Genomic DNA, 144,179 nt, shown 5'->3' with positions numbered 1-144,179 from the left:
TATTGGCCAGATTACATATATTATAGCAGCATATGTGAAAGATAAGAGGGAAACACGTGCTTGATTGAGACCAAGTGATGTAGCAGGAATCAAGGGAGATATGGGAAGTGGTTTTGAAGTCTCTGACCCAAACTTAGGGCACAGTTGCGGGCTCTGCCTTTCTGTTGTATTATGCTGTCCTAGGTGGAAGAGTAGATACATAAAATGCTTATCTCTTCAAGTACTGTTCTGTAAGATGATGTGGAAAGGAGTTTTCCTATGGCAAATGCACTCTCTGGTCTCCCTTCCTTTTCCTTTCAATATAAGATCACTTTCTCTTTGCTCCTGAGACTGCCGGGAGTATTATGTTTTCTTTCAATTTATTCAGATTGCAATTCTGTTTACTTTCTATCTGGGAACAGTCTTTAGTCCCCCCGCCCCCCCGGCCCCGATACACATCCATGTAGACTCTTTGCATTCAGCCTGCCTGTCCAATCTCATAGAATGTGCACTGAGAAAACTAATTGCAGAGATAAATTGGTTCTTGATGTGCATGACTGATCAAGAGCAAAGTACCTTAATTTCAGATGCCTTCAGAGAGATTTTTTTTAAACCTTTGCTTTTAAGAGGAAGATTATAAAGTATTATCATTACTTCAGGTCAGAATTATATTGCTTTTGGTCAAAAGCTGTTGTAAGATTTACAAGATAATAGAAACAAAGTAAAGAAAAATTATAAAGATCAAAGCAATTCAAAATTAAAGTGAATTTGAGTGTAAGCATAGGTATGATTTTAGAGTAAAAAAGACCTCACACCATACATCATTTATGTCTTTTTTTAAAACTATAACTTCTAAAATAGCTTTAGTTTTCTTTAATTTTAGGGAAAACAAGAGACTTGAGTAGTCATTTGAGGGTGTTGTCCCCAGTTGGATACAAACTGTTTCAGTGATTTGTGATTTGTCCCAGATATAAAGTAGGGTGATTTGGAGGTAATAATGGAAAGTCCTGCAGCGTATACTAGGTACCGGCCTTGGCTGCTGATAATTTCCAAACCTGTATGTTATAACTCTGGCTCCCTTCCTTGTCTATAGACTCATATTTCTATCCAGTTGTGGAAGTTTTTACCTGGATATCTGATAGGTACCTCAGCTACTTCAGTGTGTCTCAAACTGAATTTTTAAAAAATATTTTATTTATTATTTGAGAGAGAGCAAGCAAGTGGAGGAACAGAGGGAGAAGGACAAGCAGACTCCATGTTGAGCATGAAGCTTGACTCAGGGCTTGATCTCAAGACCCTGAGATCATGACCTGAGCCGATGCTTAACTGACTGAGCCACTAAGGTGCCCCTCAAGCTGAATTTTTAAAATCTTATTTTTAAATTTCTTCTCCAATTTGTCCTTCCTTATTTCTGTATTTTGATGTATGGCTTCATTATCATCTTCTCACCATTAATCTTTACTTCTGCCCTTTCTAAACTGCCAACTCGTATTACAGCTTTTGAAATGTCTTTCAGATCTAGCCATCTACTCTATCCCCTCTGTCACTGACCAGTGTATACCCTCACTACCTGCTATTTTAAAAATTATCATTGTTATTTTGAGTGATGAATACTTCTTAAAAAAGAAATCAGACCCTTCAAAAGTTTATAAAATAAAAAATGCAATCATTTCTCTCCCGATTCTACTTCTCTCACATAACCACTGTTTCTGTTTGGTTTATATTATTGCCAGGCATTTTTTTTTTTAAGATTTTATTTATTTTTCATGAAAGACACACACACATACAGAGAGGCAGAGGGAGAAGCAGGCTCCATGCAGGGAGCCTGACATGGGACTTGATCCGGGGTCCCCAGGCTCAGGCCCTGGGCTGAAGGTGGCGCTAAACTGCTGAGCCTCCCGGGCTGCCCACCAGGCATTTTCTATGCATTTCTAAACATACAGATAAAACTATAGAAGTAATCTCATACTTTCCATCTTTTGCTTAGATGATTAAAACATACTTCTCAATGGTCTCCCTGCCATGATCCCATTTCCATACTGGCCATTGCCAGAGTTGTCTTCAAAACAGCAAAGCTACTCTGCGTAAAGATCTCTCTCCATGTTCCCTATCACCTATCAGATAAGGGCCAACCTCTTAGTATGGCATATACAGAAACCTTCATAGTCTAGGCCCTGCATCTGTCTCCAACCTTACTACTTGCCACTTTTGCTTTGCTCCTTATCTCATTATTCCCTAGATAGGTCATATCTCATCCTGTCTCCCTAGCTTTGTATATATGCTTAATCTCTTCTCTACTCATGGCAAGAATCCTGCTCATCTGTTGCCTCATTTGTAGAGGTATCTTTACCATTTTTCCCAAGCAGAAATAATGGCTCTCTCTTCTCTGTTCCTTTAGTGCCTTAATCATATCTTGGGTTTGGTTTGGTTCTGCTTGTTTTTTGGTCTGTTTATGTATCTCTTCCTTAGTTCTCCCAAAGCAGAACTCTTGTGTAACATAACATTTTATATCTGAAACTCTGCTTAGTATATAACAGGCATTCAATAAACATTTAGTAAATAGGCATGTCTGTACTTTAGACTTAATTTGCTATAAAGACCTAAGTTAAATAAAATTTTAGATCCCATCATGTTTTGGAATTTGAAGCCATTTTACTTAATATTTTGATGAGTTTTGCTTAATGTTATTTTTTTTTTTACCTTTTATGAATGGTAGTACAATTTCAGCATGAAGTTATTTCTTATAAAATAACTCAGCATTTAATGGAACACTATATAACAATTAAAACTAATGAGTTAAATCTATTTAGAGACAAGAAGAAATGTACAAGATATATTGTGAAGTAAAAAATGAGTTATGTAAAAGTTTGATCCTATGTTTAAGGATGTTGTGTGTAAAGAAATCCAGACAAATATAAATTAGATTATCCTTTTTATTTTTTTATTCTCTAATTTTTTAAAGAGTTTTTTTAGAATTAATCTTTAAAAAATTCATTCATTCATTCATTCATTCATTCATTCATTCATTCATGAAAGACACAGAAAGAGGCAGAGACATAGGCAGAGGGAAAAACAGGCTCCCGGTGAGGAGCCCAATGGGGGACTTGATCCTCAGACTCAATCCTGGCACCCTGGGATCACGCTCTGAGTGCTCAACTGCTGAGCCACACAGGCATCCCTATTTTAACTTATTTCAGAGAGTGACCGAGAGAAGAGCATGAGAGCCTGAGTGGGGGGAGGGGCAGAGGAGAGGGAGAGAGAATCTCAAGCAGGTGGGGCTGAGCATGGAACCTAACATGTGGCTCAATCTCACAACCCTGAGATCATAACCTGAGCTGAAACCAAGAGTCAGACACTCAACCAACTCAGCCCTCCAGGTGCCCCTATTCTCTAATCTTTTAATATAGTATTTCTACTCTGTAATTCTGTAATGTTTGAATTTTTTGTACAGTAAGCGTGTACTTTAAGAAGCAGAAAAAAAATCAGCCACTCTTCAGTTTTCAACCTTTTTTATTCTTTTTTTTTTAATTTTTTATTTATTTATGATAGTCACACAGAGAGAGAGAGAGAGAGAGGCAGAGACACAGGCAGAGGGAGAAGCAGGCTCCATGCACCGGGAGCCTGACATGGGATTCGATCCCGGGTCTCCAGGATTGCGCCCTGGGCCAAAGGCAGGCGCTAAACCGCTGCGCCACCCAGGGATCCCAACCTTTTTTATTCTTACTCACAGAAACATAAAGTCTAGGTAGCAGAAGTTTGTTTTGTTTTTAGTTGCCCAGAGAGTTAAAAAACTATCTTTAAGTAAAAACTGAAATATAAATATGAATTTGAGGGGATGCCTGGGTTGCCCAGCGGTTAAGCATCTGCCTTCGGCTCAAGGTGTGATCCCTAGGTCCAACATCGGGTTCCCTGCATGGAGCCTGCTTCTCCCTCTGCCTATGTCTCTGCCTCTCTGTGTCTCTCATGAATAAATAAATAAAATCTTTAAATAAATAAATAAGAATTTGAAGACATTTTAGCTATATATATCAGATCAGGTCAGTAAGTGTTTAAATGCCAGGTGCTATAGTAGAATGAGAAGGATGTAGTGTGCCAGGTGCTATAGTAGAACGTGAAGGATGTGGTTTCTATTGTGTAGTAACTTACAGCTCATGGTGGGTAGCAGAAATTACGAGTAGCAGTTTGTGAAGGAGATAAAATAAGTTATAAACCATCCTATAGGGATCCCTGGGTGGCGCAGTGGTTTAGCGCCTGCCTTTGGCCCAGAGCATGATCCTGGAGTCCCTGGATCGAGTCCCACATCAGGCTCCCTGTGTGGAGTCTGCTTCTCCCTCTGCCTGTGTCTCTGCCTCTCTCTCTCTCTGTGTCTCTCATGAATAAATAAATAAAATCTTAAAAAAAAAAAATTAACCATTCTATAATTAACCATTTTAAAGATACTTTCTTTAAACTGAAATTTTTCCCTTGTATTTTGAGGGTGAAACTTTATTTCAGTGTTTTATTAGAAACTGAAAAATAAGAATTGCTTTGTTTTAAGGTCAAATTGAAAAGGACATTTGCTTATAAGTAAGACATAATGAAAAATAACATAACATAAGGAAGATTTTTTTAATGATTAAATAGCAAAGATTTTAAAATATAAATGCCTGAAGTATCAATTTCTAGTAAGCATGCTATTTGTTTGATTAGTATATAAATTGTCACGTAGATCATTAAAAAGTGAAAATATATACTTGATGTTCAAAAGAGTATTTTCTTGACCTAGTAAGCTGATATTTTCTCTAAGTTTTGCTGAATAACTGTTAACTGAATATATTTTGCTGATTGTTTGCTAAGTGACTACCAAGATAGGTTTAGATTAAAGCTTCAGGGTTCTAAAACTCATTGAAGATAATTTGGGATACTTTGTCTCCTCTACCTGTAAAGTGAAACAGAATTTTAATAGAAAGAGCTTGGTTTATGGATTAAAACAATTTTCTTGTAAAAATGAGATAATTCATGATGGAGATTCCATTGTGATGGCTGCATTTTTAAAATTATTTTTTATTTTTATTTTTTATTTTTTGCTTCCTACTGAAGAAGCTCTTAGTGCACTTGCTAAGAACATAAGGAGTCATGTCAGAGGTCAGCTATTTGAGTCCATTTTCCCACAGCTGCCTGGTGCGAGTGATCTTTTACTGTGTTTTAAAAAAATGGGCAAGGATTAGAGAGGATTAGAAAGAATATTACCCTCCTGAATATAGGCCCAAGGCACTAAGGGGAGAGAACCCAACCAGGCAGCAAATGGGCTTTGCTTGACCAGGACACAACCTCTGCTGCATTCCTTTAAGAAACTGAATGGGAAATGTTAAGTCCCCAAACTGGATTAGTAAATAATCTCATAGCTTGTGACATCTGCTAAAATAAATTGATGAGCAAACTGCATTCTTACACTTTGAGGAGAGAGCCAGAGACATCAAGATTAAGAGTAACTATTCTTTTTTCTCCCCAGCTTTATTGAGGCATAGGAGTAAGAGCAATTAAAAATAGGCATTAAGCTCAGTGAGTGTTGGAAAGACACATTTCATAAAAAAAAGAAAATATTATTTTAGATATATTCATACAGTACACACATATATATTGATTAATAACCAGAGGCTCAATTTTGAAACCACTACACTTTTTTGTTTCTTCCTGCTTGTAGCAGTTTGACAAAGTGTTTCACAAATTTAAGCTCCAATGTATGTTATTTATTTCCTTAGTTTGTGTCACAACCTGAGGAACTCAGAATTTGGAAGTGTGAGAATATATCATTTACAACACTTCTCAGGAGTCTCTCTTTCTATATTTTATAGCTTAAGTTAATGTGGTTTGGACCTCAGGATACATACTTTGGTATCAAATTATGTAGAACCAAACAGGTTGTTTCAAACCAGTCAAGTAGGGGAAATGTACTCTGGTCTTAGTCTTTGGAGGAAATATTTAGCTAACTAAATATTTTCTGAAAAGTTTTAAGTTACCACTTTAATAGTAAAGATGATGTACAAGTGGTGAATTCTGCATCTTTCTTTATGTAATTAGTACATTTGACTGTACTGCTTTTGTTATGGATTATAATATTAAGGCAAGTATTCAAGAATTTAAGATATTATTTAATTTCGTATGTGAATAAGAATTGATAGGCTAGAACTTCTTTTTTTTAAAAATATTACATTTATTTATTCATAAGAGACACAGAAAGACAGGCAGAAACACAGGCAGAGGGAGAAGCAGGCTCCATGCAGGGAGCCCAATGTGAGACTCGATCCCTGGATCCAGGATCATGCCCTGAGCCAAAGGCAGACAAAGGCAGATGTTCAACCACTGAGCCACCCAGGTGTCCTAGGCTATAACTTCTTTAACAGGCACACTCACTAATTCCTTGAATGTGTATTGTGCAATGCTTTCTTAGCCTTGTTCAAGTTGGCGTACAACAGCCCTCTGTGTCCCCACCCAACTGTCCAATCTGTTCATCCACATTTTATGCATCTTTATGGATCAATTCAAATCCCAGATTCCATCAAGTGGTTTATTTTCAGCTCCTATATCATAAGTAATACCTCCTAAATGTATAGTTACCATATGACCCAGCACTTCTATTCCTGGATCTATACCCAAGAGAGATGAAAACATATGTTCACATTAAAAGTACATGAATCTTTATCGCAGCATTATTCACAATAGCCAAAAGTGAAAACAATCAATTGTTCATCCAATAATAAATGGATAAACAAATGTGGTATATCCATATAATGAAATATTATTCAGCCACAAAGAGGAATGAGGTACTCGTATATGATATAATATGGACATACCTTCACACACTATGCTGAGTGAAAGAAACCAGTTATAATAGACCATATATTATATGATTTTTTAAAAAATTTATGTGATTCTTTTTGCATGAAATAACCAGACCATATATTATATGATTTTTAAAAATTTATGTGATTCTTTTTGCATGAAATAACCAGAACAGGCAAATCTGTAGAAATGCAAAGTACATTAGTGGTTGCTTAGGGGGAATGGGAATTAGAGGGTAATGACTAACGAGGATGGAGATTCTTTTTGCAGTGATGAAAATGTTCTAAAATTGACTGTGGTGATGGTTGTATAAACCATTAAAAAAAATAAGAATAAAAAAATAAAAACCATTGAGTTATATACATTTATTTGGTTGTATACTTTAAATGGGTAAATTGTAAAGTATGAATTATATCTCAATAAAGCTGTTATAAAAAAGTTTAAAAATTTATATCTTTTATCCAAATTATTTTTTTTTTAAAGATTTTATTTTATTTACTCATGAGAGATACAGAGAGAGAGAGAGAAGCAGAGACACAGGCAGAAGAAGAAGCAGGTTCCATGCAGGGAACCCGACGCGGAACTCGATCCCAGGACTCCAGGATCATGCCCTGGGCTGCAGGCTGTGCTAAACTGCTGCGCCACCGGGGCTACCCTATCCAAATTCTTATATATACACTGTTTATACCTCTAATAAAGCACTCAACATAGTCTTGTTATAATTAGTAACTTAAGAAATCTGCCTTTCTCGGGGCACTTGGGCGGCTGTCAGGTAAGCATCTTCTTTCTGCTCAGATCATGATCTCAGGGTCCTGAGATCCTGCATCAGGCTCCCTGTTCAGCAGAGAACCTGCTTCTCCTGCTCCTACCCCCTGCTTGTGCATTCTCTCTCAAATAATAAAATAAAATCTTTAAAAAAAAAAAAAAGAAATCTTTCTCATTATGTTAGGAAGCTCCAGAGAATCTGGCATTTCCTAACAAGCATAGTGCTTTGCACTCAGTAAATATTAGTCTAATTGAACTTATTCACAATTGAGTTCCTCCACCTGTAAAATGGGAATAAGGAAAAAGAAAGTCACCACAAATGTTCCAAAATTGTATTTTAGATCTTTATACTTAATTCTCTTTTGGAAAAATAATATTTACTCTCACATTATTTCCTCAGCTGAGTTTCCATTTTGTATTTAGCAGAGTTATACATAAACTATTTAGCACCTTATTTTTGCCTTTAGGAATATTCTGATCTTTGGAATTTGCATATAAGCATTTTATACACATTATCAGTGTGACCCTTTTGTCATCTCAACTAGCTTAATGTTTGTTTTTTTAAATCAAACTGATTTTATAAAATTCGTATCTACATTTTTGTGAATGTTTGAGCTTAACATAATTTTTCATTTTCTTGTGGTGTGTCTTTGTGTGTGTTATCTTTCTAGTATTTACTAGAGATGAAAAGTCTAATTTTACCTCCAGAACACATTCTGAAACGAGGGGATAGTGAAGCAATCGCCTATGCTTTCTTCCATCTTCAGCACTGGAAGAGAATAGAAGGTGCTCTTAACCTGTTACAGTGTACATGGGAAGGCAGTAAGTATTCTTTTCCAAATGTACCACTAATGTCTTGGACTGTTATTGCATTCCCAGGCAGCCTTTCTAAATGAGATTGTCTGAGTGTCCCGAAGTATTGTTGTTCAGATTTTTTTCAAAGTGAACTCAGAGGTGTTTATTTGGTTTATTGGTAGGAGAAATACTTCATGTACTTATTGATGCTACATTTAGGAAAAGCAAAATGAGAAACTATTACAGTATTTTGCCATGTATTCATTTAAATGACATGTTTGTAAGGACAGGAAATGAAACTTACATCCCTTAATTTATAAGCTTTTTAATGTGGTTGAGTTATTCTAATATTTTTTAAATTGGACTTTTGGTTTTTTTTCAGATATATACATCATGAAACTATTTTCCTCACAACTAATATCAACTCTTGTTCTTTTTTTTTAAAATATATTTTTTATTGTGGTAATATACACATAACATAAAAGGTACTATTTTAACCATTTAATTTTTTTAACCATTTAATTTAAAAAATTTTTTTATTACTTTTAAAAGATTTTATTTTTAAGTAATTTCCACACCCACTGTGGGGCTCAAACTCAGAACCCGAGATCAAGTCTCACACTCTGCCAACTGAGTCAGCCAGGCCCTCCTGTTTAAAACTGTTTTAACAGTTTTAAAATTTACAGTTCAGTGGTAGTATGTACATTCACATTGTTGTGCCACCGTCACCATCATCTATCCCTAGAACTTTTTCATCATCCCAAACTGAAATTCTATATCCATTAGCCAATGACTCCCCATGCTTCCCCTCTCTCCAGCCCCTGGTAACCATTCTATCTTCTGTATGAGTTTGGCTAGTGTAGGTATCATATAGTATTTATCTCATTAAATCAGTCTTACTTCTCTTAATGTTGTAGCATGTGTCAGAAAATCATTCCTTTTTAGGGTTGAATAATATCCCATTGTATGTAATATACTTTGTTTATACATTCATCTGTCAATGAACATTTGGGCTATTTCCACCTTTTTGGCTATTATGAATAATCCTGCTATAAACATGGGTATTACAAGTATTTGTTCAAGTTCCTGCTTTCATTTCTTTTGGGTATATACTTAGAAGTGGAACCAGTAAATTATATAATTCTGCATTTAATTTTATGAGGAACTGTCAGTATTTTCTATGGCAGCTGTACCATTTTATATTCTACCAACAATGCACAAGGGTTTCACTTTCTCTATATCCTTGGCAACATTTGTTTCTCTCTTTTTTTTAAATAATAGCCATACTAATGGATATGAAGTGGTATCTCATTGTGGTTTTGATTTGCATTTTCCTGATAATCAGTGTTGTTGAACATTTTTTTATGCACTAATTGGTCATTTGTATATCTTCTTTGGAGAACTATATTGTTATTCAACAATAACAGATCTCTTATTTGTCACTTCTTAAAATCACTTAGAAAATGAAAAAGCTTAATCAAAATATTTTGTCAGTTGAATTTTTATGATTATCTTGGAAAGTACACTTCTGCTGTCAATAAAAATTCAAGAATAAATTCAATACACATTAACTAGAATTGGTTTAACCCCCTCAGTTCCTAATACTGAGGCACCTTGGGGCATTGTAGCAAATTCACAAGAGTGCCAAGGGATATTTAAAAATTTCAGTGGAAACACAGCAATACTCATGTCAGTCAGGCATCATTCAAACTGTTAGTTCTGGGATCCCTGGGTGGCGCAGCGGTTTGGCGCCTGCCTTTGGCCCAGGGCGCGATCCTGGAGACCCGGGATCGAATCCCACGTCGGGCTCCCGATGCATGGAGCCTGCTTCTCCCTCTGCCTGTGTCTCTGCCTCTCTCTCTTTCTCTCTCTGTGACTATCATAAATAAATAAAAAATAAAAAATAAAAATAAATTAAAAAAAAACTGTTAGTTCTGAATAGTTCAAGGTTTCACTATTAGGTGGCTCTCCATTTTCTATTTCTTTTGATGTCATAGCTTTACAAAGCTGGATTTTTCTTAGTTGCTATGATTATTTTTTTTTAAGATTTTATTTATTTATTCATGAGTGACAGAGAGAGAGAGAGGCGGAGACACAGGCAGAAGGAGAAGCAGGGAGCCCAACGTGGGACTCTATTCTGGGACTCAAGGATCATGCCTTGGACCAAAGGCAGGCACTAAACCGCTGAGCCACCCAGGGATCCCCTAGTTGCTATGATTAAAAGAAGTACCACCGAAAAACAAAAATCAGTGTGGAGCAGGAAATGAGGATGGTCGTGTCAAATTCCAAGGTTTGAGAAGTTATGTATAACCCAACAGGTACATACATCCCATTAGTAAGAAAAGGTGGTTGTTTAAAAATGAAATAATTAGCGGTACCTGGCTGGCTTGATCAGTAAAGTGTGCGACTCTTGATCTTGGGGTTGTGAGTTCAAGCCCTACATTGGATATAAGATTACTTGAGAAAATAAAATCTTTAAAAACATGAAATAATTATTTTTCCCTTTAATTTATATGTTTTGTTTTTGTTTTTTCAAATCAGTGCTAAGTTGTTAGGACATAAGCCTTTAAAGTTGTTTGGACCCACTACTTAAATAGAATTGTTAGGTATTTGGGAACCACCATCTTCCAGTAATTCGCCAAAATGACCAACACAAAGGGAAAGAGGAGAGGTACCCGCTATATGTTCTCTAGGCCTTTTAGAAAACATGGAGTTGTTCCTTTGGCCACATACATGCAAATCTATAAGAAAGATGATATTGTGGACATCAAGGGAATGGGCACTGTTCAAAAAGGAATGCCCCACAAATGTTACCATGGCAAAACTGGAAGAGTCTACAGTGTTACTCAGCATGCTGTTGGCATTGTTGTAAACAAACAAGTTAAGGGCAAGATCCTTGCCGAGAGAATTAATGTCCGCATTGAGCATATTAAACACTCAAAGAGCCGAGATAGCTTCCTGAAGCATGTGAAGGAAAATGATCAGAAAAAAAAGGAAGCCAAAGAGAAAGGTACTTGGGTCCAACTGAAGCGCCAGCCTGCCCCACTCAAAGAAGCACACTTTGTGAGAACCAATGGAAAGGAGCCTGAACTGCTGGAACCCATTCCCTATGAATTCATGGCATGATAACTGTAAAGAAAATAAAAGACCTCAGGATTGTAAAAAAAAAAAAAAAAAAAAAAAAAAAATCGTTAGGTATTTCTTTCAGCCTAGGGGCATCATAAAAAATTTGAGGCATGAAGCCTTGAAACAAGAGAATTTGGGAACCTCTGCATTAACCACGTGCTAGAGGTCAGACAGTGTGCTTGTCACTGACAATATGCAGGTTAATGAAATTGGGACTGCTAACACTAGGAGTAGAATGTCTTTGGGTAATTAAACTTCCTTTTGCTTTTTCTCTAGTAGTCTATAAGCTCCTCAAAGGCAAGTCCTCTATCTCATTGCCTTTATGTGTCTTCAGTGCCTACAGTTCTGCCTGGCACATAGGAGGTCTTCAACAAATATGTGACTTACTCTGTATTTTGTAAATAATCTTTTTATGAATGATTTCCTAGTGTTACCACTGATTTACTTTGGGCAAATCCCTACTTTTTACTGTGGCAGAAAAGTTCATATATTTTTTTAAGATTTTATTTATTTATCCGTGAGAGACACAGAAAGAGAGAGAGACAGAGACACAGGCAGAGGCAGAAGCAAGTTTTGTGCAGGAGCTCGACGCGAGACTCAATTCCGGGTCTCCAGGATCAGGCCCTGGGCCGAAGGCGGCGCTAATCCACTGGGCCACCTGGGCTGCCCCAAAGTTCATATTTTGACAAAAGTTTATAGAGCTAAGCATTAAAGGAAAAACAAAAAACTTATCACAATTTTGGTGAATACTTAGCTAGTTGAGTAGGTAATAAAGATTCCTTCTTTAAGAAGTCTGCAAGAGGGGTGCCTGGGTGGCTCAGTCAGTTAAGCTGCTGCCTTCAGCTCAGGTCATGATCCCAGAGTCCTGGGATCATGTCCCATATCAAGCTGTGTTGGGCTCCCTGCTCAGCAAGGAGTCTGCTTCTCCCTCTACCCCTACTCATACTTTCTCTCTCTCTCACTTGCTCACTCAAATTTAAAAAAAAAAAAAAATTTTGCAAGAGCTGATGATAATCTAGATAGGTAAACTTTTTCTGTAAAGAGCCAAATGGTATTTATTTATTTATTTATTTATTTATTTTATTTATTATTATTTTTTTAACAGTGTGGTTTCTTTTTTTTTTTTAATTTTCTTTTTTTTTTTTTTTTGTAATTATTTATGATAGTCACACACACACAGAGAGAGAGAGGCAGAGACACAGGCAGAGGGAGAAGCAGGCTCCATGCACCGGGAGCCCGATGTGGGATTCGATCCCGGGTCTCCAGGATCGCGCCCTAGGCCAAAGGCAGGCGCCAAACCGCTGCGCCACCCAGGGATCCCTGGTATTTAGCCTTTGCAGCCATAGTCTCTGTTATAGCTACCCGACTCTTATAGCATGAAAGTAGCCTTACATAATATAATGAAGAAATGGTTTTAATATCTGTATTCTAATAAAATTTTACTTATAAATATATGGGATGTCTGGGTGGCTCAATGGTTGAGTATCTGCCTTTGGCTCGGGGCATGATCCCAGGATCCTGGGATTGAGTTCCACATTGGGCTCCTTGCAAGGAGCCTGCTTCTCCCTCTGCCTGTGTCTCTGCCTCACTCTCTCTCTCTCTGTCTCTGTGTGTGTGTGTGTGTCTCTCATGAACAAATAAAATAAAATCTTTAAAAATACATATATAAATAGTGGTCTAGGTCTGGCCAAAGGGCAATGCTTTGGTGGGCAATGCTTTGGTGGCCTCTGATCTAAATTAAATTCTGCTCATAGAAAATTTGGTGATACCTAACAGGTAAAGTTAGGAGCCATTGGGAAATCTTGTAGGTTGTCAGGAATTATGGTCACAACAGTGATACATGTTGCAATTTTATAAAGATTCCTGGAAGAAAAGGAATACATACCCACAGAGTCAAGTTTGTTGTGTTTATAGTGAGGAGACGGAGGCAAGAAGGACCCAGCCAGCCTTATTACCCACTACTCCCTTTAGTTTTATTTCAGCCAGACCATTCACTATTTTCTAAATAAATCTTACTCTTCCCCTTATTCCTTCTTTTGCTTACTTTGTTTCTTTCCTCTGAAAGGTATCTCTAAGAAAATTAATAAATGCTATGTGAAAATTTTATAAAAATATGTCTCCAAAGTAGCTTTGATCTACAGTATGGGATAAAAGTCAGTCTGAATGGAATGTCAACGTATGTATTTTTTTCCCTCAGCTTTTCGAATGATTCCATATCCACTAGAAAAAGGCCATCTATTTTACCCTTATCCAAGCTGCACAGAGACTGCTGATAGAGAGCTATTACCTAGTAAGTAAATATTCTAGTTTTCCTAAACTTAAAAGTAAGATGGTGCTTCATAGTATTTTCTCATAGTAAAAGTGCCTTTGGTTGAAATTCAGGATACTGTTTAAAATACTATTTTAGTCATTTCTTGGATGTAGTTGTATAATTCCATTCATTTCCTGACATTTTTGGGATAAAATGCTGTGAGATACAATGAGAACACAAAAATTGAAGACATTAAAAAGAGCAGTCATCTTACAAACATTTGAAGAAGAAATAATACCAATCCTTCACAAATTCTTTTCAAAAAAGAAATGAACACTTCTCAGCTTATTCTGTGAGACCAGTATTATCCTGATACCGAAACCAAAGGCATTACAAGAAAACTATAGAATGATATCCCTCATGACTATAGACACAAACATGTTCATTTTTTTTAAATTTTTTTAAATTTATTTATGATAGTCACACACACCGAGAGAGAGAGAGAGAGAGAGAGAGGCAGAGACATAGGCAGAGGGAGAAGCAGGCTCCAATGCACCGGGAGCCCGACGTGGGATTCGATCCCAGGTCTCCAGGGTCGAGCCCTGGGCCAAAGGCAGGCGCCAAACCGCTGTGCCACCCAGGGATCCCTTTTTTATTTATTTTTTTTAATTTTTTTTAAATTTATTTATGATAGTCACACAGAGAGAGAGAGAGAGAGATACAAACATGTTCAACAAAATACTAGCCAACTGAATCCAAATACATATAAAAAGGATTATGCTCCATGAGCAAGTGGGACTTACCTCACAAATGCAAGTGGTTTAACTTTTGAAAAGGCATTGCATCGTGTTAAGAGAGTAAATGACAATGGATGCAGAAAAAGCAACTGCCAAAAATCCAACACCCATTCATGGTAAAAATTTTGAACAAAGTAGGAATAAAAGAGAATTTCCTTAACCTGATAAAGAGCATCTACTAAAACCCCATAGCTAACAGCATACTTAATAATGATTTTATGATTTAAACACTGAATACTTTCTCCCTAAGATAAAGAATAAGGCAAGGATATCTGCTCTCCCCACTTCTCTTCAGTGTTGTACTAGAGATCTTAGTGCAGTCAAGCCAGGATAAAAAAGGCATTCATGTTGGAAAGGAAGAAGAAAAACTGTCTTTATTCACAGATGACATCATAATATAGGAAATCTTAAGAAATTCAAAAAATACTATTAGATCTAATAAACAAGTTCAGCAAGGTTGCAGGATATGATATCAGCATATAAAACTCAGTTGCAAGTGTATATACTAGCAGTGAAGAATCAGTCCAAAAATGAAATTTAGAAAGCATTTCTAATCACAGTAGCATCGAAAAGAGCAACCAATTTAGGAATAATTTAACAAAAGAAATACGTGGCTTATATATTAAAAACTACTTAATTTGCTGGGAGAAATTAAAGAAAATCTAAGTAAATAAGGAGACATTCCATGTTTATTGATTGGAAGACCCAATATTATTTATATGGCAATTTTCTCCAAACTGATCAATACAGTCCCTTCAGATTCAATACAATCCCTATCGAAATCCCAGGAGGGATTTTGCAAAACTTGACAAGCCGATCCTAAAATTCATATGGAAAGGTAAAAGACTCAGAATAGCCAAAACAGTCTTTACAAAGAATGAAATTGGAGGGACTAAAGTTTCCAGTTCTAAAAGGAGCGTTGTGGACTTAGGGGGAGAACCAGAAGTATGTAGTGTTTTGATCTCTGAGAGTCCCATTGAGTCCTTGCTTTCAGAAGTCAAACTTCTCAAAAGAATGGTCTGTACTTTGTGTCAGCTGCCTTATCCATTTACTCTTCTCTGTGAACTGGTAAATTTCTGTGTAACTTTTCTTTTTATGATTTAACCGTTTAGAAAGCATGCTGAAGATTATAAACATTAGGACCATGTTTTCTTATGTGATATAAACCTGTGCCACAATTTTTACAGTTCTAGGGCCATTAGAACTCAAGTCTAAGAAGAAAAGTTGCAGTTTTACAACCACCAAGTGTAGTTAGCTGAAAAGTTCAAACAGATGAAATTTTAGGAGAGATTATAGAAGTTAAGTATGCTGTTATTTTTCTCCCAGGGTCTTTTATTTTCTTCCATCTTCTGAAAAAAAATTATCTGTTTTTCCTTTGAACTCTCAAAGCACTTTGTGTACTTCTTAACCTCCCTTCTAGATTGTAAACTTGAAGGCCAGCATTCTCTTTATCATCCCTCATGTATCTCTGTAATGTTCACCATGAAAATTGAATTCAATAAATATTTTAATTAGTCAAATGTATTAATGTATTCTTTTTTTTCAGTTTCAGAGGTAGAATTTAGTGATTCATTAGTTGCATATAATACCCACCACTTATTACATCAAGTGCCCTCCTTAGTGCCATAAACGTGCCAAATGCATTGTTAGTACCCAACAAAAATATTAAATATCATTCCCTTTTCTCCTTATCCTACTCCAAACTCCCAAACTGCTCACGAGTTAATAGAAAGACTGACAATCGAAAAAGGACAAACATTATATGATCTCATTCATTTGGGGAATATAAAAATTAGCGAAAGGGAATAAAGGGAAGGGAGAGAAAATGAGTGAAAATATCAGTGAGGGTGACAAAACATGAGAGACACCTAACTCTGGGAAATGAACAAGGGGTAGTGGAAGGGGAGGTGGGGGGTGTGTGTTGAGGTGACTGGGTGATGGGCACTTGGAGGGATAGGCACTGGGTATTATGCTAAATGTTGGCAAATTGAACTCCAATAATAAAAAAAAATAAAAATAAAATAGAAAGACTGATAATGTGTTAAGTGCTGCATGTCTACAATAGATTATAAGGAAGCTGGAATGGGGAGTGCCTATATCTCTAAGGTCAGGGATGATTCCAAATCTTACTTGATTAACTTGAGAAATGGTGAATCCATCATACAGCAGGAGGAGGAGGTTTGGGAACAGGAGTTGGGGAAGTAAATAAGTTCAGGCTTTGAGTATGTTGCATATGTAACACACTCACTTTGTGTGCATATGTGTGTGTAATAAAAAATACTTTATTACATAATCTATTTAGCACATATATATTTTAGCACATAGCACATTTCATACATCTCTAAATAATATATGGGCTTAAGATGCAGATTAAATGTATATATTATATAAATAGTGATTGTTGTAGGTATTCTTTGGGTACAAGGAATAGCTGTTTTAAATTGAAAGGGAGTTTGTTAGAAGACTAGGATTATCTCGAAGAATCCAAAGGCAGCAATTACAGTTGGACTTCAGAAGGGACTAGAACCAGAAATTAGAAGGCTATCAGGATTTCCAGGAGTCACTTATCTGTATATCTCTATCTCTGGCTGCCTTTTTCCATTCTCCTGTTCTCACTTTTTCTCCTTCCGCAATGTCATCTCCTCTCTGTATGAACTCTCATTTCTGCTTCTCTCAGTGTGTCTGCTTCACTTTTATATCTTTCTCTTTGTTGTTTGGCTTTTCCTTCTTACACAGTGATGTAGCCAAACTTGATGCCTCCTACATTGCTCTAGTTTACATGTTATCAGTTCAAGCAAATAGTATAGCATGAATAATATTTCAACGCTGCTGCTGAAACTTCTGGGAGGGTGCCTGAGTGGCTCAGATGGTTAAGTGTCTGCCTTCAGCTCAGGTCATGATCTCCAGGTCCTGGGATGGAGCGCTATGTCAGGCTCCAGCTCAGCAAGGAGTCTGCTTCTCCCTCTCCATCTGCCTCTCCCCCTGCTTGTGCTCTTTCTCTGTCTGTCTCTCTCAAATGAATAAATTAAAAATCTTTTTAAAAAAATAAAAAAATAAAACTTCTGGGAGAATCTGATTTACCCAGTTGTTCATTCCTGGTCCAGTTAGTCATGGCCTAGGGACAGGTTCAGGTTGTGTAAACAGAATTGCCAGGGGTTCCAACATCTCTTTCTCTCTACATCTCTTTATCACCAAACCAACTTGGGAGCCCTCATTTTTCTAGGTATGGATGAGATCACTAAAGAGAGATTGTGCAGAGTGAGAAATAAACTGAGAGTGGAATCACAGGAGAACAAAAATGTCGAAGGAATGGGTGGCTGATAAGGAGTTCGGAAGATTCAGTGAAGGAGTGGTCAGAGAGACAGGACAAGAACCAGAACTAGATAGGCTAGGAACTAAAAGGAGCAAAAAATTTCCAAGTGAGGAGGAGTATCTGATATCAAGGAAGGTGATTACTATGAAGAATCCATTGACTCTGGCATTTAAAAGGTCATTAGTGAAAGAAATTTAATTTTCTTTTCTAGGATGGTGCTGGTCATAGTTCTTGTTGTTTTTCCATTTTAACAGAAACAACGGTATTTAAGACAAAGTAATGAATAATTATGGAACATCAATATGCAAGGGTATATTATATTAGGTTAATACATTTAGCCTAAAATAATGCCTCCTCCCCCCCAAATTACTGCAAAAGTTGCCTGATATAAGGCCAATTTTACATAGTGGTATGAATAAAATCAGGGTTATTATCATGTATTGCCAGAGTCACAGGCTACAAGAACAGAGAGTTTGCTTTTTTGACAGGCCTTTATTATTTCCAGGGTACTTCCACATTTGCAAATTCCAGGAGGTGGGAGAGGAGGAATATGCTGGGATTTTGTTTGATTATATTGTTTGTTCTGAGAGCATTTGTCTGTATCTGACAATGTAGAATGAACAAATTTTTAATAATGTGGAGTTCTAAAACCCAGGAGTACTTAATGTTTTTGTTTTCAATTCTCCTTCAACCTTGATAGGACTTACAACATTCTGGAATTTGCTTATGAACCTCATAAGTTCAGACTTGAACTATTCCCTTAGTTCACATAGCTATTTAGTTGTCTTTTATGCCTCCTGATAAATTTTTCTCTACAAGCCAGTGATGAAATTTGAACTTTACTTCCAAGGGAGTGTTTCTGTACTAGTCATCCATTATACTGATGTATTAGCCAAACATTGACTGACAAATGAATCTACAGAAAGCAATCCAAGCCATAGCTTCTAATGTTTCTAAATTTCTTTAAAAAAAAAAAAATTAAGATTCAATGTGCTTTTACTTTAAATGTGACTCAACCCTCTGGAAATTTTCTAGATTTTTAATATAAGTTCCATTTTTGGCATATACTTTTTGAGTGTAGTATAAGGTATAAAAAATATGGCTACCAAAGGAAACTTAGGTGTAATCTTCTCTGTGAATCATTATGTTGAAAAGAGTAAAATTTATAGCTGACCTTGATTCAGCACTGAATTAGTCATCCTTTACTTATGCAGGATATTACATCAGGAATTCCTGGGTTTGTGTCAGCCCTGAGTAGTCAACTTCCTGGACTAATGAAGTCCCAGAGTAGCTCTCAGTTTAACAGACATTTATTGAGCACCTACTGTGGGCCAAGCATGATAATAGGCTCATCTCAGCATTGCTATTCAGGTGTTTTTAATCAAATTTCAAATAAGATATAAATACTTGAATACTATTAGTAATGAAATATCCAATCATTAGAAAAATAATACCTGAGTTAATGTGTGAATAGGATAAGACAAGGGACTTTACTTATGTTCCCAATCCTAGCGCTTTGGTGTTCTAGTTCAATTTTTACGGTGCTTTATGAAATGCCACACATAGAACGTTTATTAAAACTGGATGAAATTATGGTTCTGGGAAGTCTGCAACCATACATCTGTCTCTCGATCACTATACTTGTCTCTGAGCTCCCAAAGAACAAGAATTATAACAATTCACATTTAAGGACTTACAGTGTTCATCATAACAACTCCATAGCAACTATGAGAGGGTTTAGCAGCTTATTCAGGATCACACAGCTTATCAGTGACAAAGCTCTTTTTCAAAACCACCTCAGCATGACTTTACAATTAATGTTCTTTCCCACGATGCCATCCAATTCCCAGTCCCCAGCAGTTATCTGGCTCTGTTGATACACTGTTGATGCTGGAATAAATTTAATGGATGACTTTCTTCTACCTTGCTTAGCCAGAGATGCCTTGTTCTTTTTTAAAGCAACTATTTTCCTTTTTAGTTTTAAACTTTGTTTGAACACATTAAAACTGGCTTTTGCTATATTCTTAAATAAAATACATTTCTACCTTTTCTCCCTTGCAGCCTTTCATCATGTTTCTGTTTACCCAAAGAAGGAGCTTCCTTTCTTCATCCATTTCACAGCAGGACTGTGTTCTTCTACAGCAATGATAGCTCTTCTCACACACCAGTTTCCTGAAATCATGGGTGTTTTTGCTAAAGCTGTAAGTATGATCTCAAGGACTTGTATAGAGTATTTGTAAAACACACAAGAAACCATCTCTGATCTATTTGTGCTAAACCAGTTGATCAGTGGAAGATGTTTGTTATAGTGAATTACAGGAATTGATTTGTAAAGTTGCTGCCATAAATATGTCAAACATAAGTTTTTGGTGACTTGAGCTATATTTTTGTTGCTTAAAAGTTTAAAGAATACAACAGTATATATAACATGATAAAGTTGGTCTTTGTAGATCACTTTTGGTGGTAAAAATAGCAATTGTTACTAGCTAAGGAATAATCCAGTTCTTTTAAATGCTTTCTTTTTGGCATTTAAAAAAATTCCCTATTTTGGAGATAATTCCCTATTTTGATTTTTTCATTTAAGTGAAATCATTAATTGTAAGGTTTGCTGATGGAGAATAACTAGGTAAGATGGGACAGATGGAACATTTGCCCTGGGTACAGAATGTGCTGTTTCACTCAAAGCTTCTCCCTATTGTATCTGCATGTTCTTAATTGCCCTTCCCCAACCTTGGGTATAGAACCATGTGTAGACCTTTATTTTTATTTTTATCCTTTAATTTGAACTACTTCCCCATTTCCTGAGCTAGGTCCAAAAGGTACTTGAGGACTGATGTTAAAGAAAATATCCCATGATTATTTTCTTTTCTTTTTTTTAAATTTATTATTATTATTATTATTTTTATTTTCTCTTCTACATAAACTTAGTAATTACTGACACTGGCTCAAAGTAAAATGATCAAAGATAAGTCCTTTCAAGTCACCAAGCCTTTAACAAATGTGTCTTTCTTGTACATCTTTGCGTTTTTACCAGGTAATAATAATTCAGGCCCAAAAGGAAAATGCTAATTCATCTGTCTCAAATTAAAAAGCACTGAGAACCATAGAAACACTAGCCCTTTGTAATTTCTACAATTTTTCTATATGCCTCCATTCTAACTCCCTATTCCTCAAAATTTCTTTTTCTGCCTTAAGAACAGTTTATTTTGTGCCTTAAAGATTAGTTGGTTTTCTTCTGGCACTAGGAGTAAAAGCACTGGTTTCCCTTTTTCCCTGAAGGTCAACTGGATAATGTGTTAAGTTGCCACTGGCTGTAGGCCTAGGAGTCTGAGACTGCACTTGATTCTGGGTCAGTCTTCAAGAATGATTTTCCAGTGTTGCTCAGGGAGTATAGATATTTAGGTTGGAAACTGACTATTCTGTTTTAGTGTAAAAGGGAAGTATAGTGATCATACCCTGTTGTTCAGAGTGGTGCTGACCAGAGAGTGATTGCATCTCAAACTGAAATGACCTAACTGTATAATCTGACATGGAAAAAAATTGACTGGAAGGGGAATCCTGTCCATCTAACAACTGGAAAAATATATGCAGTTGTGTATTTGAGATTGCAGGCAAGCAGTGGGAGAGATGGTCCTTAGGATTCTCTCAGGGCATCGGGAAAGAGGAAAAATTGAGTGAGGAGAGAGATTTAGAATCTGGAATCGATATGTAGCGATTGTTAGTGGTATACTTTCATGAGGTTCTGACTAAAATTAATGCAGTGTTTTCACTGTCAACTCTATCCATTGATGTTAGTATATGGTGTCTGCCTTTACCTGAGACATGGCTGATGCACCAGAGAGCCTTTAAGATTACATAGCACAAGCACCTTAGCACTCCTCTAGCAGAGTCTGAGAGTGAACAATTATACATTTTAAGTGGAAGCTTTTTTTTAGACCAAAAGTTATTAATTTCCTGTGATTCTAGTTAATGAACAATAAATAGGCATTTATTTACCATCCTTTGATATTTGTATAAGTTGATGGTATAGAGTGAAAAATGTGTCTCACAGCAAACTTTTATAGCTACATTGTATCCAGTGGCCTTTACACATACATTTTTCATTCCTAAAAGCAAACTATTTACTCAAGGTACCTGAAGACCAATATTTAGCATGCAGCAGTACCAAGGGCAGGTTCCATTGAAGAAATTATGGAAAATGGTTACATCCAGGCCATCTCCAGTTTACAAACACAACATATAAATGGCTGCCAGCCAGCCAGCCAACTAGGGAACTGGGGGCTCAAATTCTCCTTTTTCCTCCACTTAATGGTCTATGCAGTAGAAACTTCACCAGTACCCAGGAGCTTGTTAGAAAGGCAGAACCTGAGGCACCACTCCAAACTTCCTGATTCTGCATTTGAACAAGACCTCCAGGTGATCCTATATTGTGGATTTAAAACTTGAGAAGCCCTGCTCTCCTCTATGCAATATGAGGAATTTAGACTGTCTAGATAGTGCCACCTTTTTAGGTTAGAGAAGGGGCAGCATTGCAGAATGGTAATGAGCATAGGCTCTGGAGCCACACTGCTTTGCTTTGAGTTCCAGCCCTGACACTTACTGGCTGCACAACTTCAGGTAAGTTACTTAACCATTTCTCCCCCTCACTGTAAAATGAGAATAGTACTACCTCATAGGCCTTTGTGAGGGCTAAATGAGTTTAAGGTATGACAAGTGTTAAGAACCATGTCTGCCCATAGTAGAAACTAGGGAAGTGTTACTGTTGTCGCCACCTGTCATTGTCATCATTATCACCAAAGTGCAGCTGTGTTGAGAAATCCTACCCCCTTCACTTTGGGAGGAGCTGTGTCCTGATAGTAAACTCAAAATGTATTTTCCCATAGAAATTACAATATAAATGGTGGTTGGGTATCATTTAAATAATATTGCTGGTAATATTATCACAAATAATATGTGTATTTGTACTAATAAGAGTGGAGAAATGTTTCAGATTCTGAGTGCTGGCAAACCGCTTTGTAGAACAGAAAGTATTGATAAATTGCAAACTGCCTATGTTAGGATTTTCAATTAGGTCAGATATTTGATAGCCAAATATAGTGGAAATCATTCTATTTTGTAAGCCAAAGCAATTCAATAAAATTTCCTAAATCCTTTCCATTGTTATCATGGTTTCTTCCTCATCTAATATTCTTTTGTATTGGCTCATATGCTAAAGTAAATTTAATTTGAATTTGTTAAAATATGTTACAAAATTGCTTTTTTTTTTTTTTTTAAGATTTTATTTATTTATTCATGAGAGACAGAGAGAGAGAGAGAGGCAGAGACACAGGCAGGGGGAGAAGCAGGCTCCATGCAGGGAGCCCGACGTGGGACTCGATCCCGGATCTCTGGGATCTGGCCCCCCGCCACAGGCGGCGCTAAATGGCTGAGCCACCCGGGCTGCCCAAAATTGCTTTTTTGTGAAGTCAGGTCTAGGGATTAATGATTTTTAATAATCCTGACTGTATATCAGATTGAGATAAATGGGAGGGTACAAACTAGAACGGCTAGTGGTTTTTTTAATGCTTCATCTTTTGTATGATATGAAGCTATGTGGAATAAGGCTTTAGTTTCAGCAAGTTAGGACTTTTTTCTTGATTTTTTTTCTGCTGGCTGAGATGAAAACCAAGTCTGACATTCAACATAGAGCAATAAAAAAAAAAAATGCATAAATCCCTGGAGATGTGGAATGTGCTGATATCAGAGCTGATACTCCAAGGCCAGAATTCCTGAAAAAGGAAAAATTGCTTTTAAGTGGTAGGTCATTTTCTCACCTGCTTTGAAGCCTGCTGGGTTAAATATGAGAGTTCAAAGTAAGGGTAGCCAGCAAACCAAATGAACTGGAATCTGATTCTGCTTATCTGAAAGGAGCTTCTTTATTTAAGAGCTGCACTGCCCTCTCCTTAGAGAACCAATCTTCATTTAGCCTGGCCCCTTTCATTTCTGTCCTGCAAGAAAAGCTTTCTTGTTAGTAAGCCTTGGGAGGGCGTTATCATAGCAGTGAAGACTACAGATGGTCTTTAGGGATTTTAGTAACTTACTGATGAATTCAGGCTTGTGGCATGTGACTTTAGTATTTTGAACTCAGAAGTGTGTTTGAATATAAAAAATCACTAGTTGGGTTTTAATTGAAATAGGATAGATAGCCTTAGCAACTCGGCAGAAAAAGGTGTTAATGGGTAAAGACAGGAATCAGAAAGATTCCCAAATAAATAGTTTGTTTCACTAAAGCAAAACTTTGTTGAAATCTTTTTCACTGAACACATATTGTAGTTGTGCTGAGGTGGGAATGGCCCTGTTTCCACATATTTTTACTAATCTTTATGTGGGAAAATGTGGTTGGACATGCCAGTGATGAATTTCTGAGCAACTCATAATTGGCTGGCTCCACTGTAACTAGGGCCTAACAATCTGCTTGATTAATTCTTTAAGGACTACATTAGCCAAGTTGTATGATTTCCAAAGATATAGAAGGTCAGATGTTATACTAACAAAAGACCTTTCTACGGAATGTCTCACTGGGATTTCTTCAGCCCCTTCCCAAAAATAATTAACATTTTTCTCCCCAAATTACATTTTAAAAAATAATAAGCAGAAATAAATGCCACATGTGTTTTACTGAATAGTGATAAAAACTTTTTGGTTTGTACACTATTCTCATTATTTTTTTCCAGGGCAAAGATCATCTTCATACCTAGGGGAGTTGATAATTATAACTCTATATTGATATATGCCAATAGAAAAAAATACATTATTTCTAAAGGTTCCTAATTTTCCACTGTCATAACCAGTGACATGAAATCTGTTCATAGGTGAAAGTAATTTTTTATATTCTCCATCTGATTTCATTCATACTAAAAACCTATGATAGTTGTATCCCTCTTTATTAAATATGTAGGCCACATTCAGAAATTCAACCAACAAGTAGAACAAGTTTCTTCACTTTGTTTGAAAATGGATTACTTTTCCAAGCTGTGAGGCTTCTTTAGTTCCTAAGAACTGACATAGTTTTAAAAACATTTTGAATTGTAACCAAGCTTATATTCCCATAAAATATTGTTCTGTAACCATGTTATTTCCACAGTAGTATATCCAAGGTATTTTCCAGAGATTATAATGATAATAAAAAGAGCCCATTGTGTGACAGGTCAAAAAACGAAATGTTTACATACATACCAATGTTCCTTTGTTAGTACCACTGAAATCTTTTTTTTTTTGAAATTGTCTATTTATTTTTTTAATAATAAATTTATTTTTTATTGGTGTTCAATTTGCCAACATACAGAATAACACCCAGTGCTCATCCCGTCAAGTACCACTGAAATCTTTCTGTGGGCAGTCTACCATATTCCAATTTTGATTTTCTTAATTGGGATATTTCTAGCAAGAGAAAAGATGTTCTCTCCTCCCACCAAGGGCATTTCTCTATGCCTCTTTCTCATTGTTCTCCTTCAAAAAAGAACCAGACTGAAAAGTTTGTGAAATTGCTGATGTTCTTCTTTATCCCTATTTTCCGATTACTAGACTCTTCAAAGAGGAGGGGAATAAAGAACAAAAGTTAAGACAATGTACTTTTTTTAGCATATGTTTATACCCCTTCCCCAGGGTCTGGTTCAGTTTTGAAGTTTGTGGAAAGCACCCTCTTTCCCTATTAACATGTACCTGTCAAATCTGAAGTTCACAAAAGCTCTCCTGAATTTATTTGGCAGTATATTTAATCATCCTTTCCCCCTCAAAGTAAACGTCTCAGTGCCAAAGTTTAGGACATCCTGTCACTGACTGCTACTGATATATTGATTGCTTAATCATTAGCACTTGAGGCAAATGGACTGCATAACAGTTTTCAGAAGAGCAGTGCTTAGATATTGATGTCAGTTGCTCACTCCAAACCCATTACACAAGTGATACTAGAATTCACATTAGGAAATCTACTGATTTGTCTTTTAGAAAACATCTTTGTTTTTTGCAGACCCAGCAAAGTTCTCTAAATGGAGAGAATAATGGGATACAGAATAAATTTATAATCTTGAGGAATAGTTTTTATTGGCTTCTCTCTTGAGTCGAACTTTGCTCCTTCTCCCACCAATTAAATTTCTAATGCTCCAGAGAACTAAATTTGTATGACTACTTAATATATTAACGATTCTAAACCATGGGTCATTTAGATTTGTTAGTTATTATCTTTGTTCTTAAGAGTGTATACTTAGACTCTCATTTATTCTTACCTGAGCCATTGGAAGACAGATTGTGGTTTTCCAGTGTTTTAGATAGAGAAGTTTAAAACATTCAAGTTAGTGATTTGCTCTAAATCACACAATAGATAGCCCATTAGACATGATACAGATTCTTGGTTTCAGTAATATGTCACGTGACAACTCAGGCCATAACAAGTACAAAAGAATACATTTCAAACTAAATATGGTAATGATGAAGGGATGTAGAAAGATGGAGTGGTGATAGTACAGTAGTTTTGCTAGGGAAGTCTTCCTTCAGGAGATGAATTTGGAGAAGAGTTTTAATTATTTATTTTTATTATTTAAATGTTTTAAAGAGATTATTTATTTGAGAGAGAGAATGAGCATGAGCAGTAGGGGGAGGGGTAGAGAAAGAGAGAGAAGCAGACTCCCTGCTGAGCAGGGAGCCCTATGTGCCACTCCATCCCAGGACCCCGGGATCGCGACCTGAGCCAAAGGCAAAGAGACGCTCAACCACTGAGCCACCCAGGTGCCCCTGGAGAAGAGTTTTAAATGAAAAGCCGATAGGGATTTTCAGAAGATAGGACACTTAGGTTGCAGAAATGCTTACTGAAAAATAAAAACATCAGTAGACAAACTGCCTGAAAAACTCTTCACTCTTCACAATACAAGCCTATTTGATGAACTCTGATATTTGATGAACTCTGATGCTTTAAGATAAAGAATGCCCATTTACTTTTCTATCTTTTAAATGGGTTCACTTTAATTTCATTCCTATTCTTGCAAGTAAGCCACTTAAGAACAAAGAACACTGTTTGATTTCTATCACCTACTCAGACAATGGTATAAAGCACTTCAGCCTTTCTAACTGTCTGAAATGTACAGTGATACCAAAGAAACAGTAGGTACTGGTTTTTAATGAATCAGAGGGAATTTGATTGACTCTCTGAAATGGTAAAAACAAAACAAACTTTTAGTATAAAGCAAAATGTGTACTCCATGTTTTAATATCACTCTTCTTTCAAAGTCAGAGGGTAAGTCTGAAGGATTATCGGGGGAAGTTTAACAGAACAAAATAAACTTTTGGTCTAAAATATAACTTGTGAGAATTTTCTGGCTAACATGGGAGTTTTAGGTAGCAGATGTACTTCTAGTAGTTGTGTCAGTAGGTAGGAAACTTAGGTGTGTTCTTTAATGCTGATGAGGCCTCAATACAAGATTAGCTATTAATATTCTTTCTGAATTTGAGGAAAAAATAAAATTATCTTAGTTCTATAATGACATTAAGATTGCCTTATGTCCATCTCTAACAGCCATCTTCAAGAAAAGAAATTATTTCGGCTTCAGATGCTGCTCAACAAAATTAAGAGAACTGATATTCAAGAGAATTCAGACCACATATTCACCCTCTCACCTCATCCTATAATTTCAAGCATTCTGAAAATGAAACGTATATGTATTCTTCAAAGTGTCGGAGAGGGCTCTATTTTTTAAAGATTTTTATTTATTCATGAGAGACACAGAGATTGAGAGAGAAAGAGAGGGGGGCGGGCAGAGACACAGGCAGAGGGACAAGCATACTCCATGCAGAAGCCTGTTGCAGGACACGATCCCAGGACCCCACGATTCACGCCCCGAGTCAAAGGCAGACGGTCAACTGCTGAGCCACGCAGGTGTCCCAGAGGGCTCTATTCTTATTGAGCACTTACAAATTACCAGTAGGATATACAGAGAGAAGTAGTTTGGGGAAGAATTCAGAAGGGAGCATATTCTCACACCCTCTGTTAGGAACGTGCCAGCTCTTGTTTTCATCTATTCAAGATGCCAGAGTCCCACTTTCTTTGTGAAGCCAGAGTTCAAGCTTTGACTCCCAGGTTAGCAGCAGCTTTACAATTAAATTTTAATCCCTTAGTGTTTGTTAGACTCCCATCTAGAGTATAGCTACAACTATTCTTGGCAGGCAAATACATTGCTGTGTTTCCTGCAGTCACAGTGAGATAGAAGAATGTTCTCTGGCTGGGTTGTAGATGAAGGCACTTTACTAATCTTACGCATAATTCATCCTTGGTTGCTGGGGTACTCGGAGTTGAAACTTTGCCCTCTGATAAAATTCAGCTGGATTTTTTATTTATTTGACTCTGATCCCTTTGGATTTGGCCCTTATTGGGAGCCTAGGGATTCTAATTCAACTAAGCCCTAGCTGTGTAGACTTTTCTTATTAATTTGCTCTTAGTGTATTTTAGTTATTGTTCAGACTGCCGTAAACAACAACACCAACAACAGCTGCACTAAGAACATGCAGTTCAGAGGCCTGGAGACCCTGAAGAGATTCTTCTTTCAGTATTGGCTTATTGACTGGAAGGACTCCAGTCGGGCTTATCTTAGTTTGTTTTCAAAGTGTAGTTTTTAAAGAGCCTCTGCATTTCAAACTATGTGAACTCTTGTTCTATAGCATGCCAAAGTATGATAATGATTATTCTGTAATATACTCCACATTTTTGACATTCAAATTCATTATATTAGTATGTTACTGTTGATGGACTTGTTCCTTCCTTCATTTATTCAATGGACAGATATGTGTTGGGCACGTTTACGAAGTATAAAATACAGTGTGTGTCCATAGGTACCTTGTAGTCTGGCAGCGGGGAGTTTGAGACAGGCAAGGGATGTATTAGTTATAAGACAGAAGCTACTACCACAGCAATAGATTAGCTCACCCTTGCATGTTTGTTCACTTGATTGGAAGCAACTGAGGAATTACTTTCACGTGCCTCACATGAGGTGTAGTGACCTAAAAAGTCATCTTCAACCCAGAGAAGACTTTCCTTTTTAGAAGACTCTGTTTAGTTAGGAACCCTTTCAGTCACACAAGGAAGATAGAAAGAGGAGCCCTATTATCTTTCAAACATGAGACGTGTAGGACTTTTATCTTAACACCTAACTGACAAAGTTCATGGGTTTTTTTTTTTTGTTTTTTTTTTTTTTTTTTGGAGATTATTTATGTATGTATGCATGTGAGAGGGTGGGAGCAAAAAGGAGAAGCAGACTCCCTGCTGAGCAGGGAGCCCAATTTGGGGCTCCATCCCAGGACCCTGAGATCATGACCTGAGCCAAAGGGAGACACCTAACCTACTGAGCCACCCAAAGGCCCCATTCATGTTTTTATAAACAGTGGTATTCATTATATTTATCTGAATAGTTTAAGACTATCAAAAAATGAAGCGTTCCACAATTTAGAATTTAAGTAAGAAATGTCTCGCCTCAGATTCACATAGTAGCTGTCACTTCTTCATTTTCATCATCTTTTGTATCCTCTCATTCCCTAATAAGGACAGATTGACAAGGGGTATGGGGCATTCTGGTTTAGAAAATGAAATAATGTGATGTCATTATGAAGCAGAATGGGATAGCAAGAGTTAGAACTGAAATTACTCGGGTCTGTGGTCATGAGGGAGAGACAAGAAAGAGCTATTCAGAATTTCCCAGAGCCTACTGTTAATGTCAAAGCTGTATCCTGTAGTCACTGATTCTGAAAATCAGTTAATTTTTAAAAAATAATAAAAGGAGGGCAGCCCGGGTGGCTCAGCGGTTTAGCACCGCCTTCAGCCCAGGGCATGATCCTGGAGACCCGGGATCGAGTCCCATGTTGGGCTCCCTGCGTGGAGCCTGCTTCTCCCTCTGCCTGTCTCTCTCTCTCTGTATCTCATGAGTAAATAAATAAAATATTTAAATAATAATAATAATAAAAGGATATTGGGGTAGGCACTGAGATAAGGTTCTTTTTCCTTCTCTTCCAAGCTGAATTTTGCTGATCAATTCTGCATCCTGGACGATTCTACCTTTTTATAGGGGAACCACCAAGATTTTCTAAGTAACTAAAAAATATTTCCATTCTTTATTGTCTCAAGCAAGTATATGTGCTAATTGGATCACTGGGTATATGACCTTGGAATACATATTTCAGAATAGGAATAGGACTTATCCTTGGGGAGGTTATACTAATTAGGCATGTAATCAATAAAATATAGTGAAATGATGGAAGTATATGGAGTAGAAGAGTAGGCCCGAGGTTGTAGTAGGGGGTCAAAGAGTATACTGATTTAACCCAGTGTAGTAGCAGAAGAAAGGAAGTGAGACAGTTTGAACAATGACTTGGAGGCAGAAGACTGCAGATCAGGCTTTGGAATTTACTGGTGACCATTGGTTCTCTAGCAATCCATCTGAGCTTGCTACATATGCTGGAATAAGTAGAAATTATTATTCTTTGGGTCAGTTAACAGAATACATATCTCCAAACAGTGAATTAGATGCATGATAGCATCTTCCAATTCAGAAGTCTAATTTATTACATGCTAGTAAGGAGGCACATTCTGGGTTGTAAGAAGCCCACTTTCATCCATTCACCTGTGTTCTCGTTTAGACTAGACCATGTCTGCCAATATTAGGTCTCTAGAGAAAGAGTTAAGTCAATTCCAGGCCCCCTGAGCTCCTGGCTACCACCTTCTCCCATAGGACTTGGACAAAGATAAGGAACACAGTTACTTAACTTTTTTTTTTTAACTTTTATCTTTCAAATGGCATTGAGAGTAACCATATCTGTTGTTTGACCTCAAGCGCCATACTGAATTTTTTTTAATTGCTTTTGAGCAATAAATTTTCTTTGGTCGCTTAACCAGTCATACAAGTTGAGACTTCTGTCTTGATGTCTATTTTATACTATCTGCTCTGGGAGAACAGTTGAAAACTAATAAGTCAGTTAGATATTTTATGAGTATCAAAATCTCTTCCATTCAAAAATGTAAATAAAATAACCAGTATGAGCAATCAGCTTATGTCAGATTCCATGGGCTTATGTACGTAGGGAAATTATAGTGCAACCTGAAACATGCTTCTTCATGAATTCAAAATGGTATCACAGTTACATTCACAGTTGAATGTAAACCCTTGAGCTTTCCTATTGTGAAGGGTTTCAGAAATCACCTTTTATAAACTGCCTAGGGAAGGAGGAAAAAACTAAGATGATACCAACAAATACTGTCACTGTGTGAGTGGCTGCCTCCCAGCACCAAATTGTGCCAGTTCAGTAAAGCAAACAATTAGGATACTGTTCACCTTTTGGCTTATTCAATGGTATATATGTATGTGTGTGTGCTGGGGAGGGGTGTGTATTCTAATATAGTTGACCCTTGAACAACACAGTTGAAAATCCACTTGTGATTTTTGACTTGCCAAAAATTTATTGTTGACTGGACACATATATTGTATGTCATATATATTACATATTATATACTTTATTATATACTGTTACATAATATATATTAATTATATATTATATACTTAATTATATACTTATAATTAAGGAAATGTTATTAAGCAAATTATCAGGAAGAATAAAATATATACTTACAGTCCTGCACTGTGTCTATAAAACAAATCTGCATAGAAGTAGACCTATGTATTTCCAACCTGTGTTGTTTGAGGGTCAACTTACTCTTTCTGAAAGAAGCACAAGGAAAGTACCGTGGAAGAACAAGTTGTTCTTGTGATTTTTGTCCTCAAAAATTAAGAAAGCTCAGTAAGGAAATATGACAGGAGCCTGGTAAATAGCTCGGTTTTTACCTTGACGAATGCAAGAAGCCAGAGACCTAACTGAAGTTAGGATATCGGCATTTATCTCTTGTTCCTGGCAGCCACTCTATCTAGCAGCTTGTAGTGCACAAGAACTGTCTTCTCCCTTATCAGTGAACTGGTTTGTCATCCCTAAAGCTTTTTCATTGCTCTCCTCCCATTCACTGTGGCCTCACACATGATGAACCTACTCACTGCAAAAGTCCCATATATCATACGGGACATCAAGGCCTGTCAGATTCTAAGGTGGGAAGTAAGGGAAAAAAACCACATATTTTTAATTTTAGATTTTTTTTTTTTTTACATTGTAATTTCTTAAGAGTTTGGTTTGATTTGTGCCATTTCTGGGCCTGTAAGCCTCCCTAATGCATCACAGTTCTGGATAGAAAATTTCATATCTTGGGCAGCCCCGATGGCGCAGCGGTTTAGCGCCGCCTGCAGCCCCGGGGTGTGATCCTGGAGACCCCGGACTGAGTCCCACGTTGGGCTCCCTGCATGGAGCCTGCTTCCCCCTCTGCCTGTGTCTCTGCCTCTCTTTCGCTCTCTCTGAATAAATAAATCTTTAAAAAAAAAAAAAAAAAAAGGAAAGAAAGAAAGAAAATTTCATATCTCTTATTTAGCCTAGAACCTTAAATGCTATTGAGTTGTAGTTAACACTTAGCAGTTGTTAGGGTTTGCAGTGAAGCTCTTTTCGTCCCTGTGCATATAACAAATGGACTCGTCCCTGTGCTTTCCCATCAGTGCCCCTGCATTGATGGACATAGATCAAGATGTTGTGCGGCCCTGCAGGGGCTCTGCACCATGTGACAGTCGAGGCTCATGCAGCTAGTTCACATTATTTCAGCCCTTATCTCAGCGTTCTCATTTCTCTGTCGTCCCCAGTGTATATAATATGTACTGGCTTGAAATTCCTTATATATTGCTTGCACATTCTTGCTCTTACGTTTCAGCGCATACCAGTTCCTTCGCTTTAGCACGCCTTCTCTAACTTGCCTCCACCAGTCCATACCTTGTCTTTTAAAACTCCATCTCAGAAGTCACCCCTGTGGAAAGGCTGATTAATCGCCTCCACCCGATTGCTGTATTCAGAAACTTCTGTTTCTCAGCCCATTCTTCAAACTGTTTTTCCTTTGTGATTGTTGCTTGTGTACCTTGTCACCCAACAAGCATAACGATCCTAGGAATGATGATTTTCCTGTTTCCCCTTGTCTATTACACACAAACATTTTGGAGGCCTACTGACAGCCTTCTTAGTTTCCCCAGAGTTCTAGTCCGCCTTCCACACCCTTTCCCTTTACATCGTAGCTAACTGCCTGGAGGAACAGGGCACGTGTTCAGGGCTCGGCCTCCACCTCAGCATGTATGTGGCAGCCCGCTGAATAGGTCCCAACAAATGGGAAGGATTTAACCCTTTGGCTTGGCAGCCTCTGCATTCTCCTCAGACACCTTCAAGAAGTAGATATGGGATCAGAAATAGGTCTGGAGACAGGAGCAGGGAAATTTTTAATGAAGGCTTTTTCCTTCCTTTTTACACAAGACCCATGCAGCTGCTGTCGTCAGCAGCTCACCCGACACTCTCCTGCTCTGCCTCTTTTCCAGGAGTCAGGGTTAGTTTAAGAAAAAGCCTTTTGCTAGAAGCCATGACCTCGTACTTTTATCCCCTCCATCTGGTGTGCGGCCTCATGGGGCTGTGCTGCTATGCAGGAGGTGAGCAGTGGAATTCTTTAGATGATGACTTCTGAGCCCACATGCGGAGGCAGTGGGGGTGGGGAGCAGGGAGAGCAGTGAGAGCCAAGATCGATGGACCAAAAAGTAAGGTTTGCTCTGGGACAGATCCTGACTATAGGTAGACTGTTTTCATGAGGTGTCCTTCCCCTAGCTCAAGTGGGGGCCCGGGTCTATGATGGATGAACACTGTGTTCCTGCAGTTTTCCCTTCTGCCTTCACAGTTGGGGTGCGCAAGTGGGATAAGTTGGATATGTGCAGGCTCAGGCTGTTTCTGAAGGAATGCATTCCAGGGTTGAACAGGGAAGGGTTCCCCTTGCACACGTCCTCTCTTGGAGCTGCTTTGTCTCACTGTCTTGGACCTAAACAGAAGTCCAGATTTTGAATGAGGGCGGGAGGAGGGGTTGAGAGCAGCAAAAGTTTTTGATCAAGTAAGAATCTGTTGTCTGCCTCATCTTGTAGAGGTTTCTCTGCAGGGTGAATTCTCCTTGCCATGGTGTAGATAAATTACTTGTCTCAGCTAGAGATCCCAGGACTTTTACCAGGCCTTGAGTAGGCATCTTGCCTGGGATAGGATGGGTTTTTAGCACTCTCATTCCCTGTTCTTACTTTCCTAGTCCAGGAGTTGACAGCATTTAAAAAAAAAAAGAGTGAAATCTCAAAGGAAATTCTAAGAAATACTTTAGAGGCCCAAAACCTTAACAGTTTCCTATCATGGCTTCTCAGGACTACTTGTACTCTGCACACTCAGCATCACTTTAAAAGAACTAGATAAAATTAAAACAAATGTTTAAGTGTTAATCTGAAGAAGAAGAAAAAAAAAGAGAGAAAGCACTAGGAGCCAGAGTTGATTAAATACAGACTGCTTAGTGTAGTGATCATTTTGTGGTGGTGGAAATAGTGGCGGAAATGACAGGGGATTCCTTGATGTGGCTAGAGAAGGCCTAGGCTGTTTCTTTTGTAAATTCTGCTCACATATACTCTCCTCAATATTTTGTATCAGTGTCTGTTCTGAAGGGGCTGGGACTCTGACCCTTCCAGCCAGAGGCATGTTCTCAGACTTTGAGAAGAACACACAAGATTTGAAGTGAGAAGCCCCGGATTTGAGTTCTGTCTGCGCCACTCAGTATCACATGACCTTGGACAAATCACTGAACCTTTCTAAACAGCACCTGTACAGCGAGAATGTCTCTTGCCTTACAGGGTGGCTGTGAAAATTATGTCCATGGTAAAGCATTTTGTACCTGAAAATGCTTCTTACAAACATCACAGTTTTTCTTGGGGAAACTCCACCTTGAAAGTTGTCAGTAGGACAATGTGGATTAAATGTTCTTCCCTGGGGCCCTTGGGTGAGTCAGTGGTTGAACGTATGCCTTAGGTTCAGGGCGTGACCCCCATGTCCCTCATCGGGTCCCCACAGGGAGCCTGCTTCTCCCTCTGCCTGTGTCTCTCTGTGTCTCTCATGAATGAATAAATAAAGTCTTTAAAAAATAAAAAAATAAATGGTCTTCCCTTTTTATTCACTCAGCCTTTCTGGTCAGGCTTGCTTTCAGGGGCTGGTGGTGGTGAAGTAAAGTCACTGGATTTCAGCTCCTTTGGGTCAAAGAAAGAGAACTTCTGTGTCTAGCTGCTCCACCCATAGACTCATAGGCCTAATGGAAGTGAACACACAGTAGTTCAGAGTTAGGGGGCCCAGGGGAGAAAGCTTCACTTGCTTTTTTAAACTCTAGGATGACTAAAATGTCTTAAGTGAGGAAGAGCCACAAAGCTGCTCAGGGATAATTTAAGCCATGAATGGGAAGTGAAAACATGTACTTAAAAACTGTCCCTCTCTGAGCAGCCTGGGTGGCTCAGCGGTTTAGTGCCGCCTTCGGCCTGGAGTATGATCCTGGGGACCTGGGATCGAGTCCCGCGTTGGGCTCCTTACATGGAGACTGCTTCTCCCTCTGCCTGTGTCCCTGCCTCTGTCTCTCCTGAATAAATAAATTTTTTAAAATCTTAAAAAAAAAAAAAAAAAAAAAAGAAACAAAAAAACCTGTCCCTCTCTTCTTTCCCTTTGACCTTTTGGGTCAGGGACAGGCATATTACTGACACACCACTGGCTATTGCCTGAAACCTGCCAGTCACCCAAAGGGAATAACAGCTTCTAGGAAAGTTCCATTCAGTGCAGCAACTGTGACATATTTACCTTAGTAAAGCCACTGCTTGCTCCTCTCCAGTACCTCTCTCCAGAGGAGATTATCTCAGGTACCCAAAGCTATCCTTGTTAAAAATAACAGGTCGTGGTCAGCAGGCTTGGTAATCCTACCTCGTGTAGTCCTAGGAGGCTGCCCCATCAGTCTTAGCACACAGGGCAGGAATTGCACCACCTCCAGCATGAACCAGCCATGAGAAGTCCCACGGTTTTAGCCATTCCGCTTGGGTGGCAATTGTCTCCTGTTGATTTCTCCTCTCTATGCCCTTTCTGCATCCTTTTCCTGCCACCTCCCAGGGGAATACCCGTCCCCAAACCACAGAGCTGCTTGCGTATTAATAATGGACCTTCTTAATATTCCTTTGTGATGGCTGAATCTCTGATGTTGGTATGATTTTTGAAGAATTTGACCAAAATCCAGTTGCTCATTTTATTGTTGGGGAGAGGGAGGAGGACTAGAACTCTGCTGCGGCCTGGGAGAAGATAGTGTATGTCCACAGAAGTGCACCTCATGTGTGTGCATATCCTCAGCGTTGTGTGCAGGCTCACAGAAGGAGCAAAGAGTGGAAAGGAAGCATCTTTCTTGTTTTCCAACATTGCTTCAAAGGTGCCCAACTCCCATAGTAGCAAGCATTTCCTAAGTGGAAAGTGGGGGCAGAGGCCTCTGCCAAGGCCATCAATAACCAGGTGTGAGCTACAGGTCTCCGTGTAATGTGAAGCTTTCCCGTATTTCATTTCTGCACCCAGGGGGCGGCTCTGCAGGATTGCTTACGGAGAGCTCTGTGTCTGGCACCTCTCTCCACAAGGCCCAGGAGCCCAGGGTCCCACGGACCTGCCCAGGAATGCATCACATTATTCTCTGGTGCTGTAATTTGGCTGCAGGAGCAAGGCTGACGGCCTCCCAGGGATGAGAAACATACTCTCCCTGGTGTCCTCCCTTGGGCTTCTGCCCTATGACCACTGAGGGTGTTTAAAAACCTCAGAAAAGACTGAGAGGGAGAAAACCTGATTATCTCTCTTCTGTTAAGCCATGTAGAAACCAATGTCCTGAGTGGATCTGAGAATTTGGCAAAAGACTTAGGGGTTGGTGTTCTTACTACGGGAGGTAAGAAGGAGAAGAAATTACTCTCTGCAGTAGGGAGGAAGAGAAATGAGGCCATGAGTGGTCATGAGTCAGACCTACAAGATTTTCTACAAACAGACGTTCAGGGCCAGGCAGTTTTTAATTTTTAAAAAATAATCCCAAGTCCCTGATTTCATTTTTCCAGCATCATTCTAAGAAAGCATATAGGTTTGTGCTATTATTCAAGGCTAGCAATAACAGACATTGGCTCTTATCTGCACGACTAGGTTAAGGCTGGCTTTCTTACTTGTACGTGATGGAAACTGGCCACAGGCTGTGCAGCCGAGGTACTTCAGCCATGTGCCTTCTCTAAAAGAGTCTAAGACTTTTAAAGGATGGAGATCATGTCTTTGAAGTTAACTTTGTATCCAAATAGCACTTTCTGCAATGCATTCTACTAAATATTAAAAGTGTGAAGAAATGAGGACTGACACGAAGGAGTGTCCCAGAGGAGAGGGGCTAGGGGACAGCTGCAAGAGGGACAGACCTCTATTGACCAGAGAAGGGGTAGGAGAGGGGGTTAGAGGCAGTGAGTGGGTGACAGCAGAACCAAATGGAGCCCTGATTGCACCAAATGCAGCTCTCCTTTTGCTGCTTGTTTCGAATAAATTAGTTTGTTTATTGCAGAATGGATGCCAGTTGTCTAAAGCCAATCAGAATGCAGAAGCAAGGGATCCCTGGGTGGCGCAGCGGTTTAGCGCCTGCCTTTGGCCCAGGGCATGATCCTGGAGACCCGGGATCGAATCCCACATCGGGCTCCCGGTGCATGGAGCCTGCTTCTCCCTCTGCCTGTGTCTCTGCCTCTCTCTCTCTCTGTGTGTGACTATCATAAATTAAAAAAAAAAAAAAAAAAATGCAGAGGCAAGCTAAGAAATAAGAGGAAAAATTACTTGTTTGGTCATCATTCCTTCTTGGGACCACATAGCCTCTGTAGTGGGACTCACATGGACCTCTTTTCTCTCACTGTCCACTCCTCTGTTCAAATATCTTACTCTCTGGACAGCTTGTTCTTCTCTTAATCGTTTATAGGAAATTGTAAAACTTGGACCTCTACAAACTAGAATTGGAGGCTAGGAGAAGCACAGAGCAATAATGAGATGTCAGCTCCTTCCACAGGGAAGGAACTGAAAAGGAATAGGTGACAGAACACAGGCAGATTGAACCTGGGTTGAAGTCCCAGAAATGCCTCCCTCTCAATGATGTGGTAAGCCGAGCATTCTTGTGAGAGCAGGGGCTGACCAAGACCTGAGGCTCTACCCACAGACAGTACCCTTATATAAATTCCATCAGCTCTATTCTTGATTCAGACTGACTATGACCCTCTCACCTTCCCACTACCCCAAGGCTTTCTTCCTCCTCATCCCAGCTCAAGATGTCAGAAGCTCTTCTCTTCCCCTCCTGTTTCCCCCTCCCTAATCCCACCATTGGCTCATCAGTTATCCAGTTGACTCTACTCTGCAAGGAAGACATTCCCCTGGCCTGACTCACTCAGTCCCATTTCTCCACAGGAATCCCCTCACCGCAGACCACAAGGGCCCTGACTAGCTCATGTTTTGTGTTAATAGATGTGAAACCGGAGCAAACCCCTCACCAAAAGAAAAACCACCCTAAACTCTCCCACACAGGTCTCAGCAGGTTACACAAATATTAGTCCTATCATCCAAATAAATCTGCCCCCATGGCCCAGAGCTTGACTCCCCCATCCTTCTGCTGCCTGTGCAGAGTGAAGCTGCTCCACAAACACGTGAGGACCCCAAGGGATGTTGGAGAGGAACTTGGAAAGGAGGAGTGCACCTATATTCAGAATTCCGTGTGTGGGCCCCTTAATCTGCAGCCTGCTGTCAATACTTTACAGTTCTCAATGGAAGGTTCCAAGAGAAGTCACGATGGGCTAGACCAGTTAGGGACTTTGGTAAGAGCATCTGTTGGCTGGAATTGGGTTCATAATTAAAACTGAATATGTGGAATAAGTTTATAACCTCGTTTTACAGATGAGACGATAAAGGCTCAGAGAATTTGGGTATCTTGCTCAAAATATCCAAAACAGTAAATCTCACATCTGTGATTTCAATCCAAGTCTGTCATAACTGCAAATTTCTATGCTACTTTGGTCTTTTAAAATATCACCAGGCAGAGACAGCCATTGTCCAAGTCACAGAAAGATAGGACATCATAGTTTTTGGGACTCTATATCCTCTCCCCTAGCTTACTAACTAAGCCTACCATCTCTGGAGACTCCACTACTGCAAGCTTAATTAGGCAGTGGGTAGTAGCATAGAAGGAATTCCCCTATTAAGCCAAAGATGGAGTGAACAATAATAATCACCAGGACTTGGAGAGTCAGTAAATAAAAATTTGTTGAATAAATGGGGAAAGGCTGCTTTCAAAGCTGTTTACCACTTTGGCCCCAAGCCCCAGCAATTCTTTCCTCTGTAGCCACTGGCTTCCATTCCTAGCTTCAAAGACCAGGATCCTCTCCTAAAAACTGGCCGAGCCAGAGTTCCCAACCTGCTTAGTATACACGGATGACTCATGTGGGGCCCTTGAGATCAGGCCGGTTACCCTCTCCCACCCCCCATGAATCCCATACCTTTTTACTGAGGGCTTCCCAAACCTGGCTGACCTCCAGAATAATGCATAGAAACTTAAAAAGAAATAAATCCCAAGGCCTAGGCAAGTTTGCTAAATTATTCTTTCTCAGGAGTGTTCTAGGGTATTCTAATGATATGTTAGGCTAAGAACCACTCCATGCCCCTGGGTTTGAACAGGCAGCAAGTGAGCAAAAGGGGAGTGAGCAACGTGCTGTCTGATATAGGTTGAAAAGAGGAGGGAGATTGGAAGAGAAATGTATGTGTGTATAGTTGTATAACTTTTTCCCCTACAAAATACAGCAGTTTATAAAACCTATGAGGGTGTGAATGGAACCTTGTACACTATGGCTAACTCTTATCTGGCAATCCCAGGCTCTTGATAATGGAAGAAGGTCATAGCCTAAGAGTTCCTTTTGGGGTACCAGGCAGTCTGCTCAAATTGACCCAGGGAAGAGATGTGGTTTCATCTCTGTCCCGTCTACTCTCAGTCAGGTAGGAACACAAAGAAGCTCTCTCCAGGTACCCTTCCTCTTGCACACACAAGAAGTGTCAGGAAGCTGGTACAAAAGAAAGGAAAAATGAGCCTTGACCATGTGCTTTAGTGCAACTTATATAACTCCGAAGACCCCTACCTCTTCCACTGTCCCTTCTAACCTCTGGAGGGGGCAGTCAGGGAGCCATTCAATTTCTTACATCCCCTATCAACTCCTTCCTAGGGCTAAGGAACCAGTCAGGACACTAGAGTCCTTCTGGATTATTCTCCAAGTCCTTAAATAGAAACTGTAGCAGCCCAGAGTTGAGGGTAGAGGAAGGTGTGCATGCAAAGATCTTGTGCTTTTGAGTCAGGAGGTTTGAAGTAGAGGGATGAGTGAGGTATTAATATGTTCAGGTCTGGTCCAGCCACTCTGCCTTCTTGGGGGCCTTGCAAGTATGGACGTCCACAGTGTTTCTGCACTCCTTGCACCGCACTGCACAGCACCAGTGGAATTTGCATTCACACTGGGTGACACGGGTGACTCGAGTTGTGTCATATCCTCGGCCACAGCACATGATTTCACAACCATCTGTCCCTTTAGATGTCTTGCTGCAGACTCGGCCCGCAGTGCCTAGGGAACCTGGGTTGGAGAAAAGAGAGAGTGAGAACCAAGTTACCTCTTATGCTCTGGGTTCCCTTACCCACATCCTCATGAGGAAGCCATAAAGAATCTCTTTTCCTGAAAATATGCCCAACTAGCCAAAATAACCATCTTCTTACTTCCTTCTGCACCAGCCTGGCTTCTTCCCACCATTAAGGCTCCCCAAAGACCATTGAGTTCACCTGCAACAGCCCCCCTGCCAATACACGGCTCCATATCTCTTTCAAGACCTGGCCTTAAAATGTTCCTGTTAAAGCTGGGTAAGGGCTTTGTTTGAAGTTGTCCACACTAAAAAGTTAAAAAAACAAAACAAAACAAAAAAAACAACAACTTAGCCTATAATTTATATTTTCCAAGAAGTCTTGCCACAACTCTGATCCAGCTACCATTTGTTAGTATTTCGGTCCGTAGTTGATCTTTTATTAAGTTGTACTATTCAGGGAAGTAGTACAGTATGACCATTAAAAGCATAGGCCTTATTGTCAGATTGTCCAAGTTTAAATTCCAGCTCTGCCACATCCTAGCTGTGTGATTTCCCAAGGTAGTTCATCTTTCTGGACTTTAGTCTTCTCCTATGAAAATAGGCATAATAGTAGCATCTGACTCAGTGGATTGTTATACCATGACTATAATCTCTGTTCAACTGAGGGAGGTGAACTGATTAGCTTTATTGCCCAGAAGCATATCCCTATGGGATTCCTACAGAATATCCCTTGCCTTGCCCCTTACAGTTAGGAAGCCTTGAAGGGAAAGGATGATGTTCTCTCCCTGAACGGAGAATGCTCAGGACTTCATTCTGACTGATTTTAGCAAAAGATATCCTGCCAACATATCATAAAATCATAGAAATTTGGAAGGGGTAGACCCTAGAAAGTACCTACTCTAACCCTTCCACAGAGATGGGTCAGGGACTGACCTGGGGATTGAGGAAGGGGAACAGAATGACTGATTTTCTCACAGTAGGCTGTGCATTCTACTGCGATATGCAAAGAAAAATGCTAGAACTTAGAACTTCTATATTTGTTTTTTATCTCATAAACTTAAAATCTCTACTTTGTATGTTTTGTAATGTACATATTAGTATCTATCTGTTATAAGTAAATATCCACATTTTGGAGGTACACGCTCCAAGAATTTTTTAACGACAGGAGTTTAAATCCAAAATGTTAGGAAGCCACTTCTCTGGTGTGTAGGCTAACTAGTTGTACTCTTTCTGTTAGTCTCCTAACTCCAAGGACTGGGCTTAAGTCCTTCTCTTGTGTAGCCAAAGCTCTTCTACTTTCTGGAGCTGAGCTGTCCAGTGTAATAGCCACTGACCACATGTGGTCATCCAGATTTAAATTAACTAAACTTAAATACAATTTAAAACTTAGTTTCTCAGTCACACTAGCTATATTTCAAATACTCAATAATACCATGTGGGTAAGTAAGTGACTACCGTATTGGAAAGCACAGACATAGAACATTTCTGTCATCACAGAAAGTTCAATTGGATAGGACTGCTTTGGAGGGAATTTCTGGCCCCCTACTCCCTTTTGGGATGACTTACACCCTTTGAATTCCAGGCTCCACTTTGGGTTTTATGAGACTTAATTTTATGTCTCTAAGAAAAACTAACACACATATGAACCCATCCTCCCTTGTAACTCCAAAGATCCTTCCCAAAGGTGCATTTTAAGGATGGCAGCATAGGCTTACACCTCGGATGTTACGGAATTATTTCAAGGCATTCAGAGAGTAGTCCTCTGAATCCTGTCACGTGGGGAGAAAACATACCTAGTGGCGGGAAGTCACTGGGAGAATTGGAAGGGCTCTTTTAACCCTTCTCCTAGCACCATCCAAAGGACACAAACTACTTGGGTGTTACTTGGGTGGAGCCCACCCTGTTTCTGTGCCCAGTTTTGCTCTGAGCCACTTGACTCTCAGGAAGAACAGTGATGGGTGAAAACAAACAGACCTGAAGACAACTGAGGTCTCTGGCTCTCTCTCACCCAAGGCCTGAATGCCAAGTCTACAGAGAAGAGCCTGAGAGCCTGTGACAGTAACAGGGGAAGAACAGTTCTTTTGTGCTGCAGGTTGTTCCTAGTCTAACCTGCCTGAACTAAAATAAGAGCCAAGATGGTAACTTCTCCTCTTTGGGGGTGATAGCATATCAACTGCCAGCATCCCCAAGAATTCCACTACAAATACCTGGAACAGAATAAAAAACAGGTTGCTGCTAGTGATTAGCCCTCCTGGGATCTCCTCTATCCGTGTTCCCCCTACTCCATTTTTGAATCTTCAATGGCAGCACACTGGATAGAGCCTGTCAAGGCCACTAATGGTCTAATCTGGAGCCCATCTTCTTATCTCCAGTCTCCCCTATCCCAAACCATCATTCAGATTAATCTGAGTTCTCAGTTCCCAGAACAGTTGTGTACTTTCCCACCTGCCACTCTGCTTATCTGCCTGGTCTCTGTAGGCTGTCCAGGTCATCCCTACACTTCAAGAAAGAGCTTCAATTCCACATTTTCAAATAAGCTTTTCTTGATTTCTCAAGTCATCTGTCTTTTGCAGTTGCCTTTGTCTCCCTGTTGCATCTCATTTTTTAGCTAGATCATAAAGAGCCAGAGACTTAGAGCTCCATCACATGCTTTTCCTGTTCAGTCCACTCATTGTTGGCTGTGGAAAATGGGTGACTCGTTTAAACATTCCCTGAATAGCACCTACTATACCCTCAGATGCTGGGGATTTAAAGGAGTGACAGATGACTTCTCCCCAGCATGGGCAGCCCTGGGACCGGAGGCCTGAGGCATTGATCATCAATCTCATTATAAGGTGTTCATGTAGGGAGGAGACTGACTCCTCCCACAATACTGCTCCCCTAACATCATGATTAACCAGGGGTGCCTGCACCAAGAGCAGGGCTCTCGTATGCATGTCCCTTTCCTTACTCACCTGCAGCCTTGTCCAAGACACAGTAATCTGGGGAGTTGTCAAAGTAGACAAGGTCAGTCCGGGTGGCACGGCGGTAGCCTTGGCGGGCTGCTGTGAAGTTGGCACCATCCTGGGTTGCCGTCACCTGCACAGCACCATCATAGCGCCGCCGCAGGTAGTCACCTGTGCGGCGGAAGTCTGAGAGCGCACGCCAGCAGGTGCGTAGAGTACAGGAGCCACTTACGCCATGGCACTTACACTCGAGCTTCAGAAACCGCCGCACAGCCTGGGTGGTGGGGAAGCAGGTAAGGGAGAGGCAGCCAGTCAGGGCACTTTTCAGTCCTCCCCAGGGCTGAAACCATGAGCGCTCTGACATCTGCCGGACCTGGCCTAGGCTGGACAGGGGGGCCATCGGTTGTTTCCTCTTCCCCTGTCAGATCCCACCCTTTCTTCCTGATCAAATTCAAGAACCTCTTCTTTCAGGGATCCTTCCTGGACCAACAGTGCTTTCCTTTCCATGGTAGCCTGTTTGAACTTCAGAGCCACAGGATTATGTTCGTAATTACAGCATGCTGTCACATCCTCCAGTTATCACATGTTTTTAGGGTTCAAGGTGCCATGCCTTCTACCTCTTTGGCATGTCATTACCCAGCACAGTACATACTAGGCACATAGGAGGTGCTCAGAAATCAGTGAACTGACTAGAACAAGATCTCATCCTCCTCAGTCTTTATGGAGGTGGTTCTTTTCCTTCTTAAAAAGTTATTTCCCCTCGGGATACCTGGGTGGCTCAGCGGTTGAGCGTCTACCTTCAGCTTAGGTCGTAACCCCGGATTCCCAGGATCGAGTCCTGCATCTGGCTTCAGAAGGGAGGCTGCTTCTCCCTCTGCCTGTGTCTCTGCCTGTCTTTCTAGGTCTCTCATGAATAAATAAAATAATAAAACCTTTAAAAAAAAAAACAGTTATTTCCCCTCTTTTCTCTACCTTTTCCTTCTTTCCACCTCTGTGAAGACACATTATGCACCTGGTTGAATCTAGACATTCCCAAGCTCCCTTGTATGTACTGTTCCTATCCCATAGGGGCTGAGACCTTTGGAGTGAAGAAGCCATTAGTGCTTCCACCTTCCCATTCAGTCCATGATCACACATACTGGTCACCCCCAGCAGACATGAATGTACATGCATAGACATAAGTACTGACCGTGCGACCACAGCGGTTGTTATGTAAGTTCATGAGGGCCCGGGCATCCTTAAGCCTCTTTTCCTTGGCGTCCACAAAGGCCTTGGCAAAGCGAACACCATAGTGGATGTTGTCACTGCAGCCACCCCAGTCAAAATCCCCACGTTGGTCATGGTGTCGGCCACGGGTGTAGGGGTCACAGCTGCACACACTCAGTTCACCCTGGCTACAGGCACGGGTGATAGCATGGACCACCCCCGCTGATGAGATGGCATATACAAATGCTGCTTCCCGGCTACCTGCAGAGAGAAAAGTAGAAGTAGGTTTCAGAAGGGAGGCCCATGTCTGTCACCTTCTTCAGCCCACACAACTCCCGGCTCTGCAGCCTCCTCTCTTCTTATCTTTCATAGAGCAACTTCTGCACCCCCTTTATTCAAGGCACCCTTCCTTTTCAAGAGCATTCCCCAGAGTATCTGACCTCTCCCCCTCGACCCTCACTACTCTCTGTCCACTTCTTTGTACATCTGACCTCTTGGGCTGACCTGTACTCTTGCTTTCTTCCAAACTCTCTGGGTCCATCCATTGAAAAGCTTGACAGTGAGTCATCCCCTCCCACTGAGTGCCAATCCAGGCTCAGCTAAGCCTGCCTCAGTCCACATTCCAGGCCTTTTCAGGCCTGCTCTGCTGGACAGTTCCCCTACAATGGAGACCCCAGCCCAGGGGTCAGCCTGTTTGGGGAGACCTGCTACTTCCCCCGGCCTACTTCCTTCCCATCCTGCTCTTGGGGATTGATGACTCATCACCCCTGGCCCCCAGACACTGCCAGATTCCCATCTTATTCCCTTTCTCCTAGTTTATTGTCTGGCTCCCCTTAGCGCTTTTGCCAAGCCGCCAACTCTCCAAATATTTACATATCACCTTTCTGTTTATCCCTTGCTGCCTTACTGGAGTGTTGGGATGAGGGTAGTGATGGTGGCAGTAAGAAGAGAGCAGCCATTCCTAGTCCTCAGCCTTACACTGGATGGAAACACCCAGGCTGGGCTTGGGGAGGGAAGGGAGAAGGAAGAAGAAAGATGGAAGTGCTAGGAAACCCTGTACCTTTGTGCTGTCCTAGAATACTGGAGTTTAGAGGGGCCCCTGCCTACATCTCTCAGGTACTGAGGGTCTGTTCCCAACTGTATCCTGGGCTCTGCCCTCAACCGTCTGATTATGAGGCAATGTGTAGGAAAGGGGAGGAGGATCATGCCTATCCTACTAACTCACCACCCCAGGCACAGAAAGAGAAGCAGTTGGGGCAGGGTGGAAGAGGCTCCTACTTCTGAGCATGACTCGGCCAAAGACAGTGTGGTCCCGGTCCAGCGTGGTGCAGTTCCAGCGGTGGTGGCGGAACTGGTGCTGACACTCTCGGATCCATTCTCGGGCACCCTCGCCCACTGAGCGCATGATATCTGGGTAACGCTGGCACAGCTGCCGCTGCCGACTCACCAGACCAGGGATGTTGTCACAGATCACTCGGGCCCCCAGTGCCCCGATGTACCTGCAAGGTAGAGAAGGCCCTGTCAAATGGCCCCGTGTTCTGGTCCTTTTCCTGCCTCATGAAAGGGGATAAGGAGGGGAGAGGTTTGGCATTCAGAACTCAGAGAGGTTCCTTCCCCTCCTCCAACCCACATTCCCCGAGGCCAATGGGTACAGCTTTCCCCACAAGCTCTGGAGAAATGGTTACGCAGCTGCAGAGCGGTCTCTCACCATCACCCGCTCCCCAGCCAAAGGCCAGAGTGACACACACTCTCAGAACACGGGCCAGGCATGTGTCACATACATAGAAGCCATGGGCATGTCACACAAACCCATTGCTTGTTTATTTAATAAACATTAAGAGCCTCAGAGAAAAATAAACTAACAAAACAAGAGTCTGAGACAACACTCTTACACCCACATGTAAGAGGCACGTCCTACGGGGCTGATCCATGAAGACATGGTTTGGGGAAAGGAGGATGGAGACAAGGAGGGGCCAGTGGAAAGAGACATACTGGGCAATTATGAGAATGTTTACAGCTCGAGTCAGACCCATGTAGCAAAAAATCCTCACCCCCCAGTCCTGAGGTCTGGGAAGAAAGACCCCACCCCCAGATCTCCTCCATATACCCTTTATTTCCAGGTCCCAGGGCCCTTCTTAATTAATGAATGTTCTTTTACAGTCATCCTCCCCAACTTAGAAGGCCTGATGTCCTGGATAAACCTGCATGGGCAGAGGGCTATTGGCTGTGGGAAGCCAAAGCAACATATTCCAATCCCTAGTCTGCCTGATTCAAGCAACTGTAAAATGGTTAATTGGGGTGGGTTACTAAAAATTAGGTGGATTGCTAGAATCATCTCAAATTTCTCAAGGCAATATTTTCTCCTCACTCAAATGCTCTTAGCCCTGGACTCTACCATAAGCCTCAAGAAGAACATTTCAGAGAAGATAGGACTGTATCATCATCACCTTTTCTCCCCACAAGGCCACCAAGTGAGATCTGACCCATTCATCTACTTCTCACTCCCTCACTGTCTCTCCCAACACCTAGTGCCTTCCTTGGCTTGCTGGGGATTCTCTGTTCTCCTCTCCTAGCACATCAAAGGGATACCTCTCTCCCCTTTGCTGAACAGGTGTGGGGGTCAAGGAGGACAGTTGCTGCTAAAGGCTGAAAAGATTTTGGTTTGGGCTGTGAATGAGCCTGTGGTTTGGGAAAAATTCCAAAAATGGGCCTAGAAGTGGATGAGGAGAACAGAAGGCAGCCAGTGGGGAGAGGGGAAAAGCTGCACTGCCCTGGGCTCCATGTCCCCACCGCCCCCGCCCACATTTGCGCACCCGGCCCTCACCCACAAACTAGGTCATCGCTGGTGACACCAACTCAAACAAACACTAGGAGGCTGATGCTTGCCTCTTCTGGAGCTCATGGCTGATGGGGCCCATCTGTCCCAGGGGAGGGGGAAAGGGCTGGCCCACCACTGACAAATCCCATGGAATCAGTGTCCCCAGCAGTACTGTCCATCAGGGCAATAGCTTCCAGGAACAAACAAAATAAACACCCCAGGCTGGGCCAGGCCGGAAAAGGCCGCCTGACGCACAGCCTGAGTTACACCCACTGCCGCGGTGCTTTGTTTGGAGAATCAAGACCGTTGGAATTGGAGCTGGTCCCTGTCTCACCACCGTTCTGCTTCCCTAGTTCAGCCCAAGTACTGGTCTAAGCAATGGGTGTTTGTTTTTTTTACTGGGGCTTGGAAAAAGGGGGGTTGGATGGGAATGGGAGACCAGTAATCCAGCCCTCATGAGACAGTCTGGAGTGGGGCAGGCCAAAATCTGGCAAAAAGTCCTTCCTGTGGTCTGACTTAAATCCATTCTGCTGCAGCCCACATTGGTCCTTCTTGTTACATCCTCACTGAGCGTGGGAACATCTGTTCAGTGTCTAAGACAGGAGAATAATGGTTTCTCTACTTCCACCCATACCCCTCTAAGTAGCTGCATTAAGTGCCCCACTAAGATTTGCAGAGCAGAGTGCTTGCTTACTGGCCAGTGGTCAGCCCCTTGCCATTGGTGCGAGGGCCTCCAATAAAACTGAGCCTGAGGCCCCTCTCAATTCAACACATGCCTGCAAAATGCCTACCATGTGCCAAGCACTGAGCTCAGCTGTTAGGGCACAAAGGTGTTTAAGGCACCCCCAGCTCATTGGCTGGTAAGAGGCAAGATGCCCTTGACTCCAGCTCTGTTTTCACTGCCTTCCCGGCTTCCTGCCCCGCTATGCTCTCTTCACCTGCTTCTGACCAATTCACATGCCTTCCTTTGACAGAGTGACTCATACCCTACTCTAGCCCCTTGCTTCTCAAAGTGTGGTCCCTAGAACAGCAGTGTCAGCATCATCTGGGGATCTTGGGCCCCACTCCAGGCCTATGGAATCAGAATCTGCATTTTTACCAACAACCCCAGGTGATTCAGACACCCTAATCCATGAAGGTAGGGATTTTTGTCTGTTCTGCTTACTTTGGTATCCCCAGAACCTAGAACAGTGTCTGGCACATGGCAGATACTTAGTAACTTTGTTAAATAAACACCTAACCACTCTGATTTACTGCCAACTCTCTTTTCCCCCTAGCCAGCCATAAACTTCATTTCAATTACAGCTTTACTCCTGTTGATTTGCCAGCCTATTTGCAGATGTTTTATATTTGTGTCTTTTTAATGAGGCCAGGGATCCTCTTTTCATTTCCCCTCTTACAGTCCCCTGGTGTACACAATTCAGCCCAGCCCACACAGGGCTTTGAATGCAGGGATAAAACTATTACCCTCCCTAAATTTCTCTACACCACAACATTTATATGGTACTTTACAGTTCTTGAAACGTTTTCCTTAACAAAAATCCTACGAGACAGAGATCTCCATTTTTCAGAAGAAACTGAGGTTCACACCCAGCTCTGTCCATCAGGGCTAGTCAGAGAACCAAGGACATCTGACTCCAGAGCCCAAGCTTGTGTTCATCCCACAAGCAAGAGAGCATACAGTGCTTAACCAGGAATAGAGGCAACCTAGCTCCAAAACTGGTGTGCACCTGGGCAAGTTCTTTACCACTCCCCTCCTAGCCCCCATTGTCTTTATGCGTGAAATGGGGATAATGATAGTATCTACCTCATTGCATTACTCTGGGGATGGAAGAAGATGATGCTCCTAAGGTATTTAACTGTAGGGTCCAGAGCTTAGTAAAGGCTCATTAAATGGCAATTGTTGTCCGTAACAGTAATGCTAATTTAATAATACTGCTCTGCTCCTCTCCCTTCATGAATCTGCAGACATTGTCCTGCTCTTGGGTTCCCTACATCCGGCTCCCTGCAGAATGCAAAATGAAACAGGGCAGCCCATGCGAGGACCCCCCTATTTCTTGTTCTGTTTTTCACAGAATAAGAAGAGACCATCTGTTTCCTCCTCCAGTGAGAGGTGGGGAGAGGGAAAGAGTGACCAGAGAGTAAGGGAAGGGCTGTGGGGAAGATCAGAGTGTTAGCTGGCGATAGTGGTGACCTTCTGCTCTAGAGTGGAACATGGACACACAGTCAACAGGCATCTCTTCCAGGGTTTGGACAGGGTATCAATCTTGCTGGGTTTTTGTTTTGTTTTTTTTCCTAAAGGAAAGAGAGATAATCACCTGACCCGTGTGACCTGCCTTTAGAAAGCAGCTTTCCACTTTTATCTCAGAAGTGATGACCACTGAGGCAGGCACCTGGAGCCTACAGCTGTGACAGGTGTGATGCAAGGATATTGAAATGATCTGTGCACTCATTCCCCATCCTGGCTCCATTGCTGCTTTCCTCCCTCTCACAGGGACTGCTGACTCCCTCTGTATCAGGGGCTTGCCCCGTCTCTAGCTCTTCTACCCAGAGCTTTTCCAAGATATTTAATATGAACCATGTGGGGTGAGAGTAGTAGAAGGGAGAAAGGAAAGGAGTGGGAGTAGCCAAGGGGGCAAAATGGGGGCCGGGAGGCACCCTAGTTGGGTCTTCAAGAAGCACTACCAAGATGCCGAAATCAGCAGAGTGACACTTGCTCACCTAAACACCAAGTGGTTCCCAAACTGGTAAGAAGCAATAAGAGTCCCCAAGAGCAAACTGCCATCTGGGATGGATAAAGATGCACAGTGGTCACTTCATCCTCTCTCCATCAGGCCACTGAACACACAAATCCCCAGCCAAAATGAGCCCCTGACAGTTTAGGGTGGCTTTGATCTCACTCTGAACTTTGAAAGGCTTTTCTCCTCATCCCCTCTTCTCTTTCCCTTAGGAAGAATGTTTCAAGCCAGATGTAAGATACAAGCCTCCCTTCTCCCCCATCCAGAACCCCCTCCCTTGCCTTCCCCAACACTGCAGAGATTAAAAAGATCCAAAAGAGAGATTTTTCTGAAACAGGAAAATGGGGGCTGGGGGGTGGGTGTTGTAGATGGAGAGCAACGCATCTTGAAATGATAGGAATCTGCAGCCCTAGCTCGCTTACCCCCTCAGCCAGCCACCCCTCAACCCTTCTAGCCCAGATTCCAAGTCTAGAGGAGAAAAGCCACAGGGTGCAAGGGGAGGAGAGACCACTCTGTGGTGGGGAGGGTGGGGGGGAGGGGCAGAATCAGGAAAGGAAGGGGCACTGCTGGGTAGGGAGGGGCAAGAGCCCAGTCAGGCCAGTTTGATTGGGGGGGGGGGGTCCATGAAGAGAAAAGATGAGAAGACTGCCTTTCTCTGTCCACCTCCCCCTTTGCCCCCATCAACAGAAGGTGGGGGAGGAGGGAGAGCGGCTCTTTCTCCTGAGAGAAAAAGATGAATGCCATCCAGGTCTGGAGGGGGGGTGGGGGGCAGGAGGATTGGGGAAAGACCAGACACCCAGTGGGTTTTTAATGCCTTTTGCCTCATCGGCCCTCTTGTGCAGTGTCTGGAGTCTAAGGCCTGCAAGAAATCTGAGGGGAGGGTCTCAATACTGTGGGACTTCAGAAGCCTCTAGTTCTTGGAGGGGAGAGAGCTGGAAGAGATAGGGTGGTCATCTGGGGAAGAAAAAGGAAGAAGAGAAGGATATCAGGGATCGAAATAACATCCTCCAGGCTGAGGCTGAAGACAAACGCCTAAATTATGCAAACCCAAGTGTTCTGTTTGTTTTAATTGTGGGAATTAATGGAATATTTGTGCCTTGATTCCACTTATAAACCTTGTGCTGGGTGCTGCAGCCTCACCGAAGCTGAACTGCAGTGCGGGGTGGAGTAGACTAACGAGAGGCTCCTCGCTCTGGGCCCGCTGCCCTTTTCTCCCCCCCACCCCCCCCCCACCCCCCGGGGCGACCTTCGCCTTCCCCGGGCCCTCTGGACCGCCACCCAAGGCCCCAGTTGGGCGATTCGTTCCCGGGGTCCACCCAGAGAGAAACTTGGAAGATAGCCTTTCCCTGGGAGGACTGAGCTGACACGGAGGGCGCACGGCCCGTGGGAGTCCGGGGAGCCTGGACCACCGGCGTCCTCGCCCCAAGCGCCCAGGCCCCCTCCCCGGCCCGCGCACACCTCTCCGCCCGCCCCCCCCACACTCCGCAGCTTAAGTGACAGCCCTGCTGGGGTCGCCCCGGCCCCGTCGGAGCCGAAGCCTGGCCTCCCGGGCCACCGGGGCCAGGAGCGGCGTATTCCCCCGGCTGCCCCCGGCCTCTGACCCGGCGCCTCGCCCTCCCCGCCCCACGGCCTCGCTCACCACCAGGACGTGTCTACACGGGCCGGCAGCGTCAGCAGCAGCAGCAGCAGCAGGCAGGCAAGACCGAGGCGGGAGGAAGCCCGGGCGCCGTCGGGGGCCACGGGGCCTGGCGCGGGCGAGGGCACAGGGGCGCGGGCGCGGGCGCGCCGGGGGGGCAGCTGCGCGGCGTCCTCCGCACCGCCCGGCCTCAGCATAGCTCCCCGAGGACTCCCGCCGCGCGGCCCGGGGGGGGGGGGGCGTGCACGGGGCACCGGCTCGGGGTACTCAGGCTGCGCCTTCCCCAGCGCCCCGGGGGGCCATCGGCCTCGCCGCCGGCCGGGGCCCCGGAGCACCTGGAGGCCGGGGGCCGGCGCGCAGGCTCGCCGAGAGGGGCGCGAGGCGCGGGGCGGGCGGGCTCACGGGGCGCGGTGTCAGGGGTCGGCGGCGCGGCGCGGGCTGCGGGCAGAGTGTGCGGACGGCCCCGGCGCGGGCTCTCATTGGACGGCGCGGGGCGGGGCCGGAGCCGGGGACACGCGGGCCTGTGGGCGGCTCCGCCCGCGCCGCTCCCGGGCGCCCCGCGGCACCCCCCGCGCTCCGCGCTGCCCCGCGCCGCGCCCCCACCTGCCCGGCGGGTGACACGGGGCGCGGGGGCGCCCTCGGGGGCCCGCAGCGCCCAGGCCCGGCCGACGCCGCGCCGCCGGGTCCTAGCGCCCTCACCCACACCCGCAACCCGCGTGGGTGCCGGCCGGGAGCCCGGGAGGGGGTGCACGCGCGGCCCCGGCCCCGGCCCCGGCCCTCCGGCCCCCAGTGACGCGGCCGAGCCGCGGGGATGCGCCCGTTTTCCTTGTGCCCTCTCGTTCCTTGCGCTTCTGCGAAATGGGTCGAACGTGTGCCTCGGGGAGCGGCGGGAGCCCCTGCGCTGCCTTTCCGCACTGCCCACGGGGTCGCGGGGCGGCGGCTCGGCGGGAGCTGCCCTCCGCTGCGGCTTGGGGCTTGCCGCTGCCGGGTCCGCCGACCCCCGCCACCGCAGCCGCCGCGGGATTCGGACGCGGCTCCCACCCGCCTGCCCGGGCCCGCGCGCGGAGACGGGGAGGCGCGAGCGGGGGGCGCGGGGGCGCGGGGGGCGGACCAGGCCTCCCCGCCCTGACGGCCGTCCCGAGCGGATCTCGGCCCCTCACCCGCGGCGGGCCAGGAGCACGGGAGAATCAGAAACAGCTGGGCGGCTCTCCCGGACCCGAGGCCAGGGTGGGGGTCCCGCTGCGAGGGTGGGGGCCCCGGAGCCGTGTCTCCCTGCGCCTTTCCGCCCTCCGTCCCCCCCCCCCCCCGCACACCGCCTGGGGCGACGTAAATCAGGAGGGGGTGGGGGGTGCTGGCTGCTGCCGGGGACACTCCTCTGCCCTGCCCGCACCCACCAGGCAGCTGCCTGGGGTCAGGCAGAACTTTTGGGGTCAGAGTGGCCCTCGCTGAGATGTACAAAAGAAAAAAAAATGTTTTGAAACCCTGGCCTTACAACTTGGAGAATTTGCCTGGGAAATGGCCCTGACCTCCTCCTGAGGCCCTCAGCCTCAGTTTCTCCTGTCCAGCCCCCCATTCCCAGGTGTCTTTTGTGCCTCTCCCCCTGATTTATCTAAACTATAAAGCCTTGGTGTAAACAATGCGCTGGAAACTGCCCACCCTCCTCAACACCAAAACCACTATCTTGCTTGGGGGCAGGAGGGGTGTTAGAGACGCCAGAGTGTGACTGGACAGGGCGCAGCTGGCTTCAGAGATGCTGCAGACATCCAGAGGCAGATGGGGGGAGGGGGGCTCCATAGGACCTTTATCTCCTCTCCCACCTTTCATTCCTTTACCTCACTTTTTTTTTAAGATTTTTATTTATTTATTCATAAATAAATTCATTTATTTATTCATTCTGTGTGCCTATGTCTCATACACAGAGACCTCGGCAGAGGGAGAAGCAGGCTCCCAGTGGGGAGCCGGGTGCAGGACTTGATCCCAGGACCCCAGGATCACGACCTGAGCTGAAGGCAGACTCTCAGCCACTGAGCCACCCAGGGCCCCCCCCCCCTTTACCTCACTTTCTGTGGCAGGGGACTGAGTGTATTCATTAATGAAACAAATATTTATTTACTCTCTACCACATTCCTGACTGTGCTGAGCACAACGGACACATCAGCGAACAAGCAAAACCACTTCTGCCCTCATGGAGTTTACCTTCTCTTGAGGGAAGATGGACAATACATGGTAAACATCTTAAGCAGAACATACACTGCGTTAGAAAGGGTAAGTACAGTGGGAAAAAGCATTCGTTGTAACTAGGATGATCAAGGTAGGCTCGTTAAGGCCACGTTCAGGCAAGAAACTTGAGTTGGCCAGGGAACAAGCCAGGTGGATTCTTAGTGAAGAGCATCCCCAGCTGAGGGAATAGCTAACACAGAGACCCTGTGGTGGGTGTGGGCTGGTGTGCAAAAATCTAGCCCCGGGGCCAGCCAGATGGAGCCCAGGAGCTGGGGGGGAGAGGAGTTCAGCCAGGTGCCAGGGTGATCCACTGTCCTACGGGGTAGGGGACAGGCATGGAGCGTACGGGGTGGCCTGGAGTTGCATAGGAGTCGGAGAGGATTGAGTTCAAAGACCAAGCAAGGCCAGCGTGCAGCCACATCCCTACCTGCCAACCTGCTGACCCTTCTCTCCCCTGCTCTCCTTTCAACTCAGTCTGGGAGGCTCCAGCTGGCCCTTGCCCTTGTATTTCCTCAAAAAGAAGCGGACTCTCTGCTGAGTGTCCCTGAGAGGGGCAGGTGAGGGAGGAGTGGGCCCAGGCTCTTTGCTGGCCCGGACCCTCTCCTTGAGCCACTCTCACCTCCTCCCAACTCAGCCCCACCCTGATGCTGAGCAGCAGTCTACAAGGTCTGCAAGCTCTGGCAGCCTCTCCCAGACTCCCCTGTGTGCTTAGGCCTGGGTGTGACGCTGGCCCTGTGTTTATTTCTACATATGGGCCCAAGGTTGTGGGGTGGGCTGGAGATGATCACATCAGCCCTAATCTGTGGGTGGACTCACCCACATGGGCCCCAGACTCACTTCTGAGGCCCCTTCTTTGGCTTCAGCTGTCTTCACAGTCAAGTGGGACCGTGTCTTGGCACAACATAGATGCTCACTACTAAAGCATGTTGCTGAGCTAAGGGGGCCCCCAGAAACATCAGCAGCTCCAAGAGCAAGGGCAGTGGGTGAGGGGACAAGACTTCTCCCCAGTGCTTACAGGCTACCTCTGCTCTAGAGTGGACAACCCAAGATGGGGCTCTGCTCCTTCCTCTTCCCCTCCCTACCCCTTCCCCTCTGAGCCCCCAGTTCCCCAGGAGGAACCCCAGGCTGCAGAAGCCAGCTGACTGCAAGAGCTCCACTCAACCACTTAACAAGAGAACAAATACAGAACCAGAGAAGAGGTTTTCTGGGATCTGCCACTTTGGACTTCAGATCTCAAAATAAACTTCCAGTCTCAAGGTCCTAGACACTACTGGAGAGCTCAGCTCCTCACGCGAGGGGAGGAGTTACTGACTGGGAAGTCAAGTACTGGTCTGGAGGGAGCTGCATGGAGTCAGGTTGGCACTTATTGAGCACCTGCTGTATGCCCAGCACTGGCCAGAGAATCCTAAATGACTCAGAAGGAAAGAAAGGGTCTTACTCCCCGGTGTTTTCAGGCAAACACAATAAAGCCACCTGAGGGGTGGCACACTAGACTCTGCTCTTCAGGGCTGCGTACTGCAGATTTAGCAGGCAGCGTCAGGGGAGAGCTGAGGATGAATTCCAGACCCCCTCCCCCTCGAGACCTCTAGAGTCCCTGGGGCCTCCCGAAGGACACCTTCCACCCAGCCAGCAGAGCCAAGTCTCCCTTCTTCCTCAAGGTGGCACCATAGCCTCCTGCCTATGCAAATGGACCTGCCCAAAGAGGGGTCCCCCCCCCACCCTTGATGTCTAACCTCATACTCTGCTTCCCCATGGGGACTACTTTCACTCTCAGCTCTGTGGGGCTGAATGATCTGGAGTTTTTACTGGCCCTTGGATGGGAGTGGAGATGAGCTAAGGGGAGCTGGGGTGGTGTGGGTAAACAGCTCTTACTCTACCCAGGTTGACACCCCCCCCAGGAGGCCCCCCTTCCCCGGGCCCCTTTGGTGATGACCTTCTCTTTTTCCTGGTGGGTGGGAGGTGGTGTGGATGGTAATAAGCAGAGAGAAAGGCCGAGAAGGGGCTGGGGGGAGGTTTGGATGGGAGTCAAGGAATTCCTGAGCCTGCTGCTTGCACAAGGGGCCCTGAGACGCCTTTCCTGAGGTTTCTTTGCAGACCGAGGCAAGTCTTATTTGAAATGGGGCCAGGTTCACACAGGCCCCTCATGCCCCCACCCCATCCCTCCCTCCCCAGCCACCCCATGCAGGTGTCTAGGGAAGACGAGAGAGCTTGGGAAGAACCCAGGGGCTTTTAAGGGGGGTGGAGCAGGGAATCTATACTTTGTACACAGCCTGACTGGCCTCTCCTTGGTATTTATGAGCTCCCAGGCGAGGCATGGAACGTGTGTCAAAGAGGCCAGGCCAAGAGGGCTTTGGAGGGAAGGAGGATCCTGCCCAAACCAGGGAACGGGGCTCGATGGGGCAGAGCCAAGACAGGGACCCTCTTCCTCCCAGCTAGTGGCCAAACAGGAGAGTAGATTCTTCCCCCAAGGGGACTGGGAGAAAGGTAAACAGGGCCCTGAGGGAGAAACGGGAACCAAGAGGGGAGGTTTGGGGAGGCTTGGGGAGGCCGAACCATGGGGGCGGGGCAAGGGGGTCTGGAGCCTTTTAGCACTTTGGCTGTAATCAGACTGGAGCCAGGCGGTAGGCGGGCTCACAGCCATCCTGGGCGGGTGGCCCAGGTTCTGTGTGAGGCCAGTGGGTGTGCTGCTGGGATTCTGGGTGGTCACTGACCAGCCTAACCCCAAAGGAGAGAGGTTCCCACTTTGCCCCCAGTCACCCTCTCCCAATCAGCCTGTATCAAATAGTCTAAACATTGAACTCTCTTTCTCCATGCCACCTGTCCTGGGTCCTAGAATGTTCTGGAAGTGAGATTTGCTTTCAGTGGACACAAATCTGCCAAGCCCATCCTATCTGCATCTCTCCCACTCTGTGTCCCTCAGTCCATTCTGCCTCTTGGGCTTCCCTGTCCTCTGTGTGTCTCTCTAGGCCTGCCTCTGGCTTGTATTTCTGTCATGCTGTGTCCATTCCTGTCTTTCTATGTTCATCTCTGTCTTCATTTGTCTCTGTGTCTGTCTGCCTGACCTTTTATCCTCCGTCTGAAGCTTTCTTCATCTCTCTCCCTTCATCTTTTCCTCTCTCCATGAATCTATATGACCGTCCCTCTCATCTTTCTTTCACTCTCCATGATTTCTGACTCTCTCTGGGTACACGTCTGTGTCCCCGCCCCCCATCTCTCCCCCTCAGTGTCTCTTTGTTTATGTTTGTCTCTGATCCTCTCTTTCTCCTGCTCTCTGTCCCATACATCCCACACTTGCCTTGGCCGGCCCTGTGACACAGTATAGAGTGAGTGTACTGGACTGAAGACATCAGAAAACCAGAGCTCCCCCTCCCCTCAGCCATGCAAAGCTTCCGTGGCTCTGAAGATCACTTCTGCACTCGTGGCCTCAGTTTCCTCACTGGCGAAACAAGGATGGATATCTAGTTCCCTCTGGCGGGGGCGAGGGGACCATTTCTGGCTTTATCTCTCTCGTTTCTCACAGCACAACCCATTTAATTCTTCGAGGCCTCTGCTTCTCTGCTGCCGAAGATGTCCCCCTGGAGTCAGGACAGCAGCATCCTTTGGACTCCAGTGGGAAGGAGTCTTTGATACTGCCAGTCAGCAGGCCCCCCAAGGACGACTCTTCACTCCTTCACCTCCTTAAACATCAGGGTAGACAAGATCCCTTTCTGGGGCCATGTCTGGCATACAAACCAGATTAGCTCATCTCTCTAATCCTCTTTGTGTTGGGGCCTCTGCCAGGCAGGGACACCCACAGCGCAGAGGGTGTGTGTGTGTGTGTGTGTGTGTGTGTGTGTGTGTGTGTGCCTGTGTGTGCGCCTTCTTAGAGAAGGCAAGACCAAGGTTCTCCTCCCTCCTGTACCCCTTCCTGCCTGAAGAGCCCAAATCAGCAGCCCTCGCTGTACCAGAAACCTCATCAGGCTTGAGCCAAATCAGGGTTCTCCGAGTCCCGGCGCCTCCGTCTCCCTTTCTGCGGCGTCCGCAGGGCTGGAGGAATCATTCCCAGAACCCACCCCTTCCCTATGCATAACCAAAGGCATACGTGCGAATATCATTCTGTAGTCTAGGAAAAAGGTGCTTCCGTCCCTCCTCGGAAAGCCTGGAAAGCCTGGAGCGTGAGGCGGGTGCAGGGGACAGGGACAGGGACGCAGGGGCGCGCAGGCTGTCCCCCGGCTTCACACTCCGAATTGGAGGCCTTCAGCCCCTCTGAAGTTTCATTTGGGGAGGTCTTGGCTGACAAGATCAAAGCATTCCCTCTGCCAAATCATTACCTTATTTTCGAGGCAATTACAGACCTTATTGTATCAGTGAGCCGGGTCTCCAGCTGCAGCCGGTTATCGCTGCGGGCCCGGCGGCTCTCGTAGGGGAGGGATGCGGCGGGGCGCTGCGGGCCTGCGGGGCGGGGCGGGGCGGGGAGGGGGGGTGCGGGAGGAGCAGGCGGGGTGCGGGAGGAGCGGGGGTGCGGGAGGAGGGGGGTGCGGGAGGAGCGGGGGGAGTGCGGGAGGAGCGGGGGGTGCGGGAGGAGCAGGCGGGGTGCGGGAGGAGCGGGGGTGCGGGAGGAGCAGGGGGGGTGCGGGAGGAGGGGGGTGCGGGGGGAGCGGGGGGAGTGCGGGAGGAGCGGGGGTGCGGGAGGAGGGGGGTGCGGGAGGAGCAGGGGGGTGCGGGAGGAGCGGGGGTGCGGGAGGAGGGGGGTGCGGGAGGAGCGGGGGGAGTGCGGGAGGAGCGGGGGGTGCGGGAGGAGCAGGCGGGGTGCGGGAGGAGCGGGGGGAGTGCGGGAGGAGCGGGGGGTGCGGGAGGAGCAGGCGGGGTGCGGGAGGAGCGGGGGTGCGGGAGGAGCAGGGGGGGTGCGGGAGGAGGGGGGTGCGGGAGGAGCGGGGGGAGTGCGGGAGGAGCGGGGGTGCGGGAGGAGGGGGGTGCGGGAGGAGCAGGCGGGGTGCGGGAGGAGCGGGGGTGCGGGAGGAGCAGGGGGGGTGCGGGAGGAGGGGGGTGCGGGAGGAGCGGGGGGTGCGGGAGGAGCAGGCGGGGTGCGGGAGGAGCGGGGGTGCGGGAGGAGCAGGGGGGGTGCGGGAGGAGGGGGGTGCGGGAGGAGCGGGGGGAGTGCGGGAGGAGCGGGGGTGCGGGAGGAGGGGGGTGCGGGAGGAGGGGGGTGCGGGAGGAGCAGGGGGGTGCGGGAGGAGCACGGGCGGGTGCGGGAGGAGGGGTGCGGGAGGAGCGGGGTGGGGGGCGCGGGAGCTGTCCCGCCGCAGTGGGCAGACGCCGCAGGTGGAGGCCCGCCCCTCCGACGACCCAGAGCCCGGCGGCCGCGGGAGCAGCCCTGTCCCCACCTGGGGAGGGGGGGGCGAGCCGGCTGAGCCTGGGGGACAGTGAGGCGGGCCTGGCCCGCGGAGGGAAGTGCCGGGGCGCCGGGATGCCGCCGTCCCGCCCCCCGCCGCCGGCTGGGTGACCGTGGGCCGCGCGCCCCGCAGTGGCCTCTCCCGAAAAGGCGCGGCGGCGCTAGCGTGGTCTGGTGGGGCGCGGGGCTCGCAGCCGGGACAGACCCCGAGGCCCGAGAGTGCGGGGCGCGGAGCAGCGGGTGTCCCCGTGGGGGCAGCGTGCGGCCCGCAGCCCCCTCCTGCAGACACACGCCCACAGGTGGTGTTGGGTCAAGTAAGGGGTCCCTTAGAGCCCCAGTTCTCGAACTTTTCCGTCTCAGACCCTCTTTACACAAGACTTGCCGGGGATCCCGAAGACCTCTTCTTTACGAGCGTGACAGCTGTCCCTATCGAGTTTACGAGGAACGCAGCCAGGAGCCCGCCGGGAGTGCTTCCAGTGGACAAAGCTGCACAGTTGGAGCAACAGAGTAGTTTTGGGTGATAACCCAAAGTATAAATAAATATGCATAGATCTGTACTGATATAAATACATGAGTAAATAAATACAAGAGGGGCGGCGGTAGAGACGGAAATCCACGCGGAATTCCAGGTAATTTACGTAGCTACGCCCTAAGTGTGAGCTCCAGGTTGGGATTTCCTGACTAGGGCCCAGAACAGAAAAAGGCAGGGGTGGAGGAGGGGTCGGGAGTAATTTTACGGTGCAGCAAGCTGACAAACCTCAGTCAGGTGATCAAAGTCAGCATCAGGGATCCCTAGGTGGCGCAGCGGTTTGGCGCCTGCCTTTGGCCCAGGGCGCGATCCTGGAGACCCGGGATCGAGTCCCACGTCGGGCTCCCGGTGCATGGAGCCTGCTTCTCCCTCTGCCTGTGTCTCTGCCTCTCTCTCTCTCTCTCTCTCTGTGTGACTATCATAAATTAAAAAAAAAAAAAAAAAGTCAGCATCAGCCGTGGCAGGTCATGTTGATGGTGTGCAGCCTGGATCTGATGTGATGAGGAAGACATTTACCTCTGGTCTTCCTCCCCACATCCTCCGTGTAATCATGAGATTGATTCATACCTGTTGAATCATCCTTGCAACCCAGGGATAAATCCCACTTGATCACGGTATGTGATCCTCTTTTTCCCAAAGGTTTTACTTATTTACTTGAGAAGGCGAGAGAACATACACAAGGGGGGTGGGGTGCAGAGGGAGAGGGACAAACTGACTCAGGCAGGGAGTCTGATGCCATTTGATGATGCTGATGCGGGGCTCAAACCCAGGACCCTGGGATCGTGACCTCAGCCAAAGGCAAAGAGAGGCTTAGCGGAATTAACCACGCAGGTGCCCGGGTGTATGATCCTTTTATTATGCTGTTGAATTCAGATTGCTGGTATTTTGTTGTTGGGGGTTTTTGCATCTATATTCATCAGGGATATTGGCCTGTAATTAACTTCTTTTCCTTCCTTCCTTCCTTCCTTCCTTCCTTCCTTCCTTCCTTCCTTCCTTCATCAGGGTATTAGTAACCTTGTAAAATGAGGAGTTTGGAAAGTGTTTTTTCCTCACCAGCTTTTGTGGAAGAGTTGAAGATTAGTATTAATTATTTATAAAGATTTTATTTGGACAGAGAGAGAGAGCCCAAGCAGGGGGAGGACCAGAAGGAGAGGGAGAAGCAGACTCCTTGCTGAGCAGGGAGCCTGATGTGGGGCTGGATTCCAGGATCCTGAGATTATGACCTGAGTGGAAGGCAGATGCTTAACCGACTGAGCCACCCAGGCACCCCAAAGATTGATTGGCATTAATTCTTTAAATGTTTTTTTTTTTTAGATTTTATTTACTTGTTCATGAGAGACCCAGAGAGACAGAGGCAGAGACACAGGCAGAGGGAGAAGCAGGTTCCATGCAGGGAGCCGGACAGGGGACTGGATCCCGGGTCTCCCAGATCACACCCTGGAATGAAGATGGCGCTAAACCGCTGAGCCACCCGGGCTGCCCAATTCTTTAAATGTTTAATTGAATTCACCAGTGAAGCTGTCTGGTCCTGGGCTTTTCTTTATTGAGAGATTTTTAATTACTTATTCAACCTTCTTATCAGTTATGGATCTATTCAGATTTTCTGTTTCTTCCTGATTCAGTCTTTGTAGGATGTATGTTTCTAAGCATTTATCCATTGTTTATACATTATCCAATTTCTTAGTGTATAATTGTTCATGGTTGTCTCTTCTGAACCCTTGCGTTTCTGTGGTATTCCCTGTAATGTGTCCTTTTTTATTTTTATTTTAGTCTTTTTCTTTTTCCATTACTCTAGCTAAAGATTGGTCAACTTTATCTTTTAAAAAATCAGCTCTAAATTTTGCTGATCTTTTCTGTTGTGTTTGTAATGACTATTCCATTTATTTCTGCTAACCTTGGGCTTAGTTTATTCTTTTTCTTCTAGGTCTTTCAGGTATAAAGTTAGGTTGTTTATTTGAAATCTTTCTTTTTTTCTTAATGTAGGCAATTATTATGATAAGCTTTGCTCTTCGAACTGCTTTTGCTGCATCCCATATTGGTATGTTGTGTTTCTTTCTTTCTTTTTTAAAAAAAATATTTTATTTATTTATTCATGAGAGACACAGAGAGACTGAGGGGCAGAGACACAGGCAGAGGGAGTAGCAGTCCCCATGCAGAAAGCCTGATGCAGGACTCCATCCTGGGTCTCCAGGATCAGGCCCTGGGCTGAAAGCAGCGCTAAACCGCTGAGCCACCCAGGGATCCCCAGGTATGTTGTGTTTCAGCTTTCTTTTGTCTCATGATATTTTTTGATTTCCCTTTTGATTTCTTCTCTGATCCATTGATTCATCAGGAGTATATTGTTTAATTTCCACATATCTGTGAATTTTCCAGTTAGATTGTAGAGAGTTGATATAATTTTGTCCTTAAATGTTTGGTACAATTCACCAGTGAACGCAACAGAGCCTGGTACTTTCTGTATTGGAGGGTTATAAATTATTGATTCAATTTCTTTAATAAACAAAGGCCATTTAGATCATCTATTTTTTGAGTGTGAGTTTTGGCAGATTGTGTCTTTCAAGGAATTGGTTCATTTCATCCAGGCTATCAAATTTGTGGGCATAGAGTTGTGGGGTTTTTTTGTTTGTTTTGGGTTTTCTTTTCTTTTCTTTTCTTTTTTTTATTTTTGCATCTACACTTATGTTTATTTTTAATTTTTTTACGTTTTTATTTAAATTCAAATTGGTTAACATACAGTGTAATATTAGTTTCGGATGTAGAATTTAGTGATTCATCACTTATATACAACACCCAGTGCTCATCACAAGTATCCTTCTTAATACCCATCACGCATTTAACCCATCCCCCACCCTCCCCTCTGGTAGCCATCAGTTTGTTCTTTATAGTTGAGAGTCTGTTTCTTGGTTTGCCTTTCCTTTCCCCTGCACCATGTTCATTTGTTTTGTTTCTTAAATTTTACATATGAGTGAAATCATATGGCATTTGTCTTTCTCTGACTGACTTAATTTGCTTGGCATTATACTCTAGCTCCATCCATGTTGTGGCAAATAGCAAGATTTCATTCTTTTTTATGGCTGAATAATAATCCGTTATATATATGTGTGTAGATATATGTGTGTGTGTATATAATGCTACTATAAAATAAGGGTGCATGTATCCCTTTGAGTTAGTGTTTTTGTATTTTGGGGGTAAATACTCTATAGTGTGATTGCTGGGTCCTAGGGCAGTCCTATTTTTAACTTTTTGAGGAACTTCCATACTGTTTTCCGTAGTGGCTGCCTGAGTTTGCATTCCCACCAACAATGCATGAGTGTTCCTATTCCTCAACATCCTTACCAACATCTGTTGTTTCTTGTGTTGTTGATCTTACCCATTCTGACAGGTGATATCTCTTGTGGTTTTGACTTCCATTGCCCTGATGGCAAATGATGATGAACATCTTTTGATGTATCTATTAGCCATCTGGAATTCTTTGGAGAAATGTCTTGTTCATGTCTTCTGCCAATTTTTTAATTGTATTATTTGTTTTTTGGGAGTTGAGTTTTATAAGTTCTTTATAAATTTTGGATACTAATCCTTTATTGGATATGTCATTTGCAAATATCTTCTCCTATTCAGTAGGTTGCCTTTTAGTTTTGTTGATTATTTCCCTCACTGTGCAAAGCTTTTTATTTTGATGTAGTTCCAATAGTTTTTTATTTTGTTTCCTCCACCTCAGGAAACATATCAAGCTCATTACATATGAGCTTGAGAAGAATGTATATTCTGCTGTTGTTTGATGAGGTGGTCAATAGATGTCAATCATAACCAGTTGATTGATAGTGCTGTTGAATTCAACTATGTCTTTACTGATTTTCTGCTTTCTGGATCTATTTCTGATAGTCTAGAGTTGAAATTTCCAACTGTGGTAGCAGATTCACCTATTTTTCCTTGCAGATCTATCAATTTTTCCCTCATGTAGTTTGATGCTGTGTTGTTAGGCACATACATATTAAGGATTTCTAAGTCATCTTGAAAAATTGACCCCTTGTTGTTATGTAATTATTCTATATGTTGGCAAATTGAACACCAATAAAAAATAAATTTATAAAAAAATAATGCCTCTTTTTCCTTATTTTGATGTCTGCTTTGAAATCAATGCAGCAACTTCTGCTTTTTAGAATTAGCATTGGCACGATACAGCTTTATCTATTTACTTTTAATCTATGTGTTTTTATATTTAAAATGGATTTCATGTAGACAACATACAGATGGGTCTTCTTTTTTAATCCATTCTGACAATCTTTTGTCTTTTATTTATTTTTTCTTTTATTTATTTATTTGAGAGAGAGAGAGAGAGAGAGAGTGCATGCATGTGTGAGTGGCAGGGGTAGGGTGCAAAAGGAGAGAGAGAAGGAGAAGTAGACTCCCTGCTGAGCAGGGAGCCCGATGCAGGGCTTGATCCCAGGACTGTGAGATCCTGAGCTGAAGGCAGACACTTAACCAACTAAACCACTCAGGTGCCCCACAATCTTTCTCTTTTAATTCATGTATTTAGACCATTGACATTTAAAGTGACTATTGCTATAATTGGATTGCTGTCTACCATGTTTGTTTCTGTGTTCTATTTGTTGCCTTTGTTCTTTGTTCCTATTTTTTTGTTTGCTACTATTTTTCTGCCTTTTGTGGCTTTACTTGAACATTTTATATGATTTCATTTTCTGTCCTTTCTTAACATATCAATTATACTTCATTTTTTAATGGTCACCCTAGGGTTTGCAATATACATTTATAACAAATCTAGGTGCACTTGCAAATAACACTATATGGTTTCACTGGTAGTATGAGTATCTTATAATAACAAAATAATCCTAATTCCTCCCTCCTGTCTTTTGTATCATTGTGTCATTCATTTCACTTATATTTAAACATACATAAGCATATGTATATACTTGAGCATACATACTCAAATACATTATTGCTATTATTATTTTGAACAAGCCTGTCTGTTCAATCAGTTAAGCATAAGAATAATAAATTTCTGTTTTACTTTCCATTTTTGTTTATCTGAGAAAGTCTTTATTTCTCCTTCATTTTTGAAGGATAATTTCACAGGGTATAGAATTCTGTGTTGGTAGGTTTTTTTTTTTCTCTCAGTGCTTTAAATATTTCACTCATTTTCTTCTTGCTTGAATTGTTTCTTTCCTTCCTTCTTTCTTTTTTTTTCTTTTTTGCTTGAATTGTTTCTGAAGAAAAGTCAAATGTAATTTTTATCTTTGCTCCTCTATCAGTGAGGTGGTTTTTCCCTCTGGCTTCTTACAAGATGGGATTCTGTATTATTGATTTTCTGCAATTGGAATATTATATACCTAGGTGCTTACATTCCCTACCTACTACTTTATCTGTTAGAGCCTTTAATCATATTAATATTATTAATATGATTAATTAATATTAATCATAATTGTTTTAAGTTCTCTGCCAACATCTCTACCATGCCTGAGTCTGTTTTTGATGAATCTTTGTCTCTTCAAACTGTGTTTTTTATCCTTTTATTTATATTTTAAAGATTTATTCATTTTTTATTTTTATTTATTTATTTGAGAAAATAAGAGTGAGTGGGGGGAGGGGCAGTGGGAGAGGGACAAGGAGACTCCATGCTGAATGTAGAGCCCAATGTGGGGCATGTTCCCACAACCCTGAGATCACAACCCAAGCCAAAATCATGAGTGAGACACTTAACTGACTGAGTTACCCAGGCACCCCTTATTTATCTATTAGAGAAAGAGAGAGAGAGTGCATGCACCCTTGAGTTGGGGGAGGGGCAGAGGAAGAGGAAGAGAATGTTCAAGCAGGCTTCCCGTTGAGCACAGAGCCCAATGCAGGGCTTGATCTCATGACCCATGAGATCATAATCTGAGCCAAAATCAAAAGTCAGATACTTAACTGACTGATCCACTCCTGTTTTTTAGCCCTTTTATTATGTTGTGATTTTTTTCCTTAATAGCTGGACTTGAGGTAATGGGAACTTCAGTAAATAAGCCCGTGATGGTCCTGTGACTAGTTTGTAGTCTTTTAATGAACATTTGCCTCTGGACTGTGAACTTTATGAGTGTTTCTCCTAGTTTCTCCCCTCTGCTTAGTTGGGAAATGATAGAGTGGGCTGAAATGGGAAATTTCCCTTCTTCCACATGAAAGAGTAGAGTGGGCTAGAATTATTTTCTTTTCACCAATTTGGTTAGGCTTTGAAAAACTACAGATAGTTTTGGCTCTGGTTAAATAGTTTCTCCCTAGGGAAGGCTTTGTTAAGATCCAAATGCTCTGGTGTATTTCCAAATGATTACTTGCCCATTCTCCCTGCTGTAAGCATGAGGGAGCCCTTCTCTAATATTCACTCTGAGAATCAGGTCATGTTCCTGAAGGTAAACTCACAAAAGGGGTGGGGGTCCCCCATCACTGGTTTCTCCTGGAGTTTTTAATTTTCAGACTTGTCATACTGACGGCTGCTGGCAACTTGCCATGCTGACACTGGCTGGCAACTTGCCAATTACAGTTTAAGCTTACCTACTTTGTTTTCCTGGCACTGTTTCCTGCAGAGGTTTCTGCTCCAGTAAGTTGTGATTCTCTATATTCACCTGTTTTCTCCAATTTCGGGGGCAGTGGTTTGCCCTGTGATCTCACTTCTCTGAGGGATTTAGGGAGATTTGTTGATTTTTCCATCTGTTCAACTTTTTATTTGTTAGGACCAAGTGACAACTTCCAGGCTTCTTATGCCAGACCAGAAATCAGAAGTCTTGAGTTTCTTTTCATATTGATTTATAAAAGTTTCTTTATGTGTTATGGAAAACAAGTCTTTGCCACATATGTGTTGTAAATTTTCCCCTATTCTTTTACTTTTTCCTCTTAAATTTATTTATGAAGACTTGTCATAAAAATATGTTTATGCTTCAAGGTGTTACTTAGGAAGGTGTCCTCCACTCCTATAATTATAAAACCAATCTTCCAATTTTTTTCTAAAATTATATGTTCTTTCATTTAAACCTTTAATACGTTGAAATTCATTTTTGGTATGCAGTATGAGGTAGGAGTCTAACTTAAATTTTCCCCCCAATTCTTCCTAACTCTTCACCCTTGCTTACAGACTTCCCTTATCCTGGAATGTTCTTCCTGTGTTTACATAATTAGCAGAATCTTATTCATCTTTCCAGGTCCTGCTCCATGTACCCTTCCTTTCTTGACCAGCTCAAAATGTTTTGGCCTCTTCTGAAATTCTATCACATTTGTTATTTGACTCATTGATTTATCACTTATAATTTGCAGTCTGACATTTTAACTTTCATTTATATTTACTTTTTTTGAAATATCCTTCATATGTAATGCACTCTACCTGCCAGATGATATGACTCCTAAAGATCCTTTAGTCTACTGGGAGAAAGAAACACTAGGCCTTTGGAGATGGATAGGATTTGGGGCATTGGGATGGCTCAACTGATGCTTCAAGTTCTTTGGGGCATTGGGATGGCTCAACTGATGCTTCAGTTGGCTGAGTGTCTGACTTCAGCTGATCATGATCTTGGAGTCTTGGGATTGAGCCCCACATTGGGTTCCCCATTCAGTGGGAAGTAAGTTTTTCCCTCTCCCTCTGCCCCTCCTCCTGCTCATGCTCTCTCCTTCTTTCTCAAATAAATAAATAAAATCTTTAAAAAAAAGAATATAAATTCTTTGAGGACAAAGGAACTTATTATTCTTATATCTCTCTCTTGAAGCCACTTGAGCCCCTCACTCACACATGGTAGAAAATCTTTGCTACAGATTACATTGGAAACTGAGTCCTTTACTAGGCCTTCTTTAGTGTCTCTTTCTCAGAATGAGCTGGTGATCCCAAGGCTGATTTTCTCTACTTGGATTCTAGATTCCCAACCTCCCTCCAACAGTTACTCCCAGCTCCAGAGCCTGTTACTATCTTTTGGACCTCACATATACAGAGTTGGGTTACTCCTCTTCCTCAGTTCTTAACACATGACCACCATCAAACTGTGTAAAGGCTCTCTCTTATCTGTTTCTTTCCCCCCTCTACTCCATTCCCCACTCCTATTCCCTTCCCCTGTTTTATAGGCATTGCTCTAATGTGGCTGAAATATGCCCTTGGATATATACATATCTTTATGTGTTGTTCAGGTATGTATTCCTTGTTTTTAATTTTTATGGGTTGTACTGTGATATAGACCTTATATGAGTCAGGTTTGCAGAAGTAACAAACAACTAAAATCTTGGTGGCTTATGACAGCATTTATTTCTTGCTCACATTACATGATAGTGATGGTGGGTTGGAGGTTGAAGTTCTCTACCTCCATATTCTCACTTTAGGATCCAGGTTAAAAGATTAAAAAAAAAAAAAAAAAGATCAGAGCTTTTTGATGGACATGCTATTCTCTTGAAAAGAAAATAGCAAAAGATTTGGAAGACATTGTGATGCTTCTTAAAACTTCAGTTTAGCCTTGGCATTTGCCCCCACCAGTCATATCTAATCCAACCATGGGATGAGGAAGTATACCTGTTGGGAACAATGGCATTGCAAGTTTCATCCAATAGGTGGGATGTATAGTCCTGTGAAGAACAATAATACAACAAATCTTAGACCTCTTTGGTTTTTATTTTTTCCCATACTATTATGTTAAAAATATCTATTCTTGTTGCTGTGTAGATATGTGTAGTTCAGTGCTTCTAAGCATTGCACTGTATTCCATAATGAATATTTGTCATATTTTACTTATCTGTTCTCTCAATGATAGACCTCAAAGTACCTTGAACCCATGCTATCAAAATGACTGCCTTCCCAAACATCTTCATACCTGACCTTTAAGTGTGCATATTTATCTAGGATTGCTGGGTTTCAGGATGCTTAATTTTCACTATAGCTATGTACTGTAACTTCCACAGCTTATGCTTTCGAAGCGGTGAATGAGAATTCCCATTTTCTCTTGTTCTTGACAATAGGTGATATTTTTCAATTTTTTGATATTATCTTATAAAGTTGCATTTCATTTTAGTGTTGTGGGTTTTTTGTTGTTGTTGTTGTTGTTGTTGTTGTTGTTTTTTAAAGTAGACTCCACATGCAGCATGGAGCCCAACACAGGGCTTGAACTCACGACCCTGAGATCAAGACCTAAGCTGAGACCAAGAGTCAGATGCTCAGATGCTCAACCTACAAAGCTACCCAGGTGCCCCTCATTGTAGTTTTAATGTGCGTATATTTTATCAGCAAATTTGTACATAATTAGTCTGTGAACTGCCCATTTTTCTATTAGGCTTTTTGTGTATTTTAATATCTCCATGACAATTTTATTTTTATTTATTTATTTATTTATTTATTTATTTATTTATTTATTTTAAAGATTTTATTTATTCATGAGAGAGAGAGAGAGAGAGAGAGGCAGAGACACAGGCAGAGGGAGAAGCAGGCTCCCTGCAGGGAGCCCGACATGGGACTCGATCCCAGGTCTCCATCCCGGGTCTCCAGGATCACACCCTGGGCTGGAGGCAGATGCCAAACCGCTGAGCCACCCGGGCTGCCCCTCCATGACATTTTTAGATGTTGCATTTATCTCCTCTGAGTGTAACTGTCTGTTAATTTTATCTATTGTATTCTTAATTGAACAGAAATCCTTAATTTTGATGTAGGTCATGGTTTTTGTTTTTTGGGTTTTTGTTTTTTGGGTTTTTTTGAGCTTTTATATTTGAGTTTATTCTTCATTTAACTTTTAAAACACTACTATAGTTGAATATTAAAACAAAAACAATAGCAAGTAGTGAGCTATGATTATAGTCATTCATTCATTCACTACTGCATATAAAATGCCAGCAGCAGTGTTATTCACTGGTCCCATTAAGAGATCTGACACTGAACACCACCCCTAGGATGATGTTCATCATTCTCATATCCTTCCCCATTGTAATGGCGCCATCTTTCCTGATTGGGATCAAAGTCCACCAGTTCTACCTGGTCCATTTCATCAGTCTCTTCTACTTCCTTCCTCTCAGGTAGGAGTTTTTCCAGCAAAGAAAGTTTATCAGGAGAGAGAAAGCCATTCTCGGGGAAGTTTACCTTAAATTCGATGATTAGGCGACCCTTCTCATGTGGTCTACGATAAACTGGCATGCCTTCATTTAGCACACACTTGATATCCCCATGCTTGACAATCTGACCTGGATGAGAGGTGATGACAATGGTTCAGTTGTCAAGAGTAGATACTGGCTTTTGAAAGCCACACAGGGCTTCAACCAGCTGTATATCCATATACATGAAAAGATCTTCTCCTTGTTGAGTAAAAACAGCATGGTCCTTCTGATCTAAAACGATGATGATATCTCCTGGTTCTAGTCCTGGTTCTGGGTCTCCCTCACCATTAAGTCTGAACTTAACCCATTTTTACCTCGTGGTTTTATACTTCTTAGGTTTTACTTGAGAAGTCTTCATTATCCAAGGATCACAAAAGTATTTTCTTACATTTTCTTCAGATAGCATTATAGTTTAATGTTATACTTCAGTTTTAATTCCATTTAGATTGGATTTTATACATGGTTCAAGGTCTTTTATTTTTGTCCATATCATGAATCATACTGTGTCTGTCCCTTAGCCAGGTACTCCTGGTCTGTAAGTAAACTCTATGTTTTTAAAAACTTTTTTTCAAAGCTAATCTCTTTGTCCTTCCTTAACCACTAAACTTCATGAAAACACAGTCTTCACTCTCCATTAAGGAGAATTCCATACTTAATTGTTGTAATTTCTGTTTATTTCTCAATGTGCCATAATCTGGTTTTGGTATCCAAAAGTATATTTGGAATTGTTCTCAGCATCATCACAAAACACCTCTCTAATTGCTGGGGTTTATGGCCTATTTTCACAATTTGCCTTGATTGACCTTTCCATAGTTTATTATACTGCTGAAGCCAGCCTCATGCTTCTTCAAAAGCTCCTCCTCCTTTGCCTTGAGAGCCTTTGAGACCTTGTTTCCACTTGGTTTCTCTCTCTTTTGCTCTCGCTCTCTCTCCATCTCCCCCCCTTTTACCTGTCTTCTTTTGTACAACATAATTATTTTTTATATCTTCCATGTTATTGCACTTATTGATACATCATTCTTTTTAATTGCTGAGAAGTATTTCATTTTATGGATATACTACAGTTTATGCATTTATTTATTGATAGATATTTGGATAAATTATAATTTTTGGTCACTACACAAAATTCCTATTGTTTTTTTTTTCTCTGTATAGGCATCTACTTTCATTTCTTTTGTGTTAATATGTTGGGAGTGGGATGACTGCATAGTATGATAGGCAGGTGTATGTTTAACTCCTAAGGAAACTACCAAACTATTTTCCAAAGTAGTTGTACTATTTATGGTCCCACCAGCAGTTCCAGTTGCCCTATAACCTTATCAACACTTACTATGCAGAGTCCCTTTAACTTTAGCCATTCTAATAGGTGTGTAGTGTTATCTCATTGTGGTTTTCATTTGCATCTTCCTAATGACTACTGATGTTGAGCATTTTTTCATTTACTTATTTGCCTCTTGTATATTTTCTTTTTTGAAGTTTCTAGTCAAATATTTTCCACACTTTTTGTTGGGTTGCTTGTTTTCTTACTTTTGGGTTTTGAGAATTCTTTGTATATTTTGGGTATAAGCCCTTTGTTAGACATGTGACTTGAAAATCCATTTTCTAGTCAATGACTTATATTTCCATACTCTCTCTCTCTCTCTTTTTTAAAGATTTATTTATGAGAGACACACAGAGAGAAAGAGGCAGAGATACAGGCAGAGGGAGAAGCAGGCTCCATGCAGGGAGCCCAACGGGGACTCAATCCTTGGTCTCCAGGATCACGCCCTGGGCTGAAGGCGGCGCTAAACCGCTGAGCCACCAGGGCTGCCCTATGTTCCTTTATTAAACTGTAAATCCTACTAGGCCTAAGTCCATGTCTTCTTGTTCAGCACTGTATTCCAAGCCACTTACATTAGTGCTCAATAAACAAATGAATAAATTTTTACAGAAGAAAAGTTCCTCCTTACAGGCTTTTGCTTCCAAAAGTCTTGAGAAAAAAGATAATATAACTTGTATCCATGGATTCTAAATACTGACTAGTAATAATGACAAGAGAAAATTAAAGAAATATCAGAATAGGATCACATTCACGATTAAATAATTGAAAAAAATTTTAACCATGCTATCAACTAAGTCAATTATCACTCACCATCATATTTTGCTAAACCACTGAGCCACCTGGGCTGTCCTCTTTCCATTCTCTTAAGAGTCTTTTAAAGAGCAGAAGCTTTTTCATTTTGATAAAGTTCAATTTATCAGTTTGTTCTGTACGGATAGTGCTTTTGGCATCATATAAGAAATCTTAGCCTAACCAAAGGTCACAAAGACATTGTCTTTTGTTTTCTTCTAGATGTTTTGTAGTTTTAGGTTTGACATTTAGGTGTTCAATATATATCTTGAGCTCATTTTTGTATATGGTGTGAAGTATGGGTCAAAGTTTGGTTTTTGCATACAGATATCCAATTTTCCAGCACCATTTGTTGAAAAGACTATCTTGGCTTCACTGAATTGCTTTTACACATTTGTAAAAAAAAAAAAAAATCACTTGATTGCATATTTGAGGATCTATTTTTTAGACTGTCTTCTGTTCCACTGATCTGTTTATTTTCATGCCAGTACCACACTGTCTTAATTACTGTGGCTTTATAAGAAGTCTCTAAATCAGGTAGTGACATTTTCCACTTTTGCTCTTATTATTCAAAGTTGTTTTGACTATGTAAACTCTTCACATTAAAAAAAAAAGTTAGAATGATCTACTTGTACAAAAAAGGCTATTGAGATTTTGATTGGGATTGCATTGTGAATCTGTCGAGCATTTTGGGGAGAATTAACACTTTAGCAATATTGTCTTCTGATTGATGAACACAGTATATCTCTCCATTTATTAGGTCTTCTTCAGATTCTCTCAGCAATGTTTTGTAGTTCTCAGAGTACAAATCTTGCACATGTTTTGTTGAATTTATCCTTAAATATTTTAACATTTTGATGCTATTTTAAGTGGTATTGCTTATTAATTTCTATTTCCATTGCTAGTATAAAGAATATCTTCTGTTCTGTAACCATGCTAAACTCACTTATTAGTTCTAGTATCATTTTCTTTTTAAAAAAAATATAATCCATTAGGGGTGCCTGGCTGGCTCAGTTGGTAGAACATGTGATTCCTGGTCTTGGGGATGTAAGTTTAGGCCCCATAATGGGTGTACAGATTACTTAAAATTGAAAAAAAAGAATGAATAGAATCTATTAGATTTTATACTTAGAACATTAGGTTTACAAATACAGGATGTTTTACAATTCCCTTTCCAATCTGGATATCTTTTGTTCCTTTTTCTTGTTTTATTGTACTGGCTAGTATCTCCAATTTAATGTTCATAGAACATGGGTATTACTACCTTATTCCTAATTTAGGGGAAAGCATTTACTCTTTCAGTTAAATTTTATGTAAGCTGTAGATTTCTCCCTGACGTCCACTATCAGGTTGAGGAAGTTCCTTCTATTCCTGGTTTATTTTTTTTTTAATTTTTAAAATTTATTTATGATAGTCACAGAGAGAGAGAGAGAGAGAGAGGCAGAGACACAGGCAGAGGGAGAAGCAGGCTCCATGCACCGGGAGCCCGACGTGGGATTCGATCCCGGGTCTCCAGGATCGTGCCCTGGGCCAAAGGCAGGCGCCAAACCACTGCGCCACCCAGGGATCCCGTATTCCTGGTTTAATGAGTGGTTTTTTTTGTTGTTGTTGTTGCTTGTTTGTTTGTTTTACCTGAAATGGATGTTGGATTTTGTCAAATGCTTTTCCTGAATCTTTTTTTTTTTTTCACTCAAAAATTCTGAATTTATTATTTTTTTCAAAACAAACACTGGGACATGATTATAAGAACCCAATGGCATTAGACATTGTATTCTATGGATAATTACAATAGCCACATTCCAAAATATTCTTTTCCTTGAGAGTGAACTTCATGAAAGTTACTCTTCCAGAAAACATAGTATGGTAATATAGGCCTCATGAGCCTTTGAAATTTTTAAGTAATCTTCAGTGATGTTGATGAGAAATTCTTTCATTGTGGAATTAATTCTCCAGTCTCCAGAATTTTATCACCTGGAAATATGGAAATGATCATATAGTTTTCCTTTTGAATTGTTAATATGGTACATTACATTGATGGGTTTTCTGTGTGTTTTTTTTTAAAGATTTTATTTATTTATTCATGAGAGACACACAGAGAGAGGCAGAGACATAGGCAGAGGGAGAAGCAGGCTCCCTGGGGGGAGCCTGATGGGGGACTCGATCCCAGGACTCTGAGATCACAACCTGAGCCAAAGGCAGACATTCAACCACTGAGCCACTCAGATGCCCCTACGTTGATTGGCTGTCAAATGTTAAAGCAATTTTGCATTCCTGAGATAACTCCAGTTGATCATTATGTATTTTTATATATTATTAGATTTGGTTTCTTATAATTTTTTAAAAGATTTTTGCATCTTTGTTCATGAGGGATATTGGTTTATAGCTTTCTTTTCTTGTCATGTTCCTTCTTGGTCTTATAGAATTAGTTGGGTAGTGTTTCAACCTCTTCAATAGTCTGGAAGGGTTTTTGTAGAATTCATTTTCTTTTTCTTTAAATGTTTGTAAAATTCACCAATAAAACCACGTAGGCTTAATAGTTTCCTTGGTGGGAAGTCAATTTCTTTGGTTTGCCATCTGAGTGTTTTCTCTTTTATTTCTGATCATTCTGGCTCTTATCAATTATATTGATCTTAAAGAGCCAGCTTTGGGTTTCTTTTTTTTTTTTTTTTTTTAAGATTTTATTTATTTATTCATGGGAGACACACAGAGAGAGGCAGAGACACAGGCAGAGGGAGAAGCAGGCTCCCTGTGGGGAACCTGATACAGGACTCAATCCCAGGACCCTAGGGTCATGACCTGAGCCAACAGCAGATGCTCAACCACTGAGCCATCCAGGTGCTCTACCAGCTTTGGGTTTCATTGATATTTCTCTGTTGTTTTTATTTTCCATTTCACTAATTTCTGCTGTGATTTTTATACTTTCCTTTCTTGTGCTTACTTTTTCTATTTTATTTTATTAAAAAAATTATTTATTTATTTTAGAGAGAGTGTGTGGGAGTGCACAAGTTGGTGGTGGTGGGCAGAGGGATATGGGGAGACAAATCCTCAAACAGACTCCTTGCTGAGCATGGAGCCTGCCAAAGGGCTCAATCCCAGGACCTTGATCATGACCTGAGCCAAAGGTAGACACAACCAAATGAGTCACCCAGGTGACCCCCACAATGAATTTTTAAAGACATTTAAAGAATAAGAAAAATAATCTTTTATATTTACCCACATAGGTACTATTTTTCGTGTTTTTCATTCCTTTGTATAGATACAGATTTTTTTTTTTTTTTTTGCCTTACGCACTCTTTATTATTTCTTATACTACAAGTCTGACAGTGTTGAACTCTTTTGGCTTGTGTGTATCCAAGAAGTCTTTATTTTGCCTTCACTTTTGAAAGGTATTGTCACTAGGGATAGAATTCTAGGTTGACAGTTTTTTCCTCAGTACTCTAAAGCTGTTGGTCCACTGTCTTTAGGCTTAGATTGTTACTATTGAGAAGTCTGCTGTTATTTTTATTCATGTTCATCTACATATAATATGGGTTTTCTTTTCTACAGTTATTTTGAAGTTTTTCTCTTTATCACTAGTTTTAAAAAGTTTGATCATGATGTTCCTTGGTGAGCTTTCCTTTATGTTTCTTGTGCTGAAGGCACATTGACATTTTTCTATCTGTGGGCTCATCATTTTCATCAATTTGGAAAAATTTGTCCATTATTTTTTCAAATATTTTCTTTGAGGCACTCTAATTAAACTCATATTAGGTCACTTGAATTTGTCTTAAAGTTCATTGGTATTTTATTATTGTTGAGAATCTTTTTATGTTCTATGTTTCACTGTGGATGGTTTTTATTGCTGTTTTTCAAGTTTAACAATCATTTATTTTATAATGTATAATCTATTGTTAATACCATGGTTTTCATCTCTAGAAGTTTTACTTGGACTTTTTCTATGTCTTTCTTATCTTTAACAAACTCATTCTTTCTTTTATTTCCTTCAGCATATGGAATGCAGTTGACATAGCTGTTTTAATATCATTGTCTAGGGATCCCTGGGTGGCGCAGCGGTTTGGCGCCTGCCTTTGGCCCAGGGCGTGATCCTGGAGACCCGGGATCGAATTCCACGTTGGGCTCCCGGTGCATGGAGCCTGCTTCTCCCTCTGCCTGTGTCTCTGCCTCTCTCTCTCTGTGTGACTATCATAAATAAATAAAAAATTAAAAAAATATATCATTGTCTAATAATGCTACCATTGTGTCATTTTTGGCTAATTTTCAGTGGATTGATTTGTCTCCTAATCACGTGCCATATTTTTCTGCTTCTTTGCACACCTAGCAATTTTTTACTGATGTTAGATATTCTGAATTTTAACTTTGAGGTGCACATATTTTTGTTTTCCTATACAAATCCTTAAGCTTTGTTCTGGGATATAGTTTTTTGGAAATAGTTTGATCCTTTTGAGTTTTGCTTTAGTATAGTGCTATTGAATCAAGCACTTAAGTCTTCTCTTTTAAATTTTTTTTTTTTTTTTTAGGTGGGAGAAGAGCAGCACTTACTCCAGGGTTAATTTTGGCTCACCATAGAAACAAAAACCTTTTGGGTACTCTATCCAGTGTTCTGTGAATTGTGAGATTTGTCATTCTGGCTGCTGAGAACAGAAAACTACTAGTCCCACAAGAGCTCTAAGTAATATTCCATCTAATCCTTTTGGGTGGTTTTCTCAAATGCATATGTTGATTAGTATTCAGTTGAGGATTCTGGGGAGGGGCACTCTGAAGATCTCTAGAGATTTCTCTTATTGCAGCTCTCTTGTCTCCAATACTCTTCCTTCCCAACTCACAGCTTTATCTCAATTTAGGGAGATTGCCAGGCCATGACTCCATTACCCCTAACTGCTGGGACAATCATAGGACCCACTTGGTTGATTTCCCATTTCAGTCCTTTTTTTTTTTGCCTAAAGTCCAATGTCTTGAAAATTATTAAATATATTTTGCTCAGTGTTTAGTTGTTTTAGGGGGGAGAATAAAACCACTCCCTGTTTTTTCCATCTTGGTCGGAAGTAGAACTCTTTATAATTAAAAAAAAAATCCAAACATGTCTTTTGACTCCCTACTTTTTGATTACATCTTCATATTCATGGCATATTTATAATTGTGTACATTGCATTATTGAATATTTTCCTGACAGAGACATTTTGTTTTGACTAGACATTGATGAGAAATTAATTGCCCGTTATGATTTTACATACCCAATAACTAGATAAATTTTTTAGAGACCAGCTTCTGACTCCATTCATTTCAAACCTTGTTGCCCTCCATTTCTCATTTGACTTCTAGTGCTAGGTGCTATAGGATATATCAATAGCAATAGAACTGTTGGCACTTCTCCTTCATGTCGTGCAAAGTGAGGCAGCATAATGATGAATGGGAGCATTCCTACACCAGGATGGCTGGCAAAGACTCAAGTATCCATGGAAATGACTGCAAATCACATAGGTATATTCTACTCAGAAGTAGTCCCCTTTAGCTGAATTCCAAAAATGATTGTGGCCACCATTCCAAGGTCACCCGACATGGGGGAAAGTATTATGTAGGAGAAGTCAGAATGAAGAGAGACAGCAGTCATAACTGATGGCAGTTAAGATGTCTTACTCTTGCAAATCTTATAAAAACATACGGCCACGTGAACACATTTCTTGGCCTCTTCAGGGTTGGGAAGGGGCCATGTCAGCCGTGGCTCTTGAAGCTTAAACTCCATCAGCTTCATGGTGTGACTGTTTCTGCTCATGATGCCTCAGTTCAGGATCCCAGTGGTTCGCCCAGTGAGAGTCCAGAGTCTTTCCCTGGGCAGACGATCCCCTTTCCTGTTCTTTCCTTCTCCGGATCCGCTTTTCACCACGCCCGCGGGCAACTCCGTGCGTTACAGAGGTCGTCATGGAATGTCCTTCATCCCCTTCTTCATCTGGGGGCATCTCTGCCTACTTGAAGGCGGGGACATGTGTGACCACTGCTGACTCCACCGGGAATGAGTTGTGTCGCACGGGCTCCTCCTGTTTATCACAGTCACGGCTCACTGTTCCCGGAGCTGCACCGGACGACCGGCGTGGCGGGCTCGCGCGTGCGCCCTCGAGTGTGAGGTCCTGCCTTTGCTCCCTGGGGCCCCCGCCCCCGTCCTGCGGGGAGGCTGCCCTTGTTCTCATCCCTTTCGCTGGTCCGGCTGCGCCTCCCCATTCCGGAGGCGGCTGAGCGCGGGACCGAGGGACGGAGGGACCGAGGGACGGAGGGACGGAGGGACGGAGGGACGCAGCCCTGCTCGCGCCCGCAGCCCGCACTCGGTCCCCGTCCCTCCCGGACCGCCGCGGCGACCCAAGCGCCAGGGGGCGCCAGCTCCTCGGCTTTCCGGCCCAGCCCCGCGCGGGGCCCCGCGTCCCTTCCCCACGTGCCGCCCGGGGGTCGCCGGCCTCACCCCGCCTGCGCCGGGTCCCCGCGGCCGGTCGGGCACCGCTCCGCGTGGTCGCGCCGGATGCGGATGCGCGCCAAGCCCTCCGAGGGAGGGTCCGGGGCTTCACCGTCGGGTGCGGACCCGGGGCCAGCGGAGGCCCCTCGACTCGCCGAGCAGCGCCCCCGGCCCCCGACGACCGCACGGCCCCTGTTCGGAGCCCCTCTGTCGCCCCCCGGGGTCCTGCAGCACAGGCCGGCTGCGCTGTCCTCCCCGCGGTTCCCTTACACCCGGTGCCCCCGGCCCGCAGATTCCCCCGCCTCGCCCGCCCGGGGGCACCTGCCGCGTCCGCCCCTGCGCGGCCCGGGAGGTCACACCTGCGCCCCTCGTCGTCCCGGCAGTGTCGGGTCCAGCCTGCGCGCGAGGCTCGGCCCGCTGCGGCCTCCCAGTAGGCTCGGGAGTAGGCGGCCGCGTGCCCGGCTCCGGGCCTGCGGGGCCCGCGGCAGCTGCAAACAGCAGCCCGAGAGGTGCGCTTGAGGGTTTCCCAGGCTGACTCGTCCCGCCTCGCGTTTGCAGCCCCCGGGAGGCGGGAGGGGGGGGCGCGTGCGGGGAGCGGAGCTGTGCGGGGGGAGCGAGGCCCGCACGAGGCGGCGGGGAGGGAGCCGGGGGCCGCGCAGCTCCGAGGGGGGCGGGCGGGCGTGAGCCCCGGAGGGCAGCTTCGCGTGCGGCCCGGGGCGCTCCCCGGGGCGGGGGAAGGAAACCCCTGGGGAAGAGGAGGGGCCTGTTCGCGGCGCCCCGCCCCGCCCCGCCCCCCGCAGGACACCCGTGGAAGGCTCCGCTTTGGGTCGGGCGGGAGCCCCGGGCCCGGGGGCAGCGGGAGCGGGCGGTGCAGCGGCGGGCGGCGGGCGGCGGGCGGCCCGGACCGGCAGCTCTGCCTTCTCCCGCCGCCTCCCCCGGCTGGGAAGCCGCGTCGCGGGCCGGAGGACGGGCTCCCGCGGCTGCGGCGGGGCGGGGGCGGAGGATCGGCTTGGACCACGGGCGGCGCGGGGACCCGGGTCGGAGCCCGGACCTCGGGGAGAGGAGGGGCGGGGGCGGGGGCGGCGGGGGCGGTGCAGGCCGCGGAGCGGGCGCCACCCCGCACCCCCACCCCCCACCCCCGCTGACCCGCGGGGGGCGGAGCTGCCGCCCGGGCCCTCCAGGCTCCCGCCAGCCGGGACTCGGCGGCTCGGCGCGTGCGGGCGACTCGCCCTTCCGCTCGCGCTTCCCCAGACCGTGGAGCCTGCGCGTGGGGATCGCGCCTCGCAGGGACGGACGAGCTAACACGCGGGCGCCCGCGGCCGTCGGCGTCGCTGCTCCCGGGGCCTGCGGCAGAGGCGGGAGCGGGCGGCGGCCCCCGGCGGTGCCCCCGAGTCTTGCGGCCGCGGCGCGCGCGTCTCCCGGGCCCAGGGGCGGCGTTAGAGGAGCCGCGGAAGGTCCCCTGGCGCCCCAAACGGGAGGGGGCCTGCGCTCCTCCTGCACCGGCCGGGACCAGAGGGGCAGGGGAGCCGGAGACGGAGCCCGGGAAGCGAGCGGCTTAGCGAGGGGTGCCTCGGCGGCACAGGAAGGGACGGCGGGAGGTGAAAGGCAGGGAAGGCCGAGCTGGCCTCAGCCCCACAGGGGTTTGGAAGCAGGTAATGACCCTTCAGAGTCCTCTTGATCTGGGACAGGCCAGGTCTTTTTCTAAGATTTCATTCATTCATTCATTCATTCATTCATTCATGAGAGAGAGAGGGAGGAATGCGGTGGGGGGAGGTGAGGGGCAAGAGAGGGAGAAGCAGACGCCCCACTGAGCAGGGAGCCCACTGTGGGGTTGTGTCCTGGGACCCTGAAGCAGACGTGCCCTGCAGGTGCCCCCCTGAGCAGGGGACCCGGCCCACCACACAGGGGCTCCATCCCAGGACCCTGATATCATGACCTGAGTCGAAGGCAGACGCTTACCTGACACATCCCTGCAGGCGCCCCTAAACCCTCCATCTCTGAAGGGACTTGGGTATCCCACGTCAGTCTGCTGTACTCTTGTCAAATTAAGTGGGTGCCTGGGTCCCCAGGGAGCAGGCCAACCTTGTTGCCACGCCTCCCAGTAATTTCTCCAAGGTCACCATTCACGGTGGCACCGGGAGAGAGCCCTGTGCTCGCCCGGCCTAATGGCAGCACCAACATTCACACGATCGGGACAAGAGCAGCTGTGTTCACAGGCCTCCGAGCAGGAAGTCACTCGCAGGTGTCCCAGGATGATTCATGTGACTCCCTTCGAAGCTCGATCTTCCTTTCTCTCTTGCTGGTGGAGATTGTGGGGGTAGGAGGGGACACTTAGGAGGAATGTAGCATTTTTGCCAGAAGGTCCTTTCTCTATTTGCCTTTCCCGAGGTCTTCCCTACAAGTTCCTGGGGAATACGTTGCGGAGGGCTGGGCCCTGCGAGCTCCTTCCACCAGCTCGGAGCCCTGCAGAAAGCGCAGCGCACCGTGTCTGGTCGGTCTCCCTGAAACTGCATGCCCTCCTGGGGACTCACGTGCCCTGCCCGCGTCCTAGGACTAAGGAAGCCAACGACACATAGTGCAAACACAAACACATAGTGCAAACACTTTCTACCAGGTCGAGACTGCTTTGGAAAGAGGAGGAGACTTTCGCCCCTTTTCTAGTTAACAGGCTCCTGCCCACAAAGAACTCTCTTGCTACCACAGTGCTCTTGCCAGGGTCACCTTCACTAACCGCACGTGGCATCTAAGCCCTAATTCCGTTGGTTACTTGCCTCTGTTGAGATTTTGTGGGTCAATGTTCTGCTCCTCCCAACTAGAATGTGGGCATCTTGAGGGCAGGGAACAGTTACACTGGTTTTCCATAATTGCTACCTTGGTTTCTGGCTCATCTTATTTTTTATTTTATTTTATTTTATTTTTTTTTATGATAGTCACAGAGAGAGAGAGAGAGAGAGGCAGAGACACAGGCAGAGGGAGAAGCAGGCTCCATGCACCGGGAGCCCGACGTGGGATTCGATCCCGGGTCTCCAGGATTGTGCCCTGGGCCAGGCAGGCGCTAAACCGCTGCGCCACCCAGGGATCCCTCTGGCTCATCTTAAACTTAGGAAACATCTGGCTGCTTGAGGGGAATCACAAGATGTTACTTTTTTGGTGGGGGGAAGGGACAGTGGGAGGGGTGAGAAACTCAAGCAGGCTCCACGCCCAGGGCGGGACCCTACATGGGGCTTGATCTAGAGATCCGGAGATCGTGACCCAAAGCCAAAATCAAGATTCGGACAATGGCTGAGCTGCCCCAGCATCCCTGTTTTTGTCCAACTTCTCTGATCCAATGAAGGTCTCCTGGCACTGGTTGGGTCTGAAAATTCACTCCTGGGGGTGGGTTTTTTTAGGATGAGTGGAAGGAGCAGTGTGTGTCCTGCAGGGTTCACACCTCATCTATCCTAAGAATCAGCCTGGGTATTTACTAAATCCCCACCTGGGGCTACGGAGTCCGAATCCCCGGGGTGGGGCCTGGGCACGGCTACCTGCTGCCTCAGGAGAAGCCAGGAAACACGGGTAGTGGAAAGCAGGAAGCACTGGGGGCTTCAGTCCAGGTGGCACTTACTAAGGGCCCTGTGTGAACCTCTGGGCCCCAAGGGCCTCAAGTACACAGGGTGCTTGGACCCAAGTAGGTGCTCTTGGCTCGGAGTATCATTGACAGTCTGGCCAACCAGATTCAAGAGTTTAAACTATCTCCTGAGGTCAGAGGCAAAGGACAAGTTCTTGTGAAAGAGCAGGGAAGGCTATGAGGCACCGTTTCTCAAAATGCGAGCCGCCGAGCACCTGAGCAGCCAGCCCCAAGGCCCAATCCTCAGGAGTCTTATTTTAGAAGCTTCCGGGTTACGGCGAAGTTTGAGAACCACTACCTTGGTCTCCTTTCCCCTCCTCTGCTTTTACCAATGAACTGGCCATTGACAGCTGGCAGATGGGTGATCTCGAGTTTTCTCAACCTGTTTTACAGCGATTAGGTGTAAGTAACTCCTTTGGAACACTGCTCACTGGCTACTTTGGCCTTCCGATTCTGAGAACAGATACTACTTTGAAGCCAGCGTTTCAAGACATTTGAGGTTCTGTTTAAAGGACCAAGCATCAGAAGAGCACTTTATAAATTAATGACAAGGTGGCCTTGCTACTTCTGGGGAAGACAGGCAGAGCGGGAGGACCCAGGCTCACCCGTCCAATGGATACGCCTCGGCAACACCCGCATCAGTAGAAATAACTCAGAAAATGAACCAAAGCCTGGAAGAATGTTCTCCACAGCTAGCTGTAGAGAAGAGGCCACATCCAAGAGAGTTGGAGGGCGGAGACGCTGTCTGTGGGAGGGAGGGAGGCTCTGGGCACAGAGGGCAGAGGGGAGGCCCCACGCCAGGCTCAAGGGACCCTGAGAAAACGAGGCACTGCGGAGCGGCTGGTACAGGAACGCAGACACGCCCAGTGTTAGTTGAAACACTCATTCATTGGCTTGAAGGATGGCAACTCACCACATGGGACTCTCCCCGCTGTCACAGGAGCTTCAGGGGCTTCTGCCACCTGCGGCCTGCCCTGGCTAACGGTGCAGCCCGGGAGCACTGGATGAGGAGACACGGGGCACACTGGTCATTTTGTCAAATGCCAGGGCAGGCCAAGAGCAGGCATCCTTACAGTCGGGAGCACGAATCAGGGATGGCTGCAGGGTTTCTGGATCCTCTGAAGCCCTCGACCACATTATGCCTCTTGGTATGCCCATTTTTCTGCGGACAGAGTCTAGCTTTTCTTAAATTCTCAGGTCTGGAACCCCCAAGGGTTTAAGGATTGCAGGTTGGATTACTGCCAAGGCTTCCTCTAGCTCTAAGGTTCTAAAGAAAACCAATATCCCAGCTCCTTGTGGAGCCTAACATGGATGCGTTACTGACCTCACTTGGTTTTTGGAAGCCACAGGCGACTGCTCCCTCTACACCACCTGCTCCTCCTCTGACAAAACAGACCCGGTTGTGCAACATCCTTCACTTTGTACAAACAAGACTAGATTTTGCCCAGACAGTATGATTTAACTTGTTTTAATGCAGTCTGCTATAAAAATGGATGAAGACTTCTGCATGGTACATTTGGCTTCACAATGAGAATGCCTGGTTAGTGCCTGTGGTCTGTGCTGCACATCCACTAGCATCTGCTGACTAGCAATCTAGCTTCCACAACATGGGTTAAGACCCAAGCTGTGGATTGTGGAACTTTTACTTAGCACACACACGATCTACAGCAAACTTAAAATACTAATCTATAATACCTAGCTGGATTATTGGATTCATTGCAATATTGTGCTTATTTATCTTAGAAGATAGGCAACTAGCAAAAATACACATTTCTTTTGCATTTCCCCACCCCCATATTACACTGTAAAAGAAATACATTATTCAGTGCACTTCCTAAGAAATAAACTTCCTTATAGAATCTCTCTCTATATAGATCTATGCCAAAACAAAGGAAGAGCACAATGCAACTTTTAAGATTACCATTTAAAGCAAGAGAGGTAATAACACTCTGAGACTGGAGCCCCCATCCTGTTTACAAAGTTTAGCTGTTTTATCACTTCACTTGGCTGTGCGAGGGAATGAGGTTTAATGCATGATTGCCTTGGGAAGTTTATAAGATGCCCCATTCATCACTTGGTAGACACCCTGGGGCATTAGTAGTACTTTAATTTTTGATGTATCGGCCTTAATCAAACTGTAAGCCCTGGAGACACCAATTGTGATTTATACATTGATTTCTATCACTGGCCTGTCTCCCATCGATTCATACTGGATTAAGAGGAAATAGATTTAAATTACCGCAGGAGGACAGGGCTGCTGAGTAATGTTGGCCAGGAAGAATGTATGTGAGGATACCAGGACCTTGCCATCCCTGAGGACAAAAAGTCCTAGAACCACCTCATCTCAGCTGGGTTGCAAGGTCTTACTTGGAAGATGGGGAGAGTCATTATATCCTGCGGCCTCTGTCAGCTGTACCAGCCTATATGTTGGAAAGGGTGGAGGTGTTTGTCCTCAGAAACTCACAATAATGGAAATGACAGAAGTTTCTAGAATGAAAGAGGTTGCAGTTTGGCAGCTGGTGAGCTAAACCCAGCTGCAGAAGCGTTTAAACAGCAGTTTAAAATTGTTTTTGGATCTATTTTGATACTTCAAAGTGAGGACGTTTCTATGAAAATTTGGATTTCACAAAAACTTGAGCTGGTAACCCTGGTTGGGCACTACTGCATGGCAACAAGCAGCTGGAGCCGAACAGGGGGGCTTGGGCACTTCAGTTAGCTATAGCTTCCCCCACCCCAGCTCTTACAGCCCCCGATTGACCGGTTTCACTCATTTACACAGCCAGTTGAGTTCTGTGACGCTGGGGTTGGTTTGACTCTGGCCCTTTATGACCCTGAAGATCTGACTTTGTTCGGAATTCCACGCCCTTCCTCTGACAGATGGGGTCCCAGCCACGTCTAGTTGCTCCGTTAGGTAATCCTAATGTGCATTTCTACTCACCTTTATGCTATATTGCAAACTCCAAAGGTATAATCACACTAATATTCATGTGTTTAGGTGTGTGTATGTGAAACACGTAAAGGGGTGTGCATCTATACAGATATATGTATACTTCCATTTAGGGAAAAGTTAATTTGGTTCCACAGATACAGACACCAAGTGCTGGCAGCTCAGACAAGAAGTGTGGCAATTTGGTAAAACCTGTATAATTCTGACTTATAATATTACAAAGATAGTGAATTTTAAGTTATTGCTTTGTGAGTACATAATAAAGATCTCATTCTGTTGCAAAATTTTTATACAGAATGAGTAACCATTTCCTATTCAAGTAACAGCAATCGGAATCAGAAGTTCCTTACACAACAGTAGATGCCTGAAGAGATTTTTTGAACGGAGATGTGATTTCCTTCTATTCAAGAATTGATGTGGGAAATGGGGAGTGACTTCATTTTTCAGAAGTACAAGAAAATCAGCACCCCTACTGCTTCCTGCTCAGGAGGGATTCTTGAGGGCTCTAAGAGCTCAGCTTTGTGGTGAGGTCACACCTACCTTTAGGATTCCCGTCCTACTGACGCAGCCTTGTTTCTGAACACAAAGCTTATATTAAAACAGTAAAAGAGGATTAAAAGCAGTGTTGGTTTTTAACATTCAGGATTCATGGAGGATCTCGCTTTCTGCAGTTACATGATCCATTTTGTATTGTTGCTGCAGGACCATATTTGTATTGCAGGCTTATTTCAGGCACTTTTGAAACATGTTCATCTGGAATAAAAATCTGCATGAACCACTTCTGCATAATTCAAAACGAGCGTTGAGTGATTTCTAGTCCCAAAATTAGACAGCAAATCACTGCCTGTCCTCAATTAGCTTTCTCCATCACGAGACAGTGACTGCTGAGCTTGAGACATCTTTGAGGTGCCCTTCTAGCTTTAGTACAAAGGTGTGAGGCATACAAATCCAAATGACTCACTTTCTACTTAAAAAAAATACAAAGAAAGGCGAAATACACTAAATGGACTATACAGATGGTTTCAGCTCCTATCAAAATAAATAACATGATCTGACTCAACGGTTGGACTCTGAGCTCTTGGACGAAATCTGGTGGAATGTCAGCCATGGAGACTCCCGCTAGGGACTAGCTGCTGGTGGGCAGGAGTATCTCCACGTCCTTGCCATTAGCTACGATGGCAGTAGAAGAGCAGCTGACGGCTAGGTCTTCTGTGGTGGCCACAGAAGAGGCGTGGGAATGAGTTTTGGTCAGTGGAGTGGTAGTGGATGGAGAAGGGGTGAGGCCAGGTTTTTTGGGTGGGATGGGTGGAGGGTTTCCTCTCTCAGCTCTGGGGATGGTGGGGGACTTGATCCCTGGGGACAAAGGGCTCAGCGGGCTGGACACTTTCCCTGGAGTAGGGGAATGGCTGGTGTCACCTCTTGGGGTGGCAGCGTTGGCCAGATTTCGATAGTCTGTGCCAAAGGGAGAGCTGTTGGGGGAGACGGGCTTGATGGACCCCTGCTGGCTAGTGAATCTGGAGAGCACCTGAGTGACTGTGTTGCGGGCCAGCTGCTTGGCAGCAGAGTTGTCTAGGAGGGTGGGAGACAGGTCCCTGGATGGGGGGCTCTGCAGACCACTGGCCTGTTGGTCCTGATCTGCCTGGGACTGAAATTTGTGCCGAGCTGCATGGAACCGCTGGTTGATCCCTACTTGGTAGGAGGACTGGTAGCTGGGGCTGCTGGCTGAGGACCCCAGCAAGCGCTTAGTCAGCACTGGGGAGGAACAAGGAGAGGATGTGAGGGAGGAGGAGGCGGTACTGCTGGGAGACAGTGAGCCCCCACTGGACGGGAGGTGACTGGTTGCTGGGACGGGAGTCTCAATTCCCGCAGGACACCCACCATTCTCCACAGCTTTCTCTTGGGCCAACCCCACAGATCTGTCTCGTGGAGGCACTTGGCTCTCCACACTGCTACCGATCATCGACTCCTTGGCAGTTTGTGTCTCTGGCTCAAAGTGGCCATTGGTTTTTGCATACGAGTAAGGAGGAGTGGTGGGACCAGGCAGCCCGGTGGCTGTCACCTTGGCTGTGTTGCTCCCATGGGTTCTTTCTGCCTGCGAACTTTCCGTTTGGCAAAACACAGACACCAGCACGGGAGGCTCAGTCAGGGTGCCTTTAGACACGGTTACCGGTTTCCTCACTTGCTCCGTGGGGCCACTATGCTGTTGAGAAGCCTCCAGGTCCTTCATTATCTTCTTCAGACTTTCCATCTCTTCCTTCAGGGTTTTGGTCCGGTTCTCTTCTCGGTTCAGTTTTGCTCTAAGTTGTTCTCTTTCGATGTCGAACTCAGACAGCTGCTTCTCCACCTGGGCCTCGGTCTGCAAGCCTCGTTTCCTCTCAGCTGCCAGCTCTTCCTCTAGTTGGCTCACCCGGCTCTTCTCCTTCTCCAGTTTCAGGCTCAGCTCACCCGCCTTCTGCCCCTCCTCGGCCGCCTTGCTGGTGGCTTTCTTGCACTCGAGCACCAGCATGGACGACAGCTGCTTGTGGCGGGTGCGCTCCTCTTCCAGCTGGCTGGACAGCTTCTTCTGCTCTTTTTCAAACTTTTTCACTTGGGACTTCTCAAATTCCAACTAGAAAAGAAGGCCACCATACAGCTTGATTAGGATAAGAAAGCAAAGAGATGTGGTGCAAAGCTCCTATCAGGTAGTGCATCCCGGCTAGCGCTTGTCAGGCACATGGATTGCCACCTACGCCACATGCTTAGTTCAAATATGCCTGAAGCATCAGAGCACCTGCCACAGAAATGTACACACTACGGTTCAATCTTTCTCTGATGGTTTAGGAGGCACGTCTAAGTGCTCATATTCTATCCACAGGAATACGGGCCATTGTCTGTGTTTTAGGTCAGAGGGTCGAAGCGACCAATATGGGTAACAGCAAGCCCTATGCACCAGGTTTCATGATAAATGCTGATGGAAACAGAGCTATTCACTTATTTAACTCCAGTAGAGTTAATGTGGTGTTCTGTTAGTTTCAGGTGTATGATATAGTACTCATCCTGGTAAGTGTACCCTGTAAGAAGACAACACTTCTGAAGCTTCAGTAATCCTTCTTTTTGGTCTTTAAAACAAATAGATGCATTTAAATTGTACTTTTTACATAAATGCAGTCTATTTTAATTATCCTCCCCACCCTACTTAAGGCACAGCAACCCTATGCAAGAGGGAAAGGGTTGACAGAACTCTATTAGTCAGTGTTTTTCAAACTCTGAGACCCATTAATGGATGAGGAAACCAATCTCATGAGCTACGATCAAAGTTTTAAAAAAATGAATAGCTATTGTAAGCAGTAAGGGTGATATATGATTTCACGAGATTTTTGTTTCAGGCATGTGTTTGTGTGTGTGTGTGTGTGTGTGTGCACAAATGTATATACTGGGTTGTGATGTAAACAGTATTTCTTACTGGGATTCCTAAGTCAAAATGCTCAAGAGTTTGAAGCTGGTGTTCCCACAGTATGTTCTATGGAATGACAGTCCTGCAGTGAATGCTCTATATCAAACAAAGACTGTAAAATTGTAGATTTGCTAAACTCAGAATACCTTGTCATGTTCTTGAGACTCAGGATGTGCTTATCTATACTAAAGGGCCTAATGAATTAGAAACCTATTTCACCAGGCACCCGGGTGGCTCAGGGGTTGAGCATCTGCCTTTGTTTGGCTCAGGGTGTGATCCCAGGGTGCTGGGATCGAGTACCCCATCAGGCTCCCCGCAAGGAGCCTGCTTCTCCCGCTGTCTCTGTCTCTGGCTCTCTGTCCCTATGTATCTCATGAATAAACAGAATCTTAGGAAAAAAAAAAAAAGAAAGAAACCTATTTCATTTTGTTTAATCCAGTCATTCCCAGATTTATTGGACTGCAAAGCCCTTTGTTTTTAGCAACACTAATTTACAGCCTGGAGAACAGTCTTTGAGAAATGCTATTATAGCCAAACAGTGCTTGAGCCCCTTCGCCTTAACTACCTGCTGGGTCAGCCGCTCTCGCTCCTTCTCCAGCATGTAGGTGACATCATCCCCTTCAGCTGTGTCCTGTGCATGTCTCTGCCTTTCCTCCTCAAGGTCCAGGATCACCTTTAAAGAATTAAAGGAAAAAAAATCCAAATATGAAGAAAACCCACATAGAACACGGCACAATTAAATACTAGGCGCCGATCTAAGCACCTAAGATAGTTCTGGAGATCAATGCATCCATCCTGGTTACGGCTACCAAGGATCATGTTGTCTAGCAGGCTGAAAGACAGGTGAGCTACATGCTAGGAAACCGTAAGACCTAGGCTTTATTTCAGGGTGCACAAAATGGCAAGTGAATAGAAGAGAGCAACTAATGAGCTCCAGAGGTTGAGAAGCTTCCCGAGAATTAATGAGTGTAGCCACCGCAGGCAGTTTACTCCGACAAGCGGGTGGGTGCCAGTGATGAAGCAAGACAGGACCGTGGAGAGCAGAAAGCTGAGCTCCTGCCTCAAGCTCAGATCACTGTGCCCTGCATAGTTGGTCATAGCATGTAGTATATAGTTAGCTAAGATGTGGGGAGACTCTCAGGCTCAGCCTGCACACAAAAAGCCTCAACACTTGGGATTTTATGTGGAGATTTTTCACAAGACCTTTTAATTAACCTGCCTCCCCTATTCCACTTATCCTGGCACCAAAGGATTAAGCCCAATTAAGGTGAATACTGTACACATTTAGAGGGATATTTCCCACATACTCCCACCTACAGCTGCTGAGAGGAAAGGGATTTCTCAGCCGCCTCTGCCCCTGCTTCCCACGTCCCTTGGGCCAGACCTCAAGCGCAGAGCACTGTCCTCCTGATGACTGTTTCTCAGCCCTTCTCTTCACTAACAACTTTCGCGAATGGAGGGAGAAAAGTCTCTGGGACATGAAACACGAAATGTTTTCATTTAATGGAAATGAAAATGTCTCGGTGTACTTCATTTCCAGTTTAAAAAAAAAAAAAACCTAACTTGGGGCCCCTGGCTGGCTCAATGAATAGACCATGCGACTCTTGATGTCAGGGTTGAGCTCGAGCCCCATGTTGGGTGTAGAGATTACTCAATGAAATCCTAAAAAAACCCATAAAAACCTCAGACCCTAACTTTTCAATTTAATAGAAAAAGTTTTGGCTAGTGGTGGTTGATCATCTCCTTTTCTTTTGGAGAACTCTCTAAAGTTACAGAAATGGAATGAAAAGCTAAAAACCTATAAAGACAGAGAGACCGTAGCAGACAAGAAATGTTAATAACATCCTGAAGAGGGAAAGAGGCAGGAGGTGTGGTAGCCACAGGGCCATGGGGGGGAGAAAGCCACAGGGCTCTGCAGGATCCCTAGGAGATATGGAACCTAAGGGCTCTGGCCCCAAATCTGTATTTTCCAGAAGGTATGTGTCCCCTCTACCCAATTCCTGAACATAAAATGTTCGGCATGCCCTGCCCAGGCATAAGGCGAAACAGAATGTGGCAGGCTCAGGATTTGGGGATGCCAGCTATGACATAGGAGAATGAGGGTGAGGGAAAGGCAGTGTGTCTGTGTTGGGAAGGTGGAAGGGTGGAAGGTAACCGGCATCTATAATAAAAGGAAGCAATGTAAGTGTCAAGAATTGTAAGTATCGAGTATCAAGTATAAATACAAGGATCAAGAATGATAAGGCAGGGAGGGGGAATAGTATACCATTTAGAAATATGGGGCTTAGCTACCAGAATAAATGGTCAAAGGAAAAAAGTGGTTGTTTCTGAATATGGAGGAGAAGGAAAGGGGAGAGATGGACTAGGGAACTATGTTTCATAGTAAGCAGGGTAACCATGTCATCTTCAGTGCTGACCACAACACTGCTGTGAGTCAAGGGGGCATTCCTAATGACGATCCAAGGCCAGCGACATCAACCGGGACGCTCTTAGGTAAACTGGGGCAGTAAGCACCCTAATTATAAGCCTCTAGGTACTATTTGATTTGTAACAAAGTCAATGTTTTACTTTAATAAAACACATACAAATAGATTGGCAGTTGGTTTAAAAATATTTAACACTCAAATAATCTGATTTTTTAAAAAGATTTTTTATTTATTTATGAGAGAGAGAGAGAGCAACAGGCAGAAGGAGAAGCAGGCTCCATGCAGGGAGCCTGATGTGGGACTCGATCCCGGGTCTCCAGGATCATGCCCTGGGCACAAGGCGGTGTTAAACCGCTAAGCCACTGGGGTTGCCCTCAAAAAATCTTATATGGAAATATAGTATTACAGAATTTTGATTTTTAATTTCTTCCTCTCCCTAATCACCAAGAGCCACAAATCATCCCAACACTACACCTTTCATGGCCATGACAGCCAGCCATCACTTGAGTGCAGCTCAGCTGCTTCATGTAGGAAGGGGAAAGGCCTGCCTATCAAACAAGCCTGCTGTGAATCCTTCCTTAGAAGGAATCCTTCCTTAGAGGATTACGTAAAAGGCCTCCAAATTTTGGCAACTCAGACCTATGGACACATTTTAAATTGGGCATAAATGTCTTTAGATTACTTCATTCTAGAATAGAAGTTAAACTCTTCAGGTCTTGGAAACTCTTGAGAATTCAATTAAAGACAGAGGAAAAAATTCACATTCTACAAAAATGTGTAAACTTTTGGCATTCTGTATATTTTCTGGGGGGGATCACGGAACATCTGAGGCGCATTGGTAGTTAAGAATCTCTACCCCGGCCTTTCATTTGGACACTGGGAAGAGTAAAAAAAAACATGGGCAAGACACATGCTGAAGCAATCTGTCAGGTGCATTTTAAGCAGATGGCTCTCTAATGCAGGTAATCATAAAAGTAATCAATTTGCAACTGCTGAGCCAATTTTGCAGAATAAAATGCTTCCTACAAAATGCATTGATGTCTCCCTTGCTGGTATGAATCTAAACCAATAGTTTAGAAAACGTAGCTTCTAGCCAAACATCTTTTACAGGCCAAATTTGAGTGGCAAATGACAGGTCAGGGAATAAAATTACAAGCACTAGAATTTCAATGAGGTGAGGTAGAGGAAAGCACAGGTTTGCCTTCCTAACTAGGGGCTGCGAGGCCTGGACCCAAAAACACACATGCATGCACATTTTCTAATAGGGTAGAACAGCTTTAAGGTAAATAATCCTAGAGACAGTTCATGGTTTTTTGAGAAGTAAAATGCAACAAATCTCAAAACTAGAGATATATAAAAATAATCCATTGGCTTGCATGTTTATAACCAGGTAAATTCTCTCTTTCTCTCTCTCTCTTGCAGCATTCCCCAAATACCTATTAATCTCATTATTTATCACTTAAGTAGGCAAATAGGGAACGCTCCGTTCAGCTAAGAGCTTGGTCAAACTCCAGTTTGTTGCCAAAGTCTGGATAATCAAGAGCTGAAAAAACAGAGCAAGTGTTTTGGAGTGTCACATCAAGAAGGAATGCCGTCTTAAGTGATGTGTCTGGCATCCTCCCTACAACGAACATTTTGAGTAACTTGTGTTTTCTTTCTGATCTCTTGGCTCCTAGGTAAGATGAGGGGCTTCTGGCACCCGGGAGACCTCCCGATTGCATCACTGTGGAAACTGGCAGCGGACAAGTCTTCATAGGAGTTTCTGTGGCACAGGTCAACTGGCCAAACCTACTTTTCGGTGCCTGCTCTCAGCCGCGGCCAGCTGGGACAGCATTCGCTCCTGCATGTTCTTGCACTGTTTCATTACCACCTTAAGAATGGAGAGTGGGTTTGTGCACACCGGCTGCTTTTCACCGTCATTCTTCTCCTTCAGTATTTCAAAGTCTCTCTGCAGAGCCATTAGAGGATCACTGATGTTGTATTTTCCATAGCGTTCTTCAATGAAAGTATCTCTGTGTTGGGCCTGGGAAAGAGGAAACAAGAAGCATTTGGCTTTTTAAACCTACTGCGGAGGGGGATTTGCTAGCAGTTACACATCAAGGATGGTGGTGGCAGTATGAGTGGAACCTGCTTGACTACAACTCTGATTGGTCTTTGGGCCAGCTCAGTATAGAAACAGCATCAGAGAGGGGGCACAGTATAATAATATTAACGAGGACAGATACTTATGCAGAGCTAACGATGTGTTAAACATTGTTATAAGCATTTATATTCACATTATCTTACTTAAATTTTATAAGCCGATTAAGGTAGTGCTATCGTCTTCAATTTGCAGATGAGAAAACTATTATAGAGTGGCCAAGTAAACCTGTTCCAGGTTAGTCATTTAACAAGTAGTCAGAATTAGGATTTAAGCCCAGGCAGCCTGGCTCCAGTCTTTGTCCTTAGCCACTATGCTTACCTGCCTCTGCTTACGAATGCATCTCTCTGTATTATGGCATTTGCATTTCTAAAATATGGTAAACATGATAATTTTATGAGTTTAAATATTTAGGGATGTAACAAGGTGGATATGGATAAGTAACGGATGCTAAACGTGTTATATTCTCCGACTGTGATTTGAAATACAGAAATGCATTTAGTTATTGGTGAGTCAAGAGGATGGAGGCACGTACAACCAGAAGTGCAGACCAGATCCCTTCTGCCTGCTGCCAAATCTCACCCCTTCTCCTCCTCTCTGTCTTCCTTTCTGTCCCAATCAGGGTCTGGTGGGCTTTAGGGATGGGAGAGAGGGTGAGCAGGGAATGCAGTTGGTGTTGGAGTCTGCTTTAGGGCTTTGGCCCTGGGTGCCAAGTTGGAGCCAAGGGTCAGAAAGGGAGTGGAAAGCTATTCTTTGGCTTCCCTACTCGGTCTGCTCTTCTTGGGGGGACCTGAAGTTGTAGCTCATGTGAGCATCAGATATTATATGCAGGTGAAGACACTGACGGTCACTTTACTGCACTGACATTAAAAAGGTTCCTGAGACATTTTACAAGGAAAACAAAAATGAAGTGTTAATACAGCATTGAAGAAACTTCCTCAAAAACCAAGTACTGTATAATTTAAAGCTTTCAAATGAAATCTAGTTATGAAAACTACTGTCGTTTATCAATTTTTTAAAAAGTATTTCATCTGAAGCTAGGTTTTCTTTTTCTTTTCTACTTTTTTTTGGGGGGGGGGGGCGGAGCTAGGTTTTCTTACCACCATCATCCACAGAGGAGCACATTTGATAAGAAAGGGAAATTCACAATTCAGTGAAAACAAAATGACCCCCCTCAAGACAATAAAGCAAGCATGGGGTTTAACACAGAAGTATCTTTCAGTGCTAAAAATGTGATGATGCTTCCTTCATTAGACTGTCCAAGTTCAAGACCAAGGAATCACTTTGCCTTATGCTATAAATTTGTCTTGGTATCAATTTGCAAGTTTTCAAAGCAGCATTAGAAGCCATGGGTTTTACTTTTGGCTTAACTACAATCATTAAAAAAAATTTTTTTAAGATTTTTTTTTTCAACTAATTTCTACACCCAACATGGGGCTTGAACTCATGACCTGGAGATCAAGAGTCAGTCGCTCCTCGGACTGACCCTTCCAGGGGCCCTTAATTACAACCATTTTGAATGATGACTTTTTTGGGGTATTTGGATAAAATCGATATACTGGAAATATGAAGACCCAACCTGTTTTGTTCCTTCAAGTTACCATCTTAAAATAACCATCTTCCATCTTCCTTACTCCAAGTGTGTGCACATGCACGTGTGTGTGTGTGTGTAAGCATGTGAATTAAAGGGGATGTGAATTTGAAAATCTAAGATAGACTTCTATTTTTTTTAGCTCCCAACTAAAAAGAAAATCCTCAGTAAAATTTCAAAATAGTCTATATATTCCATTTTAGGATGGAGAAAGATAGACTAATTCCTGAATTGGCTATTTTAATTCTTTTTTAAAATCATGGCAAGAGTAAAACAGAAAAAAACAGTTATTAGTTGCACTTTAAAAAGGAACAGTGTCAAATAACAGACTCATCAATATTTTCCTTTCGCCAAGAACATCTGTTTCTTTCAGTTGAGGTGTAAAACCTTGAGATGAACAATTCAGGATTCAATGAAAGTCCTTGTTTGTAGCTATTAATGTCCTAAAGGCAAATCCAGGTTCAGAAAAATGCTTAGTGGGCAGCCCAGGTGGCTCAAGGTTTAGCACCGCCTTTAGCCCAGGGCGTGATCCTGGAGACCTGGGATGGAGTCCCAAGTGAGGCTCCCTGCATGGAGCCTGATTCTCCCTCTGCCTGTGTCTCTGCCTCTCTCTCTGTCTCTGTGTCTCTCATGAATAAATAAATAAAATCTTTAAAAAAATTAAAATGCTTAGGCAAATGAGGCAAGAGGAAAAAAGACTCTCTGAAAAACATTTTGAAATGCCGCCTTTCTTATCACCTTGCTTTATTCATGATTCTCATTTCTGTCTGATGAGCGATGGTAAAGGAAGGATTATTGGTCCTGACTTTGGTTGAGTAGGGCAGAAAAGGAAACGGAAACCTGAGTATTTCTACAGCCTTCTCCCTTTCAGAGCAACACAGAGGAAGTGTATTGGGGGAGCAGGAGCTAGGAGTATAATTCATGACTGTGACAGATCTGCTGAGATGCTGTCTCTCAGGTTGGAGTATAGTTAACTAATCCTTAAAAACCTGCCTTTTAAAAACCCATGCTGTTATTATCCTGTATAACTGTATAATTATTAAGTATCACTGAGTTACCAGTAATAGATGAAGAGCTTCTTTGGTGAGGTCTCAGACTTCTCTGAGAACAGTTGTTAAGCTGTCTGTTTTCTCCTGAAGTAGTTCACAGTAATTCCATAATCACTTGCATAGTAATTACAAGTTATACAAAATTGGTGGTTTTGCACATAAATGAAAAGAATCTGTGGAATAATCTAAAAAGAGCTCCTTGTCACAAAACAATTCTTTTAAGTACATTCTAATAGGGGGCCCAGATATGGGAAAAGTGAATTCAAAGTCTGTATTTATTATAACCAAACACTGGATTGGAAAATGGGAGATGGAATATGGTATTTTTCAACCAATTTTTTTTTAAGATTTTATTTATTTATTCATGACACAGAGAGAGAGAGAGAGAGAGAGAGAGAGAGAGACAGAAACACAGGCAGAGGGAGAAGCAGGCTCCACGCAGGGAGCCCGACATGGGATTCAATCCCAGGTCCCCAGGATCACGCCCTGGGCTGAAGGCGGCACTAAACTGCTGAGCCACTCAGGCTGCCCCTTTTTCAACCAATTTAATGCCTTGGGTGGATTGTAGGGATGACAGGTTTAACAGAACAAATAATAACAACAACCAAAAATAGATGTTAAGAATTGAATGAAAAGAGCTTTAGGGGAGGTGTGTATTGGTTATCCATTCCTGCATAACAAATCACTCTCAGATTTAACAGTGCAAACAGTAAACCTTTTTTTTTTTTTTTTTTTTAAATCTCCCACAGTTTCTGATGGTCAGGAGTCTGGGAGGGGTTGAGCAGGGTGGTTCTGACTCTGTCTCCTGAGGTAGCAGTGGAGCCGTTGGCTAAAGCTGCAGTCATCTGAAGACACAGCGAAGGCTGATGCATCCAGTTCCTAGCTTACTGGGATGTTGGCACAGGCTTTGGTTCCTTGCATATGCTGGCTTCCCACAGAGCAAGTGACGGGAAGAGAGAGAAAGAGAGAAAAAGAGAGAGAGAGAGAGGGAGAGAGAGAAAGAAAGGGAGGGGAGGGCGAGAGAAGGGGGAGGGCAGAGAGAGAGACTGCCACTAAGATGGGCCTTCCAATGTCTTCTGTAACAATCTCAGAAGTGACATACCATCACTTGTGATGTATTCTCTTGGTCACAAGGGCGTGACTATCAGCTGCGGGGTGGGGGTGGGGTGTCAGTAGAGGCTGTCTTGGCAGCTGGCTACCACAAGGTGGATGACTAGATACGCCACCACTGTTTACATCTTAAGTAAAATTTAGAGACCAAGTCCCTACGGTCAAGGCTGAGTTTTAATACTTTAATGGTATTTCAGTTATTTTATAAAAATTTTTAAATGATATGGATTTGACTTTTTTGGGGAGGAATTCAGTACTACAGCTAAAATCAATTTCTTGCAATTTCATTATTTTCACTTTACCGACAACATATATTTTAATTGAACAGAAATTTCTACATTGTCAGAAAACATCATGTTCTTTAATTTCAGACAACGGGAATATAATTGGCTGGTTAGACAGATTCACTGATAAAGGGTATTGTTACAGCAGACAAACACAGTAGTCATCTATTACTCATTTTTCCTGTCACAGACTGAATGAAACACCACCACTACTGAAAGCTTAAAGTAAAATTATATAATATCCTCAGAGTCTGCTTTGCTCGCTCTCCAACATTTTCAGCTTTGCTATCACAAACTTCAAAAATATGAAACAAGTCACCTCCTCTCCCTTCCCCAATATTATTTATACTCTTACAAATATCACATATAATATATATAAATAGTATAACAATACATAAAGCAGTACAACATATATGGTATAGTAAAATAGTATACTATTACAGTAATGTGTATGTGTGTATCTATCTATCTGTGCTTTTTTTTTTTTCCAATCTTAAAAGAGGAAATCAACCCCTTTATTCTTTGGATGATAATCACCAATATGAAAAATGGTTCCAAATCTAAAAGTGTAGATTTTAAACCCACTTAACTGTGGGTTTGCATTCAAGTACACGTTTTATTTTCAAGACTCAGACTGGTACCACAAAGGGATTAGGATACATCTCTGCAATTTATTGCCAATTCTGAAGTGCTACTTTAAAAAGTAATCAGGGAAAGATGGCACAAAGATGGCAAGGAAGACAAAGAAGGAAGCCCCTGCCCCTCCCAAAGCCGAAGCCAAAGCAAAGGCTTTGAAAGCTAAGAAAGCGGTGCTGAAAGGCGTGCATAGTCACAAAAAAAAGATCCATACGTCGTCAGTCACCTACATTCCGACGACCCAAGACCCTGCGTCTCCGAAGGCAGCCCAAATATCCTCGAAAGAGCCTCCAGGAGAAACAAGCTTGATCACTATGCCATCATCAAGTTCCCCCTGACTACCGAGTAAGCCATGAAGAAAATAGAAGACACAACACACTTGTGTTCATTGTGGATGTCAAGGCCAATAAACACCAGATCAAACAGGCTGTGAAGAAGCTCTATGACATTGATGTTGCCAAGGTCAACACCTTGATCAGGCCTGATGGAGAGAAGAAAGCATATGTTCGACTGGCTCCTGACAATGATGTTTTGGATGTTGCCAACAAAATTAGGATCATGTTAACGGAGTCCAGCCACCTATAAATCTAAATATAAATTTTTTCATCATATTAAAAAAAAAAGTAATCAGCAATACAAATTTTGTACCTTAAAAATATCTAAATATCTCTCTATACCAGAGACCAGAAAGACCAGAGAACACAATTCCAGGATGGTTGTACTTAATGCAGCACCAAAAGCATGTTAAAAGCTGTCCTTTTCACACACAAGTTGAATCTACTAATCCTCAAATAATTTATACTCTGGAGTCCCTGATAAACTATAAGTAGCTACCTGAGTAACTAGAAATAAAGCAACCACCATTCTGGATAAAGATGACAACAACATTATAAGAAATGTGCCCTCTGTTCTGAAGTTCCTTTTACTTGCTCAAAGAAAACTGAATTTCAATGTTTGACAATATTAATCAGAGAGGATTTAGCCACATTTGAATTCAACTTTAATTTTTGAAAATAGTACAAACTTTGACATGAAAATTTTCATCATTTAAAAAATACTTCTCACATATTATTGAAAATCCAGTTTTCTTTCCACTTAACCATTAATGCTATTTCCTCAAATTCAGCCTTTTCTATACATTTATTTTCTTTAATAATTTTTGGCTTTGGAGCCTACCAGAACTGGGATTGTATCTGGGCTCTACGACTTTCTATCTATATACTCTCAGCAATTCCCTTAACTTCTCTGTACCTCAGATCTCTCATCTGTAAAATGAGGGTAACAATCTACCTATAGGTTTGTTGTAAAAATTAAATGAGTAATAAATATAACATGGTTCTTATAAGTACCTGGTACGTAGTAAGTACTATAAATAGGAATTAATTTTTCAACAACCGAGTTTAAAGTCTAGGTTTTCCTTCATTTTAGACCCAATGACTAAACCTGCTCCTGGAGATTTAAGATTCTCACCAATCCACAGACAACTCCAAAGTAATACATCACTAAAAACATATCGGGAACCTGTTTAACAGTATTTATTTAGTGATTAATCCTGAACTGCTCTGTGACATTTTCTGTAATATCATTAAGTGGTATTTATCTCCTGAATTATGATTAAACATTTCCCAGTTTTCTGTTTTTTCTCCTTGCCAGACTGTAATGATGCAAAGGAAAAAGCACTTCTCATACACTTTCTTCTTCCTATGTCCTGTATTTCTACTTATGCTCAAAGCATTGAACAGATGTTCAGTTTCTAGCTCTTTCCTGATGTCTCAGCCTCTCCTAACTCACCATTTTTAGTAAGGTCAATATTTTATTTCACTGTTAATAAAATCTATGATTCATTTAGTAAAATCATTTAAGGTAATATTAACCTATACATTTAGCAAACTGACTTTAAAGTAGAATGAGCTTCAAAGATTCCTTTTGGAGTCAGTTTACAGCCACGGATGTTTATAAAATCAATTATTTACATAAAGATAGATAACCATTTATTTTTATTTGACTAAAGTGCACTAAATTCTTTTGAAGACTAAAAATGGTAAGTTTAGGACAAATAGCTGTAAGTGTGATACTTGCAGCTGGTAGGCTGCTTGTTGATAGAATGAGAATATGGGTATAAAGGAAGCTAGATCCTATTTCCTGTAGAGCTGAAGCTCTGCAGCACTGCATGATCAGTAGCCTTAGAGCCGGGCAGGTATTTGTGCAGGTCTTCTGGGGGAGGGGCCTGTGGTGCTGGTGCCTGTGGACTTGTCCTGGTGGAGATGCTCCTGCAGGGCCCGGGAGGGTGGGGCTCAGTGTAAGCAGCTCTGGCCTCCATTACGGAGCACTGAGGGGTGGGGTGACAATGGCTCCTGTGGCCCCCAGCTGAAAGTTCACGGCCTCCACTACTCAGGAAGCCCTCACAGGAGAGCAATCAATCACCACTCCTGTGTCCCTGGCTCCTGTCCAGTCCCTGCCTTAAACCTGCCTGTGTTCAAGCTCTTTTATCTCAGGCACGTGACTGGATTTCAAAACTTCAAATTTTAGGGATTCCTGTGGCACTGACAGAAGAGATAAAGGTGTGGTGTGTACACACACACACACACACACACACACAGAGAAGAATATTACTCAGCCATCAAAAAGAATTAAATCTTGCCATCTGCAGTGACGTGGATGGAGCTAGAGAGTACTATGCTAAGGGAAATAAGTCAGAGAAAGACAAATACCATGTGATGTCACTCAGATGTGGAATTTAATACACAAAACAAATGAACATATGGGAAGGTGGAAAAAAGGAGAGAGGGAAACAAACCATAAGAGACTCTTAACTATAGAGAACAAACAGGGTTGATGGAGGGAAGTGGGAGGGCGTGGGCAAGATGGGAGATGAGCATGAAGGAGGGCACTTGTGATGAGCATTGGATATGGCATGTAAGTTGTGAATCACTGAATTTTACTCCTAAAACCAATAGTTCACTGTCTGTTAACGAAAATTTAAATAAAATAATAAAAAAAACACTATGGGTTAACAGCTTAATGTAGCTGCTTCAGCATTCAAATTCCAAAGTCTTGTGAAGACTTCCAATGAAATTAAAATAAACATATTCAGTTTTGCTGTCTTTGTTCTATTGGGAGGGGTCTACGTATATGGTTGAAACAAATTACACATACATTCTGGGCTAGGGTCTACCTAAATAATTTTTTGAGCTGGGGAAGAAAATGTGCAAAGAGATCCAATAAGTACCGAACAAGTTAATGCTCCTCTGAATATAAATTAAGAATTTTAAAGTATAATTTTAATGGTACATTAGATCCTAATCTCTTTCATTCAGGTGATTGTGTAATGAGAGTTGACATTTATCTCATTCCGTACACAAAAAACAAGGATGGATCACAGACCCAAAGATAAAATACCAGTGGCCAAAAAGCACATGAAAAAGTAATCAGGGATCCCTGGGTGGCGCAGCGGTTTAGCGCCTGCCTTTGGCCCAGGGCGCGATCCTGGAGACCCGGGATCGAATCCCACGTCAGGCTCCCGGTGCATGGAGCCTGCTTCTCCCTCTGCCTGTGTCTCTGCCTCTCTCTCTCTCTCTGTGACTATCATAAATAAATGAAAATTAAAAAAAAAAATTAAAAAAAAAAAAGAAAAAGTAATCAACTCATTAGTGATCAAAGAGATGTAGAGATGCACTCTCTTCCTTAATGACTTCTTGGCCTCATGTGGAGAAGACCTTCATTTGTCCCAGGAAAGAAAGAAAGAAAGAAAGAAAACAATAATAAGGCAAGACTAGAAAGCCACTCGAAAGGCTAAAATTAAAGACTGACAACGTCAAATGTTGGAAAGGATTGGAGCAACTAAAACCCTCACTATACTGCTGGTGGGAGTATAAACAGTATAAACTACTTTGGAAATAAATCTGGAAATCAATCATAAAGTTAGAAAAATGCCTTCTTTCAATTAAGTATTTATCCAAAAGAAAAGAAAACATAAATCCACAAAAAGACTTATACACAATTGTCTGAAGCAGCTTTATTCACAACAGCCCCAAACTAAAAATGATTACCTATAATTTATGGTAGAAAATTTATAACAGCAGTTGCCTCTGGATATAGGGGAATAGGTCACCAGGAAGGGCAACACACAAGATGACTTTTTGGTGTGATAGGCATGTTTACATCTTGATGAGGATGTACATCAAATGGATATGTGCACTTGTCAAAACTTATTGATCTGGGCATCAATATTTAAGGTCTGTACATTTCACTATACCTAAATTATACTTCTAAACTTTTTTTTTTAATTTTTATTTATTTATGATAGTCACAGAGAGAGAGAGAGGCAGAGACACAGGCAGAGGGAGAAGCAGGCTCCATGCACCAGGAGCCCGACGTGGGATTCGATCCCGGGTCTCCAGGATCGCGCCCTGGGCCAAAGGCAGGCGCTAAACCGCTGCGCCACCCAGGGGTCCCCTAAATTATACTTCTAGTTCAAAAATATAAAAATAGGGATCCCTGGGTGGCGCAGCGGTTTAGCGCCTGCCTTTGGCCCAGGGCGCGATCCTGGAGACCCGGGATCGAATCCCACGTCGGGCTCCTGGTGCATGGAGCCTGCTTCTCCCTCTGCCTGTGTCTCTGCCTCTCTCTCTCTCTGTGACTATCATAAATAAATAAAAATTAAAAAAAAATATATAAAAATACATAATCAGAATTAAGGGAAAATGAAGTTATATGATATACTTTATATATAGTGTTTCAGAAACACGGGAAGCTCAAACTAGAGTAATCAAAAAAATTTTTTAGAAGATTTTATTTATTTATTTGACACAGAGAGAGAGCACAAGCAGGGGGAGCGGCAGAGGGAGAGAGAGAGCACAAGCAGGGGGAGTGGCAGAGGGAGAGGGAGAAGCTCCTGATGCAGGAGCGATCCCAGGACCCCGGGATCATGACATGAGTGGAAGGTAAATGCTTAACTGACTGAGCCACCCGGATGCCCCTCAACAAAGTAATATTAATAACAATAAAACATTGAAGGAGCTGCTAATACTGTAGTGATTATGACCTGCCAGGCAGTGTGCTCAGTGTTTCACATTTCATCTAATCCTCACAGCATAGTTTAAAGGTAGACATCACTTGTGTCTTCATGTTATAGAAGAAATTGAACATTAACATGGGACTTTCCCAAGGTCACAAAGCCAGTTAAGTAGTGGAAGAACTGTAAATGATGTATAAGTACCGAATACGTTAGCTGAATGAGTACTACATATCAGGTATTGCCCAGAACTTTGTAGGCATTAATTTCAATTTAATAAGTCCCCATCAGTAGCTTAAAAATGAAATAGAGCAGAAAACATTGCAGAACACTAAATATTGTGAGTAATGTTTTGAGACCCTTTTCTTCTGACCTAAGAATATAGGGGTGTGTGTGTGTTGTGTGTCCCCTGAGTCACAATACAGTCTATTTTTCATTATGTGTCCCTGTCAAAAAAGTATGAAAAACACTAGAATAGAATGAAGAACACACTTAGTCTGACTCCTGAATCTATGATTTTAAACAGTTTAAGCTATTGTAAATACATAAATTCTAAAAGAAGTGATAAGTAATCAGTATTATTCTTTTATTTTAAAATAATGAATGTTATAAATGTCTACAAACCACAAGATGTTTGGCCTAACATCAAATATACAAAAATGTCAACACACAAAAAAAGAATCTCCATGTTATCAGGGTTAGAGAACCCAAAGCAGCCCTGGAGAAGTCTGGGAGAATTTCCTGGACGCACAGCTGATTCACAAGGGCACATGCTTTGAATGCTTTTATTGACCACTTACTGTTTGCTGGCTGGGACAACTGCTGAGTGATGTGGGCAATAAAACGGGGATACAGACTTGTCGAAGCAAGATGTAGTCTCCTGCTCTTAAGGAGCTTAAAATTTGCCAGACAAGTTCAAGGCCTAACGGCAGAAATAAACAAACTGCCTCAGTTTGTTTAAATGTTTTCTAAACAGTATCATTCATATTTAGAGGAACACCAAGTACAGTTTATTTGATCAGGACTTTCTAAGACTCAGACCTTACATGCAGAAGGAATAGGAAGGAAAAGGCGGGCCCTGGAAGTGGGCGGGTTCTGGCAGAGAAACGGGACTATCAATAATTTAATGAATCACAGGAAACGCCATGAGGTCGAGGGGGGACCTATCATCCAAAAAATGTCTCTGAAGTGTGGCCTAAGGGACCCAGACCACAGCCGGTAACCTGCATGTGATCCTTTATGTAAACTGTGACCTTGAAGAGCTTCTGTAAGAGAGGTGTGCTCAGCCTCCTTCAGTCACCCCATATCAGCTGGGCAGAAACAACTTCCCAGTGCAAACTGTTTAAAAGAGCTCAGTGACAAGTCTTTTCGCTGTAGTTAGGGGATTCTACAGAGGGAGGTGTATGATTATGGGATGAGTCTTGACTCTAGAACCTTTTTCAAGGTGAGTCTCTTAAATTACACACACAGTCTGATACTACAAGACAGTGTGGCAAGAACCCAGCTGCTCAGAGAGCTCAGGTCATGGGGAGGGTCCTTATTAGCACAGCTGAAGAGGGGGCAATGTTCACATGGAGAAATGTAGTGAGGAAACGAGACTAAGGAGTTTGTGGGGGCTGAGGAGGGTGGCGGGAGCATAGAGCCTGAGCAGGAGAAACAGGGGACAGGGGACTCATGGGGTTTGACAGCCACACCTTGGGGAAAGCAAGCTGTCAGGCCGGGCAGGCAGGAGCAGGGGCCTACCTCATAGAACAGAGTATCTGTGATGCCATGATAAGCGACAATAAGCCCTTGTCACAAGTCAGAGGCTGGGAAGGTGGCAACCTCTACTGTCACATGGACTCGTGTAGAGGGAATGTGGTTAGACCAGCGGCCAGACAGGAAGACTGGGGACCCAAAGTAGGGATGGATTGTTCTTCTTTATTTTTTATTTATTTATTTATTTTTTGGATTGTTCTTCTTTAGAGAACAGAAGAGGAAGTGGAGTAAAGCAGCCAAGACTGAGATGGGAAAAGTGGGCTCGAAGTGCATCAGGGGCGTTTCATGATAACTTCTTAAATGTTAACTGGCAATATTCATCACCACAGTCAAGTATTGGGTAAATATACAGTGAAACGCACACTCAAGTCAACCCCTGCTCCTACCAAGTCCAAGTAATCCTCACCAAGCCCGTCTTTATCCTCACCATAAAAGTATAGCAAATGGATTAGAATATGTATGGATGGGAAGAACAGAGATTAGCTTTTGTTTGGACATATGAGAGCACTTCCTTTTGTTGTTTTTTAACAGTATGAAAAATATATACATTTATTTTGTTGAAGAAACAAGGGAATTATGGGATCATCAATTTTCTGTCTATTCATCCCACTGGGATAATTCCGGTTTGTTGTACTCTTTTTTTCTTTTTTTACATTTAAAAAAAATTTAAATTCAATTAATTAGCCTATAATGTATTATTAAGTTTCAGAGGTAGAGATCAGTGATTCATCAGTCTTAGAGCACTTCCTTTTTACTCTAAAGGGTGGCAATACCTTTAGGAAACTTTAAATGTCACCAAGGCCAAGGATGGGATACCCGAGAGGTCTTGACCATTTTAATCTCCAAAGGAACAGCACCACTGGCTCCACACATCCTCTACATCTGTCTCAGCACTCTCTTCCTTAATGACTTCTAGGCCTCATGTGGAGAAGACCTTCATTTGTCCCAGGAAAGAAAGGAAGAAAGGTTTTAAAGGGAAAATAAAATATTTCAAAGGGAAAAGTGATCCGTTTGGAGAGCAACCAGAGAAAGGGGGGATGAGGAAGATGTGGTGGGAGCCCAAAGTAAAACCAAAAACCCACTGGAGAAATGAGAGATCTGAGAGATAAGAGAGAGGCTATGTATAATTTAGAGAGATGCCCATGGAGGCTCTTAGCTCAAGTGTCTGGGCAACAATATTTTTGTAGGTATCTAGATAGATAAAGAAATACAAGCAATACTGTACTGTTTAGAAAAGGATAATATACTATTTTCAACAAGGTTCACAAAGCTCCCACTACTGATCAGTTAGGGAACACAGATGACCACATCTCAGTCCGACAGGCAAGGGCACCGAGGTAAAATGTCATTTGAAAACTAAAGTATGGTCTTTCATTTTTTTTTTTAGATCAAGACACAGGCATAGTGAACAAGGGTACATATCCCAATTATTTGGTATCCTTTACTGCAAATATGGAAATAAACACAAGTCATGATATCCTGTCTGAAGAACAAATGGTTCCTTCTTAGTTCAGGGTGAAATGTAAATAATATCACCGAGTGGGAATTATATTAACAGTAAAAGTTATGAAACTATATTACTACAGTTAAGCCTCTCTTCTCAAAAATATGAATTAATAAGTGACCATCTATTTTGGGCCTTGAATACATTCAAGTTAGATTAAAAGGCCTGAACTTATTCTCTCATATGACAAATATTTCTGCAAGAACTTAGAAGTTCTAGATATCTGGATGCAGTGCTGAATAAGATTAAGTATCCATCCCTCACGGTGCTTACATTTAGTCAAAAGAGAAATATCAGACATAAAGAGAGAGATGAAAATTTCTATCATTCGTGATGCTCATCACATGAATTGATAAATTTCATATTATCACTAATCTAGTACAGACAAAGAAAAAGAAATTACATTAAGAATGATTCAATTCTAGAAAAATTTATTTGGTACAGTAATGTGAAAGGTTTTATGGATCAAGTTTTCAGTCAGTAAGAACAGAAACTTCTGATTTTAATAACACAGTCACATACTCTTTTCTACCAGTGAATTCAGTCTTTTGTCGAACAGACAGCTCACGAATTAGATTAAAATAATTTTTTGAAGTTATGCATATTTTAGCATTCACTAGGTGGGGTTGGCTTTCGGAAGCAGAAAATACTTTTTTGTTGTTAGGGATCAGTTAGGGAACGCAGGGAACAATGGAATATTATGAACTACAGATATGAAACTGAAGCCAGGAAAAATACTTTGAAGGGTTATAGGTCTCCTGCTATGATAATAGCATTTCTTGAACTTTTAGTCACACAGTTCCTCATACGTACACTGTCAGCTCTATTTAATTTGCGTCCATGACCTGTGAAAGTATCTGCTTTAAATTAAGAACCTTTAGTATTCCTTTACCTTTAAATATTGAACCTTTCTGTTCAAAAGCAGAATTTGAAGAAGATTGGGAAATTTACTCTTTGCTCTTTTTGGGAGAAAATTAAGGATGTGGTGGTAACAAGCTTATGCTTTCCCTAGGCATGCTAGGCTTGTCTCTACCCCCTTAACTATTTTAGAATTAATACAGATTTATGTGAGAGTATAAACTATTTAGAAATGAAGACAGTTAGGAAGTAAATGTTCTTAACTCCTTAATGTTCCAGTTCATAATATATTTCTTTTTTAAAAAAAGATTTTATTTGTTTGAGAGAGAGAGAGAGAGCGTGTGCAAGAGAAGAGGGGAAGGACAAATGCAGAGGGAGAAGCAGGCTCCCCACTGAGCACAGAGCCTAATGTGAGGCTCTATCACTGGACCCCAGGATCATGACCTGAGCTGAAGGCAAATGCTTAACTGACTGAGCCACCCACGTGCCCTTCATACTATATTTCTTAAAATATAATTTTTATCTTAATGTCATCATAAATGAATATTTCTAATAAAAGTTTTAATTTCATAGACAAAGCCAAAGTCCTTCTAAACACAACTCAATTTCTCTTTCCTCCTCAAGAGTTCTTAGTATAATGGGTATCCTCTAAGATTTTCTCCAAGCATATCCAGAAATGTGTGCATGTGTACTTTTTAATTTATCGTGTGTCAGAGATCTTTCTAATGAGTCAGTAATTGCTTGTTCTTTTTTTTCATTAAAAAAAGCAATTACATAATATGCCATAGTAAGGATATACCAGTTGATGTTGTTATATCTTATTAATGGACATTTAGGCTGTTTATAGTTTTCTAATCTGCATTAAACAATACTTCAATGAGCAATCTTGTGCATGGATGTAACTAGTTTGGTAGAATAGATACATTTATCTGCTTTTCTAAGGAAATAAATTTCTACATAATAAAATTCCCTGTTTCATTCGATATATGCTCCCTGGCCATAAAGATTTGCAGCAAACATACAAGAAGGTTTCCTCCTGTCTTTCCAATTATTACTATAACTGGCTAAACTGAAATTCTAAATGACAGACCACGGGCTTTAATTTTGCAAGCAACCTCTCTGCCTTCCTTTCTCTTCTCTTTAAGGGGAGCAAACAGAAATAAGAACTGATTAATCCCAAATCACAAGGCTCACACATGTAAGGAAGACACAATAAGAGGAAGTCAAAATAACAGGAATAAGCAGTTTCCCTTTTTTATTTGTTTTAGTTTCAGGCTGAATAAATGCAATGAAATCCCCCACTGCTATATAATCTTTTCAGAAGCCTCTCCCCAGCTGCTAGAGTATTGTGTGTTCTCTAAATAGGCAGTGTTCTACAAGCTGAATTCCCCCTTTCTTGCCTCAAAGGCATATGAAAAACAGACCACAGGAAGATGTCGATTAAGTGAGAAATTTGTTTTTTTTTTTTTTTTTTGAATCTTCACTCTTAAACCCCTAAAGGCCATAATTTCTAACATGAGCAATGATGTGATAAAACGCAGTATAGCAAGTAGTTGATATCAGATAATCACTCTTAAGAGTCAGCTGTTTTTTCTGGGGCTCAATGTTTTTCTGAATGCAACAAAGACCCTCAATCACTTAAGAATGTAGTCCTCATTTTTATAAATACCCAATTTAGAAATAGTCCATATATATGACCAGCTTTTCCTGCTTCTTTTGGCTCTTTTCTGCCAGAGTACCCACCAGTGAACTGGTACATCCCATTCAGCAATTTCATTCTCTTCTCAGGGCAAAACACTTTTTGGGAGCTCCTATCATTCTCAAAGGAACCAAGCCAAGAGGAAACAAAGAAGAGGTTTTGTGAGATGTATTTCTGGCTTCACCAGCTGCAACTTAATACTGTTTCTTCCTTTTTTTTCCCCTATGCCCACTGCTCCATACCTTATTTTTTCACTTACTATATCTCATAGAGTGTTATACATAAAGACCTATCTCTCATTCTCTTTAATAGCTGCATAGTATTCTATTGTGTAATCATACCATAATTTACTCAACCAGAACCCTAACAGACACATAAATTGTTTCCAGTATTTTGCTGCTATGACCAATATTGCAATAAATATCCTTACACATAAATTTTATCGCATAGGTCTAAGTAACATGTGTAGGATAAATTTCTAAAAATGGATCATGAAACTAGGTTAGTAGGATCATAATCGGCATTTAATGAAAAATAAAGTACAAAAGAAAAAAATAGTATAGTATGGTATAAATGTTATAGTAAAACATAAAATTAGTATATATTTTAGTGAAGTTTTTGTTTTACTTAATACACATATATGTGTAATATGTGTATTGGTGTATATGTGTGTCCTGGGTTGTGGCAGAATGATGGAATATATTTCAAAAATGTTTGAAAGATACCTCTTTAGACTCTGGTATGATAAAGAGGAAGTATCTTTATCATAGCCTTCTTTCTTCTTCCCCTAAGCTCTATGATCTTTTTATTGCGTAGCTTGTGAACTTACGTTGGTTTTCCAGGCAGAGACAGTTGAATTATTTAGGGTGGGTTGGAAAAGAAGAATATTAACAATATCAGGTACAATAAACAGGGAAGAATTTCACTGTAGGTCTAATTAGCTCTAATATCTTTTCCTACAGAGTAATATGTAACTAAATTATCTTCTTAGGGCATGACTGTTAACAAACAGAAATTTGAATAAGAAGCCATTGTATAAGATTATTATATTTAAAAGCAAGTGTTTCTGATTTTAAAGTTTTTACATATAATTCAGAAGTTTTGGAGAAAAAAATTAAAATGTGCTTATGATTCTGCTACCCAGTGACAAGCACTATTAATACAAAATTACAAATTTCAAGGGTGCCTGGATGGTTCAATCAGTCAATCATCTGACTCTTGAATTCAGCTCAGGTCATAATCTCAGGGTTGTAAAACCGAGCCTCCCCTTTGGCTCTGTGCTGGGCATGGAGCCTGCTTAAGATTTCTCTCTCTCTGCCATGCCCCCTCCTCACTTGTACACGTGTGTGCACTGTTTCTCTCTCAAAAAATTAATTAATTAAATAAAACTACAAATTTCAATCTATTTGTTTGAATCCTTTTCCTGTGTATATACACACGCATACATGTTATTTTTATAATCAAGATTAAAGGATATATTTAATGTTATGACCTGCTTTGCAAATTTAACATTACACTGTAGGTACATTACCATGCCATTAAAACTTCTTCATATGCATCATGTTTTATAAAATAGCTATATAAAATAGCAACATAATAGTCCACCATGTGTATGTATTACCTAATTCATATAGCCATTAGCCAAGGACTGCTTTTTATAAAGAATTAATTGGAACTAGAACAAAATAACTATGCTATCATGAGCTGTTTAGGGGGTAATTGGAAGTAACGTATAGAAAATTTTTATGTAAATACATTTTTACATAAAACTATTTAGACTATAGCAGCTCTCCTCAATAAATAGGAGTCCTGAGATTAGTATATTTAATAAAAGAAACCAACATTGAATTTTTAACTCAAAAGCATAATAGAGAAGTAATCCTATGTCTACTTATTCTGTAATAACTCTCTGGAACAGCATTCAAGTATAGGGATGTTGCCTATAAATAAATCCCCTTTAAAATAAAGTTTCTTAAAAATAAAATAAAATAAAGTTTCTTCCTGTGGTCCAAATTAACAATGAAAAAAAAAATGCTTTCTAGGAAATAATAAACAGTATATTTTGAAATCTATTTACTGCCCAGTGATATGACATAATAAATACAATTTAAATCACTTAACATGATAAGATAATCTTTAATCTTCAATTAGATAGATTAGTTCTGTTACTTCTAGGAAAGAGGTAATATTCTATCAGAAGGTGAAAAATATAATAGTTTGTTTTTTTCTCTTTAGAACAATTATTTATCCAAAATAATAAATAAAATTATTTATCAAAAACAAAAAAGAAGATAGAGGGGCACCTGAGTGGCTCACTCGGTTAAATGTCTCTGCATTCCGCTCAGGTTGTGATCTCAGAGTCCTGGGATCAAGCCCTGCATCCAGTTCCCTGCTCAGCAGGAGTCTGATTCTTTCTCTGCCCCTCCCTGCCACTCATTCTGTCTCTCTCTCTCTCCCAAATAAATAAATAAAATCTTTAAAAAAGTAAGAAGATGTAAACTATTAAAGCTAATAGAGACAAAGGATAAAAATTGCTTTAAAGAGAGTTCATTAAAGCAGCAGAAGTAGTTTCTTTTTTTGAGATGTCTCATTTTTACAATTAAGTTTTACCATTGGAAAAATAATTATTGAACTCTCTTTAGCAGAATTTAAAAAAGTAAATTATAGAATTTTAGTTTCTTAAAAGCAGTAGAGCAAAGCTGATAAAGCTACTCCATATCACTCTATTTGATCTAAGAGAAGGTCAATAAATGTTGCCAGAGGCAAGGGAAACAAAAGCAAAAATGAACTATTGGGACTTCACGAAGATAAAGTTTCTGTACAGTGAAGGAAACAATCAACAAAACTGAAAGGCAACCTATGGAATGGGAGAAGATATCTGCAAATGATATATCTGATAAAGGGTTAGTATCCAAAATCTACAAAGAACTTATTAAACTCAATACCTAAAAAACAAATAATCTAGTTTAGAAATGGGTAGGAGACAAGAACAGACATTTTTCCAAAGAAGATATCCAGATGGCTAACAGACATATGAAAAGATGCTCAACATCACTCATCATCAAGGAAATACAAACCAAAACCACAATGAAATACCACCTCACACCTGTCAGAATGGCTAAAATTAACAACAGAGGAAACCACAGATGTTGGTGAGGATACAAAGAAAGGGGAACCCTTTTACACTGTTGGGAATGCAATTTGATGCAGCCACTCTGGAAAAGAGTATGGATATTCCTCAAAAAATTAAAATTGAACTACTCTATGATCCAGCAGTTGTACTACTTGGTATTTACTCAAAGAATACAAAAATACAGATTTGAAGGGTATATGCACTCTGATATTTATAGCAGCATTATCAACAATACCGAAACTATGGAAAGAGTCCAAATGTCCATTGACTGATGGATGGATAGAGATGTGACAAACACACACACACACACAGGAATATTACTCAGCCATCAAAAAAGAATGAAATCGGGACATTTGCAATGACATGGATGGAGGTAGAGTATATTATGCTAAGTTAAAGAAGTCAGTCAGAGAAAGAGAAATAACATGATTTCACTCATATGTGGAATTTAGGAAACAAAACATGAGCGTATGGGAAGGGAAGAAAAAAAGAAGGTGGGGAGGCAAATCATAAGAGACTCTTAATGATAGAGAACAAACTGAGGATTGAGGGAGGGAGGTGAGTGGGAAATGGGTTAAATGGATGATGGGTATTTAGGAGGAGACTTGTTATGATGAGCATTGGGTGTTACATGTAATTGATGAATCACTAAACTCTATTCCAGAAACCAACATTTCATTATATATTAACTAACTAGAATTTAAATAAAAATTTGGAAGAAAGAAACAAACACTAATTCAAAAACATTAACAAAAAAAAAAAGAAAAAGAAAAAGACAAATGATACCAATAGACTTTCTTAATGCAGGGTTGCTAAAAAATTTCAATTTGTAAAACAACAACAACTCAGTATCTGTGAAGTGTAATAAAATAGGGTATGCTTGTACTTATATATGGATGATTGAAAGACAATTCTTCATATATTACAAAGAAGATAATTTATAAATTACTCTTTATATAATTTGCAGTCATCAATAAAGATAAGAAAAAAACAAATAAGAGAAGGTCAGTAAGAAAGGGAGGAAGCTCTTTTTCAAACAGTATTTCAGACAAAAAGCTAGGACATAAAAACTAATTATCTTGGGTAGCCCGGGTGGCTCAGCAGTTTAGCGTCGCCTTCAGCCCAGGGCGTGATCCTGGAGACCTGGGAATTGAGTTCCGCATTGGGCTTCCTGCATGGAGCCTGCCTCTCCCTCTGCCTGTGCCTCTGCATCTCTCTCTCTCTCTCTGTGTCTGTCATGAATAAATAAAATCTTAAAAAAGGATAATTAGTTGTTTTTTTGTTTTTTAAAAAAATATTTTATTTATTTATTCATGAGAGACACACACACACAGAGGCAGAGACACAGGCAGAGGGAGAAGCAGGCTCCATGCAGGGAACCCGATGTGGGACTCGATCCCAGATCTCCAGGATTACACCTCGGGCTGAAGGCAGCGCTAAACCGCTGGGCCACTGGGGCTGCCCACTAATTATCTTCTCAATTTATACAGCAAAACCACAGGACAAAATCCAATAGTCCCTCCTGATAAAAACTCTGAGCAAATTAGAAGTGGAAGGAAACTGCCTCAACTTGATAAAGAACATTTGTTAAAAAATTACAGTCAACATATTTAATGAAGAAAAACTCCGTGTTTCTCCCCTAAGATCAGGAACAAGACAAAGATACCGTCATTATTTTTGACAGTGTACTGGAGATTCTTGCAATAAGGCAAGAAAAATTTTAAAAAATTTAAATCAGAAAAAAATGAATAAACTGTCTTTATTTGCAGACATGATTACTTGTAGAAAATCCAATGGAATTTATAAAAAGGCTATTACAACTATTAAGTTAGTTTAGCAAGGTTGCAGAATAAAGAATCAATATATAAAATCAATTTTATTTTTGTAGAATAATAAACAGAAACTAACATTTAAAAAACAAGCCTGGGTTGCTTAGTGTTTGAGCGCCTGCCTTTGGCCCAGGGTGTGATCTTGGAGTCCCGGGACTGAGTCCCACATCGGGCTTCCTGCATGGAGCCTGCTTCTCCCTCTGCCTGTGTTTCTGCCTCTCTCTCTGTGTCTCTTGTGAATAAATAAATAAAATCTTTAAAAAAAATTTAAAAATGCCATTTATAATATAAAAAATAGTAAATACTTAGTGATACATCTGACAAAAGATAGGAAAGGCCTATATACACTGAAAACTATAAAGTGCTGCTGAGAGACCTAAATAAATGGAGAGAAATATATGTTCATGGATTAGAAAAGACAATATTTTTAGATTTCAATTCTCCCCAAATTGATCTATAGACTCAATGCAATCTCAATCAAAATCCCAATAGGATTTTTAGAGAAATTGATGAGGTGATTTTAAGAATCATATGGCTATGCCAAGGAGCACGAATAACCAAAGCAACTTTGGAAAAACCACAAGTTGGAAAATTAACACTACCTGATTTTAAGACTTAGTATAAGGTTACATTATAATCAAGAAAATGTGGGGCACCTGGGTGGCTCAGTGGTTGAGCATCTGCCTTTGGTTCAGGTAGTGATCCTGGGGTCCTGGGATCAAGTCCCGCATCAGGCTCCCTGCACAGAGCCTGCTTCTCTCTCTGCCTATGTCTCTGCCTTTCTCTCTGTGTCTCTCATGAATAGTCTTTAAAAAAAGAAAATGTGGTATTGGCACCAAGATAGATCGACGGAACAAAAAAAGAGTCTAGAAATAAACCCATAAATATATGAAAAACTGATGTGACAAAGGTGTCAAGGCCATTCTACAGAGAAAGGTCAGTCTTTTTGACCAATGGTGCTAGAACAATTGGACAGCCATATGAAAAAAAAAAAGACTTGGATCCACACGTTGTACTATATAACAAATCAATTAAGTGAAGTTGTATCATAGACCTAAGTGTAAAACTTAAACTATAAAATTATAGAAAAAAAACACAGGAGAAAACCTTTCTGACCTTGGTTTAGGCAAAGAAGCAAAATCCATTAAAGAAACATTGAGAAATTAGACTTCATCAAAATGAAAAACTTTTACTCTTCACAAGATACAGTTAAGGGGTACCTGGGTGGCTCAGTCAGTTAAGTGTCTGACGTTGATTCAGGTGATGATCTCATACTCCTAGGATTGAGCCCCTCATTGTGCTTCCTGCTCGCTAGGGAGTCTGCTTGTCCCTCTGTCGTCTCTCCCCCACCTCCCCTCCCCATGCTTTCTCTCTCAAATAAATGAATGAAATCTTAAAAAGATGCAGTGAAGAGAATGAAATGACAAGCCACCAATTGGGAGAAAATAATTGCAAGATCAAGATCTAATAAAGGACTTGCATGTAGATATATAAAAAAATCCTCAAAACCCCAAAATGAGAAAACAATTCAATTTTAAAAACAGTCAAAAAATTTGAATCAGAAAACAATACAGATGGTGAAGAAGCACATGAAAAGGTGCTTAACATCATTAGTCAATAAGGAAATGCAAATTAAAACTACAATGAGATATTACACATCTATTAGAAAGGCTAAGATTAAAAAGACTGGCCATACCAAGTGTTGGTAAGGATGTGGAACAACTAGAACACTTATATATAGCTGGTGGGAATGCAAAGTAGTATAACCACTTTGGAAAAGTTTGGCAGTTTCTTAAAGTAATAACAACAAACATACACCCACCAGGTAATAGAGCCATTCCATTCCTAGGTATTTATCCAAAAGAAATGAAAGCGTAGGTCTATGCAAAGCCTTGTATATGTAGTTTTATTTGCAGCAGTTCAAAACTGGAAACGAAACACTAGTCAGTAATAAAAGGAATGAACTATCAATACAATAACAACATGGATGAGTCTCCAGATAATCATACTTGAATGAAATACCAGACCAAGAAAAAAAATGTACCTTCTTTATGATTCCACTTATATAAAATTCTAGGAAATGCAAACTAATCTCTAGTGGATTAGTGGGTTGGGTGAGTGGGGAAGGTTATTAGGTAAAAGGATTACAGAGGGGCAAGAGGAAGATGGGGGAGGGGTGGATATGTTCCTTTTCTTAATTGTAGTAATATTGCATGAAGGTATACATCTAACAAAACATTAATTTATACACATTAAGTATATGCAGCTTATTGTGTGTCAATTATACCTCAATAAAGCTGTTTAAAAAAAAACAAAATATAACAGTATGCCAAATCAAACAATAGAGAAATACACAATGAAATCAATGTGAAAAAAATAAATTCTAAAAAGGCTTCCACTTTGTCCCTGTATTTCCTGTTTGCATTATGGGTGGGAAGGGGGATATAACATAACATCTGTTTCATGCCCCAGAGCACACCCTTAACCCCTGTCAGCTGTCTCAAAATACATGCTTTTGGTGGTGGGGGCAGGGATGGATCAACTCAAAATCATCAATTCCCTAAGAAAAACAAGCTAAAGTATAAGCCTTATTGACAACAAAGATTTAATCTAAAGATTCATCTTTCTTATGAAGATAGCATATTATCAGTATGTCTTGCTTTATGGAATATGCTTTTATTCAAAATGGATGGGCTGTAAAACTTATGTTTTAATAATAATAACTAAGAGTAAATGAGCACTGAGCACCTCAAATAGCATTTGCTATTTCATTTAATCCTCACAATAATTATATCATTTTACTGATAAAGCTTACAAGGTAAATAACTGGTTGAAGATCACACAATTAAATGGCACTGCTCTAATCTTGATTTGAAAGCTCCATGCTTTTAACAGCTGCACTTAATTGAATATTCTAATCGATAGTTTTGTAGAGTGCCTAGCAATTTTCGTTATGCCTCTTTTTTGGAAAGCTGGGATTTCACATATGGACTTCACTCAGAGAGAGCAGGAATAAAAAATATTAGCCTTTCCAACTATAAAAAAATTAAAATATGGCCAAAATGCCCACTGATTAATTCCTTTCTCAAACATGTTTTATAATAAAGGTTATGAATATAAATCTAAAAATCTTAATAAAATCTGATATGACATCAGATCTAAGACTTGCAAATATAATATACCCAATACGGATGACTCAAAAATAAACGATTTGATCTAACTTTTATAAACAATCAAATTTACTTTTTATTTTTTAAAATGGCCACTAAGGGTCCTCCACCTTTCTCTGGAGTAGTCAGACTTCACAGGGAAGCCATCTCCTAGATCTGCTTAGACTTAATGAGCTGAGGCTCTCTTTTGAACTGTGTGACTCCACCCCAGCCTCCCTGGGACAGTTAGTTCATGAGCAATGTAATTTGTTTTCACTGTGGAAGGGATTCCTATAGTGTTCTCATTCATGAAAATAAACTGGTCAAAGAGAAAGACTTTCACAAAGAATGTTTTACTCTGACGTAATCTCTTGTAAAACAGAAAATCACTTTATATAAAAGTTCAATTAGGACCAAATACAGTATAAATGGCCTCTGTAACAATCAGACTTTAAATATAGAAAAGCTGAATATTACACTATTTTATACTGGCTTTCCTGGTTCTATGCCAAACATGTCTTGGCTGCAATAGAAGAATGAGGAGGCTTTTATATTTTGGGGAGAAAAGTAATTATGGTGGGGGTTCTTCTAGAAGGGTGTAGTTGCAATCTGGCACTTTGCAGAAATTTTAGAAAATGAATGAAGTTCTTTTATAATTATAGCTCTATATGTAGGATCTGGGACCTTTATAATAAATATATCCCTATAAAAGCCCAACCCTTGCCAATGTGACCTGCAATTTATCTAGCAGCAAGAGTGAACCCATATGGTTTTATTCAAAGTTGCAAGGTTGAAGAATAGATTTTATGCCCAGGAAAAAAAAAAACCTATTTTGAAAGTGAGGGAAAAAAAGATAAGCTTTTTTCACTTTAACATAAGGAAAAAACAATCATAACTATTAAAACCTTTTTAACCCACTAAGCATGAATTAAGAAAGAATACTAAATGGAAGAAATTAGTAAGCTGCCATATTAGAGAAGTCCAACAGGTGTTTGTTGTTAAGCAAGAATTATAGACATACTAACAATAAAATCTTTATATATTACAGAAACCCAAAGACAAATAAAAAAACTACAAATAAAAAGAGATTTCCTTTTAAGAATCTGGTATGGCAGTTGCTTTTCTCAAAGGACTGAAACAGTTTTGACCCTAGCTGCTGCTTATTTTATCTAACAATAGACTGTTTAAAGACATCTCACTTCTGGCGAAGCTATTCATTTCAACCTAAACTGCATCTAGCTTAAGCCTCAGAAGATAGCTTTATCACCTCCAAGTTGTATGCAGACTAAACACAACACTTGTGCCCAATTCTAAATGATATCTTACATCCAAATGCTTCCTTAATTATAGTTCCTGCTTCTCAAGCTGCTCTTTCAACTTGTCAGAAGCTGCCTAAAATAAATAAAATCAGATTCATGCAGAAAAAAAATGTATTTTAGGAAAACACATGCAACAAGCACCTACGCATCTGTTAACATTAAAACCAGAAGGCAGTATGTTGCAGCCACAAAAGAACAAGCTGTAAAATTTAATAATTCACAACATTCACACTGAAATTTTATGGCAGTCTTTTAATGCAACGCATCACAATGGCACAATTGCTTCATCTGTTCCACAAAGATTTATTGCATGTCTATATGCTAGGCCTGATGCTGGGGGCTGAGGATATATAATGATTAGCAAAATAGACACATAAAGCTTTACAGGTTTGTTTGGTTTCTAAGGCTGAAAAGCAAAGAGAAAATGAGATCGGTCTGGTTTTTCCATTAGAGGTGGCCATCCTCCCATCTCCTACCTCAATTGTGAAGGGGTTGAGGCCCACACGTTTTTGTAAAAGTCAACGGTAATATTTATGGGGAACCGCTTCCCGGAGTCCCAGTGCTAACAGAGGTAGATCCTTAGCTGAGTCTATTTAACACATGTTGCCAAACCACTGTAGTTTTCTAAAATCTGATTGCTATTTATAATAATATTGCTCTTGGAAAATGCTTTCTGGGTTTTAAAAGGAGTCATCGCCATGAACAAAGTACTTGCCGAGGCAGCTGAGAACTCTTCGGGTTCTAAGCTGATGACGCCTATGGACAGGAGAGCCAGGCTCTCAGATGAAAACCAAGAGAAAGAAGTGAGAAAACAGGCAATAGGAGTGAGGATTAGGAACGAGCTCACACTTCCTCCAATACTTTTTTTCTTTTCTCTTCATTGAGCAGATAAATATAGGATAAGAAATGGGAGGGTGTCCTCCCATTTAATCAGGTTAAATCAGGTTAGGACTACTGGTAACAATGGAATGGGGTTATGAGAAATAGAATAGTTTCCGGGATGAACAGGGAGAGGAAGAAAATTCACCAATGCTGACAAACAGGGAAGGCCTGTGGAAGTGGCAGAAATGAGTCACCAGCCAGAGTGAATATTTATATATAATGTATGTCAGCAGGGGAGTCACTAAAAAACACCACTGAGGGCACATTAGAGTCATCCATTCACAGTATTAGCGACCACTGACTGTTCCTTGGATGTGGGGTACATGGTAAGCACCGAAAGAATATATACGTAAAGGGGAAAAAATGAATCCTACACTGTTGCAGCATCTGCAATGCTTGGCAAACTGTAGTGTGACACAAATACTAGTTATTAATCATTTATTCTTATTACAGAGAAGGAAGCTTTGCTCCAGACAGATTGAATGACATGACCAAAGTCATACAGTTCTAATTAGGTGATGTGGTAGGCAAAGACTCAGGCAATGAGCTTAAACGTATGTGACTAGGCAGGTGCCAAAGCCATAAACATGTGATCCCCAGGGAAGCCATGCCGACCAAGACTGAAGAAGCCAGGAAAGGAAGAAAATAAGACAGATGCTGTCCCCACCCCTCTCTCCAAATCAGAATGTAATTGCCTCATGCACCCTGGAGAATGAAACCACTGGAAATTACTTATCACACATGACAAAGCTACCAGGGAAAACAACAACATAACAATAGTTTTCAGTGATAAACTAATCAAGACATATTTATTAGACAGAAATGTCAGTCTTTTTCAATCATTCTTGAAAAACAAATCAGCATGTCACTACATACAGCATACAGAAATAATAGGTTTAGATTATATTCTTATCACAATTGTAGTTTTAGAGTAATCCAAGAAAAGACTATCCAGATATGACTAAATGAATACTCTATACTCTTACTCTGTATCAGGGCAGGAAGAGAAAAGGTTTTTTTCTTTTTTTAAAGATTGATTTTATCTATCTATCTATCTATCTATCTATCTATCTATCTATCTATCTATCTTTTTTTATAATAAATTTATTTTTTATTGGTGTTCAATTTGCCAACATACAGAATAACACCCAGTGCTCATCCCATCAAGTGCCCCCCTCAGTGCCCGTCACCCATTCACCCCCACCCCCCGCCCTCCTCCCCTTCCACCACCCCTAGTTCGTTTCCGAGAGTTAGGAGTCTTTATGTTCTGTCTCCCTTTCTGATATTTCCCACACATTTCTTCTTCCTTCCCTTATATTCCCTTTCACTATCTATCTATCTTTTTGAGATAGAGAGAAAACATGAGCAGGGAGAGGGGCAGAAGGAGAAACAGACACCCCATCCCCACCCCTGAGCTGCTCCACTGAGCAGGGAGCCCGATGTTGGGCTTGATCCCAGGACCCTGGATCATGACCTGAGCTGAAGGCAGACACCCTACCAACTGAGCCACCCACATGCTCCTTTTAGAGCAGTTTGGCTCAAAGAAAAACTAAGTGGAAAGTAGTTTCCATATATCACATACCTACCTCCCCACCCCTGTTGTCTTAACACATACCAAATATGAAAACAAAATAAGAATTCTTCCTCTGGGATCTAGGGAATCCAGAGGTGGTCTTCATGGGGTCCCTGATCTCCCTGATACTATCTCCTGAATTTTAGTATATGGATATACATACATTTTTTTTTTTTTTTTTTAGGAAGCAGGGCTCATTGGATTCTGAAGCAGTTGGCATTAAAAAATGGTTAAGGCCTCTAAGCTAAAGAATGAAGTTCAAGGTCCAGACATGAGGTAAGGGAACTAAAGGTACTATTTTGGGGTCAGAAAGACTTTATCAGTGTCCCTAACAGCATACCACATAGGTAGCTGCCAGAGCAAATATCACTGTTATACCCAGGCCTCTAAATTGAACAGGGCTATAGAAATACCCAAGTTAAAGAATTTACAACCAATGAAACAGACTTTCAAAACATATGATGATCTCTTTTTTTCTTTTAACATACCTTTAAAGCCTCTATCACAAGGTCCCTTGCTTCAAGCTCTCCTTCAAGAATACTAAACAGCATTAGGAGTTCAGGCTTGCTGAGTTTTTCCAGATTCATCCTGAAAGCCTAAAACACAGATAGCAATCAGACAATCTCCAGTAGACAGAGTGAGTTTGATATTACTAAAGAAAAAATAAAGTGAGTCAGACAAGAAAAGAGTAACAATTACAGTAAAAAATGCTTTCAGAAGGCCAACGGTTATAATTAAGTAGGAAAAAAGAAGAGCTTTCTGATGTTAATCATAAACTGAGCAGTGAGAGAAAATAAAATTCACCTTAATTATGGATTTCATCACCACTCACAAAGATCAATTTTCCATCATTTTTCCTCCAGGCATATTTATGAACATCCTGGGAGGTCTCAGAAAGAGTTAGTCATGAGTTTTGTTCACTAGAAGCATAGGTAAAATCGTGTTACCATGAATACTATTTTACCAGAAAGTTGTGAGACCATGAAAACACTTCCCAGTTTTAGAGAACCAAATAAAACATTCTGGCATCCCTCGGAAGTTGGCTGAAATGAAATTTGGGCAAAGAGAATGTCCAGTGGCAGTATGGGAGAGATTTTTCTTTTAAACCATCTACTTTTGGGGGCAGCCCAGGTGGCTCAGCGGTTTAGTGCCGCCTTCAGCCCAGGGCCTGATCCTGGAGACCTGGGACCCACATAGGGCTCCCTGCATGGAGCCTGCTTCTCCCTCTGCCTGTGTCTCTGCCTCCCTCCCTCCCTCTCTCTCTCTCTCTCTCTCTGTGTCTCTCATGAATAAATAAATAAAATCTTTAAAAAATAAAATAAAATAAACCATTTACTTTTGCATAATAAGTATTCTTTGTGAAAGTAGACAGTTTTAAAAAAAGAACACGTATCACGGTATTTATATTTCATACAGTAAAATAAGACTTCAATGCAACCATCATACAAATATGCTTTTAAATAATTTCTTAAAATATACTGTTGTTTAAACTTAATCGGACTACTGCAAATTGAATTTATCTGATTCAGCAAGTTCCCATTTCCATGAAGTCTTAACATCTTTTGAAAAGTGTTTTTTTTTTTTTTAAAGATTTTATTTATTCATGAGAGATGCAGAGAGAGGCAGAGACATAGGCAGAGGGAGAAGCAGGCTCCCCATGGGGAGCCTGATACAGGACTCGATCCCAGGACCCCGGGATCACGACCTGAGCTGATGGCAGATGCTCAACCACTGAGTCACCCAGGCATCCCAGCATCTTTTGAAATATATTAAATGGCAAACTGCAGAGCACAAACTCAATCCTTTTCACAAGACTGATTTCTCAAAAACCACATCTACACAGAAGTTAGACTGCTACACAATTTTCCAAAGGTCTTCTGACCAGTGGGTAGGATACATTTTATCACTCCAAAGCTGAGCAAATACTACCCTCCTTCTCCCACTCTTTCCTTCCAAATTGTCCCTCTCATATACTTTTCTTTAAAGTGAATTATAACATGACCAGTTCCCACACCCTTTAGTACTTCCCCACTCTTACGAGCACATGAAAGTTTAGAAGGCACACAAAAGAGTCATTGATTCCTTCCAGAGCTATTGCCTCTAATTGCAGGAGAGCATGCAGAAAGGCGGACTTTGCTGTGTTGTTAGATTATGTTCCAGAACATGCTGTGCAAATCTTTTGCCACGTGGCAAAATACGTTCCATCTGACTTCAGTTCTGTTAACTTTCGAACTACTGAGTTTTAGCCGCTAGTAAGTGATCCTTACCTCAGGGTTATAGAGACATCTCACAATGGGTATTTTAGAAATAACTAAAAAAACAAAAACAAAACCCCACAAACCTAATAAAGCCACACTTAATTTGAGATGGTATGTTGGAAAGAGCATGTAGCTTTGTATTCAGAGGGATGCCAGGTCTGCATCTTCTCAGTTGCGTGATCTGGGGCAAGTTTTCCGATTCTCAGTTTTCTTATCTGTGAAAGGGGGATGATGATATCTAACCACAGAACTGCTGTAAAGATTGGGTTAATAAATGTGAAACATCTTGCCAAGTTCCTGATACAAGCTGAACAATGCTTTAATTATAAATAACTGCTATCCTCTCTCATTTTCCAAAGAATTCTAAGAAAGGCATTACCAAAATGGGGGACACCCAAGATCAATGACCTCAGAAATACCTTCAAGCTGCCCTTTTGTGGTTGAGAAACACAAATGAAGAGGGGTGATAGCATCCTGGAGTGAACAACAGTGAGGGATTTAAATCATCCATTGAATCACACTGCTTGCTTAGATGAAACCCTTCCCTCTCTCCCTGATGGTTTCATGTTTTAATCTCTCAGAGATTAAAAAGCAGAGGAAGAATCTTATCATTTTCTGCCTTGTCCCCTTCCCTCCCATGATGGCAAGCAGAATAATGGGCACTTGTAAAAGTACCCTGTGAATCCCAACTACACTGAGTAAATCATCTGGACGTAGAAGAACTAAAGTAATAATGATGGTGTTTATACATATTCTTTTTTTCTTCAATATCCTTATTTAGAGACCTAATACTGGGATTTAAGGAAGCAGTGCAAAGTGAGTAAAGCAAAACAGACTGGGAGTGAGAAGTACAGAATTATAGTGTGAGCTCTGCCACTAAGCAGCTATAGGGCCTTGAGGAAAAAAGTACCCAGTTGCTCTGACACTGAGTCTCCTCACAGGTAAAATCAGACAGACTACATAATCTCCTAAAGTCCTTCTTGTTTCCATTCTAAGCTTTCCAGGGTAAAAATCAAGAATTAATTAAGGAATCCAATGAATTAAGAATAAAATGAATATACAAGAACTAAAACAGACGGTACCTAAATCAAAGTCTTGGGTCTGTGGTGATAATTATACATCCTCACAAAAGAGAAAAATTGAAAACAATCTCCAGAGTCACTTCTTGCCTCAGGCAAGAAAAAATTTCACTCCTTGTCAATGGCATAAAGCAACTATAGTGTCCCACTGTCTACATTTGTAGATCACTTCTGCACACAAATTTTAATATCTGGGACATTCTGCTAATATGTACCCATTCATCCAGCTTAGTGTCTACATGAAGTGAATACAATACACATATGACACAGGAGGGAAAAAAAGGGCTTCAGCTGTGTAACTGAAAAACCAATTGGTCTGTTTTCACATATTCCCATAACCCTTCTTTAGAAATACTAAAATTCAGCAGTTCTTTGCTGTTCCTTATATTTGAATCCAATTTCAATATATATAAGACATTGCAATATGTTTAATATAAATGAAAGACAGTAAAACTGCTGTATGTTTCAGGGTGCTAGTGATATTCCTGAGAGTAGGGGTAGAGGTGGGGGTGGGGATGGGGATACTGACCTGATACTGATAATCGGCAGTCACACTTTTGTCCTCGAGTATGAATTCTTAAGGTCTTCTTCAGTTAAAATTTGGGAAAATTGACAAATATATTTAAAATGCCATCAGCATGGTGGAAAAGTGTCCGATGCTGCAAAATAATAAGAAATTTATTGTCTATGTGACCATACTATAAACAATTTGATAAATCCCGTGAATGTCATCAACTGTCATTACAGCTGATAAGGCCTGACAGGTGTGGGTTGACACAGACAAGAAAGAATATAGCCACTTCTTCAAGTGGAATCTGAGTAATATAGGGAAAATACCATTAATCTGACTTCCTTTTGGCAATTACAATTAGGGAAGGTAATGGCTTTCAAAATCTTTTTCATTTTAAGAGGTCCACTGCCATTTCAAGGGCGAACTTAAGAATGGCATAGAAGAGAAAAATGGCTTTGTCTCCCTGAATTGACAACACCTATTTGCTTAAATCACCATGACTGATGCACAATACGTTCAGATGGAAAAATCACACAATTACAACCGAACTTTTCAAACTGCTAAATTTAAGGTTCACACTTATCCCCTACCTCTTGCCTCTCAATGAACAAACAAAGCAACCTGTCGCCACCTAGGCTTTGTCTTTAAGGCGAATTACTCATCCCACCTCCTATATTTTCTTTTCTTTTTTTTCCAAATATTAAGTGCTGGATTATATGCAAATTCTGTGTTTATGGTTTTCTAGTAATATATCAGATCCAGCAATTTTTAGAAAAAATTTTAGGCTTTAAATTTTATTTGATGAAATATAATTTTTGAAAAAAAAATATATAATTTTTGTCTCCCACTTTAAGGTACCAACTCTTAAATTTGACTCCAATTTTTGCCCAATATATAAATGATGTGGCCCAAGATATTCAGAAAAAGGCTGTTGCTAACTCCACATTGTCAGAAATATGACTGCCAGATTTTTGGCATGCCATATTGTTGTCTACAGACTCATTCTCTACTTGTTTTCTAAATGAGCTGTTGCTTGTCACTGTCATCATCCATTAAGTAACTTTTAAAGACAAGATCATTTCAACCAGATGCTCAGCTCATTCCTTCCATCTGAATGTCTCCAAGATGCAACTTTCCTTAGAGTTTAGAGGCAGACATGTCTGTTTAAGGAACGCTACAGTCTGTAAATGTGAAATAAAAACCACTCATGGACAAGATGTCTGGATATACTATCATACACTGCGGTACAGCTAACTGTAGCTATACTAAGCTTTTAAGTTTTCTCAATTTAAAAATAAATATAAATACATATAAGAAAAAAGATAAATTATACATATTTTAATACCCTGGAAAAATCAGCTTATTTATGGGATATGGATGAAACTTATTTTTAGGTTATCAACAAATGATTTCAAACATTAGTTTGACCAGCGCACCATTAGGTCTATTCACATGCTACTTCTTATCAAGTCAGGGCCAACAGTAAGGAGCATGTGTCTTCTACACAAACTTTTATGTGCCAACAGTTATAAGGGTTATGGCTATCAAGAAGGGCACCCTCACCCCCCCACTGAACCTCCTAAATGGCAGTGCTGATTTTGCCATGGAGGTATGTTGCTGTGGCTTGGGTTCTGCTCATTTTATTCTGACTTTTCCCCTTTTCTGGATAATATCCAAACTCCATTCATTTTGGTTCTGGTGGTTCCTTTTCATTCTTGAGGAAGGAAGCTTTTGCCTTGGAATGCTGAATTAATTCTACAAGACAGCAGGCGTTGTTGCCTTTTTTATTTTTTTTTTTTTAACCACAGAGAGACTGGTTGGTAGAAAAAGAAACACCCGTTTCTATAGCTATGTAAGCAGCAGGGCAGGGCAGGGTGGAGTCCAAGTAGGATGTTTGTCTATCTAGTATCTGGGTGTGTGTGTCTTTATGTGGAATTGTAGGCTTGATTTCTAAATAGTGGGTAGTATGGGGCATGAAAGAGGGAAAACACATTTTTGGATGAGTTTTAGATATTTCTGGACACAGAAACACTTCAAAAAATCTACAAAGATCTGGTATTTGTTTTGTTTTGTTTTGTTTTGAAGTCAACTTGGCTAGTATAAAAAACTAATCAGTTTTCTGTTTTACCCAGAAAATCATGCTTGCAAAACCAGATAAAAATCACTTCTTTAATATGTACTCAGACATCAAACTTAAAAATTTATATTTGGGCTACAACTGCCTGGGATTCAGGCCATCTGGTAAAATTTTAATATTAGCAATAATATACAAAGCAAATTTGCTCCAATTATATAAGGATTTTCACATACATATCAGCTAAGCCAAAATATAGGAGGTCAACTAATTCTTAAAATTCAGAGTTAACACTGACATACAAAATGGGTGTTTCTGATAGCTTTCCACTAGATAATGTACTTCCTTAAAAACCCAGAATATGTGAAACTTAAAAAATGAAATAAACATGTCACATTTATAAATACTAAATCTAAATATGGACAAAAATGCACTGCTATTTTTTTTTTTTTTTGCACTGCTATTTTTAAAAATGCATCCAAAGCAACCTACTAACTAGGGGTGGAAGGCCTTGACACAGTACCTTGACTATCTCAAAAAGATTAAAGTTTCCCCACCCTCTGGCACTTCTAGTTTTTCAGAAGGGTTATTTATGCATTTGGGGGTATGAGAGTGACAACATTCCAAATTATACTTCATATTCCACTTTTGGAACTTTATGGTTAGGTGAGAGAAGAAAAACATGTCAAAATACTATCAGAAAATGATTTTCTGACCAAGAAAGCAGATCTTTTGTACACGTACTAAAGAGGGCTGTTTTTGCTATTATTATTTACAAATGTTCTAAAACCAGGTATAAAAACAAGTATGTTTTATTGAATTCTACAATACTAAACAATATAAGCTTTACTACATATGTTAAATCAATCTTTCAGTTGAAAATAAAAGATATTATTAGACTATTTGGATTCTTATGCGTCTATGTGTTATAATTAAGTGTCTGGACTAGGTGCCTGGGTGGCTCACTCATTTAAGCTCTCTTTATTTCAGCTCAGGTTATGATCTCAGGGTCGTAAGATCAAGCCCTGCTGAGTGTGGAGCCTGCTTAACATTCTCCCTCTCCCTCTGCCCCTCACCCCTGTGAGCACTCTCTCTCTTTGGAAAAAAAAAGTGTTTCGACTAAATTGGGTACCTGCCCCCATTCATATATTGAAGTCTTGATCCCCAGTACCTCAAAATGTGATGCATTTGGAGACAGGGTCTCTAAAGAGGTAATTAAGTTAAAATGTGGTTATTAGAGTGGGCCCTAATCTAATCTGTCTGATATCCTTGACAGAGGAGAAAATTGGGACACAAATATACCACAGGGAAAGTGTGAAGACACAGAGGGAAGATGGTCAACTAGGAGACAGAAAGAGAGGCCTCAGAAGAAACCAATCCTGCGGACATGCTGATTTCTAGCCTCCAGGATTGTGAGAAAATAAATTTTTGTTGTTTAAGCTACCTGGTCTGTTGGTACCTCATTATGGCAACCCTAGCAAACGAATACACCATGCTAACCATTTATTGATTTTAAAGACTATTACAGCAAAAAAAAAAAAAAAAAAAAAAGGACAATTAGAGCAACTAGATCTAAGCCTTCCCTTACCAGGAGAGTGCTCTAACATTTCTCAGAATGCCTTGCTTTGTCTTACTGCTATCAGTTTTGGTTTTTTGAGCCATAGGATAGATAGTATTTTATATAAAACAGAATTTTTTTTTTTTTTTTAAAACAGAATGGTTTTGAAACAGTTTCAGAGATTATAAATTTCAGGATCCTGAAATGTATTAATAATGCACTTGGAAAGAAATTGCCACAGTGCTAAGGGATCGAGATGCTTATGTACCCAATACTGTCAATACAGACTTTGAAGTAGGCCACAAGAAACCAGTTCTGTAATGAAGCTAATTAAGGGCAACATTTAAAATACTTCCAGTATTCTGTTCAAACATACTCTTTTCACAGCAGATTCTAGGATACCAGATTTTCGGATTTATGTTTAGTAAAGAAATGAATAATGAAAAAAGTAAAATAAATAAATAATGATATCATTGAGCCTATCAATGTTAATTACCAGGACCTCAGAGCTGTATAGCATAGTTTTCTAAGAAGAACTCAAGCAGGACTAGTAATAACAAAAAAGATAAACATTTATTGAGCTAAATAAAAACAAAACAGAAATGATAAACATTAATGTGTTCCAGGCGGTGTTCCAAGTATTTGACATGAATTAACTCAATCCTCACAACATCCTCAGATGACAGATGCTACAGCCACCATCATGTCCCCATCTTACAGACTGGAAAAGTAAGGCACAGGGGCTAACTGGCTCAAAATCTCAGATCTATTATGTGGCAGAAATGAGGATTTGAACCTAAGTAATTCCAGCAGCTTCCTTAATACCCACTGCTACTTGGTAACCAATATTCACATCTGATTTTCTTATTTTATCAGCTTTAGGAACTGTGTGATAGAAAAGCCTCAGCGGGGCAGCCCGGTGGCTCAGTGGTTTAGCGCTGCCTTCAGCCCAGGGCGTGATCCTGGAGACCCAGAATCGAGTCCCACGTCTGGCTCTCTGCATGGAGCCTGCTTCTCCCTCTGCCTTGTCTCTGCCTCTCTCTCTGTGTGTGTCTCTCATGAATAAATAAATACAATCTTAAAAAAAAAAAAAAAAGAAAAGAAAAACCTCAGCTAAAACGTGATTCACAAAGCTGGAAGGGACCTCAGAAATAATCTAATTCAGCACTCTTCATTTTACAGATGAAAACTGAGGCCAGGGTTGTTCAGTGAATTCCTGAAGATTGCAGTTAAATAGTAAAACTAGGTCTAACATATATCTTTTGAAGATCCAGTCTAATCCACTTTCTGGGACACCATGATGGATATCAGATTTTTGTTTTGTTTAGCTCTGTTCTAAGACTCATGCATCTCTGGTGTACCTCTTCCTGTGTGTGAAGGTCCGACTCTTTCTCTCACTATTGTATATGTCTGTTTCTCTCATTCTCTCTCTCATTTGTTGCCAAAAAGATTTATATGTGTATTGAGGAAAAGAAGGAAGTGGCATCATGCCATTAACAAACATTGAAACATCACTCCCCAAAATGAGGACATTTAGCACAACGCTATTAAAAACAGGTCTGTCTACCTGGATATCTGTTTACACCCTTTCAAGTGTTCTCATCTGAGACAAGACCAAACCAGAAGAACTACATTAGTTAAGCTACAGGAATCTATGTTAATGAAAATGAATAACAGATTTCATATTAATATTTTTCATTTAAAAATGTCTTTTAACATTAGAAAAATACCATAAGTATGAACCATTAAGTATATTTATCAGACGACTTTATTTAGTTTAAATGAAATTATAACATGATTTCCTTGACATAGGTATCTGTTTGTATCATCTATCTGTCCATCATTCCCTTGAACTTTTGTTTTTCTGAAATAATGCCACCATGCGTTGCAAAATGCCACAACAAAGAAAAAAATAATATATAGGTTGATTTTCTTTCCAGTAAAATGACTCATGGGCCACAATTCTAGGAACAGCCTGAAATACAAAACTCCTTCAAATGTCAACATAGAAGGAAGTCATTGACTCCATCAGGATTCCAAACTGGGAAGAAATAGAAAGTACAGTATGGAGGATGAACCATAAAACAGTCGAAGTATCTGCATTGTAGCTATGCCTATAACCTGACCCTCCCTGAACTGCAAAAAACTCCACAACAAATATAATAACTGATAGTGGTTTTACTTTTTAAATTCTCTCTCTCTCTTTTTTTTTTTTTTTTAAGAGAGTGTGTGTGCACTGTGCTCCTACACATGCACACAAGTGGTGGGGGTTGTGGGAGGAGGGAGAGAGAGAATCTTAAGCAGGCTCCATGCTCATGTGGAGCCCACTTCGGGGCCCAATGTGGGGCTTGATCTCAGGACAGAGATCAAGGTGATGATCTCTTCATCACCTACTCTAACAGGATACCGAACAATTAAAACGAGTGACAGGTCAGTTCTCATCCCTGGAGCAGACAGATATGTGGTTTCATCAGGAAGAATAATGGAGTTTTCCTTTTCCGATGAGTTGCCAGTTTCTATCATTCAAATGTCTAATTTAGAAATCAAAACAAGTTTACTCCTTCTGACTTAGCAGGTTGATCTGCTCCAGGAAGGAGAAGAGCTGGCCAGTTTCTGGGAAAGTCAGCTTAAGGACACACACAGCATTTGTTCAGGCCAATGGCTATCTCCATACTTGGGAAGAGAAAAGGACATCCTTCTGCCTACATTAGGCTTTCTGTGACTTTAGGGCTTGGGTAAAAAGCATGCCTTTGCTTCCACACAACTTTTACATCTTTTAATCAAGGCACAGTTTTAACTAAATGCCTGAGAAATAGATTTTCTAAAACATAGCATGGTTATTGTTTACATTATGCTAAATGCACAGTGGGTATGTATCTATATTCATAACCCTGGAGCAGTTACCACCTTTTTTTTTTTAAGATTTTATTTATTTATTCATGAGACAGACACACACACACACACACACACACACACAGAAGCATAGACACAGGCAGAAGCAGGCTCCATGTGCAGGACTGATCCCAGGTCTCCAGGATCACACCCTGGGCCGAAGGCGGCGCTAAACCGCTGAGCCACCAGGGCTGCCCAATCACCTTCTGTTTACGTATCTGTCCTCTAAGACTTTGCTCTCCTAGACAAATCCTCTGTGTCACTCAACTTGATTAAACTTAGCACCCAGGGATGCCTGGGTGGCTCAGTGGTTGAGCGTCTGCCTTCGGCTCAGGGCATGATTCCGGGGTCCTGGGATGGAGTCCCACATCAGGCTCCCTGCAGGGAGCCTGCTTCTCTCTGCCTGTGTCTCTGCCTCTCTCTGTGTGTCCCTCATGAATAAATAAATAAAAATCTAAAAAAAAAAAAAAACAAAAAACCCCAAAACAACAACAACAACAACAACAACAACAAATTTAGCAGCCAGCAGTGTGGTTCAAAGGGGGTATTCTAAAGATGCTGGTTCGAAAGAAATGTACAGTATAAAACCATGAATTATGGCTAACAAGACTGAACTTTTATCTTTTAGGAAACGAGAAGCCACTAAACACTTTTAACCAGGTGAATATCACAACAAAAGCACAGCTTTAGGAGAGAGCTGATCTGACTAAAGAGAAATTAGAAGCAGAAAGAGTAGTTAGCAGAAATCTTTAACAGCGTAGGTATGAGGCAAAAATGTGTGAATGAGGATGGTGACAATCAGGATGGAAGAGAAATGACAGATACGGAAGACTGTGCAGAATTCACAGTAACCTGGCACTGGTTCAGTTCCACAAAACAAGAGGGGAAGTAATCCCAGATCGGCTGAACTTTTAGACTGATGGACTAGAATGATGACGTCATTAACAGAAACAGGGATGTTAGAAAAGGAACTGGTTTTAGGGGGAAAATGGTTACTAATGTGAGACATGCTGAATGAGAAGTCATCAGACTCCCAAGAACGAATGTGTTAAGAGTCAGTCAGTGTGGGGAAGGCTAAAGATTCAGAAGTAGAGAAGTCTTTGGGGGTGGAGCCTTTTTTTTTTTTTTTAATTTTTTTATTTATTTATGATAGTCACAGAGAGACAGAGAGAGAGAGGCAGAGACACAGGCAGAGGGAGAAGCAGGCTCCATGCACCGGGAGCCCGATGTGGGATTCGATCCCGGGTCTCCAGGATCGCGCCCTGGGCCAAAGGCAGGCGCCAAACCGCTGCGCCACCCAGGGATCCCAAGGGGGTGGAGCCTTTTAAGAAAATTTCTTCTGTGCCTCCAACTTAATAAGAGACAATTGGAAGGAGACAATACAGGGGACTAGATCTGATGGTTTTCTGTGTCTTCAACGATCAAGTCACTTAAGAACCAGATTGGTTCTGTCTTTACTCCTGTACCACATGCTCCAACAGAAAGGACTAGTTAGCAGCAACTGAGAGATGGGGCACCCCCTTTGCCAGCATACTGCCCTAAAACAAAGCTAGTGCTTCTCTCTTTTTCCTGGAACTTACCTGTCACTTACCCTTCATTCTTTTCTTCTTTGTAACTTACAGTTCTTATCTCTTGTTAAAACAGTTCATCCCTGCTCACTTCTCAGTGCTTTACTCCTTCTTCTGTCCTGCGCTAAGGCAGACCCACAGCACTCTCCAGCCTCACCTGCCCAGCAGCCTCCCCTGTACCAAGGACCCAAGCAGATGCTCTTAAGGCTGGGGGTCAGAAGTTTTTTTGTCTGTAAACCCCATCATCCTGTGCTCTCCTATTTTCTTTTCTAGTTTCTCTTGACCTCAGTAACAATTAAGGATAACATTCTTTGTGGCTCCAGAAGTCAGAAAGGCTTCATTTAGCAGCAAAGGATACATTTAGATGGGAAACTCTGGCTTTGGACCTGAAATACAGTTTGGAAATACTTGGCAAGGGAGGAACCGTATTACTGCATTCTTTACTTCAATGCCTGCTTGTATGCCTCTTTTCCTCAACCCACACAACACTATCCTCGACGCCCCTCACCTTCACTCTTAACTCCCGTCTATCGCTTCTTCTCATCTGTTCCCATCAATGCTTACTTCGGGGGCTCTTGGGGGAGTTGTCTTCAAAGGACAAAACCCACTTTTGATCAAAATGACCACTGAAAATCCTTAAATCTAACAGAAGGCATAACCCTATACAGTCATCCCAGTGTCCACAAACCATTTATATGACACTGACAATGCAGGTACTTAAGATGTCGGAGTATGGAGTGTAGCAACTAAGTCAAGGAAGACACCAGATGGTTGAATCCTTTGCCTTTCTCTTTCTCGGGCCAAAACATTTAAGAAAGATAATTTGCATGACAAAATTAAGAAACACACACTTTATGAGGCAGACACGTATGTATACTCTCCTAAAAAAAAAAAATCCCTGTATCAGATGTCTGAGATCATACATATACAGCTTTGTTTCCTTCAACTTAGGAATCTTAGCCATATGTGGAAATATTTAAGACCAACCAAACAATAACTAAAATCATGTACTGATTCTTCACCTTAGCTAAAATGCTAAAGGAGTAAAAGAATATTTAATACCAAATTCTGTAACTCACATGCAAAGTCAAATAGTGACAGCAATAATACCTGCCAGTACTGTGTGCTTCCTACTTGCCAGGGACATTGCTCTGTGATTTATGTATACATTGGTTCATGTATACCTTAAAAAATTATCTCTATGTCACAGCAAAGGAAAATGGGATATGGTGAGATAGAAAACTCTGCCCTTGCCTGGGTCACACAGTAAAAGCGCAGCAGAACTGGGGATTCAAACCCAGGTTTGCCTTTGGAGTTTCTGTCAATTCCCATGCTCTATAGCCTCAAAATAAATAAGCTGTTTTCTCACTGAAATGCTTTGAACTAAAACTTAGAAGATGTGATTTTTAGTTATTACAGCAAACATGCAGGAAGTAGGAAAAAATGGCCTTCAGGAACAGGCTGACAAACCATTCCTAGGGTCAACCACCACAAATTGGGCAAATTTCCTCTAGAAATAAATCTCTGTTTTGCATATCATGCCACTAACACCAGTTCAATGGCAACACCCCCCCCCTTTTTTTTTTTTAAAGATTTTATTTATTTATTCATGATAGACATAGAGAGAGAGGCAGAGATACAGGCAGAGGGAGAAGAAGGCTCCATGCAGGGAGCCTGATGTGGGACCGGATCCTGGGACTCCAGGATTATGTCCTGGGCCAAAGGCAGGTGCTAAACTGCTGAGCCACCCAGGGATCCCCAATGGCAACCCCCTTGAAACACAGTTCTGCTACACTCAGAAAAGCCAAGAATTCCAGTCCTGTTCTGCCAATTAACCGGTAGCACTGCAAACCTGATTCTGTCAAGACGCAAATCCATTATAGACTGAGTGCAATGTGCCCGCCATAATCAGTCTGAATGATTCTATTCAGGGGTCTGATACTATCTGTGTCCCTCTCTATTCATGTATTTAGTGCTAGTTCAGAAAAGCACAAAATCAACTAAAAATCCACTTAAAAAAAATTCCAAGATAGATCAGTAACTTGTCAAAATCAAACACTCAGAAACCATTCTTAAAAACCAGCAATCAGTTCCTAGTGTGCTCTCTTAAATTCACCTCGTGCCACTCAGGGCCAGGTTCTTAGAAAAATAAAACCCTATAATGACTAGCAGTGATTACATTAATAAGTCCGCTTCAAATTTCATTACAGCAAAATTATATATAAAAACATCAGATATTTTCTTATAGGAAACTCAATATTTTGGAGTCATTTAAGATGCTTTCCTAAGACATCAGATAGGGAAAATACAGTTAAATCAAGGCAAAAAAGAAATGGAGTGTTTATACTAAGTTGTGCCATATCTTATTAGTAATTTATCTTTCTAGTCTCCCCTAAGGTGACAGCTTCAAACTAAGTTCAACAAACACTTGTTAAGTCAAACTATGTCCCAGGCATTGGGAAACACACAATGATTCATAAAAAATTACTACTACTTGCTCTCCACGAATTTATAACTTAATGACATAGATTAGGCATATACATAAAAATCTTCTGTGTTCAATGCTTTTCTTCATGTAGTATGACCAAACAGCTGTTGAAAAAGTCAGAGGAAAGATTTCCAAGATCCGAACGTGTATCAGACAGGTCTTACTTATTGTACGAAATAATTAAAGAGCATTATTTGCTTTTTCCTCTCTGCTCATTAAGGCTCTGGCAATCACCACTGCTTTGGTTTCCTTAGTCTCGTACCTCAGTTTATTTTCTGTTTTCTGCTCATATAATAATAAGATATATCTTTTTGGGATTTCCTGTTCTGCTTTTAGTTGTTTTTTTTGTTTGTTTGTTTTGTTTTTTCTGCCTCTATTGCTGGGGGCCCATGTATTACCCTCCTATTGCAGTAAGTTTTGTGCTTGCTGGGGAGACCTACCACACAGTTTTTTCTTTGTGCTTTTTTATTGGAGATCTGGAAACAATCACTGAACAGATTTGTGAGTCCTAAGCGTGGCTCTGAAAACTTCGAAGCTAACTATTCAAAAATAATAAACTTCAGGAAGTCTACCTTCAGAAAAATCTAATCACGAAGGTAAAAGACTGTTCACTGGGATTCCAACTCCTTCCATCTCACTGCTATTAGCTTGGCTATAGATAGCAGTAGAGTAAGATGGGCTTCAGATTGAAAGCAAATGAAATGATGTTAAAAAATATGGCAAAATTTAATACATAGAAATGCTACTGATAGGTGATTACTGGCGACTCAGTGTTATTAACATTAGGCCAAAATCACCAATATTTTGCACCTGCTGAAATGAAGGTCAACTTGACAAAGCCTTTATGGGCACAATACAAAGGTACAGAGACACTTCTTGGTCTGAGCACAGGTAAGTGAACAGCCGGAGCTGCCCTTGCTTTTATCTATCCTGATCTCTGACATTTAAAACTTGCTCTTACTTTTCATCCCTTAAATTTTGGTAGGCCATACTGGCCTTGTAAGAACAATCAACGACATCAAGTCTGTTTCAGTTTCCCCTGGAGAGAAAAACCCAACATAAAAAGGGAGCCAGAGAGTAACCAAAGGCCACAGGACCAGATTAATCATAAACCTAGACGGCTGAACCTGAATTTGCTTCAAACGCTCCCTGCCTTTTGTTTCAGCAGAACTCCATCTTCAAGGTTAGCTGCAGTCTCCCTGAGCGACGGACCAGCCCACTCTAGACTGGGAGACCTTCACTCCTAATCTAATGCTCTTTCTTTACTTATCCACACTGTTGTATTTGAAAACCTAGGATTTGCTGACGGTCAGACAGTACACACTGCATTCTACCCACGGAAGGCCAATTCTGCAGAGATCCAACACACCCACCTATCTGTGAAACGTAAACGGATGGTTTTTCAAGTTCCCGGCGCAGAAAGAGGATTAGAAATGAAAAATGAAACGCAGAAACAACAACAACAAAAAAACCCCTGAAAGTTGGGAGAGTGAAGGGAAGGTACGAAAGGTGTAGGAGGAGAGGGGAGTGACTATTCCTCCTTCCTCCAGACTCTAAAATACAGTCGCGGAGCAGGTGAGCTCACGACCTCCGCCACTCCCCCTCCCCCGCCCCGGGGAACCCAGGTTCCGAGGAGCTTGGGGCTGGGGCTGGGGGTGGGGGTGGGGGCGGGGATGGGGGTGGAGGTGGGGGCGGGGCTGGGGGAACCTAAGTATCCGAGAATGGGGGATGGGAAGAAGTGAAGTGAGGGCAGGCCGCGGCTTCTGTGGAGCTGGCGGTCTAGGTCGGGTCTTGATTTCTGCCTCGCCCATCTCCTTTTGGGAAAAAACGCTGATTTTATCTTACGGGTGAAACTACCTGTGATCCCACTCAAGCGAGCAGGGACAAGTGTAGGGCGGGATGTGTGGCGGCCCGCGATGGAGAATGGGGGTGGGGGCGGGGCGGGGGCGGGGGGGCGGCAGCCTAGAGAAAGGGAACCTGTGCGCCCTCCCCAAGGCTGAGGCTCGGGCAAGCGGGGTCCGCCGGCGAGGGGCGTCGGGAGGGAAGAGCCTCCCGCGGAGCCGCGGCTGACGGCGGACCAGGAGTCGCTGCGAGGACCGTCTCGGAGGCTGAGGAGCCGCCTCCTCGGGGAATACCGGGAGGCGGAGGAGACGGCCCCGCCCCCTCAGGGGACGGGCTCACGCGGCGGTCGGGACGCGGCTGCGAGGACGCGGGCGGCGCCACCTCGCTTTTCTCTGGAGGACCCGGCCTCCCAGCCCCCGCCAGACCGCGGCCCCGGCTGTCCCTACCTTTCCCCGGCGCCCCGGACTCCGCTCCCCGCCGCCGCCTCACCGTCCGCATCCACAGCCGCCCGGGGCCCCGCCCCTCACCCGCCAGGCGGGCGCGCTGGCAGCCGCCGGAGCCAATCGCCACCTCGCGTCTGCGGCCGCGGGCCCAATCCGCGCCGGCCGGGGGCGGGGCCTCCCGGGGGCCTCCCGGCTCCTCCCGGCTCCTCCCGGCGCCTCCCGGGGCCGCAGGATCCCTTTTGTTTGGGGAGAGCCGGGCCGGGAGCGAGCTCCGTCACTTCCGGGAGGAAACGCCCTCCCCCGGCTCGGCCCGGCCCCGGCCCGCCTCGCGCCCCTCCCGGCTCGGTGTCCGCGACTTCCCGGCGGCGACGCGGCGAGGGCCTCCTGCCCCGCCCTTCCCGGCCCGGAAAGCCTAGGAATGGCGGGCTTCGGGCGCACTCACGTTTCCTTTCATCCGAAATGTTGTGAAGTGAAATGCCCTTTGGTGTCTGCCCAGGAACCGGTGTTCGAGAACCTGGTAACGTGGCTCTGCTGCTGTCTCTTTCGCTTGGTGCGGCGCTAGAAGCGGGGGCGCCAAGGGGTCACCCCGGCGACGCCTCCCCCACCCCCCGACCCCCCCACCCCCATCCCCCCATCCCCCATCCCCCCATCCCCCCATCCCCCATCCCTCCATCCCCCCATCCCCCATCCCCCACCCCTGCTCTCTCCCCTTCACGCCTGGGAGAGAAATACCAGCCCTGGAGCCCGTGGCGCGGGGACACCGGGCGGCACCCGGGAGCGCAAAACCCAGTCCGACCTGCCTTCCGGGGAGAAGTCGAATCATTGCAAGTTAGTCTGTCAAGGTTTTCCACGCTATGCGTGTCCGATGAGGGGATGTTTCTGTGTCCTTGGCCCCATTACACCGCGGGGCAATGGCGCAATGGCGTTTGCGGTGGAGCCGGAGCAAAGGGCAGTGCGGAGGATGCAAGGAAGGTCTGTCCCTTCTCGTGAACGCAGGAATGCAGGGCTTGCTGTCAGCGGCAGGCCCTCCCAGGATCAAGCTGTCCAGAGAGGCAAGAGGATGCGTCCCTCGTCGTATCTCCATCTGAGGTCAGGGGTCCTGGATTCCTTTTCCAGAGACTGCACTCCAGTTCACAGATCGATTTAGCTGCTTAAGATAATAATAACCGCATTATTTTAAGTACTTATGGACAATTGAATATAATGTGTAATGATGTATTGCTTTTAATGCATTGCCCCGAATCATAACAATGCTTACTAAGCAAGGTAGTGTTAGGGGCACAGCACTGATCTAGAAAGACGTGTCATCACCGTACCTGGTACTTCCATATGATATCTTATTTAATCTTCACTATTACATGATAAATCTAACCTGTAAGACAGACATCATCCTGCCCATTTTACAGATGAGAAGATAGAAAAGAAATCTAATAAGGTCACAGAGCTAGTAGATGGTAAAGAAAGAACTTCCAACAAGGGTGTATGACTCTAGGGGCACCTGGGTGGCTCAGTCGTTGAGCATCTGCCTCCGGCTTGGGTCATGATTCTGGGGTCTTGGGATGGAGTCCCGTGTTGGGCTCCCTGCAGGGAGCCTGCTTCTCCCTCTGCCTGTGTCTCTGCCTCTTTCTGTGTCTCTCATGAATGAATAAATAAAATCTTAAAAAAAAAAAAGGATGTATGACTCTAAACCTGTGCCATGTTCTGCCCTGTGCCATATTCTGCTTCCTGCACATTGACTCTCACAAGGAGGACTTGGTCCAGAGATTGGGCCTGGATGAGAATAAAACCAGCATCAGAGCCAGAAAAAGGCCCCATGTTTGCCTGCTGTTGATTGTAGACCTGAGAGAGTCATCCCTATTTAAGGACAGCAAGGCTGTACTCAAGTGCTCTGCAGCAGCCCAAGGTGCTTTTGAAGTCATGAAATAGGAAATTCAGAACTGAAAGACATCACTCCCTGTGTTCAGGAGACTGGACAATCTGCAAGGCAGGATGAAGGCTAGGCACATAATAGGTGCTTCATGAATACTGACTTGACTTGAAACAAAATGTCTGAAATGGTTAAAAACCCAGAGTGTGGGATGCTAGAATAGATCCACAGGTTTGAAAAATCCCATTTCCTCCTCCTCCCTTTTGCCCTGCCTCTATATTTGCAATGAGGAAGTGTCTCATTGCCCGACAGAGAGACGGACGTGAGAGAACAGGCTATTTTCTGCTGGCTTCTGAGTCACCCTAAGAGTTGTTCTAGTGAATCAGCTCCTCCCTTCTCCCCCTCCTTTCCTTTGTAGCTATTAGCCCACCACCACCCATTCTACTCCCAGGCTGACTGGTAGGGCAGTGCTCTGTGGTTTACTTCCTTTATGGCAACCGGCAGCTCTCCCTGACTCCCTGGCTCCCTCTGCCCATTCTTGAGTGAGTGTGGGAGGACCTAGCAAAGATGACATCATCCCTGTCTGGGAGGAATCAGAGTCCTAAGGGTGCTCAGATTGCTTTCCTTTTAATTCATCACCTCTGGAGGTAGTCAACAGGCAGGGGTGACCATTAGGCTGCAGTGTGAGAGAGTTCCAGAATTTTGTGAGTCTAATACAGAAAATGTGAAATAAATTTAGAGTCTGGTACAAAGGTATACACAGTAGAAAGTGGGCTCATGATAATGTCTTTTTTTGGGGGTGGGGGGGACACATGCCTTTTATTGGTCTAAGGAGCATAACTAGTTCATAGGCTTGGGCAGAGCTCCCCTATCTGTATGGCTCCCATCTCCCTCTCCTGGGAGTTTGTAACTCACCCCCAGGGAGAAAAGTGTTCTGGACAGGGGTGGCAGACAGAGCCAGGATAAAAAATACAGAACGGGGTCTGAAAGGGTATCATGGTGAAGTAGAAAACACAGGGTTATGAGATCATCCAAATAAAAAGTGCACCCGGGCAGAAGAGAAGTTTCTCCACATGGGCCCCCCACCTGCCCTTGCCAGGAATGGGAGGGGGCAGGAAGCTTCGGTGGCTGGAGATTTCCTACTGTGCCCTTCGTGCCATCAGCACCTCCCGGATGTTGTCCTCAGCTTCCTTCACACTCCGCTCCAGGTAGGATTTTTTCTGTTCTAGTTCTTTAATTTTTTCTTCTGCTATTTTCTGTTTCTCTAACAGCTGACTGTGAATTACCTCCTTGGACTGAAGAATAAACATTCTTCCTACACCTTCATACATGTTAGTCTCATCTACCAAAGTCATAATCTCTGTATCTGTAAGACGTGCGCGCTTTTTCGTTCTGTTTAGCTGTTCAATCTGTATGTCTGCAAGCTTCACCTTCTGTTGAGTGTCAATAACTGTGGCTTGAAGTTCTGTGAAGGCCTTGTTCAACCCCAGATCCACGGGAGCCGCCATCTTGGTTCCAATGATAATGTCTTAAATTTGTGTAACATTTGTATATTTATTACTTTATCAACTCACCAGTAAATACTTACTAAATGCCTACTGTGTTTCAGGCAACAACCTCATAAGAAGTGGTAAAGATTATAGATTGTGTCCATTTTTCTCCAGATAGGTAAATTTCTTAGGCAGGTGTTCCATACACATTTATTTGTTGGTTTGGGGAGATAATGATGGAGTAGAGTAGAAGAGCTAGACTAGAAGTAAAAAAAAAAATTAGAGCTCTGTTGGAGTTCGCCCTCCACAAACCATATGAGTTTCCTAGGGCTGCCGCAAATTACCACAAACTAGATGGCTTAAAACAACAGAAACTTATTCTCTTTCATTCTAGAGCTTAGAAGTCTGAAATCCAGGTGTTGACAGGTTAGTTCCTTGGGGGAGGGAGCTGTGAGGCAGGATTGATTGCTTGCTTCCCTCCTAGCTATCCTTGGCATTCCTTGGCTTGTAGCTGCATCACCCCAGGCTCTGCCTCTGTCTTCATGGCCTCTAACCCAGGTGTCTTGTGTCCTCTTCTCTTCCTATAAAGATATGTAAGGATAACAGTCCTATTGGATTCAGAGCTCACCCTAATCTAGTATGACCTTGTCTTAACTCATGACATCAGCCAAAGCCTTGTTTCCAAACAAGTTCACATGCTGAGATTCCAGGTGGACATGAATTTTGGAAAGGAGGGAACACCATTCAAACCAGTATGCAAACCTATTTCACAAAGTAACATTCACAGGGCATCTGGGTGGCTCAGTGGTTGAGCGTCTGCCTTTGGCTCAGGGCCTGATCCCAGGGTCCTGGAGATCAAGTCCCGCATCAGGCTCTGCTTGGGGAGCCCACTTCTCCCTCCCCCTCTGCCTGTGTCTCTGCCTCTCTCTGTGTGTCTCTCATGAATAAATAAATACAATCTTAAAAGAAACCAAAAACAAAGTAACATTCCCCACTTAACTCCATGTAAGTTCACAGGTAAATGGCATGAAACTAAGGAACTGTTTCTTAAACATCATTTCAGTTCCATGACTACATGATAATTTTATACACCAGATATATTTCTCAAGCCTTTATTGTATGCCATGCACTGTGAAATTGGTTTATAATTCATCTCATTTAACCTATAGAAGGACATAGATGTGAATATTCCCATTTTACAGATAAGAAGCTGAGGCAGGGATCCCTGGGTGGCGCAGCGGTTTGGCGCCTGCCTTTGGCCCAGGGCGCGATCCTGGAGACCCGGGATCGAGTCCCACGTCGGGCTCCCGGTGCATGGAGCCTGCTTCTCCCTCTGCCTGTGTCTCTGCCTCATTCTCTCTCTCTCTGTGACTATCACAAATAAATAAAAAATTAAAAAAAAAAAAAAAAAAAAAAAGAAGCTGAGGCACAAGGAAAGTCCATGGTCCTGGAATTCATAAGGGACAAACATTGGATCTTTACTCAGATCTGACCCCAAAGTGTACCTTCAAAATCACTATGCTCCATCATGTCTCCATCACAATAGATGGGTTAGGAATATGGGGGATGCCGCCAATATTTTAAAATTTGCTTTATGGACCACTTGGAGCTGTGAGCAATCTTCCTGGAGTTATGAGTATAGTTCAGACCTATTTTTATTTTTAAAGATTTTATTTATTTATTTATTTAGTTAGTTATTTAGTTATTCATTTATTCATTTATTCATGAGAGGCACAGAGACACAGGCAGAGGGAGAAGCAGGCTCCCTGCGGAGAACCCGATGTGGGACTTGATCCCAAAACCCTGGGATCACGACCTGAGCTGAAGGCAGACACTCAACCGCCGAGCCACCCAGGTCCCCCCAGTTTGGACCTCTTTTAAAACAAGGGAAAGCAAGAGAGGACGGGCTTGGTAGGGGCCAAGGAAATTTGGCGGGGAAGAGGAGAGCTAAGGGCACTTACCTGGGACGCCTGGATGGCTCAGCGGTTGAGTGTCTGCCTTTGGCTCAGGACATGATCCTGCAGTCCGAGGATTGAGTCCCACATCAGGCCCCCTGCATGGAGCCTGCTTCTCCCTCTGCCTGTGTCTCTGCCTCTCTCTCTATGTGTCTCTCATGAATAAATAAATAAAATCTTAAAAAAAAAGGTGGGGGGGGGCACTTACCTGAACCTTCGTTTCCCCATTTGTAAAATGGAATCATAGCTTCCTGACAACACAACCGAGGGGGTGTGACTATCCAACAGAGACGATGGTCCCAGAGGAAAGTACCTGGGTCCTCTGTGATGTGAGGTATCCTTATCAAGTGCCTGGGAGATCTCGCCCAAGCTCCTGCTCCTCTCTGGGCCCCAGCTCCCCAGCCCTTCGGCTAACACGGTGGGGGGGGGGGGGGCGGCTGAGCCTCTGGGGCTCGATAAGACCTCTTCCCGCTGTGCCCTGGGCCTTGCTGAGACGCTGGGGGGCTAGATGTAGACGCTGGAGTGACTGGCAAGGGCGGCTGCTGCTCCCCACGTCGCTCGTGCCCTCCCCGGCCCTCGGGGCTCCTGGGGGCCAAGGACCGCTCTGTAGGCCGGTGCCGAGCCGAGGCGGGAGGAGCCGCGCGGTTCCTCCCACCATCGGTCTCCACGAAAGCCTCTGGGACGACCCTCTCGGTTGGGTGGGCCCGGGGCGCCCAGGAGCGCGGGGGGCGCGGGGGGCGCGGGGGGCGCGGGGGGCGCGGGGCACCTGGAGGGCTGGGGGCGGGGCGCGCACTGGTTCCCGGGCCGAGTCCTCCCTCTAGCGCCCAGAGGCCGCTCCTGCAGCCGCCGCTCCTGGGAAGGCGGCTCACCGGAGGGTCCTTTGCGGAGGTGCGCTGAGCCAGCAAGCAGGTGTGGGTGTCCGGGGACCACCCTCAGGGGCAGATGCTAAATATTGGGGCCAGCTTGGCCGTGAGGGAGCAGGAACACTCCGGGCCTGGGTTGGGTAGGGGAAGGTTGAGAAGGAAAGGGGAAGCGACGCAGCATCGAGTGCGCACCTGCTACGGCCCTGTGCCCCGTGCTTCACCTGTATTACGTGTGTAATCCCTGTGATCTCTACGTGTGTAATCCTTGCGATCTCTACCCATATCATGCTTTACACATATAATCCTTGTGATCAGCCTAAGAGGTAATTACTAGGACTTCTAGCTTTCAGATACCGACGCAAGTGCAGAGGTTAAAACAACAAGGATGCTAACAGCATCGGCTAATTGTTTAGCGCCGACTGACTTCACAGCAGGAGCGTTATTTCTTTTAATTCTCACCACAAACCTTTAAAATAGTTATTGTAATCTCCATTTTACTCAGGAGGTCAATGAGATGTAGGTAGTTTAAGAAAGGGATCACTGAAAAGGGAAAACAGAGAAGCTTGACTAAGGTCAAAGAGTGATGTCCTCCTGACTCCCATCCCACGGTTTCTTTTGCACCAACTGTCTCAGGGACCCCGCAGGTGGAGGGAGTGGGATGGAGCCCCCGGGTCTGTGCGACTCACTGTTCTTTTCCATTCGCGGGGCTGCCTGGTGGCCCTTCCCCAGGACCAGGAAACTAAGGCCATGTTGGTTTTCTGGATCTCCAAACAGGAGATAG

The 144,179-nt window shown here is 42.7% G+C and overlaps 3 protein-coding genes, 1 long non-coding RNA gene and 2 pseudogenes across 18 annotated transcripts in view; 3 read left to right on the top strand and 3 right to left on the bottom strand.

Annotated features, from left to right (window-relative positions):
- ST7L (suppression of tumorigenicity 7 like) overlaps positions 1-39,922 on the top strand; it is an 87,862-nt gene extending 47,940 nt beyond the window's left edge. For 10 of the 13 annotated variants that reach the window (XM_077916110.1, XM_077916105.1, XM_077916109.1 and 7 more), the window contains 4 exons: positions 8,238-8,388; positions 13,685-13,777; positions 19,910-20,049; positions 38,475-39,922. In XM_077916110.1, coding sequence (XP_077772236.1) covers positions 8,238-8,388; positions 13,685-13,777; positions 19,910-20,049; positions 38,475-38,579 — 489 coding nt within the window. In that variant the 3' untranslated portion in view covers positions 38,580-39,922. Of the gene's footprint in view, positions 1-7,284; positions 7,839-8,237; positions 8,389-13,684; positions 13,778-19,909; positions 20,050-27,395; positions 34,303-34,438; positions 34,899-38,474 lie in introns of those variants that run through there. The other 3 variants (XM_077916108.1, XM_077916106.1, XM_077916111.1) reach the window with 3 other exon arrangements.
- On the top strand, positions 10,474-12,593 carry LOC144324782 (large ribosomal subunit protein eL21 pseudogene; annotated as a pseudogene).
- On the bottom strand, positions 36,046-52,020 carry WNT2B (Wnt family member 2B). Its single transcript, XM_077916121.1, has 5 exons — positions 51,809-52,020; positions 45,892-46,112; positions 44,597-44,874; positions 43,417-43,681; positions 36,046-40,458 (listed from the first exon to the last, which is right to left on the bottom strand). Exons 1-5 carry the CDS (start codon positions 52,000-52,002, stop codon positions 40,229-40,231), a joined length of 1,188 nt encoding a protein of 395 aa, XP_077772247.1. The 5' UTR covers positions 52,003-52,020; the 3' UTR covers positions 36,046-40,228.
- A 31,608-nt stretch (positions 52,021-83,628) lies between these two features.
- Positions 83,629-138,268, bottom strand: CTTNBP2NL (CTTNBP2 N-terminal like). 3 transcript variants are annotated; one of them, XM_077916091.1, is made up of 6 exons: positions 138,020-138,268; positions 124,377-124,506; positions 120,999-121,106; positions 92,775-93,005; positions 89,122-89,229; positions 83,629-87,731 (listed from the first exon to the last, which is right to left on the bottom strand). In XM_077916091.1, exons 3-6 carry the CDS (start codon positions 121,095-121,097, stop codon positions 86,250-86,252), a joined length of 1,920 nt encoding a protein of 639 aa, XP_077772217.1. In that variant the 5' UTR covers positions 121,098-121,106; positions 124,377-124,506; positions 138,020-138,268; the 3' UTR covers positions 83,629-86,249. The 3 variants fall into 3 exon arrangements, with proteins under 3 accessions (XP_077772217.1, XP_077772216.1, XP_077772218.1); XM_077916090.1 differs by lacking the exon at positions 138,020-138,268 and adding an exon at positions 137,227-137,379; XM_077916092.1 differs by lacking the exon at positions 138,020-138,268 and adding an exon at positions 137,227-137,379 and having other exon boundaries at positions 120,999-121,098.
- Positions 87,039-99,433, top strand: LOC144324776 (uncharacterized). Its single transcript, XR_013390203.1, has 2 exons — positions 87,039-89,399; positions 92,659-99,433. It is a non-coding gene; the product is annotated as an uncharacterized LOC144324776 (long non-coding RNA).
- Positions 138,269-139,746: 1,478 nt separating the features above from the next.
- LOC144324775 (prefoldin subunit 1 pseudogene) lies at positions 139,747-140,613 on the bottom strand (annotated as a pseudogene).
- Between the last annotated feature and the right edge of the window lie 3,566 nt (positions 140,614-144,179).

The sequence above is a fragment of the Canis aureus genome, chromosome 12 (genome assembly GCF_053574225.1).
Source record: "Canis aureus isolate CA01 chromosome 12, VMU_Caureus_v.1.0, whole genome shotgun sequence".
Classification (NCBI taxonomy): Eukaryota; Metazoa; Chordata; class Mammalia; order Carnivora; family Canidae; genus Canis; species Canis aureus.
Note: the sequence above shows the minus strand (reverse complement) of the source record. Positions and strands in the feature narration are given on the sequence as shown.

Coding starts and splice junctions, on each gene's coding strand:
- CTTNBP2NL (XM_077916091.1), bottom strand. CDS start 121,097: ATGAATCTGGAAAAACTCAGCAAGCCTGAACTCCTAATGCTGTTTAGT. Junction 89,230..92,774: donor CTGAGAGCAGGCACCGAAAA/GTAGGTTTGGCC, acceptor AATTCTTTAAAG/GTGATCCTGGACCTTGAGGA. Junction 87,732..89,121: donor GAGAGCGGCTGACCCAGCAG/GTAGTTAAGGCG, acceptor CTTCTTTTCTAG/TTGGAATTTGAGAAGTCCCA.
- WNT2B (XM_077916121.1), bottom strand. CDS start 52,002: ATGCTGAGGCCGGGCGGTGCGGAGGACGCCGCGCAGCTGCCCCCCCGG. Junction 44,875..45,891: donor TGGCCGAGTCATGCTCAGAA/GTAGGAGCCTCT, acceptor TTCTCTCTGCAG/GTAGCCGGGAAGCAGCATTT. Junction 40,459..43,416: donor TGTCTTGGACAAGGCTGCAG/GTGAGTAAGGAA, acceptor TCTCCAACCCAG/GTTCCCTAGGCACTGCGGGC.